The 144,179-nt window shown below is 37.2% G+C and overlaps 7 protein-coding genes across 12 annotated transcripts; 5 read left to right on the top strand and 2 right to left on the bottom strand.

Annotated features, from left to right (window-relative positions):
• The first annotated feature begins 6,494 nt into the window (after positions 1–6,494).
• On the top strand, positions 6,495–11,479 carry pnp4a (purine nucleoside phosphorylase 4a). Its single transcript, XM_041978457.1, has 7 exons — positions 6,495–6,635; positions 7,725–7,888; positions 8,642–8,745; positions 9,815–9,990; positions 10,087–10,277; positions 10,746–10,825; positions 11,008–11,479. The coding sequence occupies exons 1-7, from the start codon at positions 6,613–6,615 to the stop codon at positions 11,158–11,160; spliced, it is 891 nt and encodes a 296-aa protein (XP_041834391.1). The 5' UTR covers positions 6,495–6,612; the 3' UTR covers positions 11,161–11,479.
• A 1,674-nt stretch (positions 11,480–13,153) lies between these two features.
• Positions 13,154–14,836, top strand: LOC121635319. 2 transcript variants are annotated; one of them, XM_041978464.1, is made up of 4 exons: positions 13,154–13,610; positions 14,104–14,353; positions 14,464–14,556; positions 14,654–14,836. In XM_041978464.1, exons 1-4 carry the CDS (start codon positions 13,362–13,364, stop codon positions 14,764–14,766), a joined length of 705 nt encoding a protein of 234 aa, XP_041834398.1. In that variant the 5' UTR covers positions 13,154–13,361; the 3' UTR covers positions 14,767–14,836. The 2 variants fall into 2 exon arrangements, with proteins under 2 accessions (XP_041834398.1, XP_041834400.1); XM_041978466.1 differs by having other exon boundaries at positions 13,156–13,981.
• A 5,696-nt stretch (positions 14,837–20,532) lies between these two features.
• Positions 20,533–32,493, top strand: rem1 (RAS (RAD and GEM)-like GTP-binding 1). Of its 3 annotated transcripts, none has more exons than XM_041980654.1 (6): positions 20,533–20,617; positions 23,795–23,910; positions 25,664–26,058; positions 30,054–30,136; positions 31,442–31,649; positions 31,779–32,493. In XM_041980654.1, the coding sequence occupies exons 3-6, from the start codon at positions 25,698–25,700 to the stop codon at positions 32,054–32,056; spliced, it is 930 nt and encodes a 309-aa protein (XP_041836588.1). In that variant the 5' UTR covers positions 20,533–20,617; positions 23,795–23,910; positions 25,664–25,697; the 3' UTR covers positions 32,057–32,493. The 3 variants fall into 3 exon arrangements, with proteins under 3 accessions (XP_041836588.1, XP_041836587.1, XP_041836586.1); XM_041980653.1 differs by having other exon boundaries at positions 20,594–20,627; XM_041980652.1 differs by lacking the exon at positions 20,533–20,617 and having other exon boundaries at positions 23,722–23,910.
• Positions 32,494–41,269: 8,776 nt separating this feature from the next.
• Positions 41,270–54,120, top strand: LOC121637288 (protein SSUH2 homolog). Of its 2 annotated transcripts, none has more exons than XM_041981340.1 (12): positions 41,270–41,358; positions 44,578–44,655; positions 44,734–44,803; positions 44,892–45,021; positions 46,060–46,120; positions 46,295–46,416; positions 47,187–47,249; positions 47,407–47,486; positions 48,434–48,526; positions 49,242–49,341; positions 49,531–49,638; positions 51,802–54,120. In XM_041981340.1, the coding sequence occupies exons 1-12, from the start codon at positions 41,346–41,348 to the stop codon at positions 51,940–51,942; spliced, it is 1,059 nt and encodes a 352-aa protein (XP_041837274.1). In that variant the 5' UTR covers positions 41,270–41,345; the 3' UTR covers positions 51,943–54,120. The 2 variants fall into 2 exon arrangements, with proteins under 2 accessions (XP_041837274.1, XP_041837273.1); XM_041981339.1 differs by having other exon boundaries at positions 49,242–49,347.
• A 4,481-nt stretch (positions 54,121–58,601) lies between these two features.
• On the top strand, positions 58,602–75,720 carry st3gal8 (ST3 beta-galactoside alpha-2,3-sialyltransferase 8). Its single transcript, XM_041979683.1, has 10 exons — positions 58,602–58,701; positions 69,025–69,358; positions 70,124–70,259; positions 70,344–70,479; positions 71,374–71,567; positions 71,656–71,835; positions 72,388–72,433; positions 72,598–72,717; positions 74,529–74,766; positions 74,868–75,720. The coding sequence occupies exons 2-9, from the start codon at positions 69,211–69,213 to the stop codon at positions 74,694–74,696; spliced, it is 1,128 nt and encodes a 375-aa protein (XP_041835617.1). The 5' UTR covers positions 58,602–58,701; positions 69,025–69,210; the 3' UTR covers positions 74,697–74,766; positions 74,868–75,720.
• A 164-nt stretch (positions 75,721–75,884) lies between these two features.
• unm_sa1614 (un-named sa1614) lies at positions 75,885–102,468 on the bottom strand. 2 transcript variants are annotated; one of them, XM_041979681.1, is made up of 28 exons: positions 101,676–102,468; positions 97,159–97,231; positions 96,929–97,074; positions 95,138–95,212; positions 94,945–94,994; positions 94,614–94,743; positions 94,359–94,444; positions 94,196–94,271; positions 93,762–93,842; positions 93,562–93,659; positions 91,721–91,790; positions 89,731–89,818; positions 89,427–89,475; positions 88,568–88,740; positions 88,167–88,300; positions 87,519–87,625; positions 87,242–87,428; positions 86,517–86,602; positions 86,321–86,436; positions 85,427–85,494; positions 85,082–85,189; positions 83,560–83,836; positions 82,961–83,128; positions 82,820–82,883; positions 82,161–82,204; positions 80,647–80,801; positions 80,193–80,318; positions 75,885–79,902 (listed from the first exon to the last, which is right to left on the bottom strand). In XM_041979681.1, exons 1-28 carry the CDS (start codon positions 101,799–101,801, stop codon positions 79,828–79,830), a joined length of 3,036 nt encoding a protein of 1,011 aa, XP_041835615.1. In that variant the 5' UTR covers positions 101,802–102,468; the 3' UTR covers positions 75,885–79,827. The 2 variants fall into 2 exon arrangements, with proteins under 2 accessions (XP_041835615.1, XP_041835616.1); XM_041979682.1 differs by having other exon boundaries at positions 87,519–87,610.
• A 2,539-nt stretch (positions 102,469–105,007) lies between these two features.
• Positions 105,008–138,706, bottom strand: fer1l4 (fer-1 like family member 4). Its single transcript, XM_041978446.1, has 49 exons — positions 138,616–138,706; positions 137,597–137,652; positions 134,004–134,092; positions 133,446–133,545; positions 133,264–133,358; positions 132,575–132,619; positions 131,861–132,022; positions 131,690–131,750; positions 131,246–131,377; positions 131,016–131,078; positions 130,825–130,909; positions 130,569–130,737; positions 129,965–130,142; positions 129,438–129,624; positions 128,902–128,981; positions 128,581–128,706; positions 128,338–128,407; positions 128,013–128,116; positions 126,907–127,015; positions 126,337–126,562; positions 125,298–125,430; positions 125,113–125,213; positions 124,905–124,992; positions 124,702–124,818; positions 124,456–124,608; positions 122,026–122,233; positions 121,813–121,937; positions 121,486–121,620; positions 120,026–120,199; positions 119,109–119,219; positions 116,828–116,989; positions 116,525–116,690; positions 113,710–113,822; positions 113,493–113,609; positions 113,252–113,285; positions 112,415–112,518; positions 111,471–111,605; positions 111,273–111,392; positions 110,455–110,582; positions 110,211–110,381; positions 109,616–109,770; positions 109,186–109,367; positions 109,016–109,101; positions 108,819–108,917; positions 108,519–108,636; positions 107,772–107,895; positions 107,149–107,453; positions 106,764–106,864; positions 105,008–105,938 (listed from the first exon to the last, which is right to left on the bottom strand). Exons 1-49 carry the CDS (start codon positions 138,692–138,694, stop codon positions 105,758–105,760), a joined length of 6,162 nt encoding a protein of 2,053 aa, XP_041834380.1. The 5' UTR covers positions 138,695–138,706; the 3' UTR covers positions 105,008–105,757.
• Between the last annotated feature and the right edge of the window lie 5,473 nt (positions 138,707–144,179).

Here is a 144,179-nt window from a genome sequence, read left to right as displayed (position 1 = left end):
GTCACCTGCCTGCGCACAGTGCCTGTGTGTCTGAATTGCCACAGAGCAGGCATCCCCAACTTGGGACCTCTTGAGCCAGTGTCCTGCAGGTTTTCAGTATGTCCATACTGCAGCACACCTGACTCAAATAATGGGTCGTTAAGAGGCTGGTGCAGACCTGGTTTATTCTTGCACACAAGACCGTTATAAGCAACACGGTGCGGCACCTGCCTGCAACCAATGAGACGGTGCGTGCATGTGTCTGAGTGGCAATAGAGTGTGCGCGCTGCTTTCAGTTAATAATATGTTGTCTCCTGACAATAAAAATGAAAATTATAAAGGCTATATGCACCTCTGGGACTGGGAGAAATAAGTTGCCGACATAAAGACGTGGTCCTGTCTACTTAAAGGGTGCAACGTCAACAAGTGTCCTCCAAGCTTCATCAAATCTCTCCAATGAAGTAAAACTTAATCCCATGTAGTAAATTAGGAATTTCTCTGGAAATAATAAACCACACTGAAAACCTGCAGGACACTGGTTCAAGAGGTCCCAAGTTGGGGATGCCTGCTCTGTGACAATTCAGACACACAGGCACGCACCGTCTCACTGTGTGCAGGCAGGTGACCTACGTGTTTCTCATAACTGTCCCACATTTCTGTACAACAATAAACCAGAGTAGAACAATTAATCATTGTCAAAAAGAACTGAAAAGTTTCTGCTTGATGAGTATATTTTCCATAAAATGTATTTTGCGTTATAACGTGATACGTTTCACGTTATTACAATAAACTTATCACGTTATAACGTCATACGTTTCACGTTATTACAATAAAGTATCACGTTATAACGTGATACGTTTTACGTTTTTACAATAAAGAATCACGTTATAACGTGATACGTTTTACGTTTTTACAATAAACATATCACGTTATAACGTGATAAGGTCCGATTTTTTTTTTATTTGGGTGACAGCTCCACGCTTCCGTAGTCTATCAAGCTACCTCATTAAAAAAAAAAAAAAAGAAACATAAACATAGAGAGGACCAATATTTGACTCCATCTACCACTGTAATGTTACTTTGAGTTGCCACAACAACATGAACATGAGTTTGTATATTATGTACATACAAGTTTAGATGTAGCAGAATTAATCATCTTTTTGTTGTTTGTTTTGTCACCTGGATTTAACTAAGCAAATAGATACAAGCCTTCTGTTGGATAATCACTGCACGGGTGATTATCATTCAGCTGGTAACAATTTATTTAATCCTAACTGATACAATAAGTAGCTTTTCATTTCTTAAAAAGTATGTGTAAAGACACATCCCATGGTGACGGAAAAGATCTTAATCTGTTTAAGAAGGGTCGGATTATTAGCATGCATCAAGCAATGAAAACAGGAGATTGCAGAAATTAAGAATGGTCCAACGCATTATTAGAAACTGGAAGAATAGTGGGGAACCATTATTTTGTAGTGTAGTGTGAAAATCCTGAATTTTGATGATTGGTAATCACTTAAAATTTTGGGAAGTTCGGGAAAAACAACAGTAGAACTTGGGTCAATGTTTAAAGTAAAAGTAAAAGCATTTCCACATGACCAATGTGAAGGGAACTCAAGCAATTGGGACTGCTGTGTAGTCAAAAGAAAACCACTATTCACTGAGACTAAAAAAAGACAAAAAGGGCCAAATTTGCTAGGGAGTAGATTTGTTACAGATTGATGGGAACATCAGAGTAAAAAGAACTGCAAATGAAGTGATGCAGCCATCATACCTAATGCCTACTGTATGAGCTTGTGGGGGCAGTGCTGTTATCTGGGGTTGCTGTAGTTGCTCAGGTCTAGGTTCAGCAACATTATGTGTCCAAAGAATGAAGCCAGCAGACACACCCTTAATATACTGAATGACCAGGTTATTCAATCAATGGATGTTTTTTCTTCCATGATGGTACAGAGATATTCCACTATGACAATGCCAGGATTCATCAGGCTCAAAAAGCAGATTTGGTTCTGGGAGCATGGGCATCATTTTCACACATCGATTAGCCACCAAGTCCAGAGTCCAGAGCTAAAGCAGTGTCTATAAGCAAATGGATGAAGATCGATTCAGTTGAACAGGGTTGAACTGATTAAAACATTTACCTCAACTTTTGCACCCAGACGTGCCCATGAACCAGGTCCCATCTATGAAAATTTAAATACATCATCACTCCAATATTAGGCTAAATGGTTAGATATTCTGAGCTAATGCTAAATTACATAAGTAAGCTACATTATTCTTAGATTGACATATCTATTGCTGATCTATTGCTCTTGCAGAGGAGTCTTTAATCTTTTAAACTGTTTAGATTTCAAACAACATGTCACACAGCCTCACAACAGAGGACACACCCTGGACCTGGTCATAACCTATGGTCTATCCACTGGTGTGCCCTCTGTTGTTGACCTGGCTGTGTCAGATCACTACTGTGTGTTTTTTAACATCACCACTTTTAGCCAACAGGAGGCCTCAGTGAGAACTGTGAGGAAACGATATATTACTTCTGAAGTGGTTGCAAATTTTATTGAGATTTTTAACCAAAATCCTGCTTAAATTTTACCTGCATCATGTGATTTTATTGTGGATCATTTTAACAGCAAGCTTGAGTCAGCTATCGATGCTGTAGCTCCTCTCAAAACTAAAATAATGAAATCCAAACCCACACCACTGTGGAGAAATGAGCAAATGAAAGAACTCAAAAGACATTGCAGGAGAGCAGAGAAGAAATGGAGGAAAACAAAATTATTCATTTATTTAGAAATTTTTAAGGAACAACTTAAAACCTACAATAAAACAGTTAAACAAGCTAGAACACTTCATTTTCCCAATCTTATTACAGAAAACAAAAATAACCCCAAATTTCTTTTTAAAACAATAGATCTTTTAATAAACATATTTTTTAATAAGTCTTTCATGCCTGCATCAAATGCTGCATGTGAGGACTTTGCATGCCGCTTCAGAAGTAAAATCAATGCTATTAGAACCAGTCTTTCATCTCAACGACATTTTGATTTAAACAGAACTGAAGCTTTGCTTTTACCTGAGGAAACACTGGAGAGTTCACACAACAACTTGCCTTTTAGACATAATTCCCACATTACTTTAAAACATATTTTTTGCTTTCTTTGGGTGTGAACTTTTAGATGTGGTAAATTATTCTCTTCAGACGGGTGTCTTCCCTGCTGCCTTTAAAACGGCAATGGTGAGGCCCCTTCTGAAGGGTAATTTAGATCTAGACATTCTTGATAACTACCGACCTGTATCCAACTTACCGTTTTTGCAATTACATGAGTTTTTGCATAAACATAATATTTAAAAAAAATATCAGTCTGGTTTTAGGACAAACCACAGTACCAAGACAGCCCTTTTAAAAATTGTTAATGACCTTAGATTTAACTTAGACGCACAGAAACTTTCTGTCCTGGTTCAACTGGATCTTAGTGCTGCCTTTGATACAGTTGATCACCAGATTTTACTAGACAGACTCAAAAGTCTGGTGGGCCTCTCACGTACTGTTCTAAAATGGTTTTACTCCTATCTCACAGATTGAAAATTCTTTGTAAGTATGGATGCATGCTCCTCAAGAATCCATGAAGTCAAGTGTGGCATTCCCCAGGTATCAATTTTAGGCCCAATACTTTTTAATTTGTACATGTTACCTTTTGGGGCATGGAATTTCACAGCTATGCTGATGACTTGCAGCTTTACATTGCTGTGTCTCCTGATGACCTGGAGCCAGTCAATGTCCTTTTAAACTGTCTTTTAGATACAGTCATAGACAGCAGATAACTTCTTACAGCTCAATCAGGACTAAACTGACGTTTAATTATTAGTCCTGAAGACAAGAGAGAGATCATTTTACCAAGACTACATAATTTCAATCCCTCTAAGTGTGTGAAAAACCTAGGTGTTCTTTTCGACTCTGAGGTTGATTTTATTCCACACATCAGAAATGTCATAAAGACAGGATTTTATCATCTTAAAAACATCAGCAGAGTCCGCCCATTTCTCTCCCTTGCCAGCACGGAGGTGCTGATGCATGCTTTTTATTTTTAGAGGATTAGATTACTGTAATGATCTCCTCTGTGGTCTTCCCAAAAAGTCCATTTCAAACCTACAGCTACTTCAGAACTCAGTGGCACAAGTTCTGACGAGGACCAGAGGGCAGGAACACATTACGCCAGTCTTAAAATCATTGCATTGGCTCCCCGTGCATTTTAGGATTGATTTTAAGGTTCTTTTAGTAGTTTATAAATGTCTTAATGGTCTTGGGCCCTCCTGTTTATCCGACTTGCTTGTAAATTGTGAACCCTCACAGACCCTGAGGTCCTCATGTACTAGTCTCTTAGTTGTTCCAAGGGTGAGGACTAAAACATATGGCGAGGCCTCTTTCAATTGTTATGGCCCTCATCTGTTGAATAGCCTGCCAGAGAACCTCGGGGCTTCAGAGACTGTTGATGTTTTTTAAAAGAGACTTAAGACCTTTTTAGCTTAGCTTTTAACTCAATTTTATTTGATCGTAAGCTAATTTTAATTTTATATCTTATTTTATTTTCATTTCATTTTAATCAACTGTATTTATTTTTTTATTTGTTTACTTACTTACTTACTTACTCTTAGCTAATTGTTTCTTAAGGTTATTTAATCTTTGTTTCAACTCAAGTGTTTTACTCATGGGGATCCTGCATGTCTGGAACTCCGCCTGCTCAGTCTGGGGTTTATTACTGTGGTGATGCCCTTGTCTGGGTGGCTAGGGCCCTACACTGCAGCCTTATGGCTGTGGTGTGGGCCCCAGTCTACCCTGATCGGGGTGGTTGCCATGATGGCAGCCACTGTAGGACATGGGTGGACTGGCTCCTGGTGTGGAAGGTTCCCCATGATATTGTTTCCTCACAGTAGCATCAAGCCAGATGTTTATCACTTTTAGTGTTTTAGTGCCCGAGTTTTTAGCCAGAGCTAATTCTCAACTCTTGTCCCTGGTTTGGCCTTTCCTGGATGGCTTATCAGTGATAAGCATGAAACATTCTAAGTCGATCCATCTACAGAGCTAGTTCAGCACCCTTCAGTTGGCTCTAATGCACCTCAAAGCTTGTTGCTCAACACCAAGACAGTCAAAGAGAGAGAAAACAAAACAAAACAAAGACCAGTATGCTGACTGAGAAAAGAAACTAAGAAGAAAATTATGTGGAGAATGGGTGTAGCCAAAGGGAGTCACAAAAGAAAGAGTAAGACTGAAAATGAACTCACATTATCTTCCCAAGCTTATTATAAAAGATGCTTTGTTTTTTTGTTTGTTTTTGTATTGTATACCTAATCTGCTCCGACACTGAACAGATGTTGAATTATTAAACTAGAATTTATCCTTTTGTAAAGTCAAAATTCATTCGATAAATGGGAACGGTGCACAGCGATCAGTTGCCTGCCCTGGTAGTCTGTCCTAGCGGCAGGACTGGTTGGACTAGTTAACCTTGTGATTTAGAGTCATCCTTGTTTTAGTAAATTATATTTTGTTCAGACATATGATAGTGTGGTATTTCTTAAACTGTCTGGCTACAATTCTTAATGAACAGGCAGTTGAGGAGTATCAAACTACATGTACTAAACCCTGGTTTACTTCCAGTAAGGAACATACACTGTTTGCAGGGAATTTATAATGAGAGTGGAACTCAAAATAAAGAAGCAAAATTGAAATCCATTTGAATGGAAGTAAAGCATGACAGCTTCTTCAAAGATGTGTAGGAGCATCTCCAGCAGAAGAAACAGTGTAGAGGTATTAACAGTGGACAGCCCATAAGCTGGACAGTTTTTTTTTTTTTTTTTTGTTTTTATTTTTTTAATTAAGAGGCAACAGTTTATACCTTGCATCCATTTCTCCTTGATTAATCTGTTATTTGAACCCTAAAAGAATCAAGCAAGAACGAACTGTGTTATCATTTTCATGACTATACTTAAAATATTATTAATTACAAATATAGGTCAGGACTTTACAAAAAACTTTTTAAATACATCTGAATTTAATGTCAGAGAGCGCGTGATTAATCTGAGGAGCTTGGAGAATGCTTGGAGCTGAGACATCCCCATATTTTCTTTCTTTTTTTCAGTTCAGCTTGTTTTTGCTTTCATGAAGCTGCAGTCTTTATTACATCTGAAGTATAAATATGGTGGAACAAGAAGGAAGAAAATAGAAACAAGGCTTTGTGTTTCTTTATTTTGATAATGATACTGTACTTACAGGTCAAATCTAAGAGTGATCCCCAGGCTTATAGAAATTAACTCAAAAAATATCAAGTCTGCTAAAAAACCAGACAGTGGTTACATAACCAAATTAGAAAAAGACACACACACACGTTTACAACACTGCAATGCCATTGGCTGCAGCTGATGAATGGATGAGTTGTTAACCAATCAGGAGCATGTGACTGGTGAATATGTACGCTGATCAGCATCAGTTGGCTTCACTCGCACACTCTTCTCATTTCACACTCATGCACACATACACAGATACACACATACACACACACTTCTGGTAACACAGGTTGCTTGCTACAAGTCATCTTACATTCATTTGGCATTTGTCATCCTCACCCGTTCATCATGCACAGCAAAGAGCATATTAGGTAAGAGGATTTTGTCATTACACGATGCCTTATCCTAACAAATTTACTTTCTTGTTGTTTTTGTGTTATAAGAAAAATTAGAATATTTTTCTTAATATAATCTATTAAAATCAGCTAAAGCTTGGGGGTTTTTTTGGTCTTGTCACTCCATATTCTTCCTGTGTGGATACTTCTGGTTTCAGATACATGTAAATCTATTTAATAAATTAAGGAATGTATTAATGCTTTCTGGCATCCTTCTTGTGTTAATAAGCCTGTAGGCATTTGTTGTTCGGGTCTTGAGCCTGAACCATAACTGAATAATAGGCTAAAGTTCACACTGCATTAAAATAAAAACACGCCATGAAATACTATCCAGTTCCCACAGCTGCTTAGATGTAGGAACATGAGACAAAACAAGTCTGTAGTAAGAGGATAAACAGATTAAAAATTTTGAGCATATCATACTGTACCTAAGGAATGCATTGAAAGAAAATGGTTATTAACAGCATAATTAAATGATTATTTAAACCAAATATGTCAAAATATGCCAAATATAAATTTGGCCCTGCTGGTATTTGTCATAACAACTTACATAAACTGCTTTGTATTTTGTTTTTTCTCGGCATTTAGAAGTTCAATGATTGTGGGCATTATTTATTAGTTAGAAACTCCAATGGCAAAATTATCCCTATAGTATGGAATCCTTTTAAAAATTTCCTGGATTTAAGCGGTGATCCGAATCTCCCCCAATACCTAATAACATCTTCTTTGTTCAATTTCTGAGATTTCTTCATCAAAATATGTCCATAACTTGTTGAGTTATGTTGCTAACAGAAAGACAGACAAACCAATGCCATTGAAAACATAACCTCCACCTTGGCAGAGGTAATTGTGATCTTTTTAGTTAATGAAGTTGGTTGGACAACAGTTGCTCATTATCATTTATTTTAGGTTTAGGTTTCTGTCCAGCCGTGGATTATTAGTGGGTGTGGTTTAGTCCAGATTTAGTTTTGCTTGCCAACAGCCACTGATGTAAAATTTTATGCATTAATATATATAGTCATTTTAAACAGATAATTTTTTGTCATCCCTTCTTCATGTTGACAGTCACGATGAATACCAGAAAACAGCTGATTGGTTGATGTCTCAGACAAAGCACCGCCCACAGGTGGCAATCATCTGTGGGTCTGGACTGGGCATGCTCGCTGACACCCTCAAATGTCAAGATTCGTTTGCTTACTCTGACATACCAGGCTTCCCTCAGAGTACAGGTACTCTAAATATATTCTGTTATTTTCACCAGTAACAAATTATTACAGACTGATTACTGTATTTTAAACATGCAAAGCAGGCCTATTTATTATGTTACACTTGGATTATATGCTAGATGAAATAGTAAAAACAGATTTCATGTAAGAGTATTAGGAAAAAAAGGCACATGTGAAAAAGGTCTGAAGAAAAAGGATATTTTCTCTTTAGCTTTTTTTCATAACTATATTATTCTAACATTGTAGAAAAGCTTGAATTCATGTGTGGAAAACCTTTAATGGATTATTTCACATTGCAGGCTGCAAATACTGACAGCCTACAATGTATTTACTGTCTAATCTAATAGCTCATTGCAACTGTGGTCAATTCATTGCCTTTTCATATTTAGCCTTTTGATATTGCTTTTTAGATTATTGAGTATGATACTCATTTGTTAAATGTGCCCCTCCAAATTTCTTTCAGAACATTATGTAAAACCACTGATTCCTTCACTGTCCCCTTTTTCATATTAAAAGGTGACATCTTCCTAACTGTTTTTATATTTAGGCCTGCTTGCAGCATCTTAGTTTATACCTACTGTTATATGACGAACAGAGAAGAAGAGCACAGGATTTAATATGCAGCTCACTTCATTACAGTATCAAAACAATGTTATATGCAGCATCAAAAGATAAATCTGAATATGAACTAGCACAAATAAAGAAGAAAATACAAAGTTCTTTGCTTACAAGATCATGTTTATTTGTGTGTTGCAGTGCAGGGTCATGCAGGCCGATTGGTTTTTGGGGAGCTGAAGGGGAAGACGTGTGTTTGCATGCAGGGTCGCTTCCACATGTATGAAGGACACTCTCTCCTCCAGGTACTCAGTTTTTTTTTTTATTTACTTCTAAGGATCGTAAAAAATGCGATACATTCGCTGACACCTGGACGGAGCTTTAACTTTAGACCCAAAGAAAGACTGGATCCTCTGGATAACAGATCTGTGACAAAGTGCAGAACAGACTAAATGTAATCACTTTCAAGCAGGAGTGTTTTCAGATGCTTATTGTGAATTGTGGCTCTAAGTGACAAAATTCTAACATAGCAGATGTAATTTGTTTTTCCAGACTTAGCATGAAATTACCTTTTTTTTTTTTTGAGAAACATGAATAAAAAACAAATACAAAATGCAAACACCAACCTCAGCTGTGTAAAGAAATACTTGGAAAAAATAAGAGAGAAGTGACAACATGGAAAATAGAAGAGTCAGAAACACTGGCCCCTGAGCAGGCAGAGTTTAACAGCCAATCCTACTCAGCTGTGCTCAGAAGAAACACTGCAACAGAAATAACAGCAAACAGAGCACAACAATTACACAAATAAATTCCACTTATACACACACACACACACACACACACACACACACACACAGTGAGCTGACTAAAAAGCTTAGTCACATAACCTTGATACAACACACATTTGACTGTAATCAGCAGCATGAGACTGAACCTGTAATGTGTGTGTGCTTGTGTGTGTCATGCATGGGTCCAGTCACATGCAGCCTTTAGCAGACTGTTCAATGCTGCCATTGTTTCCTACTATGTAAGACACATTCACAGCTACACACAACTCTCTCTTCTGTGTCACACAGAGACTCTGACTGCCCTGCAGGTGGCGCTCCATTAAAGCTTCTTTTTTCCTTCTTAAAATCTCGGATTACAAAACATTTTTCTTGAGGTGGAAATGCCTCTTTTATATTGACCTTCATGCACTAAATCAAATTGAGTGGTGGATTATGTAACTGTCAGCAGACACTGCCTGAGAGTTGTGTATTCATTTGTATGACCCCACAAAACTCTGTGTGCACATTAGGATGTTTGTTTTGTTTTGTTTTGGGTTTTTGAATTCCACATGAGCAAGGCTACCTGACTTCTCTGTTTGCCCTTCAGACAACATTCCCAGTTCGAGTCTTCAAACTGATGGGGGTGGAGACTCTGATTGTGACAAATGCTGCTGGTTCATTGGCTGACAGCCTTCAACCTGGTGACATCATGATCATTAAAGATCACATCAACTTCCCTGGACTAGTCGGCCTGAATCCGCTATGTGGACCCAACGATGACAAGTAATGTGTTGTCATGGTGACAAATTACTGTTACTATTGTTCCTGATGCTGTTGATCATGTTGGTTATTGTTGTTAAATATTTGGGGGTTTTTTAGGTTTGGGCCTCGCTTCCCAGCCATGTCAGGGTGCTATGACAAAGGGCTGCGACACCTAGCAATGGAGATTTCCAAACAGCTAGGTATTGCTGGCCTTGTGCAAGATGGGGTGTATGCCATGGTGGGCGGTCCTACTTTTGAAACCATCGCTGAGGCCAGACTGTTGCATCGACTTGGAGTGGATGCAGTTGGTATGACACAGATAAATAACACATACTAAATTTACTCTCTTCCTTATCTTTAAGACTGCATAATTAATCATAACCTACGTTATGCTTGAGTCTTGTAAAGCTAAAAAAATGTATTTCCTCTCTGAGAATGTGGCTGCAAGAAATATCCAATAGAATTCAAATCTCTGAAGAGCAGTAGTGAGATCAGTGTTGATAAAGAGCAAGTGTTGGTCAGACCCCACAGCCAGTTATTTCTCCAAAATGAATGTTTATGCGATAATGAATATCTATCACACATAAACCTAGTAATTAGACTGTTATCCCAGCAAGAATATTATTGGACATTTCGAGTCAGCTGGTGGTCACTAATCCATGAGTTGTCTACTGACCATCACCTGCTGATCAGCTGACTAGATTAATACCTCAAACAACTCTATTATTATTGTTGCTGTTCTGCCCTGTGTCAGTCACTTGTTGCTCTGTTTTCAGGTATGAGTACAGCTCCTGAGGTCGTTGTGGCAACTCACTGTGGCCTGAGAGTCTTTGGCCTGTCCCTGATCACTAATAAGGTAACATCCAAATGGCACACTTACAGCACAGTATGATGTTCAGTTGCCGACCTGATCAACTTTTATTTGGCTTTGTGATTATTTAACTGTTTATAATTTGGCAGACTTGTCTGATTTCTTGAATGATGGCTTATTTATTGGTTTATGTAAAAAGAGTGACTAATTGTTTTAATTTACCTCAGGTTGTGAAGAGTTACGAAGACCCTGAAAGGGTCAACCATGAGGGTGTCCTCGAGGTCGGGCGATTGCGTTCTCAAACTGTGCAGCAGCTGGTGACTGAACTGATCAGCAGGATGGAGATCAATAATAATGACAACACCAATAATGCTGTCTGAACACACACACATACACTGTACATATCTTATTAATGTATTTAGAGAGTTTTTACAGCTTTCCATTTGCATATTTTGTAAATTTTTTAAATCTTTGTTGTAATGAAAACTTTATTTATATCTCTATGGTGCCTAATTATTGTCCATCAGGGTAAATAGGAATGTAAGTATTCATTTTGGATATTTTACATTAAATCTAAGTGTTTATATAACAGTAAAAGCTGTGTTTCATGGTGCTTTATTATGAAAAAAACATACGAGCGTTGTACATTGTTCCTGTTGAAGTATTGTATTTTGTTAAGGATTTCTCTGATTTCCTGATTAAAACATGCTGTCACACCTACTGCTTATTTGATTTGCTGTTGTTGATATCTGTCATTGTTTTACTTAAAGCTGCCCCTTTCTTCCAATTTGTGCATCCTCAATTCCTCCTCTGGATTACTCTCCTCACATCTGAAACCCTTCCACACTTCTGATGTGAGCAGAGGTGGAGAGTGAGAAACAAGAAGATGCAACAACCACTTAACAAAAGAGAGATTTTTGCTTTCAGTGTGTCACTTTACAGTTTTAAACTTGATTGGAGGAAGTTGAGAACAGATGGCACCAGACTTCCCCTCAGCTATTTGTATTAAAACCCTTGCATTACAAGTCCTTGAGAGAACATGATCCTCAAAGTGCTGCCTGACTGAAGAACATAGGTTTAGTTATGTTCACCCAAAACAAAAATAAAAATGATCCTACAATAGTAATCATCAGCAATGTTTTATCATCAGAAAGAGAAACAGCAGTGATTGAAAAAATATTAAAAGAAATAAAGAAATTAGTTACTGAAGAAAATAACACCATTACATATAAAATAGACCAAAAACAAAAGTAATGCAACAAAAGTAACAACGTTGTAATTATAAAAAATTTAAAAAAAAACTGGAGCAGCAAAATATTTAACATTTCCCCATGAAATATTAGGTACCATCAGCTAACTGTAGCTTTCAAAACATTTATAGATTGTGTAGATTTTGTTTTTCCAAGGTGCTACTAAATTTCATATTTCTAGATTTTTAGATACACAAACACTTTTAGGAAAGATAAACACATTAAAGGTTAAAGGTCATAACAAAAGCAAAGGACCACAGCACTGGTGGATGTACCAGATAAATGTGATGATTTTCTGTTACCACACGAGGGCAGCAGTAGTCAGTTCATCTGATGCACTCAGTACATTCAGAGATTGTTTACAGAGCTGCTAAATAAGCTATGTTTACATTTCTAAGTGAAGATTTGTGGAGTTGTATTTAACTTCTAGTTAATATTAGCAGCTTTACCAAAATTTTTTGGGGAGATAAGATTTTATTTGTTTTTTTCCCAGCAGCTGAAACATGCCATTAGAAAATCCAAAAGGTATGTGAGATCATTAAGAAGCTGAAAATAGTTATCTTGCAAGTATTTCCCGTAGTATAACTCTAAAAGTATTCAAATAAACCTTTGGTTATATAAATATACTAATTTCATTATGGGTATGCTCAAGAAATGAGCCAAAAAAATGTAAGCAATGAGCTAAAAGGGTTAAATAAATCCACATTGTGACACAACCATATTGTATTATTTTGAATAAATAAGCATTAAAAATGTTTGTCCTTTGTCTGCAACCTAGGAGACAAGAAGGCAAGTGTTAGAGAAATGGGACAAGTCTGTGGAGCATGTTTACTTGAAGTTAGAGGCTCCTGTGGCAAACATCTGTTATAAACTCAACCGGAACCACTTAAACTCTGAATTGAAAGGACGAGCAGCCTTAATGTCAAATTCTCAAATGGTCCATTTTTTTAAAAAAGGATCTTTGTGTTTGGCATATAAAGATGTCAAGAGCAAGTGATGATGTCATTTGCTGGTTTTCTTTAGATCAAATCTGATGTCTGAACAATAAAACTTTGTGATCAACATAATCTTTTATAGAAGGAACCAGGCTGAGTAAAGCAAACAGCAAACAGCTTTCTACGTGTTTGATATTACTCAGGTGTAGTTTTTATTCTATTAAATGTTTAAACTGTATATAAAGTAGATAAAAACTATTAATAATAAAATCTTACTGTGTGAAAATCATTGCCTTCTGCAGCACTGACAACACATATCAGTAATTATAAGTAAATAAATGAACTGTTGTACGACGTGATTTCACCAGTAAATTGTGTCGTTAATGCTTCTCTAAGATGTTTATTGATGAGAAAATCTCAGTAAACATCACAGTATTTAAATATTCCAGAGCAGCAAATTCATATTTATTTTTCTCATGCACACATTGTTTTGTAAGAATATCTAATACTGAAAAAATGATCATTTTGATTGTTTTAGAAAGTCAGCAGAATGTTTTCTTTCAAAGTTCTGAGAAACAAAGCTCTGTGTTTATGTTGGTATTTGAACAAACTCTAAGATACATAAACTCTCAACAACAGGATCAGGTATGTTAAATCAACTCATGCTTGAAAACTGAATGTTTAATACAATTGTTTGTAATTTATCACGTGAACTTTGTTTAGCCAGATTACAGGTGGAATGTTTTGCTAACATGTTCATTTACAGCGGTGTGGACGAACTACGAGCAGCTAAACTGAGGTAAAACTGTTTCATCCTCCTGAAGTAATCAGGACATTTTGATGCCTTATTCTGAGCTAAAGCGTAGGACTGATGGACTAATAATGCTTTGAATATTTAATCAAAACTGGCTTCTGTTTTAAATGAGAAAGAATTTTACTCATGCACTTTACATAACTTTAAGAGAATTGAGTATTTATTATGAGATTTCTCTCTGCTGCTGCTGTGTCTCTTTCAGGTAGATTTGTTTTATATATATAATGTTAATTAAAGCTCCAGATTGACCAATTTTGTTGTCACCACTTTGATCTCCACATTGATAAGTCTTCAAACCTTGTTGTGCGTCTTCTATCTTTACAGTTGTGTTTTGGAGAAGAAAAATCCCGCCCTTTCAGTGTGACCATGGACAATTTGCCCTTTAGCTTCTTTCTTGTATCACTTCTGGTTCTGCTGGTGAATCTGATAGTTCTGCTGTTTCTCTGCTGGACTGTTAAAAACACCAGAAACATGTTTGCCCAACGAAAGCCTCGATCAAAAGCCAGACCAGTGCCTGTAGGAGGAGGCGCTGAACAGCTAACACCAGATCTTATACAGGAAGATGGAACACAAGGTATATTTTTGGGAGACACTCTTTTCCTTAGAATTAGGTGTTATCACATTTTTAGAATGATTCCACTGGGCATTTTAAGACAAGAAAGGATAAGTCTCTTCTCTTGGCAGAGAGAGCATTTTTAAGGCTGCCATGGTGGAAAGAAAAAACCTTTTGCAGCAAGAAGAAGCATCTGACTGAAGGCACTCTGCAAGAGCTGAGCTGTGAGTGTAGTGTTATTATGTTTGATTCATTTTTATCATTCAAACTTGATTTTAAGATGATACATATATTTTTTTATGTACTTTTTTCCATCTGCAGCCCCTCACACTGCCTCCATCGATCAGGACCAAACTGAGAACCTCCCTCCTCAGGAATCAGATGCATCAGAGCAAGCCTCAACCTCCTGTCAGGATGCACTCAACAGGGTGTGAGGAGAACAAGTAACAGGATGAAAAACATCAATAATCAGCAAATAAATAAACATCTCTATTTACTATGACAAAGAAACAAACTTTTCTTTATATGTAGGCTATAATGCCTCCAAACTAGATACTGACTGACCTCTGAAAGATGAGTCATCAAACTAAACTGCTGAAGTTAGGAACAAAATATTAGAGGATTTTTTTTCTGTTTAATATTTTTCATTGATTATGTAATCACATCATTTATCATCAGTCAAGTTGGTGATTTTATTGAAGGTTTTTTTTCCACATATAATCTACATGTAGCACCATGGAAATCATAAACACCGTAAGATGAGTAAAAGAAGTCCCACCACACCTCAAATCTACTGGGTTAAATTCAGTGAAGGTGAAGGTTAAATTCAGAAGTGGACTGAGTGAATTATGCACCAATCAGAAATAATATTGTAAGGAATGCAAACATTTTTCGTCATGACCACAATAGTCCAGAGCTCCAGGTAGGCTAGTACCTTTAAAATATATGTTTTGACCAGTTAACAGTCCAAGTCTTGCAGGTGTTTTAAACATATAAAATAGACCAAAACAAAAGTAACAATGTTGTGAAAAATAAAATAAGCAGGAGCAGAAAAATATTTAACATTCATTTATTATCTGTACCGCTTAGTCCACTACGGTTCGCAAGTAAGCTGGAGCCCATTAATTAATCTTTTAATAGGTGAGAAGCAGGCCACCTGGACAGGTCACCAGTGCATCGCAGGGCCAACAAAGAGAGACAATCATCCACTTAACCACACACACACACTCACTCCTAAGGAGAATTTAGAGTGACCAATTAACCTAACGTGCATGTTTTTGGACGGTGGGAGGAAGCCAGAGAGCCCACGCATACACGGGAAGAACATGCAAACTCCACACAGAAACCACCAGCCGAGGCTCAAACCAGCAAACTTTTTGTTGTGAGGCTGCAGTGCTAACCACCACACCACCATGTAGGAAATATAAGGTACCATCAGCTAACTGTAGCATTCAAAAGATTTATAGATTGTACAGATTTTCTTTTTCCAAGATGCTACTTAATTTTATATTTCTAGATTTTTAGATACAAACAATTTTAGGAAAGATAAATACATAAAAGGTTAAAGGTCATAAGAAAAACCAAAGGACCACAGCACTGGTGGATGTACCAGATAAATGTGATGTTTTTCTGTTACCACATGAGGGCAGCAGTAGTCAGTTCATCTGATGCACTCAGTAAATTCAGAGATTGTTTACAGAGCTGTTAAATCAGCTATGTTTACATTTCTAAGTGAAGAGTTGTATTTAACTTCTAGTTAAGAATTAGCAGCTTTAGTGATTTTTTTAGGAGACAAGATTTAATTTTGTTTTTTTCCAGCAGCTGAAACATGCCATTAGAAAATCCAACAGGTATGTGAGAACATTAAGAACATTAAGAAGCTGAAAATAGTTCATGTTTCCATTTTTATTATCTTGTGCAAATACTATATTTCTGAATGTCCACATAGCTCAACAGACAAAGTCTTGATTTCTAAATTCTTTAACCTTAAAAGTCACAACCTAGCCTGCACTTCTAAATAGGTATCGCTTGCCTCTAATGAACTTCTCTTGCGCATATGAAAATTTACTGGGAAACAGTAAATATTAAGTGTGAACACTTTCACCAAAGATACAAATGTTGTGTATAGAAGAAAAGAAAAACACAAAGATGTGATGATATCAGGCATCAGTTTTATCATTTACAGCCACGATTATGTATTAAAGCCATGAGTTTTGTCAACTTGTTTCCTGAGATTGAGCCATGTTGATGGCTGCCATGTTAAAGTAAACTTTGTGTCATTTCCTCTGCAGCTACCTTTGGTTGTAAATACAAGCAGTGCAAAGACTGCAGCTCATCAAGGGGGTGAGAAAATGAGTCGAAGTTTTTGCTTTTTTTATTTTCATTTTAGTTAGAATATACTTTAAACTGATGGACCTAAAGGGGAAATAATTTACTGACAATAAATCAAACCACAAACTTAACAGACTTTAATCACACTCATTGATTATTGTTTTTACAGTACCTTAATGCAGAGTTAATCCAACACAACAACTGCGTCAATTTATGTTTCTACTGATCAGTGAAAATATTTTACTTATTAACTATTGACGTGGGTCATACATTAACTTCCTGCCATTTAGAGGTAAACTCAACCATGCCTTGAAAGAATTTACGAAAAATTACAAGACAAAAAAAAGGAAAAGTTTACTTTCTTACATGTTTAAATATAAGCTTTTTCCATTACTCAGCAACTGCACTGTGACATTACAACTAGTGACTCCTTAACAGGAACTAAAAAGTAAGATGTTTGTCATAATAACCTGATCTTGGTAGAAATTTGGCCTTATTTTTTTTTTACCAAGTCATCCTCAAACAGTAATTAGAGATGACCTCATGGATTAAACTTGCCACAAACACATGTTTTACTGTGCAATGACACATGAAACTGCTCCAGTATTTTCCTGAATAGTTCTACCTAGCAATCAGTACCAGGGACTGGACCTTGTCCACCTCATTTTAATGCAACAATAAGATGCTTTCACCATATAGCTATAGATGATATATGTATATGTATTATTCAAGTGTTTAGTGTCATGTGGTTCTGTTACAATACATATTCTTGCCACCAGGCGATGCTCTTAATGCACATGTCAGCCACAGCTGAATGGCCACAGGTGGAGGTTTAGCTCTGTTAGATTGTTGACAGATTTAAGTTAATTTTTTCTTTCCTTAATATTAACAGTTAATATAATATATATAGTAAAAGAGCAATTTATGTTCTGTGTTTTAAAAAAATATTTTCCATCACCTGTTTGTTCTAAACTCTTTTTGGAAATGTATAATATTAAAAGAAAAATAAGATTGAATATTACATAAATCACAGCTCAGTGCTTATCGCTGAAGGGTTACTTGCTGATATTTTTGCCAGATGGACAGAATATTAAGCAAAAAAATGGTGGTTATTTCACTATTATTAAAGACATGTCTGAAAAATCATACCTGATAACAGAAACCTTCAAAGATCCTCAGTGAATTTTTTCTATTGTTTTTCCTTTTCTGTTATCATGTGAAATTTAGCTGACATAAAGCTAAAAGGGAAAATAAAGGAAGGAAAAATATGATTGAGGTGGGAATGCTTATAGAAAATTTAAATATATTCAGATTGATTTTTGTGTGGTCAACAATTGTTTGCAGGTTATGCCTGGTTAAAATGAATTGTTAAAGCAGTAAAAGTCACTTTATAACTTAAATCTTTTAGGAAAGAATGCAATACATTTACAAAAAAAAAATCATTCACTATTTGGCCCTTTAAATTTAAAAAGCAGGACTTATATGTTGAAACAAATGTAACCTGTACTGTACATGTATACTGTTAACTGCCATCTTTTGCTCTAGTTGTTTTGCTATGTTGCTTCTCATCAGCCACAGATTCTCACACACACAAACACACATGCACTCTCACCTACTCACCAGCTCACTAACTCATTCATAACCCGAGCTATGCTACAGGGCTATCTTGGCTGGAGGATGGAGAGGTAGATCAACACCTGGGTATCAAGTTACTGCATTGCTACTGTCAGGTTACTGCATTGCTACAGTAGTGCCAGAAACACACGCCCCTGCCTAACCAGGTATGTTCTGTGCATGTGCATGTGCATGTGCATGTGCAATGGTTCTCAAACTGGGGGTCTGGAACCCCATGAAGACAATTTCATGGGGTCTCCAGATAATTATAAAAAAAATATATAGCCTGCATTTATCAAATAAATTTAGGTTTTTTAACAGGGCAGTCAAAATTAAACCATTAATGAAGAGATAAATCTTTGAAATTGACACATTAACGCAATATTTTAACACATTAACACATAAACAACAAAGCTAATTTTGGACATGTCGGTGCCTTGTCACAGCAGTCGACCACCAAAAAAAAGTTTAAAAGTCAGCTGTGGCGATAAACCCCTTTAACAGTTGTAGCTGACAAAATTACAATAACAAAATGTGGGCTGTGTTTAGACGTCCAACAAGGGCCAGATTGACACCAAGTTAACTTGAGCTAGGCACAGTTAATGACTTTTAGACAAAATCTTTTCAATGTGCCTAGAATATTGGCAGCTGCAGGTACCACACCAATTCCTTATTATGACCACATACAACCCCACTTAAAATGGCAATAAGTGGAAATTCATCATTTCTAGATTGAAGGAATAAAAAAGATGGCTATGTGAAGAACTAGAGGTATAATCGCGAATATAGCATGACGCCACGTACTGTCTCTCTGTGTTGATCCCCAGCTTTTTGTTTACCAGCTGGTCCGGCTTTGTGTTCATGTGCATTCATATACTTTCAAGTGATTCGCCACCTCCTTCCACCTCTCAGAGCCCTTGGCCCACTCTCCCTATAAATAGCTATAGCCAGCAAGCAAAGCAGCGCATATTTTTGAAGTGAAATGGTGGAAAGAAACGTTCACTTAAAGACAACCAAGATCTGACATTACCTCAAAAAACAACAAATGTCACTGGTGAAGAAGTTGCCAGATAAAGAAAGGGACATAACAAAAAGCTGGTTAAACTTTGGCCTTGTATTCCTAAAGAAGCTAAAGGGGCTACAGTTTGACTTGGAGCTAGCTCTTTGTCTACTGGACAGGTAACAACTCAAGTGTTGGACGTTACTGCGACATGTTTCTTAAAATGGTTATATTGTTTTGCTCAGTGTTGTGTGTGTTGGCAGAGGTGAGGATCCAAATGCAAGCAGAAGTGGCAGGAGGCAGCTCGGTGCAGGTAAAAGGGTTTATTGGAAATAAACTCAGGAGCAGGGAAACACACAATACAGGGAATGAACCACAAGGATCTGACAAAAGCAAAGTTAAAACCATGGGGTATATATGCACAGAGAGGGAGTAACAAGGAACAGGTGAAGTAAATGAGTAATTACACCAGGTGAACTAATGAGCCAGAAACAGAAACCACAGGAACACAAGAGGGAAAACAAGAAAATTGAACTAAATGTGACAAAACCCAGAACTATGAACCAAAACTCAAGACACAAATCTTGCAGGAATGGCAAAAAAAATGGGATGAAGACAGGACAGATGGACACTTACATTCGATCCAGGGGAAGGTGGGCAAAATGAGACCAGCAGGGGGCAGCACGAGGAAAGAACAGGTCATCACTAGACTCAGAATTGGACACACTGGCTTAAATAAAACATTAAACTTAATAGGCAAACACCCGTCAGGTTTGTGTGAAAATTGTGGTGAAGAAGAGACAGTTCAACATGTGTTTTGTCAGTGTCCAAAATATTCAGCAAAAAGAATAAATCCCATACAGGTTTAAAGAAAGCTGGCGTCACTGATCTCCAGCTATCATCTATATTAAGGGGTGAGCCATGGAAGTACTTGTTATGTTTCCTAAAGGAGACTGGATTAATTACTAGACTCTAGTTTTTTTTTTTTTTTTTTTTTTGGTTTTTTTCGGTCTTATCCGCTCAAACCCACACTCCAGCATAGTAGGTGGCAGTAATGCACCTGATTGGAAGGTGCCACCTGCCAAAAATCAAAAGGTAGAAGAAGAAGAAAACTCAAGACAAAAACTAAAACATGACACAAACAATAATCCAAACAGAAAACTAGACACAAAAACCAGAACTAGAAACCAAGATCAAAACAGAACATGACAAACAAAAACCGTGATTAAAATCTAACACAAACCAAAGAACACACCAAAACCCAGGAACCATGACATTCAGTGTGTTTCCACTTTGCACATTTGTTCGCAGACGAGTTGAGTTGAGGCTGAGGGGAAGAGGTAAGGCAAGGTAAGTCTATTTGTATAGCACATTTCATGTATGAGACAATTTAACGTGCTAAAAGCATTACATGCAGGATGCAGGAAACAATAACAAGTGCATTACAAGCAAACTTTAAAAGAAATTAACTAAAAACAGATATATAAAGGCTTAAATAAAATAGATAAAATGCAAGAAATAAAGTTCCAGTGTGAGGAATTAACAGTTGTTTTGATAAAAGGCAGCAAAAAGAAAAGTTTTTAACCCTCACCTAAAACTGCTGAGAGTTTCAGCAGACCTGCAGTTTTCTGGGAGTTTGTTCCACATGTGAGGAGCAACACATAAAAGCTGAAAGCTGCCTCTCCACGTTTAGTTCTGACTGAGAACAAAAAGTAGACCTGACCCTGATGACCTGAAGGATCTGATTGGTTCATAACAAACCAGAAGATCTTGAATGTATTTTGGTTCTAAACCATTCAGTGCTTTGTAAACTAACAGCAGGATTTTGAAGTTAATTCTTTGACAGACAGGAAGTCAGTGTAAAGATCTGAGGACTGGAGTTATATGATCTAAGTGAGGACTCGAGCAGCAGCATTCTGGACTAACTGAAGCTGTCTGACGGACTTTTTAGGGAGACCTGTAGAGACAGCATTACAGTAGTCCAGTCTAATAAAGATTAATGCATGGACACGTTTTTCTAAATCCAGAGTCATCAGTCGTTTTATCCTCAATATGTTCTTTAAGTGATACTAGGCTGACTTCACAACCGTCTTAAAATAACTGCTAAAATTCAGGTCCGAGTCCCTGACAAGTCCCAGATTTCTGGCTTGGATGTTAAATTTTAACTTAGCTGTTTGAAGCTGAGTGCTGAATTTTAATCTTTCTTCACTGGCTCAAAAAACTACTATTTGAGTTTTGTCTTCAAATAACTGGAGGAAGTTCTGGCACATCCAATCTTTAATTTGATCAATGCAGTTGATCAGAGTTTGGATCAGACTTTAGTCTCCTGGTGAGGTGGTTATGTAGATTTGTGTGTCATCAGCATAATTGTGGTAACATGTTTAGTTGTTCTTCATAATTTGAGCGAGTGGCAGCATGTAGATGTTGGACAGCAGTGGGCCCAAGATGGAGCATTGAGGAACTCCACAGATTATTTTGGCTGGCTCAGATTTATAGTTACCTATAGACACAAAGTAGTCCCTGTCTTTTAAATAGGACTCAAACTAATTAATGGCAGTGCCAGAAAGTCCTACCCAGTTTTTCAGCTGGTCTAGTAAGACCATGTCAAATGTAGCCCTGAGATCTGGTGGTACAAGAACTGAAATGTTTCCGCTATCTGTGCTCAGGCAGATGTCATTAAATACCTTACCTAGAACAGTTTCAGTACCGTGGTGGTGTGGCCGAAAAGCCATCTGGTAGACATCAAAACAGTTATTTAGTTTCAGGAAGTTGTGTTGCAGTTTTACAACTGAAAACAAGTTCTCAGGAAAGTTTACAAGATTAAGCTCTATAAGAGGGAGGTACAAACGTTGTGGTGAAACCATTCTGCCTTCACTGAAATGTTTTCATTTTAAGTTGTAGACTAAATCTCTATGTTGAGCTTTATGTTATAGCCCCCTATAGGACATTTTTGTAACTGCAGTTGTAAAGTAACTGGGAAATTTACGTAATTTCTTTAGTGAATCACAGCAATGGCAGCTGAGCATGTGGTGTCTAAAACTGGTTCTTGCAACGCTTGTGTCTTTGACATTATTTATCTGCAAGTACATGTTTTGTCATAAATGACAAATTTTCTCTTTTTTAAGTACTTTTAAGTTTTGTAATCACTTTGTGTGTAGATTTTATTTTACTTTAATTCAATAAAGTTCACAAGAAAGACTAAGCTCTGTTGATTCTTTGAGATACAAATTGTTAGCTAGCTGTCTAGCTCTGCTCAGCAATGCACTGCGAGGACAGCAAAGAAACAATTTCACTGTTTCCCCCTTTAAATAAATTGAATTATCTTTTTAAACAGAGAATGGAAAAGTTAATTAACATTTTCTAAAAGTAAATGGATGTCAAATGATGTCACGGAGAAAATAATATGAAATAAAGAATTAAGTGTGTTTTGGCTAAATCACATTAAAAATCTATTTTAGTTTATTTATTTAGTTCAAAATGGATTTTTAGTTTTTCCTCTATAAAGTAAACTCAATTTCAGCCTCAGATCACGTGCCCACAGCAATTTCATAGAGTAATATGAAAGGAGAACATACTTATGATACCATTTCTAGACTATTCAGAAAAAAAAAACATATTTCTCTGTCTATCTGTCTATTAATCGATAAACTTTCTTCATCCAACTACTCTTATACTAGCATCATTCAAATAAATGATCAGTTAGTAAACTGCTGATATAGAAACTGCTCTTTCAGCTGCCAAACTGCCAGTTAGCCTAGTTAGCTTCTTATTGATTCTCTCTGATAACTTCATCACCTGACTTGTTAATTAACAGATGGTATATTGTTTTTTAGCTAGTGTTTTTGTTACCTTTATTAGCTAGTTGGTTGTTACATTAGCTAGCTTTATCTATAATTATTTAATAGATAGGTTTCTTCTGATTAATTAGTCAGGTAATGATAATTTAGTTGGTATCAGTTAGGTCATTCTGCTGTTTTCCATGACTAAAGTGGTATTTTTTCAGTTAGCTAGTTAATATGTTGTCTTTATCTGCCTATTACAAAACAATTCTTCACCACCTAGTTCTAATCATACTTCATTAATTCATTCTTTGTTAAAAATAAAAGAAAAACTTGTTTTTTCCTTTAGCACTCAAGTCAATTACCATTTTTATTTAATTTTAATAAGAATCAGATGTTTGTGTTGGTCATTGTAGAGCTCACTCTCAGGCTCACTTTAAATCCACAAAGCCAGTGGAAAAGGCATCTTTCACGCTCATATTTAAACCAGGCTGTCCGGACTCAGCTGCTTCATTAAGTTAAACTGTGTCTCTTTGGTCAGACAGGAAGTGACCAAAATGTTTCCAAAACCAGCTCGCCCTCCACACTGATAAAACTCACACACATACACACTCCCTCCTCAGATATCTGTTTCTCCTCTGCTGTCGCTCTGACACACACACACACGCTACAGGGAGGTAGATAACTGTGATTCCACTGCTGAATTTTTAACGCTGTTGTGGAACTTTTTTTTTCCAGGTGCGTTACTGTGGCACCAGGGTACTGTTACACAGACAGACACAGGGAGACAGAGTTCAATTCATTTCTGTTCTTTGATGAGGCTGGACAGAAGCAGACTTTGCATGGCTTGTATGGTAAGTCTGTTTATTTATCTACAGTATATTGTCTACATAGAAAATGCATTAAACATTTGTTTTAATTTTCTTTAAAGTACAATGATGCATCACTTGAAAATACATTAAACTTTATGCAAAAATGGCAGCCGTTAGATTACTTTTAAAAGTCATACTTTAGCATATTAGCTTTTATATCTGACTGTGTCAGTAAATGTGATTTTAAAATATTTTAATGAGGAGTTTTATATAAAGTTTTTTTAGAGATGTCACACGATGTGAGCAGATGTGTACATTGTGGTACAATACACAATAACATGTCTCATCCTTTATTCTAAGCTTTTTCCTGATTTACTTTAACTAAAGCTACATTGGTCATTACTTTGTGGAAGCTGGCTGACATTTACTTGATCTATATTGCATCAGAGAGACGTGTCTGCTGACCCCTTAAACTGGAGCTTGTTATGTTTTCCATGAATTAGCTAAAACTTCTAATAAAATTATGTATTTTTTAAATAATTCTAAAATAGTTTTTACTTTTTGTTTTTAACTTTGAGCTCTTGGGTAGTCTATTGTTCCTCACCATCACTCCCAGTCATTCTTGGTGGCTTTCATAACTTGAATTATTTATTATGGAAGGTTTGTTTGTGTGTAGTTGCTCACAGATAGTAAATGCATTGTCAAGTACCTGAATTTAAGGATTTTGCTTGTTGTTTTTTATGCTATTGTTGTTGTTTTGCCAAATAAATCAACTTACATGAGGATAAGATTTAATTTACACACTAAACAGGCAGTCTACTGATCCCCCTAAACTGTAGTTAAAGTTTTAATAATGGGTACAATTCCGCTATGTTCCCATAATCAGTGGTATAGCATCTTTAGCTACAGAATAAAATTTACTGTCATGTTTCTAAGCAAAGTGATTGTTTATGAAAACAGATTATTAAGTAAAAGTATCAGCCCTCACTTGTCATGTCAATTTAGATGTCTTCACCTTAAAAGTAACTTGTATTTATTCAAAAGTAGATCCATAATTTTAAAGTATTATCAGTTACTTGTCTCAAACTGATCATAAGGTGATTGTTTCTATGTATTTGCATGTTTTTAAATAAGCTTTAAAGCAGGAAGGAGTCTGGAGTTCCACATCAAAATTTCCTATGATTTAGTTAATTCAATAGCTATTGCTCATTCTGAAGATTTTGTTTTAAATAAAGTCCTTTTAGAAAACGAACAGTCTTTATATAATGATTTCAATTCCTGTGGGATAAGTAGAAAGAGTTTTAGAACAAAATAATAAACTTTTTTCCATGGTAGAATTACTGGTCACAAAACCTCAGCTGTTGATCCTTTTGCACTCTCATGGTGGAGGTTAGTGTAACCAAGCAGGAAGCTGAAGGAACACAGCCACTTGCTTTACTGGAAATTTTCTTCAACCTTTATCATACAAGAAAATCTCTGGAGCTTTATGATAGCTTTTACAACTGAGGATTCCTTCTAATTATAGTCATATGAAAATAATTGCATTCACATGTAACCTAACAATGGCCTCTGCAATTTCATAGTTGCATTTGTGGTTTCACACATTTTTTTGGTCAACCATCTGTAACCAAACCCAGCACTGAGGTCGGAGTGTATTGACACACCCTGGACTACATCACTGCAGCAAGAGTCAATTAAATGTTTGCAATTTCAATCATATACTCTCTGAAAACTGTTGAACTTGTTATTTTGGACCAGACTTTATTCTGTAAACCAAATTATTTTGTCCCCCTAGGCTTTTCCTGTCCTGATGCCGTTACCATAGCAATATGACCCTCAACACCCAGAGAGAGAAGGAGCCTTTGCAACGGCGAAGCAGCACGCCGATTCCTCCCCTTTACCAGCACCCATCCTGGACTCGGGACCCTCAGCTTTCTGGCAACACTCAGTCGGACCTGGAGCATTCTCGTCCACTTCGCGGCCACCTTCCTCTGGGGCAGTCAGCATCCTACAACCCAGGAGACAAGTCCCACCACTACCGCGCTCACTGGAGTTCAGACTCTGATGATGATTCACAGAGTGATTCGGACTGTGTTTACAGAGTGGTGTTGCTTGGCGACCATGGTGTCGGAAAGACCAGCCTTGCAGGAATTTTTGCAGGAGTCACAGAGAAAGATGAACAACCTGGGGGTGAGAATTTATGTCTATGTTTCATGTGCTAGTTGTCAGTGCTTTTATGTTCTCACCAACTTGTTTATCAATTGTTTTTTTAAATTATAGCCTCTGATCCAATTTATTGCTCTTTGTAAATGTTCCTCTCAACCCTGGTTTTCATCACTCATGACAGGGTCCAAGTTTCCCATCATTATTCAGATTTAAAGCATGGGCAGGAAATGAAGCACTATGGAAACAATGAATGTTTAACTTGCTCAAGAGCATTCACGAAAAAAGAAATACTCTGAAACCAAAGTGAGAATATTTCTAGAAGATAGTGAGAGAATTGTGAGAAAATTGTAGCACCACTTCCTCTCTGCCCAGCACCACACTAAGTATGCACTTAGATATGTTTAAAATAGACTCAGCACTTTAGAAGTGCACAGTATCTTTGACTTTGTTGTGACATTGCCACCCTGACTGGCTCAGCATCATTGATCAGCTCTTGTGTCACATGATGATTGGCCTTTGGCCATGATTGGCAACTTTTATTGATCCTCTGAAAGTCTGACATGGTGTGAGGGCTTGATCTGTCTGCTGTTAGTTTTTCAGGTTAAATGAACTCTGTGTCTGATTCTGCGTGTTTATATTCTTGTTTGAACTCTGAGTTAGTTTGTGCTGTTATTGTTTGTTATTGGTCTGTTTTTGACCTCAGTCATAATAAACATCATTATTTGTTGTTCTCCATGTTGTTTATTTTTCTGGCCAAGCCTTGGAGAAAATTACTTTAGTAGAAAGTGCTGGCCACTCAGTTAAACCCTTACTTTAGTCTAAATTGAAATATCCCAACAATTATTAGATTTATTAATTAGATCTACTTGTTATCTAGTAACCTTAAATAGTTCGGAAGACATTTATTACCAAACTTATTGAGTTATTGGAGATATACCCTGATTGATTCTGTTGTGCTTGTTTAATGTCAACAAAGTTACTGCCTGTGCAGTTTTGTTTTATTTTATTTATTTGCTAAGGTAATAGCAATATTTTTATTTTATACTCCATTTGAAACATTTGAATTTCACAAAGAATTAAGTATTTGTTTTCTTTGAAGAAGGTTCCCATCATCATGAAACACATGAGAGATAAAGAGGCTTGAAATTAAGGAAAAAAACAGAAAAGTCATTGAATGCTGTTTGTTGTCAAGGAACACTGATTAGGCCCAAAGTTTTCAATCTATGTGTGGGAATTCTGGTGCTGGGCTGTGGGAGATTTAATTTTATTTTAGATTATGTCTCTTAAAAAAATCCTATAACAATATATTGTAGCTGCATAAGCTGCCACAAAACTGAATTAAAAAAAGTTTTATAACATACAATGTCATTTTTGTCAGCTGTCAGCAAACTAAACTATACTTTAGTTCATCCTGTTATAATACTTTATTTTTAATATAGCCCTTTCCAACAAACCGTATCTAAAGGGCTTTTAAAAAAACAGAACATCACCAAAACATACCAAAGCAGTTATAAATACAAAAATATAAAGGAGTAGTAGGAATATTACACTAAAGATTATAAAACATAAGAGTAAAAAGTAAGAGTAGAAAACCAAAATAATAAAACAGAGTAAAATTGAACTTTCACCACATTACTATTAAAAGCCATTCTAAATAAATAGGTTTAAAGTTAGGACTTAAAAACCACTAAGTACAAGATCAGAACCACTAGATAACATATAGATCAGAGGACAGCTAATTTCAGTGTCTGGGAGGAACTACTGAAAAAGGTCGGTCACCCCAATGTTTGCATCTAGATCTGGGTTCGTTGAGTAAAAGCTGGTTGGGGTTACATTAAAGCCTTACCATGCTCACTACTAGTTAAAAGCTCAGATAAATAAAATGGTGCAAGGCTGTTGAGAGCTTAAAAAAAAAAAAAAAAAAAAAAGTTTCAAATTAATCCCAAATTTGAATTAAAGTCAATGAAGAAAGAAAAGGATATGTTGCTCTTGTATGGCTGTACTTTAAAAAAGTACAGCCATACACAGACACATATTGTGTGTAAGTTGAATTTGGCCGACACAGGATGTAAGGACAATGGCATACATTGTGTTAGAGTTATTCAGTGTGGAACTGATAAATGCATAAATGGCTATCTCAAGTTCATGAAAAGGTTTAGCTTTGGCAAGTAAACACAAATGATAAAAACTTGTCTTAACCACATTATAATTTGTATATTGAATTTCAAGTAACTATCAAAGATCAGTGCCAGAAATCTGACATTGGAACTGTTTGGGATAGGGAGCCAAAACCAGTCATCATAGAATCATCAGACATGATACTGTTTGTCTGCATTCAAATGTCAAGTTTTTAACAAAAATTTAATGTCAGTGATGCAATTTGATAAAAGACCTAGTGAATATTTATGATCTGGGTTCAGTATATATAACTGCACATTGTCAGCATAGTAATGAAAAGATAAATTATACTTGGCTATAAAAGATCCAAGTAGTAGAATTGACAATGAAAATAGAACAGGGCCCAGAATACACCCCTGTGGGACACCACAAGAGAGAGAGGCGCAACGTATGAAGAGAGGTCACCAGTCATTACAGAAAAGCTTCTGTTTGTCAAATATGATTAAAACCACTTTACTGCAGTGCCTCAGATGCCAATGTAATGCTCAAGACGTGACAAGGAGGTCAGTGTGGTAGACCTTGTCAAAGGCTGCTGTTAGGCATAACTAAAATAACAAGGCACTTGGCATCAACAAAGTAACGTCATTATGAACCTTTAGTAATGCAGACTCATTGCTGTGCTGTGACCTGACACCGGATTGGAATTTCTCTAAAATAGGACTGTTTTCCAGAAAGGACTGTAACTGAATACAAACATCTTTTTCTAATACCTTAGTTAAAAAGGGTAAATAAGAAACAGGTTTGAAATAAGATTAAACCAGAGGGTTTAAGAACCCTTTGGTTAAGTTTTTTTTTCTTCTTTTTTTAAGAAAGAGCCCTACCATTTAATGTTTAAAGCAGCTGGGACAAATCTTGAACTAAGACAAGCATTAATAAAAGACAGAAGACAAGGCCCAGCAGCATTAAAAACATTCTTTCGGGGTTCTGGCAGGAACAACATCCAGAGGACAATTAGTAGGTTTCAAGGATTTCACAATAAGAGAAAATGAGGACACTGAAGCTAACTCCAAAGTGTTCCAACACAGCAGAGGCAACAGGGAAGGCCATATTAAGATCTCCATTTACAGCCTGCCTGACAGCAGCCATAGCAGTAGGGGTTAAGAAGAGTCCATAGCACTAAATGAGACTCTAGGACGATGCTTGCTGCTAGAAATAATATCAGACAGATATTTAGACTTTGCCTCCCTTACAGCCCTCTGATAGTCAGCAAGAGTATCCTTCAACATTTCCAGAGACACCTGTAGTTTGTCATTTTTCCAATTCCAGTCTGCCTGCCTGCAGCAGTACCTGATTGCATGTGTGGTGTCAGTTAACCAGGGATCCATCCTTGGTTTGACAGATTATAAACTGCTAGTGGTCATGAAACTCATATTACAAGACATTTAAAAGTCAGAAAATTTATAACATTTCCTTTGTGAAAATGTTTTGGACCTTGATGATGTTATATGATCATCACTATGGTCCAAACTGACACTTATATTGTTTTTTTGTGCATAAATCATCCAAACAATAGTAATAAAATAAATTGAGTAGTAACTTGATTTATTCCAATAGCATTTAGCCAAAAACTGAATTCCCCGTGTTATTTGGCTCTGAACAACATTTAAGGAAAACGAACACCTAACACCAAAGATTTAAAGTGGAAAATGTTGAAACACAAGATGTAAGACAGGACAAGGGACATAAAGAATATCCTCCTAAGTAAAACAGAAAAAAAAACACAAAAACAGCCAATCCAAAAATGAAAACTGCGACCCAACATGATGATGTTGCTTGGTTTGAGCACAGACTTAACAAAGTTTTATTTTCTCCTAAATGTTTTCATTGATTACTTGTTACAGAAGACACATACGAGCGGACGCTGACAGTTGATGGAGAGGAAACCACACTGATCGTCATGGATACATGGGAGAATGACAAACTGGTACTTTTTGTTCTTTTGTATGTTGACATAGATGTAGATAGAGAGCATGAGCTGTAAAGAATTAAGAAGATTTCATATCTGGTGGTAGTTGTGGGTATCATATTCAGGTCCAAACTGCTCTGGGATGGCAACCCCTTTTTCAGCGAGCATTTGAAGAAGTGTGGTAATGTGGTTGTGTTGGTCACTCTGGCATGGACATTACACCCTAGCTAATCCCACAAAAGTTCACTGGGGTTGAGGTCAGGACTGCAAGCAGGTCATCTTATCCTCTCCACTCCCAAATTCTGGAAGTAGTCTCTCGTAAACTCTGCTCTGAGGAGGCAATCTTAGTCATCTTGGAGCATAGAGCTTGTTCCCAGACTGTGGAGCTATGGGATAATCACTGACTGCAAAATTTTGTCTTGTTATCTCTCTGCATTGAGATTGTCCACAGTGATGTCAAGCCTTGTTTTTCCAGTGAGGGAGATGCTGCCCTACACCTATCGTACTGCCTCCACCACAAGCTGTTTCTTTTTCGGAGCAGTGGCGTTACATCTACCAACTACTGAAGGCAGAATCTAAACCCACCATTGAACATAACATTCCTCCACATGTGCAGGTTTCAATGCACATGTTGTCAACACCAGTGTTAATGAACCCGTCGATGAGGAGCAGTCATGGCAGTTAATAGCAGAATAGGCCATTTGGAATTTACAGAGAAGATTTGGCATCCACAACCCACATACTCATTTTTGCTGCTCATCCCACAAATGTAATTTTCATTACAAATGTGGTACCATTTAAAAGGGAAATAAACATAAGGGCAGCAGTGGCAGTAGTGGTTTAGGTGGAGAGTGTGTCGTCCACCATGGAAGGTTGGTGGTTTGATTACCACTCCCTCAGTCAGTTTGGGCAAGACACTTCACTCTCTTTGCCTCCAGTGTCGGCATCGCTGGTGTATGAATGTGGATGAATGTTAGGTGATGGTCAGAGAGGCCGTTGGCACAGATTGGCCATTTAAGTCAGATTGCCCAAGTGCAACTTACCATCACCAAGTATGAATGAGGAGTGAATGAATAATAGATACAATGTAGGAGGTCAAACCATAAGGTTAAATATTGTTCGTTGCACATATTTACCTCTTCCTTTAAATAATTTGCACATCATTTCTGCGAGTTGTCCATAATATATCAAAGGTTTTGTCAATTCTGGCAGAGCAATATAAAGAATATAAATATGGTGTATTATATGTCAATGTAAGCTATAAACTCCATCCTAGCTGTTATTTCATGAAGTTGGATTTACTTTCTATCTATGTAATTACAGGATGATGAGGATCCCTCCTTCCATGATGACTGTCTCAAAGTGGGGAGTGCTTATGTTATTGTCTATTCTGTCACTGACCGCTCAAGTTTTGATTCTGCCGCTGAGCTCCGCATCACATTAAGGAGGACTCGCCAGGCCGAAAACCTTCCCATCATTCTTGTAGGGAACAAAAGTGATTTGGTTCGAGCCAGAGAAGTAGCTGTGGAAGGTGGGGTCAATGATCATAGTGGGAAAAATGCATACTAGTGTTCAATAAAATGTGATTAAATGTGATTTAATCAGTGAGATGCAGCTATAACATTCCAGTAATGTTCCATCTGTGTCGTTTATCCTTTAGAGGGCCGTGCATGCGCTGTGGTGTTTGACTGCAAGTTCATTGAAACATCAGCTTCTCTGCAGCACAACGTGGCCGAGCTCTTTGAGGGTGTGGTACGACAGATCCGCCTCCGTCGTGATGGAAATGAGGTTACCAAGCACAGACGCTCCATCTACAAGCGCAAAGAGAGTCTTACTAAGAAGGCTCGGCGTTTCCTGGACAAATTGGTGGCACGCAACAACCAGCGCATGGCAGTCAAAGTGCGCTCCAAGAGCTGTCATGACCTCGCTGTTCTTTGAAGGCACATCTCCATCAGAAGTTTTTTTTAATAATATTTTTATTATCTATTTTTGGCTTTATTTTTTTCAATGGCTGTGATATTATGGACAAAAGTGTTTGTTTTGTCTCTCACAATCAGCGAGAGGGCAAAGCAATCAGCAGCAAACCAAATAAAAAGACACTTACGTATTTACATTCATTAGTGTGACCCGCTCAGTCAAGTGTTTTACTTTCATGTCAGAAGTTTTGTATAATTTCCTCCAGATGTCCTAAATATGAATATTCCAGAATAATGTAAAGTATCATAACTGTCGGACCTATAAGATGTATGAGTGTCTAAATTTCAGTATTTGTAGGTTTGTGTGGACATGCAGGCATATTTGCCATCATTGCGGGAGTGTGATTTTCTTTTAGGTCTGTTGTGTTGTCCTGAGGTTTCTACTGTTTACAGTTTTCTGTGTAAATAAAGTTTTAAAGAACCACTTATCTCTAAATCATCAGTCACTACTGACAACCATTACATAGATAAATATAGATTCCATTTCAACTATGCTTTCATTAGTAAGTAATTCATTGTCATTATTTAAAACTAGCCATTCACTCAACTCCTGCTTCGATCAGTTTAAAAGTTTAACAAACATAAGTGGGCACATTCGTCTGGTAGTCTGGTGTTTCTCCACGTGCTGTACACAAAGTCATAAAGCAGATTAATAAGAAAACGCAAAATCTAAGTTAAATAAACATATTTCTAAGTGCCAAAAAGCCACTAATGTAACACTAACTAGCATGTTGTTTACAGTAACCTCAATAACCTAGCATGTGGCTAGTAATAGCATATATATATATATATGTGTATATATATATATACTTTTTTTTAAGATGAAGCAGTTCTAGGTCTGGCTCTGCGGTGCTGCTTTGTTCCAGTTTTAGGAATGGGGTTTCTACCAGAGAAACAATTTTATACTCTGCTGATTTGGAACAGATGCTGGGGAGATTATCAAGACTAACTAAGTTTTGTTACTTTGCTGATGAAGCTCAAAAAATAAATAAAAACAGAAACTTGAGTGCTGAAGCTCAGTAAAAACAAATGGGAAGTTGATGTCTTAAATTGGTTGGTTGTGATTTTGCATTCTTGTTTGCCCTCATCATGTTTCATGGCACAATTCAGTTACTCCTAGTAAGGCCCATCTTCTCTTCTTTTTATTTCTCCATCTCGTCCCTTCTGCACCAAATATGTTCATTTTTAGTCAAGCAAAAATGACCAGAGAACAAGCAGCATATAAGGGAAAATCTATCCTTAAAGAAGCACTGCAGAACTTTAGCATATTTCTCATTGAGGCCCCTCTTAATGACGGCTAATTCGGCATCCATTTTGCATCCTACCTGGACTGTGAGCTCTCCCCAGACAGTACAAGTCAGTCCTATGTTGACTCTTGTCTTATTTCTTGCTCTGTCATTTTCTCTCTTTCTTTTCATCTCTTCCTCCAATAATTTCCTCTTGCATTTCTTTGCTGAATCAACTAGGTGTGCATTCAAAACATCTGCTGTGTTGGTATCTGCTTGCAGCTGGGAGCGATGGCCCCAAAAATGTACTACATAATAAATGTCATTGTGTCATCACACAGATCAGAAACGCAGAGTTTTAAAGTTGGAAAGTTACATTGTGCAACTTTAAAAGATAGCTCTTCCATCCCAGCAGTCCGTTGAAGCAGCATGCCACAGCCGTCCATTGTCTTAAAATAGTCAGTGGCTAACAGTGGCGTTTTGTTAACTTGTTGCAATCAATGGTCAAATGCTCTGTGTGACATAATTATAAACTGATGTTTTTAAAGAAAAGACTTTTTTAAACACTTAAGTAGCCTTCTACTTTAATTTTACATAAACAACATATCACTTAACCTTCGGGTGTCACTCATGAGTCACTGAAGACAGAAATATCCATTTCCAAAAACAGCTGTAAATATTTAACGTTCTTTTTTTATTATTATTATTTCTGCATAAATCTCCCTGAATTTCTTAAAATTACCATACATTAAAGGATTGTTTATTGATTAGGCATTTAAAGATTTTGAAGATTTTAACCCTTTAAATGCCAGCTTGATGATTTGATGTCACTTGTGGATTTGTTTATATATATATATACAAAAAAAATTTAAATTTTCATTCAACAGATTTTGAGTGGCTGGGGGAGTGATTTTAAATATGTTGTGGACATGTTCATTACACAAAATACTAGGAAAAATATCATCTCCTGACCATTCCACTCTCACATGATTAAAATCTAATCTTATGCCATTCTTTACTTGTTGTATTCAGTTTCTTTTAGCAGATCAAACATCTGTAATCCACTTCATGTAAACACACTGTAAGGACTCATTGATGTTTATTGTTGCCATGGTGACTGACAGTCAGGAAGAAGCCGAGCAGTCATCATGACAACACAGCGCCATGCTGACTTTTCTGTGGTTGACAGAAAACAGGAAAGATTTTCAAGACTTTGAATTGGTGTCTTTGAATGGGGCTTACCTGCTGCAAGTTCACACCCTGAGTCTGCAAACAGACCATCATCATATCTGTGATAACTTGAACAGTTAGTGTTAGCGATTACTTTTAGAAATACTAAACAGCCACAATATTGGCGTTAAAAAGGTACTTTCAGCTAAGTGCTAACACTCGTAGGTTATGTCAGCATGTGTATAAATTCAGTATTAACATGTACATTTTTAACCTTAATGATCACTGTTATTTAGTGTGATTGCACGCTGATATCTACTGCTGAAGACTAAACACACATGACATTCAAAACATGATGAATGCACTATAACGGCAAAGCTTCACAAAAGTTTTATTTCTTCTGTGGACGGCATAAACATTAAATGTTGTAGCTTAGTTGTTGACATTTCTCTTAAAGCTGCAGCTGTCAGCCGGCTGGTGACACTCGAGGAAAAGTCAAGAGGAAGAACCAGCTGCTGGCTCTTCAAGCTCTGTAAAAGGCATTACTTCTGTGAAATAACGTCATACTGATTGAAATCAGCAGCAGTTTATCATGAGCCCACACCAGACAGCCTGGTTGTCCCACTTTTTAACTGATCAAATATCCTATCTGTTTATTGATTAGGCATTTTGGTGACACACATGTTCAGACGCATGGACACACATAGGAACACACTGTGGTTTTCCAGGGACAGTAGATGGAGGAGGAGTGTTCAGCATTGATTTGATGAGTGTAATGGAAAGAATGCCTGACTCTGCTTAACCCGAACGACACACACACACACAGACACACATTTGGTGATGTGTAAACATCCTCTTAGTGGAGGAGGACCAGAGACTCAGCTGTGAGTTCAGTTCCCTCCTGAGTCTGGTAGGAATAGCAACGTTAGAAAAATCCCTCTGTGTTTCTTCTTTAAGTTTGAAGTGTAATAGCTGATCATACAGAATTTTACAGCACTGTTTTAACTGTGTCAAAATGGCTCTAAAACAGACTAACAATTAGAATAACATATATTAAGCTATTATGCTTTCATAAGAAAAAAGTCATATGCTGGTTTTCACTTGAAGGACTTCCGCTTGTCCCTGCATTTGACTGGCAAGCTTTTCAGGGTGTACCCTGCCTCTCACCTACTGGGATGGGTTTTGTTTATCTGTGGCAACAAAGCCAGCAGTGGAGTAACCATCTCTGCACCTAAATTAATTCTGTCTCAGACTTGATCAGTGAGGCTCACATCAAAGTGTTTTTTGCTGCTTTTGGTATAAATACAAAACTCAAAAATCACATAAGCATAAAGAAATAAGACCCTTTAGATTTAGAAAAAACCTGCCAAGCAAGGAGCTCAAACTCAACAGTTTGTGATGAATATTCCACATATGTTTAAAACAGATTTGGTTTTTAAAAAATTGGGTCATAACAACAGATTTATCATATTTTGTTCTCAAATATAGTCAGCTCATACAGTTTCTGTGAAAGCAAAGAAAAACCAACCATAAGGTTTTATGATGTGAACTTTTACAGAACAAATCACGCCTTTATTCATGTGGTGAATGACAGAGGGTAATCCCCTGGGCTATTGAAGCTATCAGTAGATCATTCATTAACATATGGTATGCCTGCCACTACATGAGTGCAGGGATTTTCTTTGACCAATCAGAGAATCTCATGTGTGAACAAATCAGCTGTGGACCAAACTGTAACATGCCTGTTCATCACTGTTTGCTGCAGTCAGCAGTTTCTTTGTAAATATTCAATTAGAAGGAAGATTCAGTATTTACAGCTATTTGACTGTATGTTTATTCTTCTTATTTGTTTGTTTGTTTTTTTTTTGTTTGTTTTTTGGGGGGTTTTTTTTGTATATTTTTAATTAATTTATTTATTGTTACATGCAGAGTGAACGTATCATTGCAAACCTAACAACCAGTATGTATTCATTTTCATAATTTGTTCATGTAAAATCCACTTGCTGGTGCATTTATACATATTCAGTACGTCCACAATGTCATTATGTAAGTTTTAAGCAACATAAAGCAGCAGAAACTCTTGTCAGCATTATAATTATACATTATCATTATGTGAATATTCCTAAATATTATGTTTTGTGTTGCACTTTTTCAGCATTATCACTACTACCTGGATCATTTTAGCATGAAATCCAGAAGTAATGTTTATTTATGTATATTTAAGAATGCTTTTTGTGTCATCACAAGTTGCCCTTTGGGAAACGTTTAGAAAAAAATGGTAGCATATGGTTTTCAATCCTGGAGCTCCTGAGTAAAATTTAAATTTATTTCACTGCTGCCCCTCCAGCTTAATAATGTGGATTTTTTATTTATTTATTTGTACAGGTTCATAATGCAGGTACTCAAATGCCAAATACTGCTGTGCCTGATACGTCAAAGCACTAACAACAAATGACATTATATACATCTCTGCACTACTGCCGGCTTTGAAAAATAAGTTAGGGTAGCCCTTTAGTTATGGAACATTTTATTATTTTGTTTTATTTTATACTTTGTTTGAAGACTTATATTTTTTAATTGGGAAATTATTGTTCCTGTTGCCAAGTTAGGATTTATTTCAAATAAAGGCTAAACGTAAGTCATCTCTGGGTCCAGTCTGTTAAAAAAAGGGCTATCTGCACAATATTGGTTTTATATTGGCTGGTTTCTTTTGGTTTGGAATTTTCCCCTATTCAGGTGCACCTTTGTGGTATCCACCTCTATTCTTAACGAACCCAAACACCCCCCATTCTCATCCTACAGAGTGGCTGTACGGGTGCTACATTAGTATTTAACTTCTTATCAGTTTCAGCTAAGGGTTAACAGCAGTTGCAGCTCTTACTTAAGAAAGACTGAAAAGTATTTTAACAACATAAAATAATTGCATTGACTGTTTAAGAAACAGCACTAAAACACACACACACACACAAACACTGTATAAGGATAATTGCTAAACTGTAAACAAACCCGAAAGCCTAAGGCTGGGAGAAATCCTCTATAAGTCTTTCTGTGCCCCAACACAGCGTCACTGACCTGAACATTATTCTTTCTAGCATTTCAAACATTTCAGCCCCTTTGAGGTGCGTTTGATTTACAGACACAGAGCAGATACGCAGAAAATCAAACATGCTCCTGTGTTTATTGAAACTGTGCAGTCCTCTCTTTGTCCGTCTCTGTCTCTGGTTCATTGTTCAGAGATCAGTAACTGTCTCTTTCTTCACAGCTGGACACCACCAAGACGTGCAGGAATGTAAACTAAGTGCAGTTTAACTGTGTGACACTCTGGCTCCCTCTGATGGACGGATGCTGTCAGCTGACCTTTTTATTATTTGCTTTCTTTATTAAAAAAGAAAGAAACATTGAAAGCCTAACTCTTTATTTAGCACTGAATATTTCATTTGGAAACCTTTACAACATAGCACTTCCTGTAATTCTTCAACCTCACTTTCTCCACTTCCTTTTCTCATTTACTACTCATTTCTTTTCCATTTGTACGCCACTGTATCTCTATCCCCCTTTTTTCATATCCTTTTCTTTTCACTCCTTTAAACAAAACTGCAAAAACAAAAAGAACAAAATCCTCCAAGTTAAGAACTGCAGCAGGGTCAACACAATGGCCCAAATGGCAGTTTGTTCCACTTGTTTGCAGCATAACATAAATGCTGCTTCTCCATTGTCAGTATAGATTCTGGTCTGGACTAACTAACCTGAGTCATTGGAAGAGTCCTCCTTGGTTTATATTCTCTAAAAATATCCCAGATACTCTGAGCTAAATTATTATTTGATTTGTTGTATATATATATATGACAAATTTGTAAATCCTGAACAATCAGCATTGTTCCCAGTAGTCCACGCTGTACCATCACTTTCCACCTGTTTGTATTTAGCCTGTGGGTACTGGCAGGTCTGTGTATTTACCAGACAACATATAATAGCGTACAGTTAGTAAAAAATATACAATGTTCTTTTATTTCCTTATTATTACTGATGTTATTATTACCCTTATTACCATTACTGTTGTTACTGTTATAAATGATAATATGTAATTCAATGTTATCATTATTATTATTATTATTATTACTATTATTATTATTATTATTATTATTATTATTATTATTATAATAATTATTCATATTGTTGTTGTGATACAAAATAAGGAGAAAGTGCAGATTGCTGTTACTACTGTTTTCTTGATTGCTGCTCTATGATGAAGCTGATTCTATTCATTGTTTATATTTGAATGAAGTTATTGGGCTTGGCTGAGTCCAATAAACTGTAGAAGTCAGAGTTAAATCCTCTAAAACAGTGTTTCTCAGTTCTGGTCCTCAGGCCTCACTGCCCTGCACGGTTCAGAGGTAACCCTACTTTAACACATAAAAGGTTTTTTCTTGGGAAATCGCTGTTTTTCTACAAAACACCACAAACGCATTCGATAAATCTTTATTAATTTCCTCAACATCTTAGTCTTTGTTATATCAAACCCATTTTCTTTTCTTTGCAAAATGCAAACAACACTTCATGAATGAGACACAACTTGCAGTTATTTAAGTTATTACTTCCTTATTTAGGAAACTTCATCTCACAATTACAAGGTCCATGTCAGACCACTTCTCCATGTCACTTTCATTGTTTCCATTATTGGTTTTTCATCATGTCTGTTCTATCCCTAATTCCTCTATGGTTTCTCATACTCTACCACTTTCTTTTTTTCCTTAATTTCTTTTGTTTTCATTTTCTTGAACAACTGACTCCTCCCCATTCCTGCTCTACCCTCTACATTCTTTGGGACTAAAGGGATTTTTGTATCATGTAGGACAAGGGTGAAGTGGTATGATTTGACATCACCTGTGAAAACAGCTTCTTCTAGCTGACCTGAAAAACATTCACTTTGAGGCGGGAAAGCAGTTCTGGACTTGTTAGAGCACCATGAGAGTCTTACTTCAATGGTGTTGCAAAGCTACTACTAAAACAACACAACATTCAACCCTTTGTGTTCCTGCCTCTGAAGCTATTCAATTTAAAGGTTATTCAGTAGGAGTTCAATTTACTGGTGCTCTTGTTTTTTTTTTTGTTTGTTTGTTTTGTTTTTTTGTTTTGTGTGTGTGTGTGTGTGTTTCTGTTACAGTGGGTTATCGGCCAATCTCCCTAATCCATTCCAGATGAGGAGTGGTCGGCATTCCTGCAGGGCAAAATGATCAAATTACTAGAGTAAAACTCGCAACAACACTCAGTGAGCCTGGTTTTTGTTTTTTCAAAATAAAAACCAGTGTTACTATCAGATTCATTAACCATTAAATATTGAAATGTTTAGAAAAAATAGAAAAAGTATGTTATCTGTACTTCCACATCATTTAATTTAGCATGTGGCAAGTGTGATACAGTATAATCCCAAATGTTTAAAACACAGCTCTCATGGACTAATGTTTTATTCATCACAGAACATAGAAAATATATCAGATGTTGAAAGACAAACATCTTACTATTTCATGAAAATATTAGCTCACCAGTAATTTGATGGCAGCCGCACATCTTAAAAGAGTAGGAAGAACGGAGGCAACGAAAGCTTAAAACATTAGTGGTACAAATAGCTTGAAGAGCACAGGTTGATATATAAAGAGCACCTTAAAGAGGCAGAGTCTCCCAGAAGTGAAGATGGCCCAAGCTTCATCTGGAAAAAAATGAAAAAAAAATAGCGCTGTATCATTACACTTCTATAAATCGTTGCTTGTGAAAACGGTCCCATCGATGGCATCCACAAAAGCAGGTTAAGGTTCCATTATGCAAAGAAGAAGCCATAAGCTGTGCATGATATCTTCTCTGAACCAAAGATTATTTAAAATATACTGGGGCAAAGTAGAAAGCTTTTAAGTGGTGTGACAAATCAAAATTTAGATTTCTATTTAAGGAAATCATAAACGCTGCATACTCAGACTAAAGAACATAGCAACCGTCTGGCTTGATATGAACACTCAGGTCAAACATCTGCATCGCTGATGGAATGGAGGTGCATTAGCTTCTATGGAACTCACTACTTGCACTTCTAGAAAGGCATCATCAGTGTTGAAATGCATATTCAATTTTTAGAGCTACATGTGCTTCCATCCAGATGACATATTTGTTTCAGGGGAGGCCTTGCATACTTCAGCAACACAATGCTAAGCCACATACTGCTTCTGTTACAACAGCATTGATCATAGTAGAAAAGCTCAGATGAAGTCCAGATTTTTCACCAACTGAAAAGTTGTAGGACATCATGAAATGCAAAATACTGCAAAGAACCATCTAAACATCCACAATCCTATATCAGATAAAAAATGGAACAGCATTTTATTTTATGGGGGTTTTTTTGTTTGTTTATTTTGTTTTGTTTTTTGTTTTGTTTTGTTTTTTTGTTTGTTTGTTTCTTTTTTTGTTTTTGTTTTTTTGTTTGTTTTTTGTCTTCTTTGCTTTGGATTTTACTGTTGGTATTTTTTTTGTCATTGTTGATTATTGTCAATGAAAAAAAGAGAATATCAAACTGTATTATAAGATTTGTTGTTGTTGTTATAACTGTTAACAGTCATAATTAATTTATAGATTACACACTATTTATTTTAGATTATTAAATTAAAAAAACCAAACCAGGTGATTAGATTTTTACTGATACCTGTGGAGACTTGTACACACGAACTGTTTTTATTATTTTGAAGGCTTCTTTCCGGAAGTCGTCTCGTCATTGATGATGAATGGACAGGCGTATAGTGGCGTATAACGGGACGTGCGTGTGGCTTGAGCCCTGATGAAACAGTATTTTCTCTGTGATTGGTGTGTAGCAGGATGAGCAACGCAGGTAACACATGACACACGAAGGGACACAACTTTACACTGGTTAACAAACAATAATGAACCGAGTCGAGAGACGCATGACTGCAGCAACAGATAGCTCATCTCCGAGACGTTTAACAATTGAAGCCGTTTTAACTATTTCTAATCCAAATTCATTTGAGGTAGATGCAGGGTTTAGATTTGGTCAAAAGATAAAGGTGATGGAAAAACTGGATGCACATGTGATTAGGTTGTGTTAAAAACAGTTTAAACAGACTTAACTACAGATTATACCATCAAATGTAGGAGGTGATGCCAGGCTTGAATGAGTTTTTAGTTGTTGTTGTTTTTTTCTTTCTTTCTTTCTTTCTTTCTGTTTTACGTCTTGGACATTTTCCATTTCAAAGTGAAAGTAAAAGTATCTCTGTTAGTCTCCCTTGGGAGAAATTTGTCTGACAGGATTGTGTGGGCCGGAGTCATGGAGATTCTTGGTAAAGCTGAACATGCTTGATTTTGTTTGGAATTGTAGCTGCAAACAGTAGGTAAATTAAAGCTGCAGACAATCCTCTCTAAACCAGGGTTCATGAACAGTATTACAACAATTACTCACAATAAGAGTATAAAATATTCAGCCAAAATGATAAAATCAAGTAGTACAGTGTGGAAAAAAACAGAAGCAAAACAGCAAAGAATTTAAACTTTTGTCTCTTGTACACTAAAATCAATATTGTGTCAATAATATATAAAAAAATATCAAATGCTGAAAATTTCATTTTAATATTCAAGTAAAAGATTAACTCATTTTGATTTTGATGGTAGAAATAGCCTAGGTCAACATCTGGGAACTGAAGAGACTGTTGCAAGACTTTTAGGAGAGATGTTTTTCCTATTGTTTTAGTAAAACTTTTTAAGGAAGCTAAAGATTGTTGGTTTCCCAGATTTACTATCAAGAAGGGATTTGGTATTGGGAACAAAACACATTTAATGTTTGTTTGTTTGTGTTTTTGTTTGTTTTCAAATAAGAAAAACAGAATTGAATTGATTGAATTGAGCTTATTGTTATTTTTTTTATGTATAATGGTTTTCAGATATAGGCCAAGATGCTGTACCTTTCTCTCATCACTCGGTAAACCAACCACTTTTTGAGTGGTCTTCCAGTAATGAACATTTTTCAGCCTATGCTGAGATGTTCTGAAATTCAGTCTTGGCAAAATGACAGAAAACACAAGTAATTCTGGACTGCATGTTCTTACATTTCCTATTGTGCAACCGCCTTTATGCTTTTCAGTAGAATCTGTGAAATGGTTGTGTTCTGCAGGTTGTAACTTGTCACAAGCTTCTTTAGAAGTCAAACTGGGTAACAAGCCAAGTGCAACAAACCATAAGCAGGAAGGTGGGTTTAGAAATTAATCACACTCACAAAAACTTGGCAGATTCCCATTTGATGAGATTTACATTCAAACTGTAACACGAGGGCCTTTATTATGTAAAACAACACAAATATTTGTCTTTTCAACTACATGAACAGACCAGTGAAAACTGATCTGATATTAACTAAAACATCAGATCAATTTTAACTGATATGATCAGCCACACAATCAGACCAGTAAACACTGATATGAACATAATGAGATCTGTCACCTCACCGTTAAGCCTTAAATTACAAAGCAACAGTTTTTATGCCATTGTATTTGTTTCTACAAGATACCTTGCCAGAATTAGTTTTAACTTTGATTTTATAGTTGGTCACTGTGAAAATGACAGTGTGTCATCCCACATACCATGTAGTCTACATCTTTGAATCTTATTTGGTTAGCAATTCAAGTGCTTGCTAGTGATTCTATGCATCTTTATGCAACAGAGGTGAAGCATCTGACTCCACTGTGGACTTTATTGCACTTTATTAAGGAAGGACATATTAATATGTTAATGGAGATTAAACACAAGGAAGAGTTTCTCTTTGTTTATAATAGAAAAAGGGAATTTAAACAACCAAAGTAATGGCACAAATGAAAGTGTATGTTTATAGTAGAAAGGTGAAATTACTTCTTACTGTGAAAGCAGAACTGAGCTGAAGTTTATAGCTCACTGGTCACCGTGTCAAGGCTGGAAACCTTTTTTTAGCTGTGAAGTTAAGTAGGTGAACTTGAAGGTTGCTGCAGATCCACTTTTGGATCCAGCCTCAAGTAGGCATTCTAGGTAATTCAGTTTTTGTCTCTTTTGCATTGACTTTATGCTGTCTGAGGTTCAGACAGCCCAAGAAACTCACAGAACTAGAAGCTTTTTGCAGGGAGGACAATAGGAACCCTCCTCCTCAATAAAGACGTGAAACTCAAAGCTGACTAAAAGGAACATTTACAAGAGGAGATTATTTCTAAAGGTTTTGCTGCTTACCTATAATGACCACGCAGGGTCTCTTATCATTGGCTGTGGAATTTTGCAATCAGGAATCAGGAATTTTGCAAATATCCACAGTAACAAACAGTTTGTCCTTCTGGTAATGTCTGTAGTGACATATTCAAGAAATAATCAGATTGATCAATAATAATAATTATTATTATTATTATTTTTCTATCCTTTTACTCAATAAACCTAGCTGCACATCAGAATAGACTATATTTAGATTTTTGAGTATTTGTCACTTACTACAATAGTTCTGTGTAATTTACAGAAAAAACTGATTCCAAAAGAGATTTCAGTAGTAAAAGTCAGCGCGTGAACCCTGAAATCACTGTAACAGAAAAACAGAGAGTTCGCTGGGAGTGCCCTGCCCCTTTCTCAGTAATTTCTGGTGTCATGTTAAACCATCACCATTTTAGATTTGACTTACTGGAACAGCTGCAGGGTAGGTCGGAGGGGCGTCATGCACGAGCAGTCAAATTCACTTCAAACTCATGAGCTGAGCTCATCAGAGCAGATTATTGTGGAACAACATGATGTAACTTCCTCATCAGAGTTCTCTCATCTCACAATAATCATGCTAAATGCAAATTTATTAAGGAAGTTACTTGCAATACCTAATTTAATACAGCATATTATTTTCAGTGTTACCATCTGAATATTTATTAAACAGACAAGACTGGAAACTTTTTGGCAAAATACAGAAAGTCACTAAATGCATTTTTAAATGCCCATGACATCATGTGTATTAGCTTAGATTAAACCCAGTTTAAGAGAAATACAGTAAGAGTTGATCAGTTATTTTGTTTACTCTGCAATAACTATGAGTTGCGTCTGATTGCAGGTGTGTACCCCCCTCCCACTGCTCCCCCAGCCAATATGTTCGGCAACGTGCCTGGATATGAGGACATTGCAAACGGAGGTAAGAAAAGTCCAACTCCCTCAACTTTTCACAGTGCAACAGCTAAATATGCTGCTAACTTTGTCAACATCATTGCAGGTTTCATTCCCCCCACACCTATGAAGCATGGACCCCTACCCCAACCGGGTCCTGCCCCCACTGAGTGGAGGTGACATCACCCGCATTCACTAGATACTCAAGATTGCTTTAAAAGGAATGTTCTGGTTTAACACAGGATGTGTTTCTCTGTTTTCTAGCATCCCCTCACTGTCAGAGGAAGTGGCTCGTGAGGCGTTCAAGAGCTTTGCATCATCTAATTGCTGCTATAGCTCAGCACCAGCAAACGATGGTGTCATCACAAACATGGAGGTGTACAACACATACAGGGTGAATTGATATTTGTAGTCTTCATGAAGCTCGAATGCCTTATCCCTCTAGCAGTCATCTTTGAACTTTACAAAGAATGCTTCCGTTGACAGGCACATATCCTTTTCAGCCATGTGTCCTGTGAGAATCACATGCACTTTGTCACTTCACATTATATTCTCCCCAGCATGAAAGTGAAAATTACTCTGGGGAGGAAAAGAGGCTAAAATCTCCACTAGACTGCCTTTCACTTACATTCTAAAATGTACAATTCAGAGCAACGCAGATGTTTTTTTTAAAGGAATTGAAAACTGCAGGGGAAAGTTGTGACTTTAAGGTCATTTCACATTTCCTCAAATGAATTTGCTCTGTTAACTTTTTTTTTTTTTTTCAAGATTCCTTCCAGAGTATGTTAGGTTTCATGATAAGACATCAACACATGTTAAAACATGCCTGTTAGGCAATCAGCTCTCTAAGAAAGAAAATGAAAGAGATCAGAGTGTGGACAGTGAGCATGAATGGCTTATTGTAAAGTTCACATCAGTGCAGAAAAAAATGAGAAAGCAGTGATGAGTGAAACTGTGCAAAACTGCTGCTGTCAGCTTGAGGTAAATAATGTCATCTGAGGATGTGGGTGCGAGGACACCTGGATTAACACCAGCATCACTCGATCCAGGTATAGATTGAATGTTAATACTAGAATCAGTGAGGTATGTTTGTTACTACAAAATGCCCCTTATTGACTCTTCGGTCTCCTTTTCTCAGTGCTTAAAAGACCTGTCCACACAGAAGACTGTTTTACATCTTTTTATGTACACTTAAATCGTGTGAGTGGTGACCTCAGACACGCTCTGGTTACATTAATTGTAGTGGTATAAACATCTGAGCTTACAAAGCATCTTCACGTCTGAAACAACAAACCAGTTTTAATATTATGATAGAAATGTTAAATATGTTTGTTTTTTTTTCCGTCCACAGACATCTTCATCAGCTAAATTGCCATTAGCACAATATTATAATCAGCAAATGTGTGATTAAAGTGTGATTTGTGTTCTGTAGTATCGTCTGGAAACGTTCACTGAGTCCAGGTCAACTGAGTGGGCTCACAAACCCTATGAAGGTGAGCACACAGTTGCAGTTTGTTCAGGCCAGCCTTTATGGTGAACCCCTGAAAATGATTTTGAGTGATTGACTTTTATTCACACTCAGAAACATTGAATGCAGCTTTACATTAAAGCTGATGACATTACTATGGCAGCGGTTTTGTTAATCAGATCATTTCTGTGTCTCACAGGGGAGCAAGCTGACTTTTACACCCAGACCGCCCCCAGACCCTGGGAGATCAACGCCGCACCCTCTAAACACTTCACCAATCAAACGGAGGAGATTCGTGTGCCCTACACCTCTTCCATCAAGGTCATTATTTTTTAGAAGGAGCTGTCTTTCAAAGTCCACCGTCTTCTGTTGTTGCTTCTTGGTTTCTTTACATTGAACTCACCACAGGTATTTGGTGAGTTTAACGGGATCTGCTCGGAGTAGACTTGATGTTGTTGCAGTCATGATTGTAACTGCTGCTGCAAAAAGCCGCAGGACATGTGGTTTTAGATGAAATCTTAAACATGTGGTGTATTTCTTTTCACAGTGCCTTTCATGTGGTACCAGTCATTATTTTCTAGATGTCCCAGTGGCCAGAAAAGCCACTAAAAAGCTACTTAAGCTCTTTTTAAACCAGATTTAACAAATGATTGTATAGCTCTACATGTGGCTGATCACTGAAATTGTAGTTTTTTTGATTGGGACCTGATCCTATTAACCCAAAATAACAAGAGAGTTTCCAGAGATTTTTTTTAAGGTTTGATAAGTTCTTAACGTGGCTCCCGGTGTGCCTTAATATTGCCTCAAGTCCTTTCCAGAAACTTTTGAGATGTTTCAGAGATCCTTGAAGAAGTGACTGGGGTCTGTTGAAATCTGTTTTCCTAAAGTTTTTTATAGACTTCAAATCCTCTGAGTCAAATGACTTCTAGCATATTGTACAGCATCGGTAGTTTACTGTGGTTTTTTTGCTGTGAGAATAAATTCTGATCTAAAGTTGAACATGAACATCAGGCTGAGCTTATGTGCTTCTATAAGACAGTAAGGTTATTTTTAACTTTTTTGTGCATGTGTGTTTGTGTGTGCGTATGTAGGTATGCGACAAGTGCAATGGCCAAGGGACATTGCCCTGCACTGAGTGCAACGGAGATGGAAATGTAAGAAAACTGTCATTTAACCAATAAACCAGTTATAGTAAACCACATAATGAATGATGACATAGAAAATAAGAAGATGTAGTAGAATAATAAACAGATCAAGTCAGTCAGGAGTAGCACATTCACACTGAAGAATATGTTTGTATTGTGTCTGTAGAAACCGTGCTGGGTGTGCAATGGCTCTGGAACGAGGAGCAATGAAAACTGCACTCGCTGTAACGCTTCGGGAAAAGAGAGGTAATCCAGAGCGCTCAGAGAGTTCTGGCACCAGAGAGAACAAAGGTTAAGGGTTGGATTTAATAAACAGGAGTGTGATCACAAATTATGTAGAAGGGGGTCTCCAGTTCTGTGGGTGAAGCTCCAAAATGAGACGAGTTGCTGCTAATTAGAAACTAATAAATTCACCAGGGACGTAGTTACAGCTTTGTCTTTTGACCACATATGCCATACAAACAGGAACCTGATTATCTGCTCATTTAAAATATTTTGGATTTGCTTCGTGGCTCAAATAAAAACAAAGATTTTATTGTGTCAGCTTTGATAAACAATCTCTTACTTTCACAAAAGTGTAATTTGACTTCAGTACATTTAAATTTGTTAGTTTGCTGCATGATTAGGTTTCTGACTGCATATAAAAACTGACAAAACGATTTTAATACCAAAACAAGATTGGTTAAAGGTGCAAAACAATCCTAAATCAAACTTTAAAGATGAAATCCAGGTCTACTCAAATCCTCTGGATTTAACTTAGTCAAAAGAAATCGAAAGTGAAGTTGATATTTCCTGATGTTGTTACAGAAGTTAGAAAACACACCAAATTCTACCAACTATGTTCACTTTGTTGGAGTTCTCTACTCTTTTGATAAATTTAATCCTGATTTTAATTAGTTTTAAAGATGTGAAGTCAAGTGAAATAGTATTGGTGAATTTGGCACTTTTTATCAGTTTAGTCTAATACATAAATGTCGGATTGTCTCTGAATGCACCATAAGTGTGAGTAAAATCATGATAATAAAATCAGTTTCAACATCATTTTTAAACTTAAGAGAAAAACAGCTAATGTGACCTAAAAAACACAGTGAATGTGTCCTTTAAATGACCCTTTTCTGATATAATCAGACTACTTAACAATTCGAGACATGGCTTACAATTGTGTGACTGTGTGTGTGTATACGTCTTTCTAGGTGTACAGTGTGTGCTGCTCGTGGAACGAAGGAGTGTGATACCTGTAAAGGAAAACGACAACTGCTGAGTTACATCAAACTGAAAGTGAAGTGGTAAGTAATGATACAACACTGGAACTGTGTCATATTCCCAGGAAAGGATTTAAGTGACTCTTTACAGATTCTTTAAAACATTATATTGGTCCCTCAAGTGTTTCCAGGAGTCTGTAGGAAGGTTCAAAGGATAATTTAGAACATCAAAGCTTTTGGAGAGTCTGGGTTTTCTTACGAGGTAACAGAGTTTACTTGAGTCTTAAGAAGTCTAGCTCCAATGCATGGGATTCAAATTAAATGAAAATGGATGTCCTCAACAGCTTTTTCCACAAGCTTATACCCTATTAATGGCCCATCAAGTTGTGCCAGGTGAGTTAGAGCATGTATAATAACAATAAACCTTGATTCTGATCTACGCATCCATTCATTGTCTATTCTTGCTTATTCCAATTAACCTTAAAAGCTTATTAACATCCTGGACATGTCATCTGTCCATTGTAGGGGTGGGAAACCTAAAAGACCATCTAAATCTGTAATATACTAGTTTTCATTATTGATCTATCGACTCCTCATGAGCGCCTTGTGAAGTCAGAGTCATAATTCAATTGTGTTGATAAATGTACAGACTGTTGGATATAAACACAGTGTATGTATAACAGAATTAAATGCTTACTGTACTGGGCTTGTATTTGCAAAACTTGTGCAGATCATAGGGTGTGCAGTGTTGAAGAGTCAGCTCTGTGTAATGTTTATGTGTGTGTGTCTAAATGTTAAGGACAAACGAGGTGGATGACCATGTGGTGGAGCAGAACTCTGGTCTGAAAGTTGATGATCTGCGCTTAGTGAGCGGCAAGGAGCTGTTTAAGAGCAGCCAGGGCCCGGTACACACACACACACACACACACCCACACACACACATATACACGTGCATGCACACACCCCCATGCACATGGACAGATGTCATTTATAAGTGATGACTAATTAAATATGGTATCATAAATGAAACACATCATTTATCTTTGAAAAAGCTTTTACTGAAAAATTTTCTCCCTGTCTCCTCTCAGATCTACCCGCTGCTAGGGTTCCCAAACCCATCCATCTCTGAGGCTTCTGAGCGTCTTATCAGAGAGCATCAATCCAAATATGCTCAAACTTCCAGGATCCTGCAGCAGGTAGGAAAAAAAACTGAAAAGTCATCCTGAAATAGTCAGTTTGGACTCAGTGATTTGGACCAAAATTCATATCTTGGTATTTTTAGACTGAAGTACATAGATGTGGCATTGTGATGATTATTAATAATTATAAAGTTCATGTCATTTCTATGTTTATCTGTTTCTGTTGTCAGACAAGATAATAAATCTGGAATAATGGTCATTGTTAACCAGTACTTTCTAGTTCTACGACAGCCAGGTCTTTAGACAAGACCATCAATGGCAAAGACTTTGATGTGGGCTGCATTTACAAGTGAATATGATTACTTGGAGAGGAAATTAGTTTACAGATCACTGCAGTGCAATCAGGCTAATGTGCTGCTGCCACTGACTGAGCAGAGCAGGCAGAAAGAAGTGTTGGAGGAAAAGCAGGTCCAGCCCAACATTGAATTATATGAATAATACAGTTTATATTGATTCTCTGTTCCATTGGATGAACCAATATTGTCTCCATTTCTGTCTCATCTGGAAAAACTAGTTATATAAGTAAAAAGTCTGGTAGGTCATGCAGTTCTCTTGTGAATTTTTTTCTTACTATTGTAGTTGTGTCCTGAAGAATTTCAGTTACAACACTAGCTTTGCTTGACAGATTAGAAAATAGATCATAAATCTGATAAACTGGTTATAATTACATTTTTAGTACTAGACTGTTTTTCCCTGCTATCAGTTGAAGGATTTCTAACATAACAAAAATACAAAAAAAAAATTCACACAGTTATTTGTTACCAAACAACTGAGAACTGAGATGTAGGAGATAGATAGATAGATAGATAGATAGATAGATAGATAGATAGATAGATAGATAGATAGATAGATAGATAGATAGATAGATAGATAGATAGATAGATAGATAGATGGAGGACGAATGGACGGATGAATGGACAAGCAGCCAATAAGATCTTTTTACAAAAGGCTGACCCTGCATTGTATGGCTTTAATCATGGCTGCACAAACGCTTTTCACTTTGAGAAGCACCGATCCGCTTTTTGGGCGTTCCGAAATTTGAATATCGGCTGATACCAATATTTTCCGATAACAAATCATTTTACATGAACATTATTGTGATTATATTCATTATTGTTGTTGTTATTATTATTGTGTAGGCTTTCATTAGCACAGGGGTCTGCAACCTTTACAATCCAAAGAGCCATTTTTCCCTCAGCCCAGCTAAATAAAACATGTTTAGAGTCGCAAATGTTACGAGACACTTTGAAAAATGAAAACTTGTAATTAATTATCAATATCTTTAAAATAAAGAAAAACTTGCTATGAGCCAAAGCACAACACATATTATCAGTGTTTTTTCAGCAGTGTTTACCTTTGCACAGTTGTCACATCTGGTGGTTATATAACTTTTCCCACCTTTTCATAAAATGTAGATAGCTTGGACAGACAAATATTGCACTTATAAAGGCAGTTTGCAAGATGATGCTGTATGGATACTACATTATGATGAAGAACAAAGTAGTATTGATGTAGAAAATAATAAAGAAATACATTACATGCTGCATTCACTTACACTTGGAAATTGCATAGCTTTGTGTGAAACAGTTCACGTTTAAGCTAAAGAATAAGAAATGAAAGCTAAAGCACAAAATACCTTAAATATAAGGTTCAAACGTTAAATAAATTGTAGTTTGAAAGAAGTCCCAAAAGCTCAAATAAGAGTTTAAAAAAAGTAAAATTTATACAAGATACTAGAAAAAAGTGTTCTTTGAAAATAAAATTTAAAATGTAATTTATTAATGAAGAGCAACTGTTATGCTAGTTCATGTGCAAGATTGAAACAATGAGGTGAAGATTAAATGAAAGTTTCCATTTCACTTGAAGCAAAGAGGAGGGTTTAAATACTTGCACAGATAAACAGAGCTAATGGAAAAGTCAGAGAAGTAAAACAGTTTAAATGAGTATCAGTTTGTGTATAAACACTGATAGTACTCGCAGTGCAAGACGAGTGCAACTGACATGCTAATTGCAGAGGCTGACAGCTGTATTCATGAACAGCCCATTTGCTAACAGTCGCTGTGCTAAGCTAACATGTCCTGTAAGCTCTTGCTTTGTATAAAACCAACAGACTAATGTTTTTCATTTTTTAATTAAAATAACCGTATCTGTCTCTTTTAGAGGCAGACGGTGGAATTAATCCCCATCACCAAGGTAAACTACAAGTGGAAAGGTGACATCCATTTCTACTACGTTTACGGAAATGAGAACAAAGTCATCGCCAACGACTATCCAGCCACCTGTTGCTGCGTCATCCTGTAAACACACGATCACATAGCTAAAACCAGACTGTTGTTCTTTTTTCTCTTTGTGGCTCTAATATTACTTTTTCTGCATCAAATCATCAAGTTAGAGGAATATTGCTTTTTCTTCCTATTCCAGTCAACACTTTAGAGCCGCTGTCCATTGCTCAGGTCAGACATGTATAGTCACGTCCACTGACACTTTTTTTTTCTTCTCAGATTTTCACCAAGTTACAGTTACGTAATGAATAAGGGCATTTATTGGGTCAGATTGCAAAAATACTTAAAACAGTACATCAATTAACTGTGCACAGAATAAATCCTAATACTTTTCTTGTAACCTCTGTTAGCATGATGAATTTAGCTTATTCTCTAAGAGTTTTGTTTTTTAGCTCTGGCTCTCAGACTCGTCCTCCAGTTAGAATGATGCAATGCTTTACAAGGCAGACAGTTTTACTACATACAATAGCTCCTCATCATGTATATCTGCCATATCAATCTTTATTAACCCCAAAGAAGCTTCTTCTTTTTTTTTATTTTTTAGCTAAATTGTTTACATTATACACTCTATAAAGATTCTGTGTACTTTTGGACACTTTTTTATGTTGTGTTTATGTGTTGTTGTTTCTTTTGTTTTTCTTTTTTTTTTTTTATAAAAGTTTACTAAAAGTGTGCTATTGTTTGCCATCTTGATGTTTTTACAACATCTAAAGTATTGCTGTGATTCCACCACTTCTTTTACAGTGGTGGTGCTGCTTTCCATTGTGCCTTCAGCTGCTAACTGTAAACCAGGTCAATACTGAGGTTTGGTTCAATAGCAAAAGTTACGGCATTGTCATGCTTCATATCAATGTTTTTGTTTTTTCGAAAAAATGCAAAACTCAAATATTGCTAAGCTTTATTTGTTTTGCCTTCCCTGCCACATACAATACACAATTGTATCACCGAACAATGTACATTAGACCTTGTCAGCTTCATCTTTCTTCATGTAAAAACAATCAACTGGCAGTCTGCCCGACAGTGAAGGGTATTCTGGGAAGGTGGAATTAGAAATCAACGAGTACTGTTTGTTGCCTGAAAGTTGTGACAGAAAAAGATTGTAAATAAAGACACAGCTGAGGTTTATTTAGTGAAAAATCCTGTAAACCACAAACTGAAAAGACTATCTCCGATCCTGGTGTTGTTCTTGGCTTAAATGAAAACATTTCTTTCTCGAGCCGTTTTTAAAACCTTAAAACCTTTTTGATGTTTAGATGGTTATTGTTGTATGTTCATTACATTACTAATGTAAAAATAGATTGCAGCTTCACGTATGTGGTTAACTGCTAAAACGTGGATGGAGGGAATCCATGTTTTCTGTGTACACATGTTTAAGTCAAGAGTTTGTTATGATCATTACAAGTTACTTTACTCAGTCCAACCTGTGTATCTGTGATGTGGAGGATAAAGCCACTTCAGTTTTTTTTACATTTTTTTTCTTTGTTTAACCAGTCATGCACATGTTTTATTTTCACTTGTTTGATTCTTTGTTTTCTGACCGTTTATGCATTTAAAAGAATGGAGTATTTGCTTTGGAGCAGTTACCTTTTCAATAGAACAAAAATTAACTTTAACATTCTTATTTTCATAATGTCCACATTGCAAAGTGTGGTTTTTGCATTAAATTGTTAGTGTAATGCTTAACACTCACATGTTGAGAGTGTCCTTGAACAAAGCTTAGTGTTATATCTCACAGTAAAGTTATGGTGGAATATGATAAGTCTTTATTATGTTGAGTGTTTCTTTGTCTGCAATGTCCATGGGGGGCTTCAAAATGTGAGGCAGGCCTTCCCAGAGAGGCTCAGTGGTTGGATAGGAGCATATATTACCTCAGTTATCAAAAGAATTTGTAATGTGGTTGTAAAGATTAAATACAATAGTTGTAAAGGAATTTGACTTTTTTTCTTACAGTAACAGACTAATAAATACCATATGATAAAACATTTAGGTATTTAAGGCAGACTTGCACCGAGTACGTATTAGATTAGAAATACTCACGATTCTATAGATATCTAGGAATTTAGCAAACTAAGCAAAAAAGTAGGTTGAGTCAGGTCTTTTTTGCCACTTTATCAAAGCTGCTACTAACAAACATTTCTGCTACTAACCTCTAGAATAGTCTGCTGTTGTCATAAATGATTAAAAAGTAAAGTCTGAACCTTTCTTGCTCTGTTTGGTCTTTTTATAGACACACAGGTGAAACAGCCTCTGCTCATTCTGGAAAGAAAAAAATGGTGATCATTTATGTCAACATGTGAAATTTTCCTATAACTATCAGGAAACATCTTATAGTAAGTCCCTGGAATATGATGCGTAATGGTGAGGAGAAAAATGAAAGATGAATGGGATACATACACATTTTTTACACAGCAACTTAATGTTAATCTTTGCAGTATAAAATGTGTTGAGGCCATTTTCACATTGACATGTCATTCACGCTTTTCTTTGTTTTATACTTTTTGTATATTTATATATCTCTGAGAGTTTTAGCTGCACATGGTGCTTGAAACGTCTGTCATTATTATTCTAAATTGACAACTGAATTTCATTATACTTATTTTTTTTATGATTTAATCATTTTACTATTAATTCTAATAAAACATTTCAGGCAAACTAAACTTGCCCCTCTAATCTAAAGGAGGAAAACCATCAAAGAAAAAAAAACCTTCATGGAATAACCTGCTCATTCAGTACATGCAGGTATCAGCTGACCTCATTCTTTGGACCTATAATGTTGCTGAACCTAGACCTGACCAACTGCAGCAACCCCAGATCATAGACTGCCCCCACAGACTTGTACAGTAGGCACTAGGCATGATGGCTGCATCACTTATTCTGCATCTCATCTTACCCTTATGCACCCATCACAACAGGGTAAATCTGGACTCATCAGACCACATGACCTTTTTCCATTGCTCCCTTGCCAATTGAAGCCTTTTCTTTTCTAACTAACCTCAGTGATGTGTTTTTCTTTGGGCTACACAGTTACAGTATTTAGTCCCAATCCCTTGAGCCCCCTTCATATTTTGCATGTGAAAATGATCTTACTTTCACTATTAAACATGGTTCTACTGTTGCTTTTTTATTATTTGATTTCACCAAATGTTCAAGTGATTGTCGATAGCAATCCTTCGAGACATTTTTTCTGACCACATTTCTTCCTGAAAGATGATGGCTCCTCAATATACTTCCAGTTTTTAATAACGCCTTGGGCAGTTCTTTACCCAGTTTTAGTAGTTTCAGTAATCTCCTTAGATGTTTTCTTTGCTTGATGCCAATAATTTGACCCTTCTGAAACAGATAACATCTTTTCCACAACCACAGTATCTCTCTTCTGACATGGCTGTTTAAGAAATGAGCAGCTACTCATTACATCAGTTAGGGCTGAATAACTAGCACCTAGTATCACAAATTAACCAACTGCTGAGAGATGGAACCCATGAATGGCTGACCAAGGGCCAAATAGTCCTGATCCAAAAAGATCCACAAAAGTGAAAGTCCCATTCACAACATGGAAGCCCCTGTCGGGCATCATTGCAGCTAAGATATGTGGGCGCATGCATCAATACATAACAGAGACATAGAAAGGCAATGGAAAATTACCAGAGGAGCCAAACATCAGCTGCTGGTTGATAGAACTGTTGCCCCTTGTGCAGTTCTGGACTGATTAAAGGAAAGCCTATGATTCAATGCCACATACAGGGATCCTGAAAAGCCTGAAATTGAATAAGGCTGATGACCATATGACTATCAGGAAAATGTTTGGACATGGCCTCCAGTGCTCCGATGACCACTGGTACTACTGTTGCCTTCACCTTCCAGGTTTTCTCCAGCTCTTCCTTGAGTCCTTTGGCATTTCTCCAGTTTCTCGTGATCCTTCTTCCTGACATTTTCATTGTTCGTGATGGGTATTTTTCTATCATAAAATAAGACACAAAGAACTCAGAGTGAAGTCAGCTTCATCATGATGGGGAGAGACGGTGGTTCAGCACTCAGAGAGTGTCTGGTGTCAACTCCGAAGTCTCAACCCCAGCGCAGCCTCTTTATTGAGCAGATATTGCACTTCAGTAGAGCAAGCAAAGTTCAAACAGGGAAACACATCAGCATACATCACTTCATGACATTTATCGCACAGCGCAGTGACCGCCACATCCTGTCAACTGCAGGGCGGGTGAGACCACAAATCATTACCCAACCTTAAGGGAGAAACTTTAAACTGTCAACTTTAAACTGTCAACTTCTGCTTACTCTAACAGTTCGGGATGGCTACATCGATCACTACAGCTTTCCTTTGCTGCTTATCCATGATCACAATGTCTAGTTGATTGGCCACCACCATTTAGTCGGTTTGTATCTGGAAGTCCCACAGGATCTTGGCTCTCATTCTCCATCACCTTGGGAGTTGTTGCCCATTGTGATCGGGGTGTCTAGTCCATATTCTGCACAGATGTTTCTGTACACTATGCCAGCCACTTGGTTATGGTGTTCAGTGTATTCTTTTCCTGCCAGTATCTTGTATCCTGCAGATATGTGCTGGATTGTTTCTGGAGCCTCTTTGTACTGCCTGCACCTGGGGTCCTGCCTGGTGGGGTTGATCTGGGCCTTGATTGTCCTGGTACTCAAGGCTTGCTCCTGTGCTGCCATGATTAGCACCTCTGTGCTGTCTTTCAGTCCAGCCCTCTCTAGCTATTGGAAGGACTTGTTCTTGTGTTTCTTCATCTACCTGTCAGTGATACATCTCATTTAGGGGTTTTTCCTCACACAATGGTCCCTCCAACGCATTCTCCTCCAGTGACCACTACCTGAGACATTCACTAAGTGCCTCATCCCTTGGGGCCATCTTCCTGATGTATTCATGGAGCTTGGATATTTCATGCTGGATGGTGGCCCTGATGCTCACTAGTTCTCTCCCTCCATTTTTGCACTTAGCGTAGAGTCTCTGGACACTGGATTTGCAGTGGAACTCTCTATGCATGGTGAATAGCTTCCACAACTCACAACTTGGATCACCTGTTTTTATTCCTTAACAATCTCTATGAAAGCTTTGTGCCAGTTCTCTAGGACAATGAGGTTTTTCACTGTCTGCTTTCAGTCACAGAGCAGTCTACAGCTCATCCCAGGATGGTATCATTTTTCTTTTCACCTAACTTCCCATCCTTCAACACCATTGTGGAATTATTCCTCTCATGCAGCAACATGACTGGACAAAGTGTTGGACCAGACAGGCAGAAAAGTTCTTTCCCAGCAGTGAAGGAGGTGTGTAAATATGAATGCTCTGAATAACACCTTATTTAAAAAATAATATGCTTGAAGCATTCCATTTATGTCTCTGTTTTAAAATGTTCTGTTTTCTTAAAGTGTTCTACTGGGTCATTTTGCAGTATTAATGATTGATTAATTAATCTAAAAGGAAGCGCAGTCCAGAAAAGGTTCTAATTTAACTAAATAAGATCATATCACATTTTTCTAAACAAACAAGTACTGGCCAAAATTTACAGTCGTATAGAACAATCATTCTGTTAAAGAAAATGTAAAAAAAAAAAAGAAAAAAAAAAGTAATTCCCAGACATGGTGTTTTTGATAATTTGGTGGTATATGATTGCCCTTAGTGGGAAATGCAATGAGCAAGTACTTATGATAATACGCTTTAACTTTTAGATTTTCTTTTTTGTTTGAGTAAATTGCATTTTGCTGCAGGTTCTGGTCTTAAAATATATGCACTTTCTCTCAGTTCTGAGTGTAAATGAAAGCTCATACAGTGACACATGCTGTGATAATACTAGTTGCTTTTTTCAGTTTGCTGTGTAAGAATTTGGATAAATGTCTAATTATTATGTCAAAGTGATTTATAAAAATGTGGGGGGAAAATGCACCAGTGCAGTTCATGTTATCAAATATTTTTCATACAAACAGTGAACAAAATTAAGATTTAAACCTGAGTTAAGTCTCTTTTTTCTGTAAATGTCATTTACAAAAATGAGACAAAAACTACACAAAGAGCATCTCTCTGCACTGCCTGAGGTTACACGGCTGCAACTACCGGTTTATTTGAATATGAACTTTTAGATCAAGTGCAGAAACCACAAACATGTGGTTTTACCGATCTAACATTTCTGATTTATGTTGGCATCAGAAACAGAAAACTTACAGTGTAAATCCCATCTGAAAGTGTGATGAAATAATTTCCATCCATCACAGACCAGTCTTCTTGAATTTAAGTATGTAATTTGTGAATTAAAGTAATCTTTGTTCTGTAATTTAACTGCTAAAAGTAAGAAACAAATATTGTGTACAGCAGCTCTACATTACTGTTTGGGATGTTTACACCCCAGTCAATGTGACCCAAAACAAAGTGAGAGCTACATGTACCATATATAGGAAGTTTATTCTTCTAGTTGCAATGACATTTAAAAGCAGACTTCTTGATTTGTTATTTTAATAAATTTCAATTTTCATATTTTATTTTATTTTTTTAATTTAATTTAATTTAACTTAATTTAAATGCAAAATAAATAAATAAAACCAAAGAACAAATTTTGCACTTATAATAAAATACAATAAATTTTACATAAATAAAAAAATAAATAAACACTGATAAAATAAAATAAAATAAAACACCCCACCCCCACCCTGCGGTGGGCGGGGCTTATCGCTGCATCATAACGTCAACAGCACAGCAGCTTCACAAAGGAACGAAGAAGTCCCACTCTTTACACCCGCTGCTGCTGCCCTATGTAAGGTACTCATCCTTTTTGTTCTTAACGGAATTTGGTACCATTTTACTGGCAGATTACCGGATCGGGGTCCGCCTGGACCCGGGTACTTGTCTCTGTGTGAATGCGCGTGTTTGCTGTGTGTGGATGGCGCAGTGTACGGTCAAGACTCGCACGAGCAACTTCTCAAAGTTTCGCAAACTTTTTTTTGATCTTTATTGCGTCTTGTTCTCGCCCACGTCCTCTCACTGACTGTATTTATTAGCATTCTGAGTATCTGTACGACCAAAGAATGAAAAAGAGAGCGATGAAAAATGAGAAGACTGGAAAAGAGTCTGTGAGAGGAAAAAAATACCCCTAGACTGTGTTTCTCATAAGTTTCTTTCATACCCGTTAGCTGGTGGGAACTTTGTGTTTTAACGTTAGAGCTTGGTGAACAGTTAGAAAAAACCCGTTACCGTTTTTGCTCAGCTTCATGTCTTATATATTATGGTATATTTAATACATTTAATCATGATTTTAGAAATGTATGATGCTGATACAGCCTTATAAACACAATGACAGTATTCCAGGTCTTATTTAGTAACGCATTTAAACATTCACTATGTGGTAAATGTCGGTCGTTTTCATGTTTCACCCAGTGTATGTGTGTATTTTCACTAAAAGGGGAAACTTTATTTTTTTTGCAGTTAGACGGAGAAAAATGTGCGTCAGTGTCTGAAAAAGATAAGTTGGAAAATATGAGCCGATGTCCTGTTTGTGTAATTGGTTGACAGAGTTCATTAATTCGAGCTGAGTTGCAGTGCTATACAGCAACCACACACAATAAATAACATTCGAGGTAATAAAGTATATATTCGAGAAATATTGGACGATTGTCATTTTGTCATTAGACATCATCAGGGTCATGGACTAGACTTTTTCTGAGTGCTGCAACTGTTTTACTTGTATTGCTGTTCCCTTGGGAGGAAGTTCACATTGTAATCTGTGAGGAAACTGAGCAAGGCCTTACAGTATTCATGCAACTGCTTTGCAATCTTTTGCTGACTTGCAATCAGTTTGGACGTATTTGCACTGCACTATAATATTTTCTCCAATGCAAGTCTTGTAATATCCATCTCCGGGTATTTTGTAGTAATTTTATTGAGTCTGTATAACTTTCAATGTGTTGTACTTAGTCACTTTGTGATTTCAGATATACCTAGTTTGTATGTACATACGTTACTGAGTCATTATATCTTATTCTGCAATATTACATGTTGTTGAAGTTCTTCTGATGTTCCTATAATATCAAACTCTTCCTTTGAGTTTGTGAACTTGAGTTTATGACCTTTGGTTTGCAAAGGTGATCAAGACTTTTTTGCTTCACTTTGAAGGCGCTGCCATGTTGCCTAGCTTTACAAACAGTGACATACAGAAGTTTAGGCATCCCAGGTCAAAAATTCTATTACTGTGTTAAAGGCCTCTTAAAGATAACCAAAGCTGAAAGATTGGCCACTCTGCTCTGTCAGCACTTAATAACACCCCATTTGGCAACTTTCACAGCTTGTTATGTGTTTTGTGGCCAGCTGAGAGCCTTACAGCTCTTGTTTAGGGGATTTTCTGCCATTCTTCTTTTCAAAAAGCCCCTATTTCTGTGAGATTCTTAGGTCGTCTAAGGTTGGAGACTGTGAAAGTCATTGTAAAACCTTTAGCTTACCCTTCTTGATGTAGTACGTTGTGGATTTTGAGGTGTGTTTTTCCTTTGTAGTCTTTTTATCCTGTAGCTTTCAAATGGGGATTTTGTTTAGCCTCTTCAGTAATCCATTTAGCTGTTTTCTACAGTTTTTTTTTTTAATCATTTGTCTTTTATTCTTTGTTTTATCTGTTTTCACAAATGCAGTGGCTTTCTGTTATTTCTAAGACATATTCTGAGGGGATGTTGTAGGCCATGTTCGATTTGAACTTAGAAAAAAATCTCTGTGCATGCTGAGTAAGCTGCTGCCCACATGTCACTCGCCACTTGCACAATTATATGTTATGTATACAAAGCACTGACTTTTGCAAAGTGTTTGTTTCATTTTTTCATTATGCAGAGAGAAAATGGAGAAAATGTGAAATCTAATTTTTCACACAATTTTGAGCGTTGACATGTGAAAGTCTTTTGTCTCCCAGACTTTATCTAAAGTTTTGCTATTCCTGTTAACTTTTGTTTCTAGAGCTTTATTTATGCTCATGCAGCTTCTGCGTGAGGTTGGTTAAGCCAGTGGTTCCCAACCTGGGGTCCAGGACCCCCAAGGGGGTCCTCCATAGAGCTCAGGGGGTCCCTGAGGCTTTGAACATTCAGAGCCATTGTGATTAATGTCCACACATTGTCCCTATTTTACAAAAAATAAGTAAGGTTATATGTTAATTTAATCAACTTTGGCTTTATGGAAGGACAGGACTCAGCCAGAATACAATATTTATGGTGAAAATCTCACTTTTGAAAGCATAAAACCAAGCATGGTTTCAGGACGGGGTGGGGCAGGGGGTCCTTGGCTTTTTAGTATTGCATAAAGGGGGTCCCCAAGGAAAAAGGTTGGGAGCCACTGGGTTAAGGTATCGCCATCATAGGCTCCACATAGTACCCCGGAGGCTTGATGCACACCATTCCTAGACCTGAAGTGCAACCCTGCTACGCAGCACGGTTCAGCAGAAGATCCCTCCTTGTGATTGATCAATTTGTGATTATCTGTTTCTGGATTTCTGAAACTATATATATATATATATATATATATAAGGTCTTGCATTTGATGTGTGTGTCTGAAAGCAGACTCTAAAACACTAAACATAATTATATATAGAGAAGCAGGTTGTGTGGTCTGAGTCAGATGTAATTATAGAGCCAGTACTCTAAATCTGAACTACAGAAATGAGTTGTTACAGACTCGCTGTCTGTTTCTTGCCCATGTCCTAGCCTATGTCCTAGAATCACTGATTACCCTCAGAGGTCAGTTGTATCCTTGACTAAAAAACACAAAGAAATCTGAAAGTACAAGAATTAGGTAATGTTTTTTACAGAGTATACAGCCAAACCGTGAGGGCCGTGATAAGATTAAGTAAAAATATACCAGTGTTTACTGGAAGATCAATACAGGATTCCAGGGTTTCAAAGTGAATGTTGTCACTTGTGAGTCCTTAACATAACAGGAAGTGCATCTACAATTTTTTTTCCTGTCCAGACCATTAAAACCCTTTTGGATGGTTAAGATTTTATATTCAAATTTTCAAAAAAGGCTGTAAAGTGCAGGAAAAATATATTTCTCTGGTTTAAAACAAGTGTTGCTAAAGCATTTCAGCTTTATGAGGACCTCAGAGCTGCTCTACATTTGCAAAACTGTTTGAGGGTTTGAGTTAGAGCTGAACAATATATTGAAAATTGACCATCATCACAATAATAATATCACAAATATTTCTTGGACTGCTATAAACCATAGGCTTCATGTTTTTTTGTTTTTCTTCACAGAAATAGAGGTCTACATTTCACTAAGAGGAAGCTTATTTGCTGTTCAGGTTCCGGTGCAGTATTCATCAATATCTGTTTTTTTGGGGGTTTTTTTCGCCTACATGCAGCCTTAGTTAATGTGGGTTCTCTTTCTTTATTTATCCTATTATGCCTTTACGGATTCATTATTTTTTGTGGCACTTTTATTATTCCAACGGTGAACAAGCGTGGTGTGATGTACATTTCATCATTTGCACCCGTCTGCTCGGGTCCACAGTGCTCTTTTGTGACAAAGCCCCCAGAAACTGTCTTTAGCAAGTGCATCAACTTCTCACAATCTACAATCCAAAAAGTTGTTTTAAAACAAAGATAACAAGCAGAAGAATTTTGACAATATGGATGAGGATTTTGAGGATATTCTCCACCTCGGACAAACTTTTTCATTAATTTAATGTGCATGCTTCAAATACTTGGCACAGCTGGCCTCAATTCTGAATGGAAACCATGATCCTGGCTTTACTGTTAAGGGCCCGGTCAACAGATTATGTTGGTATGTGTCCCCTCAAAGATAGTGAGGCATAATTGTGTTGTTTCCTTTGGCGTGCTTTGACTTCTCTTAGCTGAACACATTTAACAACCAGTCCAGAATCAGTGATGTGGAACAAAACCCACAAAGTTCTGCTTCTGTTTTTCTCATAAAAACTTCCTCATATGGTCTTGGTGTAATTTTTTTATCAGATTTTACTTTGTGGTTTCGTGTATCTCTGAGGAATTACTGTGTCAGAATGACTCAGACATTTCATTATTGCCCATACATGTTTTTCAATGCTATCATACTAAAAACATGCAGGGTGTAAAATGTATTTTCAACACAGAGCATGCTTTTTTGTGGAGTACCGGATGGTGCTACACGGTCACTGAACTAATACATTTGTGCATTTTTGGACTCTGTCTTCCATCAAAGGTCAGTGCTATCAGCTAACTTTGCTAATGGCAGCAGCACCGTGAGAATCAAATTTCAACTTGATGCAAAATGTTGGATGGAGTAACTTACCACTGCTTTAATGGTTTTTTGCAGAGACGGCCAAGCCAACACAAATATACTGATTCAGATGCAGTACTGAAACAGATATTTTCAAAGCTTAATCTCCAAATTTTTATTTATTTATTTTTTTCCTTCTTCAAATGAGTTGAATAATAGAAATAAAATGTCAAACTAACAAAAGATTTTTGTGTTTTGTCACAAATCACCTTCCACTTCTGTTGCATCTGTTACTTACCATGCTCTCTAAAAAGCAGATATATAGTATTACATAATTTATATTAAATACAATTAAGAATCATTTCTATAACAAACCTGTTAGTTATTTTCTATCAGTTGCAGTGTAATTTATAAATAGAAAATCAGAAAATGGTAGAAATAAACTAAAAAAAAAATCTTTCCAGAGGCCAAAGTCTAAAAATATCTAAATGAAATCTTTCCTGTATCTTATCCTTTATGCAGCGCGCCTCGCTTGTTGCACACACTGGGCAGCTTCTTGTGAAAACCATGTTAGGTCTGAACTTGTGGTGAATGAGCAGAATGATGGGGAATGATATCTGCTTTCCGTCCAGGTCAGTTGATGAACTGGTGTTTCATCTTCCCTCTGCTTCTTCTCCTTCTTGGTCAATGGTTGTTTTGAGCAATATTGTCTCAAACAAGCAGTTGACGTGACTGTGTGACGTTGTCCAGGCAGTATGATCCATCTGAGTAAAGTGCAGTGTGTAAGCGGACCAGACCAAATGAGTGTGACTATCCTGGTGAGAATGCAGCTTGAATTGTTTGGAAAAATAAATTGCTTGGTTCAAGTAAGTCTTATTAAGAAATGGCCTTTATGGAGCTCAATGGAAGTGACAACATCAGCTCTGTTATATTTATTTCTTCTTATTATTTTCACTTGGATTGGTTTTCCATTTGGTTTAACTAAGCCTTTTATAATTTGTTATTAAAATATAAAGTTGTAGAAATTGTAGAAGGTGGAAATTGTCCTATTTTTTTCTCTTCTGTTTTAGTTAGATGATAGATTTCTCAATATTCCTGTCAAGTTCTCCTATAAAAAGAATCCATAAAAAATTTTCAGGTCCTTCCAATTTTATGTCTATTTTCAAATACAGAAAGCCCAAATATACTAGGAAAAAATAGACAACAGATAATACTCAGTTTTGTCTCTGTGTCACCATGATCCAACAGATCCACGTTCTTTATTAGCAGAGCAGCTGCTTATCATATTTTATCAAAACCATGAGCAAAGTCCATGGAGAAAGACAGAGAGAAAGAGGAAGAAGTGCTGTCACAAAGTTTTTCCAGCAGAGGAAATCATGTGACCCCTCACCCTGTTGCCCCAACCCCTCCCAGCAACCCCTAAAATAACATACAGACTGTGACTCAGCTGATAATCGTTAAGCTTCCATTGTCCTTTTAACTCCATCTATTTGCAGGTCGTGTTTACAGGCTTTGAAGTACAGATTTCTCTGCCTTAATAGGCCCAATAGGGTTTCAAATAAGCTGTAGCACATGTGCATAAAAAAGACTGCAAGCAGAGGATGTAATAGCAGATGTGATGGATTAGAAAAGATTGTTTCATGACATTTCATCATGTTTTAATAAGTCCAAACTAAAACTGGACCAAACCTTTGATGTCTGGTCCAGTTATTCAGCCGTAAAATGGACCAAAACCCCAAACGTCTGCATTGTTAGGCAGCATAGTGGTACACAGTGTGCCGTACCAGTCAAACGTTTGGTCACAGCTACCCATTCAGTATTAATACAAGTGTCCATATTTAACTGTTGTTCTCTCAGGCAAAGCTGCTTTCTCTTCTCTTTTGTATGAACCAAGTAGAATCTATTAGAATCTGTTTCCTCTCGTTTTCAGTCTGTAATCAAGTTTAAGCTTTTAAATGGTTGTTTTGTGAATGGCGAGGCACATCATGGAAAAAAAAAACAATCTATGATTTCCAGCAGGTTATTTTACAATGAGGAGTTACTACAATGAAAGTAAATACCTGCCAGTCCTTTTTCTATTCATCCTGACTGCTTTAGATTAAATCTGTCTTGACTAAACTCACTAGGGAACACTTTGAACTGTTGCTATGGTTTCTGAATTGATCCAATCTAAACAAGTGACCTGATTAAAACTGCTGAATTTAGCAGAAACCTTGATGATCTGTTGATTAAACTCATTGTAAGTGATGCACACAGCAGAATTTTAACATCTGTGATTGGCTGCATTGACTGTCCAGGGTTGCAAGATTATTGGCTTCAAATGTTATGCCACCAAAAATCATTACCATGTTTACCTTAGTATTGATTAAATAAAATGTTTTACATCTAAATTCAGAATACAATTTATTTTTAAAGTGTACGCTCTGTTTAATCAATTGTAATTTATTATTGACTTTTTATAGACAAAAAAAAACTTGTCCTGATCGTTCAAACAGCAGTTTTATATCAATACCATATTAAATAACTCTTATTTACCCTTTAAAAAGACCTGTTGTTACTTTATTATGAAATTGTACTTTACAAAAATCTAATTAATTAATGTTGATTATTACATAATTGTCCTCAGGGACTCAGTTTTTTTAACTGATATCCATCAGTGTGTCCACTTCTTTCTGTGTGTACTTAGACATTCAGGACCAGGCCAAATATCCTGCCGATCAGTTCGCTCTGAGCTGCTTTTGTGTTAAAGACCTTTGTACCAGGCAGGTTTGCACAGTGAACATGACGCACAGTAAAGCTCTGTGTTAACATGGTATCACAGATGTTAATATGGAGTGTGATCTAAGTGATTAGCACTATTTCTTATATGATATAGTGAAACACTGTCATAGAGAGGAAATTATTATTTCATCCTTAGTTAACAAATAAACAGAACTTTAAGAGCATTATTGCTTTTTTACCGTCCATCCACAAAAATTACAGATTTTGATCAACTGAGAATTATCAGAATTTCTTTCTTGTAAACTAGTTTCTGTATAAAAAGCTGTTAAAAAACCAACCTCAAAATATCCACTTTCACTTTCTCAAATACAGATTCTTTAACTAAGAAATAAATGTTTGGATATGTTATCTATAATTAAATCCAGGAAGACAATACCTTAAGTCTTCATGCTTATTAGCAATCAGCTTTATCAGTTTTAAAATATTTATTTTCTTTAATATTGTTATACTTTCATTCAGTCATGAACTTATCAATGGATAGGTTACAGAAATGTAACGAGTCCCAACTCTGTGGCGAAGCTGCCATCACAATTATTTTGTGGTGGAAATCAGGTCCCTTTATACTTAAAGAAGCGCTACTGAACTTTGGCAGATTTTCTCAATGAGCTACCCCCCTAACGACGGCTAATTCGGCATCCATCTCACATCCTACCTGCACTCTAAGCTTTCTCGTCAGTAAAAGTCAGTCTGTGATAACTCATGTCTTATTTCTTGCTCTGTTTCTTTCTCACTTTTGAATCAGCCACAGTTCATGGTGTAAAACGGAGAGTGTGTTGAAATCCAGTTGCTGTCATGTGACTTAGTACCATCAAGTGCGATGCTGCAGTAAAGTGATGCGCCTGGATGGGGTTAAAAAGTTGTGAAGTGTGATTTCTCAGCCTCGGGACACTGCTGGGCAACAGCAGCACCAGGAATGTACATAATGAATGTCACTGTGCCATTAAAACGAGTCAGAAACCCAGAGTTTTAAGGACATAATACATAGTGCTACTTTAAAGCACCAACATAACCAAATTTATCATACACGTAAAAGTTCTTCATTGAGTTTCCTCTGCAGATAAATTTGAAGTACTTTGTCTTTAGAAAAAAAAACCACTATCTTTGATGTATTATGATGCAAGACATGGTTGGATGGCTCATACTGCTGGTTGTATGCACATGAAGCATTTGCACTGCTGCAGGCTGATCTTATTTTGCTTTCAGTTTCCCGTAAGGATGAAAAAAACCCATTAATGTCAAGGCTTGCCTGGCAACTTGCAACTAACACTGATGTTGTGTGGGAGCTATAGTGGTGATAAATGAAGTTATTATTAGAACTGTCTTTGTAGGCTTGTAATACTCATGTTGTTGGATCATAGAGCTGTTTATGTAGTCACACAGTGAGAAATTTCCTCTCACTTTTAGCAAGAAAAAGTTCTGAAAGTGTTAATGATTGTTTTAGGTTAAGACTGTTAAGACTTGGATAAGGGTTAGACAAGTAGTGGTTATGTTTATGTTCAGAACAAGCTTTTGGGAAATTGATGTAAGCCAGTAAATTCCTATGAAGTGATGGAAATATGGCTGGCTGGCTTTGTGTGCATGTATTATATTATACATGACTATATTCTGGACTAACTTCTACCTAGTCACAATATTGACAAGAAGAAACACACAAACATGATAGTTGAAATGTCAAGCTACACACACACACACACACAGACAGACAGACAGAGTGAGACAGAAACAGTGAAGCAGACAGGAGGAGAGGGAGATCTGAAACTGGAGAAGCTGAACCAAATCCAGATCTGATTGGTATTCAGAGACTGAGTTTGTCTGCAGGGAGACATTCCTGCAGGAGCAGAGGGGAGGTGATGTGAAGTAAGAGGAAGAGGAGGAAAAGGACGAGTGACTTTATTCTTCATTAAAAATCAAGAGCTGGGGCTCTGATTTTCTTCTGGTGTTTTACAAGGTAGAGGGCAGTGTGTTTGTTGATTGCAGCTTGTGATGACATCACTTCTGTCATCATCATCATCATCACCAACAACAGTCAGGTTGAAGCACAGCTTTCCTGTTTCTGGTTCGGACGAGGTTTTATAAAAATGTAAAGAAGCTGTGTTGTTGCTGTGTACATGCCGTTTTTTTTAATTAGAAAAATGTTTATGGATAACAGCTCTTATAACCCAAAGAGTTTTTTACTCTTATGTAGTTACAGATTATTGTCAATACATTTACTTTGACTTTGTTATAAAACAAAAGTGGTCACTTATTTGTAGGTGTAATTCATTAGCAGCAAAAGGGATTCCTTTACGTACACAGATTATTACTTTTTTCATTTATATTTTATGCATGGATTGTATTTAGTTCATTTCTAAATTCATCGTAGATTTGTCAGCTATTTACTTTTTTTGTGAATCATCAGCTACTCTTCATTGAGGTCATATTGCCAGAGGTCATGTATTCAGCTGCATTAGATGGTCTATCTGCCTGTTAGCAACATAATTTAAAAGGTTATGAAGGTCTGTGCTCTCTGAGTGCTTCTAGTTCTTATTGTGTTAGAAAGAACTGAGTCAAATAGCTTTGAATAATGTGTTTGCTGTCCATGGTTAAATGATAATCTGTGTTGTATAATTTTGTCAAATAATTATGTTTTTTCATGTAATTGTCTAGTTTTTTGCAGCTACTCTGATCCAGTCTCCATAGTTGGATTAGCAAAAAGCATTTATTTGGAAAATACAGCTTTAATAAACAGTTATTAATTATTTGTTATAGATATTTGAAATAGTAATAGAACGTGCATTTGTCAGAAATTAGAAACATGTTATGGATAATGGACCTGACTTAATGGCAGCTAATAGGAATAATACTAATGAGAGGCTTAAAAGGAAAAATAAATGTATACATTGGTATATACCTATACATAAAACGTCTGTCCAGCTAAATTAGCTTCATAGATGTCTATAATGATTAACCTATGAATCTATCTGTCCAACAGTAGACTAAGGGTCACAAGCCTGGAGGTATTTTACCAGTTTTTACACAACAGTGGCTCTTCAAAGTTTTGTTTTCCAAATTAATGACATAAAGTTCATTTGTTTATTATTACCTGTCTTTGTTTTTTCCCCTGTCTGTCTATGACTACAGATCTTGTCCTTATAAACCAGACAGCATCACTGGGTTTGAACTTTATGGAAATGAAACTAAACAAAGAGCGGACAGAACAGAGGAAAATGTCCAGATGACAACAACTATGCTGGCATAGCTAGTCGACTGACAGCTCAACCATACATCCTTCCTCCAGTCGTCGCCAACCCATTTTTCCATCTGGCCATGTTGCTAAGGAAGAAGCTGTGTGCTGTTGCAGTGTTCGCTGCCGTCCTCCTCATGCTTGCAAGCCACAGCATTCAAAGAAGGCATTTCCAGCCACTGTCCTTAGCCCTGCTCAACAGCCAGGCCACACCTACCAGCAAGGAGACAGGTAAGATGGTGGTGAAACACATCAAAGGAATGCTTTAACAGCCTAGTAGCTATTAACCATGTAAAAGTTATTTAAAAAGTAGTGGTATTGATAAATAACTGACTGACTGATAAATGGTGGTTAAATGTAACAGGAGTAATGATTATACTGAGATGATAGTATAATAATATTGGTTGTAAGATTATTAGCAGCTTTAATTTTTGTAATTGTAGTAGTTAAAGCATTAAAGTACCTATAGCAGCATTGTCAGAGGCAGAGTTTTAATGCTGAACACTAGTAAGATAAACAGCAATATTAGAATTAGTAATGTGGCCAATCAGTGATCAGCCTGATAATGTGTAGGTCTTTAAAACAGTTCTGACCAGTGAGGGCTTGGACACGGTACATCTGGCAGTGTTCTCAGGAGTCTGGCCCTGGGGTATTGGCAGCAGATTTGTTGGTTAGGCTTGTTCTGATTCATCAGGCACACAGTCACATTTTGGTCTGGCAAGTTTGGAGGCTAGGTCAGTTCCTTTGCTGTGTTCCCCAACATGTTCCTGTACACTTTATTTGTTGGAGTGGTAGGGTTTGTGATTACCACAGAAGAGTGAGCTTGCTTACAGTTTAGATGAGTGATACCACGTCAGTTTAGCCGCATGTGAATGCCTGACACACAAGATTTCTCAACAGGATGTTGCATCATAACCAGTGTTATTTTAGGGCACCTATTGGTGTTCAGGAGAGCCTCTGTGATTCACTGTTCTCCTAACATGTTTTTCTTTGTAGTGGTCAAACCTACAGTGCCTCCTGCTGTCTTGGCCCCTCCCAGTACCCCCCTGTTTGAAACCGAAGAAGAGGAAGAGGAGGAGGAGTCAGAAGAGAAAGGAGAGCAGACTGTAAAGCACATGAAGTCCAACCAGAGGTGATGCGCTGGAAGTCATTGACTCACTCTCCCATAATTCTATATTCAGCCAGTGTCTGACTCTTCTATGTTGTCCTCTTTCAGGCTGTGTGGTTGCTCAAAGTCCTGTATTTCAGACATGAATGGGTGGGACTGGTTCAGCCAACGCTACGACCCTGATCAAGAGCCCATACTGCGAGACACCAACAACTTTGACCCCGATGCACTCGCCTGGTGGCTGGTGAGGACAAACAGTGGCATATTTTCTATAAATGCTGTGGTTGAATTTTCAGATTGAAGTTTGATGTCCAAATTAGAAAGTAAAAGTAAAACTGAAAATAGTTCCACAGCCTGCTAGCAGCTCATGCAATCTGATTATCTCCATGAATCAAATACCAGAGTCAGAGATTTTTATCACAAGTGGCAGTTTTTCTGCAGGGATCCAAAAGTAGCAAAAATCACTATGGAATTAAATCTCTACTCACTTAAAATAATCACAGTCCACAGTTACTGAGTTTTGACAGTGTAGCAGTTTAGCAAACCACTCAAGAAGTTGTCCTTTTTTGTTAATTTCTTCTTTGGCTGAATTCGAATTGGGTGCAATCACAGAGTCCTGACTCAGCTTACAGAAAATCGTTGCAGTCCATTAACAGGAAGTGAGCCCCCACCCCACCCCCACACACTCATTTGCCAACAAAAACCAGCTGAATCACAAGTTGGAGATTTGTTTTTCTGTGAAGACCATTGATAATTTAAATTAATATACTGCATGGTCTTTAAGCCAATAGGATGGACCGGTCATGAGAAAGACCTGAGATTTGTCCTTTATATAAACTGTCAGCAGTCTGCATGAGGAGACAAATGTCCACATCTCTTTCCTGCATTTATAGATTAAGTCCTGCTGCAGAAACCATTAGTAGATTAAAAAGAGGAGGGTTAGTAATGCTCCAAACATTATGGTTTTAGTTTACAGTATGCAGTATACACCCTGCAGTTTTCTGTGTAGAGCTGTTCTGTATTCATTCAGAAAAACCTTTCTTGGATTTTGTTATGTTTCTGGAAAGGATCATGTGTACTTAGTTTGTTTCTTTCTCTAACATCAACACTAGATGCCACTAAATACCCTACTTTACAGGGTCTTCAGCGGTCTGGTAATGGCCAGACGTTAGAGGAAGTGGTAACACAGATGTTCAAGGTCATTCCCCGTCCCACAGAGGACACCAGTCCCCTCCCCTCCCGTTGTCGTAGATGTGCAGTCGTCGGTAACTCTGGTAACCTGCGTCAGTCGGGCCACGGCAAACTAATTGACTCTCACAACTCTGTGATTCGGTATGTATGTCCAAAAATGTCCACTCAGATGCAGATGTGGGCACATGCACACACTTCTCACCCTCTTCCTCATCTTCCTCCCTGTTAGAATGAATAAGGCAGTGACTCGAGGTTTTGAAAAAGATGTTGGTAATCGAACTACGCATCATTTCTTGTACCCGGAGAGTGCAGTGGACATGAGTTCCGGTGTCAGTCTCGTCCTACTGCCGTTCAAGCTGAGAGACCTGGAATGGCTCACCAGTGCTCTGTCAACTGGCCGGATCAAAATGTACGATTCATGAATATAAATATACTCAATTTGTACACATAGTTAAGATTAATTAGATTTCTAACATACATAATCAGAAATCTGAATGTCTCACACTTCCAACTTTATATCAGGCAAGGCTTATTCGTACTTAATGAATGAAATAAACAAACAAAAAAAAGTTGATTAAATTTTATCTACATTTTACATATGTATGAAAATATTTACACCTTTATCTTAGCTTTACAGTTTTGTCTATTTTCAAGTAGATATGGTCAAATTAACATATTTAGAATGTGTATGTAAGAAATAACAATGAAGTGTGAATACAAAATTAATATATAGAGTATGCCATAAAAGAGCTAATGTTTTATGGTCACTGAAAACATCCATATGTGTGGCCACTATATTGTCAACTTGCACAAACTGTGACTCTTTAGCTGAATTAAGATATGAGCATACTCTTTAGGTTACACATGTACTGACACATGCGGATGAATGCATATGGACATAGGTGGATTTAGTACACTGTATATTTTTTATAACCAGTAATTGAGTGTTTTATGTTTTTAGGACCTACATGAGAGTTAAGGAGAGAGTGATGGCAGATAAAGATAAGGTAAATAAAAACTGTTTTTACGCTGTTATGGGCTGGCTGTTAATTCACATATGTGTATTGCTATCTGATTGTTCCAAGTCTTCTAAGTTATTATCTCTTTTTATGATTAACTGTTATAACTGAAACCATGGTTACCCTCTGTGTGTGTGCGTGTATGTGTTAAGGTTCTGGTGGTGAATCCAGTTTTTTTTAAGTATGTCCATGATCGTTGGACTGAGCATCATGGTCGCTATCCGTCCACTGGCATGCTGGCCATTATCTTTGCTCTGCACACCTGTGATCAGGTAGGAGGAATTTCTTATCTTCATCCACTCTGAACTTCAACTCTGTAGATGAACATTGTCCTTCTGCTATGCTCTTACGCTCCTAACTGAATTTAGTTTGTTTTTCTGTTGTTTTTGGTGCATGCTAACGCTAGCTACCACTGTCTTGCACAGCTTTTTGTGGTTTTTCTTGAGCTTTGCAAATATTTCTACAAACTCTCTGTGTTTAAGGTTTCACAAACACACATTTATGGAAATGAATGGGACAGTCTGAGGTGTGGGCTGCTTTTGTTGTTGCTCCTTTAGCAGGAGTCAGTGCACAAAGATCTGCTTCATGATGCAGTGAAGTGTGAAAATCATGGGATTGTCCAATCCAGCTGTTGTCTCACCTGGACTTAGTTGCTTTTAAATTTTACTTTAACCTCTTAAGCCCGACGGACCCACCGGTGGGTCCGTCGGGCGTGTGTGTAAAAAAGTTACTTTAGTGATGTAAGGATATTTTATTTATAATGTGTCTTAAAGAAGAATACCTAATGCCACTAAATCAAGTCTCCAAGTGCATTTAGTCAACAAAGAATTTGTTTAATAACAACTTTAAAACTAGTAACACCCAAAACAAAATGCAACACAACGCGTGATCCGTTCACTTCACCCCAACATGTTGGGTATCAGATGAAACTAGAAAAGCTGCACTTTCATATGAGACCAAGCATAAAAAGATATTCGCCAAGCACCTCATTTCAGTCTCAAAACAAACACAAAGCTAACCTTCGCATATCACAGCTAGCCTTATCAGATAGCATGTTTATCACCAAATACAGCACCAAATCCCAAAGCCATTCTCACAAACAGCGATATTTTTTATTTCCTTACCCTTTGTGGTCATTTTCAGTCTATCCACACTGTTCTTCGACCAAAACTCACAGCGTAGTAATCCATAATGGTGAAACTGTGTCATGCGCTAACATGTCATATGCTCCCATTCACAGCCATTTTGTTGTCTTGTTGTGGGTCTTGGCAGTGTAAATAAAGTTTGGTCGAATTCTACATCTTACAAGCTTACCAATGATATCTTACACTTGAACGACACTTTATCTGTCAGGTATAAATGCTTGTGCATAAACAAAGGAGCATCATTGCCATTTTCCTGAAGTTACGCACGTGGGCGCACCGGAAAGAGCGAATGTCGAACAGCATTCATGTTTTTGCTTCATTATAACTTTTTATCCATTTATAACGAAGGATAAAAGCCATAAACATGTCCAAGAAATTACAAAAAACCAAATACACTGTGTTAGGAGCTCTGGAGGAAATACAGACACAGCACAATTTGGCAAAGTTTGGGTATCCGAGTGGCCAAATGTAGAGTCCGCCTGGTTCTGTCCACACTAAAACCTGCATAAAAGTTATGAGCTTTGTTCTGTTCTCATGAAACTTTGTACAGTTGTAGTCAAGAAGTAGCTGAATGCATGCAGTGGTGTCTTTATGCACAGAATGATTTTTATCATGATGTTTTCATCTGTGTAAAAAAAAAAAAACAATTAGGCAGGGATATTTTTTTTATTTTTACCTATGGTTTATCACAATTTGCACAGGAATATGAACATTCACAATGTTTCTGATACTGGATTTATATTCCATAGGGTCTTACCTATCCATTGAGACCAAGGCTATGTAAATTGACCTGAAAATTTCAGAGTTATGGTTGATTTAATTTGGGTAGGTCTGTTCAGGCGAACCACACTCCAAAAACCCTAGGGTTCAAGAGGTTAATTGCTTTTTGTGATAAGATGCAGTCCTCTTATGCTTATTTGCTTTTTGTCTGGGTGCAGGTGTCTGTGTTTGGTTATGGTGCTGACCAGCAGGGGAACTGGCATCACTATTGGGAAGAGAACCGCTATGCTGGAGCCTTCAGGAAGACTGGAGTTCATAGTGCCGACTTTGAGACACAAGTCATCAGCCAACTTGCCAAAGAAGGCAAAATAAGTCTACACGTGTGACACGACCACTCACCTGATGACTGAAGGATCTATCATTTGAACCACTGGCAGACTTTTAGACCTGCTGTCTGATGCATAACTTCAGATTTACTGACTGACTTGTTATTAAACCAGCAAATAGTCAAAGAGACCAGCTAATAGACCGGCACATATGACTCAGCTGACCGCCAGCTGGGCTGATTGTCTGCACATTTGTCTGTCCTCTGGCACCAAACAACCAAATTTTGGGGTGGAGAGTTGGACAGGAATCATTCCTCAAGATTCTGTCTTTTATCCAATACCACATTTGCCTTGAGTCAAGAATCCAGAAATGCTCGACTGAGGATGCGTCTTTGGACATTTTTAGATGCCTGTGGACAAAAGTCTGAAGGTTAAGTAGCTAAACACACCACCCCTCTATTAGGCAGCAAACGGTTAAATTCCCTGTGCTAGTTTAAATAAGATTCAGCTCAATTAAAAGAATCAGTCTGTTTTTGGGACCCTCCACTGACCGTCCGGCCGTCTGCAACTGAAGGGATTGACCACAATAAGATTTGCTCTGAGCAAGAAATAACCACAGACTTTTTTGTATCCTTTTTTTTATTAAAGTTTATAGACATTATATAAGGAAAACCTCCTCATTTTTTTTATAAAAGCACTTTGTCTTGAGGAGAAAATGGTGGGATGTGGTAATACTGTCAATTTAGCTTTCCAATCATGAGACTTCTTGTATTTTCTTGTATCCTGTAATTGAATGTTGACACAAGCCGTCCTGAGCTAGAGGTGATGACAGGAGCTGGGATCAGGATGAAAGTTTGCTGATCTTAAATGAATGTTAATCTCTGACTCAACCATATATGGATAAGGAGACAGAGAGTGGGAGGAGCATGTGTTTTGTCATACAACCATCTGCAGCAATTCACCTCACTTTACCTAAAACAGAAACAAATTACTTGTTTTGAGAGAATAATCATTTAATGTTTTCCTATCAAACATCATGGTAAACTACACCACCACCTGCAGCCATTGCAAGAGGTTTGCTGCATCTTGCTGCAAAAGCATTTACAGTTTTTTTGGAATCAGATTATTAGAAATTGGTTTCAGGTAAAAGCCTGAAACTGAAGACTGTTAAACAACATATTCAAGCATCATTTAATCCCCTGAATTACATCTAAGCTCGTGGAAGTGAAAATATGAAGGAGACAAATACAACTTGGGACATTTTATTAAAACTTTACATGGACAAGTCAAACAATCCATAAACATGACCAGTGTGTGCACCACACACATCAGTGGGAGATGTAGCATGGTGGTTAAGTTCAACCAAAAATAACCACTGACAATAGAATGACTATTTCAGCAGGTGGCCAAGGAAGCTGTCTGCACTGTGAATGTACAAAGAAAAAAAACTGTTGCTGATTGTCAATTACATGGATCTGAATGTTTGTGCTGCGGTTTACATTAATAGCAGCTTCAGGACATTTTCACACACAAAATCATTCATTGCTTTTATACTTGCTTTTAAAGACGCACTACAGAACTTTTGCAATTTTCTGAGTGACGAGCCCCCTATCGAAGGCTAATTCAGCATCTATCCTGTATCCTAACTGTACTGGGAGCTCTCTCCAGCCAGTAAAAGACAGTCTGATCTTGGCTCTTGTCTTATCTTATGTTGTGTCTCTTTCTCTCCTTCTTTTTCCCTCTTCCTTCAATAAAGTCTTCTTGTGTCTTCTTGGGTATTTAAAACGACCAGTGTGTTCTCGCATCATCCCAGATGAAACAGTTGCATAGTGCTGTCTCAGCCTCGGGACGCTGCTGGGCAGCTCCAGCTCCAGAAATGCACATATTAGATGTCATGGTGCCATCGAATGAGTCTGGAACGCGGAGTTTTAGGGTCAAAAAGTTCCGTAATGTGTCTTTAACTTTTTATTGTGCCTTTTATAAACGCTGCATGTGAGCAAAATACAAAGAACGGCGTAAGAGCATAACGTCAGTGTATTTAAAGCTGAGTGATCAAATCTGTGATGCACATGAGGGCCACATGGCTAGGAAATAATGCAATTATTTTTTGTGTGAAACTGTCCTGAGACTGACACTCAGTGAGAGGCCCGTCTGCTTCAAACAACCTTTTTTTTAATTATTATTTAAACATCTCTGTGATCAACACCACGACTGATGGAGATTCAGTCGCTCACTTGTTCTTATAAAGAAACAGGTTGTTTTTCTTTGAGAGAGGCTCCACACATCCGGCTGATTACTGTGTTAAGACGATGTGATTACCACATCAGAACTTTAAAAAAGTTTCAAACATGGAAAAAGTGTGAGAAGAACATTTCATTGAACACTTTGTTTGAAGCAGATTAAGATCTCATAGGAATGATCATAGGTGCTGGATAAGGCTGTTGCTCTGTCATTAGTTGGCTAAATGTGGAACAAGTCACATGGTTTCTTAAATTGTGTCGGTGTGTTGCCAGAGGCCTAAGTTTAATAAGAAACATCTGCTGGTTTTTTCTTTTTCTTTTTAAGTTTTCATCCCCTTTAACACTTTATTTTATCCTGGAAAACTTCTAAGCTCCTGCCAGTAAAACTGGAAATGAGCCAGTCTACTATTTGTGTGTATCTGCATTAACCAGGTTTAGCCACTTAATGAAAGTGCAGCAGCCCTGCTGAGTCCTGAGCTGGATTTAACATCTGCATGCAAGCTTTTACACTTGACAGTCTTAGCTGTTTGTAAACGGTTTTGACTTTTTCACACTTAAAAAAAATTATTTGTTGTGACTTTAAATCCAAAGTTGTGCTCATCAAATTCCCTGCGGTCTGGGATTGTAAAGTTTATGTACATCAGGGATGCAAGAAAGTGCAGATTAATATGAACCAATCAACTGCTTCTAATTCCAGCATAGTTTTTTTAATGCCATCTGTATGTGGTCTATACATTCAGAGAAACGATGTATGTATAAATTATGTTCAGCTTTAATGCAGCTCATCGTGTTCAGACTCTGATGAAACGGTCACAGTTTCAGTCTAACTCGCTCATCAGTTTGTGTGTAGATGCCAAACAGACAGGAGCACTTTGATATTTTAACAAAAACCACAGAAAATGACATAAACCCACCACTTTGAATAAAATAAAGAATTTTAGACATAAATCATGACTTGTGTTTTCATTTTTGTAAAGCTGAAGATACTCAGGAGGTAAATATTGAAACAGCCAAAGAAAGCTGGTAAAAATTCTGATGGGATTGGTTAAACATACAGCAGTACATTTTCTGCTACCATAACCAAAAATATTTAAATTTTTCTGTTTCTTATCACATTAAACTAAATTTTAGGTTCTAACAAAAGTCTATTTCTGCTGCATTATGGATAAAACTCATACTGTAAGACTAATAAAAAACTTTTTTAACTTATCTTGCTTTTAATCATTTTAATGTAATTTATTATTTTATTGTGATTATGTGTTGATGCCTTTTACTATTTCTAAATATCTGTAATGCCTTTGTTTTATGTAAAGCACTTTGAATTGTCCTGTACATGAAATATGCTATACAAATAAACTGCCTTGCCTAATAATCACGAGAAACTTTTAACTGAGATATAAATATACCATAAATGTGTTTGTTGTAGTTAAAACGTAATAAAACGCATCTTCTGAGGGCTTACTACATCAACTTAGAAACTTAAACCTGCTTTCTGTCAGGCAAGTTTTAATTTTTGATGATTCACAACATACACAACTTCAAATTAGTTGTGCATGCAGGTCACAGAAATAGTAAGAAATGTTGAACATAATGAAATCACTCATGCTGCACAAAACTCCAATCAACATCTTTTAAAAATATATTGCTACCTTTTTACTCGGAGTACTTTTTATGGGACTTTCTTTTAAGGGGGTAAACCTTCTTCAGAGTAAGTTTACCTGAAAATTATTTACCATCCTCTTTCCATCTGTGTTTAGCTTATGTTATGTATATTTTTGCTGAATTACATTAAATTTGGTGGTAAAACTAAAAATTTGTGTTTGCATTTCTGTGTTGTAACAATTGTTCTTGGCAATAAAACTTGGAAAATCTGTTTATTCTCTTTTTTAAAATCACGCCACAACCCACAAATGCATTTTTCTGTGAAATGTGGCACAAATAAAAAAAGAAATAAACAGGCTTTCCAGCGGTTTAAGATTTATTGCCAAAAATATTAAGAAAAAAAAATGACCAAACACAAATGTTCATACTTTTTGTGCTAAGTTTGTGTTTATGAGAGAAAAGTGTTAATATGAAGGAATATTTTGATATATCAACACGATACGGGGTAAATGAACTTTTGTGACAGTGGCTGCTGTGTTCAGTCACTGAGGTGTTGTGATATTGTCGGACACAAAGGCAGCTAGAAGCAGCAGATGTGACTCATCTCAGGTTTCACCTCTTCTGTAGTCCAGTCTATGTCCGTTTTTTGTGTCCATCCTTTTTCCAAAAAAAAAAAAAAAGGATGTTTACCTGAATTTAGAGCTTTGGTCTTTAGTATCCCAGAATCCTTTGAAAGACAAGCTTGAAATGCATTGGTATCTCCTGGTAATGTTTTCCATTGAATAAGTTACAATAAATAAATAAAAATAAATATAATGAAAAAAGTATTTAATCCTCCAAAAGCCTACTGTATGCCTGTAATTTGAGCTGACTTTCTGTCATCTGTGTGCTTATTTAAGTATTTCTTATTATTTTATTTGAAATATATAAATAAATAAAGGCAATGGAAATATAAGCCTCCAGTCTTAGCTGATCTGTTTGTGTAAGACTATCTCATTGACAACATTACTTGACCCAAACCACAAAAAAATAATATACGGCCTTGAGTCTTCATTCAAAGGTCAGTCATAATGTTTCCATGGTAACGGAGGGCCTGAGGAACACCAGTTGCTATGACAACGTTGGCTGGACCATGCTCACGTGAACCTGTAGAACGCCAGAGGTGCACCGACTGATCCTGGGAGCTGGAGTCAGACCAGATCAGACCAGAAAGTCTGAAACCTGCACTGAGATCAGGTCTGTCATTTTAATCTGGTTCTCCTGATGTCCAGGTTCTGACTTCACAGACTCGGATGCGATGTGGATTTGTGCTGACCTGAAGTCATGTGGTTCCTGGTCTGGTCCAGGCATCAGTCAGACAGTAACTGGACAAAGGAGGACGGAAACAAGCCTCTCTGGTCCGGTTCATCCTCTATGTAACCATGCTACACACAGAGAGAATTAACACATGTTTACATTCATATTTTTACAGCGAAAATTTTTAAGTTATTATAATGTAATTTACAGTTCTGCTATATAATGTGTGCAGACTGCTACTCTTATTCCTTGATGAAATACCCAGTTTACACATTTAGAAATTCCGTCATTAATGATAATCAAAATACTGCAGAATAGATTAATGGTTGTGATTAAGTCAGTGGCTTAATCATTCTTCAAATATTTTTGCATCCCATCAGTTGGAGCACCAATCAGAGTTCAGGGTGGTGATACATACCCACCAATCACTGTCCTCCTGTCCCAGGACCACTAACACTTGGCCTTCATAGAAGCTCAGCTCATCATGGTGGTCGGCCTGGCAGTCATACAGGGCCTGAGCCCTCCGACTGGCAGCCCCCCGAGGCTGATGGACACAATAATTACATTAAACATTAGGGCTATTATTATTATTATTATTGTTGTTGTTGTTGTTGTTGTTGTTGGACAAGTAATTAAACAAGGAAATACAGAATATTATTTAACTTTTAGTTTTCTTCTGCTTTTCACAGATATCATACGTGTTACTTTGGGTACTACAGGGTACATTTCACTACTTTCAATTTACTATTTTTCACTTACTCTTTTCTTGGATATGTATCATAACTGCATATTATCTCTACATTTGAATTATGTCTTTGACTTTTTGTCCATTTGCTAAAGTTTAACGGTTGTTTCGGTGTTGAAAATCTCACCAGTGATCTGCGAGGAAGTGGCTGAGGGGCAGGACCTCTGCTGTCACTTTCAAAGCTTTGAGAGCGGTGATTGGTGGGAGATCCATTGGGCTGAGCTTTACTGGCAGGATTGAGTAAATAGGAGGAGCTACTGTCACTTTCAGCCCGTCGAAAACCTCCAAGACAAATCAATATATTAAAAAAAAATGTAAGTTATTACATGGGAAGTGGGACTCATACATTTTTCAAATAAAAGGTAGCTGAACTTTTTGAGTAATTTTCAACCATTTAACTGGGATGCAGAAGTACATCAAGCATACTCAACAGTGTTCATGTCAAGTATGAAGCTATATATAAAAAAAAATGATCTGGCTAAAGCCAGTGCAATTTTTTGCAATGTAAAAAAACATCTTACAAAATATTAGGAAGAGAGTAAAAAAAACTAAAAGAATTTTTAAAATTGAGTAGACTGAAATGATTCCTGAAATTGTTTAAATATAAGTAGGGGGTTATAAAGATTAACATATAATAGATTCCATTTAATTATAAAAAAAAACTGAACTGATCATGAAATGAAAAAATATATCCAATTATATAACAAGTTTTGGGGTTGTTCTTCAGATATAAGTAATCTCCAAAGAGTTAATACTTTATGTAAAGTATTTGTAAAACATAAATAAAACAGAATGCAATGATTTAAAAAAAAAAACTCATGAACCCAAATTTCATTCCTAATAGAACATAAACAACATGTCAAATGTTTAAACAGAAGCATTTCACCAATTCATTGAAAATATTAGCTCACTTTGAATTTGATGGCAACGACACATCATAAAAAAGTTGGAACTGGGTGAAGTGTAGAAATCTTTTAACAGCAGTCTGGGAAGCGAACCTCTGCCCAGCTTACATCTGAGAGTTTTTCCATGAAACGGTAAAATGTCTCAGTTTCATCATCTGATATGTTGTTTATGCTCTATTGGAAACAAAATATAGTTTTGAGATTTGCAAATAATTTCATTTTGTTTATCCACATTTCACACAGCTTCTAACATTTTTTTAAATTGGGTTTGTACAACCTCATAATCTTAGTCTAAAACCAACAGAATCCAAAAAGATAGTGAAACATAAGTGTGAGCCTAGAAAACGCCTTGGCTTGTCCAACTGTGTATGTGATGAAAAGAAAGAAAGGACTTTATACAGAATGTTGTAAAAATGCAAAAATGATTTAGTATAAAAAAATAGAAATAAAATAACATTTTCCTGTTAGTTAAACCCAAAAACTAACCCATTCAGAGATTCTAAACACCAAAAAAAAAAAAAAACAGGATATCCCACATCAAAGAGGCCTGAAGTATCAGAACTTTTGAATATTACCATATATGATCAAAACTACTATTATTGATTATTTATGCTCCTTTCTTATATTTTCCGCTGCTCATAGTTTAAAGAGTGTGGACTCTCCCTGATAGATAACATTTATCATATGTTGAGCAGATGTCTACAGATGTGAGAGGATGTTTCTGGAGAAAAAGTACCTCTGTCTGGTCGTTCACTCAATGAGCTGAGAGGAGAAGCTGGACTGGAAAAGCACACAGACACAAACACAGAAAGAGGGAAAAAGTCAGTTTTACTAGCTGAACTCTTTAACATGTAATTTAGCTTCTCACCAGTAGAGGTCAGTATAGTTTCAGGTCAGCTCCATGCTGTATGTAAAAAAAAAAAAAAAAACTACACACCCCATCTTCTACAACTCCTGTGTATAATTGTTTACACCAAACACTCGTCAATGCATTTACACCACATAAAAATATTCATTTTTTGTATCAAATCTGTCTTAATATGTTAAGGAAGAACCCAACGTTTCGCAAAAAAAAAAAAAAAAAAAAAGAATGAACTCCGTTTAAATTCTGCTCTCACAGAACATAAAACCTCCATTATGTGACGTTGCAGTGCTCTCTTCTGTTTATTTGACCTTTTGCATGTTATGTCTGAATGAAGATTGTGCTATATTTGTGGCAAAAAATATTTTTCAGGCTTCTAACAGAAAAGAAACCCCAATCTGAAGTAGAGAAAAGGCCTGTGAGCAGAATTGACGAGATCACTGCAGCACCAACCCAACTCGACGTTACGTGTTAAGCTTTACATAGAATGTGTTTCTGTTAAAATGCTGTGTGATTATGCCAGAGATACTCACACACACTTGTTAAAGGAGGAGTCTGGACCGCTGTAGATCCTGGGACTGGTTGGCAACCCAAAATCTACACACACACACACACACAGAGTTAATAACAGTGTATTTTGACAGATTAATTGCAGTGTGTCTCTCAGATGTTACCATGCTTATTAGACTCGGAGCAGGTCCTCTTGTGTCTGATGGAAACTGGAGGGGGAGGGGTTGTTTTTCTGTTTCCTGTTATGGGAAAAAAAACCTCACCCTCTTCCTCCTCTTCTTCCTTTACTCCATCTCCTCCAGGAGGAGGAGGAGGAGGAGGAACACTGGGAACTAGGAGGTGGGAGAGAGCGTTGAAAAAATTTCCTTATTATCAGACTGAAAACATGAGGTTTTTACTTGGTTTCTCTTTTCTTGTTTTATTCTAATTTAAGGTAATACTAACTAAAAACATTAACTTCCTTCTAAAAATAGTGATAACTCTTAATAACACCCGGGCATCAGTAGTTAGAAAAAATAGAAATTTTCTGTTAAGATTAGCTGCAACATGATGCTGTCTGATAACCATGAGAGGGAAAAAAATAGTTTCTGTGAATAATAATTAGTTACTATAAGAAAATTACATCTCTCATGCAGAACAAAAAGTTATTCTGTGGAAACCTTTTATTTTCTCTCCTTTTAACGACTGGCAAGATGGAACATGAACAGGAAAGCCTAATACTAAAAGCTAATAATATTGTCTCAGAATCAGGCTATGAGCTCACCTTTGACTCGTGGCGGCAGCGGTGGAGCTGGGGAGGACGGGGGAGGAGGAGGAGGGCTGGGGGCAGAGCCAGACGGACGGCTGTGAAGCTCCATGGCCATGGCCAGCCTCCTCCCCACACTGAGAAGACCTCCACCCGGTGCTCCAGAGGAGGGTGGGGTAGATGAGGATGAGGAGGTGGACTGATTGATGTTGAAAGGACGGGATGAGAAGGAGAAGGATGGGGTGAATGCGGAAGATGATGAGGATGTGGAGCGCTCCTTCTTCATTGGACCGTTCTGGAACAGGCGATGGTTGTTCACAAGTTAGTCACACCATTAAACAGTTGCAATAAATTGTCTAAAGTCCCTGTGAAAAAGCCTGGATAGTGTTATTTACCTCAGTTTATAATAAAGATTTGCTTGCAAAAGTAACAAACATTTATATTTATACACCAATTTGCTCCAACTATACCTTTATTTCAGCAATACTGGCCATTACTTTACATGGAGAAGATTATGTGTTACAAGTTAGAGAAACATTCTTTGTCAGATTTTAGCCTGTCACAATAATTAAATCAGAGGCTAGGAGGAGTTTTGAAGATGGACATTGTTTACATGAAGATCAGCGAAGCCGTAATCAAACCATAACCATCTGACTGGCTGATGACCGCACTACTTACTGAACCACACAACATTCATTTTGGGTTGTTCGCTATTTTTTGATAAATGTAAATCCAATGAAATGCATGTTTTGCTACTGACCATTAATGTTTTTTGTTGTTAGGTAAGAAAGAAAGCATTTTGTTTGAAATCCATTTATTTATTTTTATGCTCTAAGACATCTTGAACTCTCCTTTTAAACATCCAAGCTGCATTGATAATTATGGGGTCAGCAAAGACATTTATAAGGGTAATTGTGCATCTAAGTGATATATGTTTTTAGGTGGGTCAAGGACAAATTGTATTTCCTGCAAGTTGGGATTTAGGGGTGGAAAATTAACTTATAAAAAGACAGATGCCTGCAAACTCGTAAACAGATAAATACTTAAACATTAAATTTGACTTCATGGGGTTTAAAAATCTTCAAGAGCCTACTAACTAAAATGCTTTTGGTGCTGAATGTAGACATTCAGAGACAAAAAGGAAACGTATGAATGAAAAGAAGTAAGTGAAGGCCAGTCCATATCACTTAAAAAGTCATCGTCTTGATAGAAATCAAGGTTATATGGTTAATTAATAATCTAAAACTTGAACGTTAGAATAATTAGCTCAATTCATTCAGCCAGTAACGACAATTCTTCAGAAGCAAAATGTGAATAGAAATAAAGATAAATTGATTGCAGTGACAATGCAGGACACATTTTAGCAGCAGGCAATTATTGCCACGATTAACACAATTTCTACATAATTTGCTCCCTTCACATGAATCGAGAAATTTAAAGTCAGAAATCAGACAAAAGGTGCCATGACAAAATATATATATATATAAATAAATAAATAAAAACAGCTGCTTTTAAGCAGGCACTAATTTGTCAAAGTTACCTTGTCATCAAAGTCATCATCACTGTCATACAGATCATCATGACGGAGCCTCCACTCATACTCCACATGGACGTGATGGTCAAACTGGTTGGACTGAGCCTGCTGCAGCTACACGCCAAAAAAATAAATAATAAATAAATAAAAATTAGGTTTTATTAGTTTAGTTTATTGTTATTGCAACTTTCTTTTATTATCACATTACTAATTTTCAACTGTTCTTGTTTCTCATATGCCTTTGTTTCAAATGACTTTAGTTTTTAGGGCTGAAAAGCCTTGTATCTGTCACTCAGCTGTAAACTAGTCTGAATTTCTGTCTGAAATTGATTATAAGAGTGATGATCTCACCAGCGCCTCACAGTAGCTGTGCTTCAACCGGCGACTTACATCAAGTGCGGTTTCGCCTAACTCGTTCTCTGCAGCACAGAAACAGTTTTGATAATAAACATCAAAAGACATCATTATGAGAGGCAAAATGAAGTATCTGATGTGTTTTAGGATTTCCAAATGTCTCAATCCTATTGACCCCTTTGAATTAATGGTAAATGCTATTAGACTTTTTTTTCTCTTTAATATACTGTATTTTGCAACCCGATTCATATAAGGTCTTATTTTAGTAATATTTAGGTCCTTATTAATAAAAAAAAAAAAAACAGTGAAAACAGAGTCGAGTCATTAATATCATTATATTAAATGATAAAGCAGTGTGACTGTGAAAATTATCTGACAGAACGCTCTTTTAAATCCCATTTCAACCCGTAAGACAACCTTTGAGACGAGACTTGTGTAAGCTCGGCAGTTAGCCTGGTCCGAGCAGACTTGTTCACTAGCACTAGTTACCATGGTAACTCAGATGGGACTTATTTAAGCCACACTGATGGAACCAAACTCCCACTTTGATGAGCAATAAATGTTAAATGTTGTTAAATGTTATAAATGTTATGTTGATGTCAATCAAGTAATCTGAATCTGAAAACAATAGAAAAATAAAAACAAATCCAAAAAAGATCATCTATAGAAAAACAATAAACGTAAAAAAAATGCTTCCAAAAATGTCCAGACAATCGGGCATGATGTCCTTAACAAAAAACAACAACAAAAGAACTGTTCGAGCAGAGGACATTTTTATCTTATTTTAGTTTTTAAGGTGAAAAAAGGAGGCAGGGTTTACAGTACAGTGTGTGTGTGTGTGTGTGTGTGTGTGTGTGTGTGTGTGTGTGTGTGCGTGTGTGTGTGTATTACTGATGTGCATGTTGGCTCGGGCTCTTAGCAGCAGTTTCACACAGTCACTCTTGTTGTGCAGGCAGCTGTAGTGCAGCGCTGTGTTTCCTGCCGTCGTTTGTATGTCCACATTGGAGCTGAAAAACAAACGTGCAGGTAAACACGCAGGTGTGAACATGAACACACACTGAACTGTAAAAACTCACAGTAAACTGACCAGTTCTGGGCCAGGAAGTCCAAGATGTGCAACGACGTCCTGTCAGCCAATAGGACGGCCAAATGGAGCGCCGTCTCTCCTTTCTCCTGTTGGTACAGAGAGAAAAAACACTGCTCATTGCATTTTGCTGTGTTAAAGATGTTTACTATTGTATGAACGTGTGTTTCTGTATCGCTAACTGCATTTATTAATGTATTTGTACCTATGTGTGAGTATACCTGTTTGAAACCATATATACCCCATTTTTTCTTTTTATCTCAATATATCAGCTTTTTTCTGTGTGAATGTTTATACTTGTATGTGTGTGTATACCTACAGTATGTGTCAACCTTTATGCGTCTAACTCTGTACACCTGGTATATCCCTTATGTCTGTATCTATGTACTGTATGGCCATTCTTTCTGAGTGCAGGTACATACAAGCACATTGTTTATATATGCATGTGAGTGCAGGTGTGTGTAACTTTGCATAACTGTGCACATACTTGTATGCTGGTGTATCAGTAATATACAGTACTTCTACATGAGTGTGGATCTGAGTATTAATCTGTATTAGCAACATCTAGACTTGTTTATTCTTCTGTGTGTGTGTATGTTCCTGTTATATACAACTATGTGTGTAAACATCTCTGTAAATGTGGATAGTCTTGTATGTGCGATATATTACTATTCAAAAGTTTGGACACCTACTAAGTGAAAAAAATAGGTATGGGTATTGTTGTATACCTGTATGTGTGTGTGTAGTGGCTGGCTAAGCTCCGCCTTCTGAGCGTACAGCTGAATCAGAGTGTATATGTCGCAGCTCTTGGTCGCCTCCTGCAGGCCGAGTCGCAGCGCTGCAGCAGAGCTGTGGCTCCGCCTCACAAAATGAACGTCCTGGTACTTTGATAGGATGAAGTCTTTACGCTCCCCCCTGCATGTCATACATGTACAAATATTGCATTTGTTAAAAAAGATCAAAAACACTAACTGGGAGAAACAAGCTGTTAAGTGTGTGTCTCACATGTGGCTGTGCTGTGAGGGCTTGAAAGATGGACTCAGCAGGTTCGCCTCCAGAATTTCATTAAAGCCAGAGTTGCCAACATTTCTGGCCAACTGAAAGACAGAGAACTACAGCTTATCACTACATTATTTATTATTAACCCGACAGGAAAATTTAGAAGAAATACTTCTTCAGCTTATAAAAGAAATATCAGAAGAAATCAATTAAGATTGAAATTATCAATAGAAAACTGATCATCTAACTTCATGATAAGAGAAATTCCAAGACTCTCTGTGTTACATGATGTAAGCATAATCAATTACCAGTCTAAGTTCAGTTTAGTGGAGTCAGGCCTTGAAAGAAGGCTGAGCTACAGTAGAATCTGCATCCCAGTTAAGAAGCAGAAGGATTTATTAGACCTGCCCTGGTTTCTAAATTGAAACTTGCTCTCCTTTTTATTAATCTGTTAATAACCACATGTATGAATGAGCAACTTGGCGCTGTTCGGTAACAATGTATGATTTAAATCTTCATATTGTTGGACATGGTAACATTTCTATCAATTTCAATGCAGCAGGAGTGAACAGCACCTCAGAAAAGAATTCAGCTCATAGTTCTATCCAGCTGAACACAGAATGATTTAGCTTACAAGATAAAATATCTTCTTACCAGCAGATCTGAGGTCCCCAGACTGTCCAAGCTCAAAGACTGAATCCTGGAGACGTGGACCCCCATCTCCCTGTGGATCCCTGAACACTCAATGCACGTCAGGATCCCTAAGTTTGTGGACAGCCATCCAGGGTCTCCAGACAGAGAGAATTTACACATTAAAGGCTTACAGTGAAGAAAGGTATTGCCTCTGATCTTGTGGATGTATGCAAAAATACATAATAAAAAGTCCCAATTTACTCATGTTTGCTACAAATTTTTGCTTGTGTTGCTTTCTGTCAGATGACCAGTGAATAAATCCAGCACTCATTTCAAAACCACATCTTTTGGGGCTGTGAAATTGATCAAATGGATGTTGACATGAATAGGAATGAAAAATAAAGTCAGTTAATGGAGATTACCTGGAGCTCCACAGTCACAGCAGTTATTGTTTCCTGGCATCCGGCGGATGTCTTCAGTGATGGCTCGGGTCAGATCTTCCACACTGCTTTCACCACCTCCATCCCCTTTCCCCACCCCATCTAGGGCCATGCTTAGAGCCTCCTGCTTACTGTTGCTGAGCACTGAGATCCATCTGAACATAACATTAAATTTAGAATTACACCACTTTTTTTTTTTTAAGCGCTCCATGGAAAATTGATCCTCATTAAGGAACAGCTTAATAAAAGATATCTTCCTTTATCTTTCCTATGAGTTACTTTCTTCATAAAAAGCCCATACCAACATTACCCATAAAGTCATGTAAGCCATACCCCTTTTAACTCAAATATGTAGTGTTTTTATTTTATTTTATTTTATTTTATTTTATTTATTTATTTTTGTTTGTTTTTTGGAAGAAGAATTGTTTGGCTCATTCTGAACTTTCTGACTAAATATAAAGCAGTTTCACTGCAGAAATAAAAATCCAGTAGATTTTCAAGTAAGAAGTATGTAAGAAGGCTGGCTGGCATGATAGCCTCACATTTCCAAGAACTCTGGGCAGATCCTGATCCAGAACATATTTAATGGGAAAGACGAAAGTCAGGAGCTATTGTCGGCTAAGATGTCCAGCTTTAAGTGGAGATAAGGAGCATTTAGCAGCTGGAAAGTTTGGCAATAAAACAAACCAAGACAGTCTAAGTGACGTCTTGAGCCAGTCTGTTTTTTAATGTGTTTCATTAGCTTTTCTTTTTTATATGTATATGTAATTAGTACTCCTTATGACATGCAGAAAAGTTGTTCTGTAAAAAATGAGTCCCAAAGAGGAAATTTCTGACTCACGCCACACACTCCGATTCATCCTCAGCAAGGAAATGGTAGGTCCGATTATCTGGAGGACACAGTGAGTTTTATGTAACCCAAGTATGAATACATAAGAATAATGATGTTTTGTTTCTACTTTAGTTTAACATGTAAATATCAAAGTTCATATTCTGTGAATATATTTATGATAAACAACCATAACTTGCAACTTAATCAGAAAGTCAACTATTTTTTTATTGATTTTGCACAAATATTTTTTTATGCAGACTACTCTGGAGTTACACAACATTAGTTTCATAATTAAGCGTTTAATTCTGCTTACGAGAGATGAGGTCAAAGCATTTCTTGTCTTCCACGCTGGGTTTAACCTGACAGGTGAGCAAGTTGAGTCTGGTTGGAGGTTTGTTAGGCTGAAAGAGAGGGAAAGAGGGGGGTTGGTAAAGTCAGTTAAAGCGTTTATGCAGATCAGAGTCATACTGAAAAACTGGAGAGGAAAAGCTGATGGGAGTAATTATAACCAGTAAAAGAATGATAAAAAGGCCCAATATAAATAAAAAGGACAAAATGTATTCCTCTAAAACAACATGTGACCATAACAGGTTTCCTGATTGATTGAGGAAGATCTGTGTTATTGGTATAATTGTATGTGAACACGTGTTTTAATGCAAACAAATAACTGCAAAGCAGCTATTAGCCAGAAGTTAAGAGAATGAATAAAATCAAATAAATACAGAAGAAACCAAATGGACAAGTTGTTGAAGCATTTTGTTATCATGGTAAACACTAACATGTTTCATTTATTGTCTTATTTCACTGTTTAACAATACAATATAGGAATGGCCAACATTTTTTATCTTAAATGAACACAAGTGTTTAAACCTATCTGTGATGATTTCAGGTTACTTGGAAAAAAAAGAGTAAGGCATGAATTCCATTTTTCTCAAGTTTTAAATGACAGATATGAAATACAATTTCCAAATCAAAGGTGTTTTATGGGTTCTTAACCTAATATTTATATTAATAGGAACAATATTTCCAAATACAATGTTTATGTGATTTATTGCATGTCCCACTCTGCCTTCTGTTTCTATTCAGATTAATATGACATTTGATTTGATTTCTTAAAAACACATTACATAACTCGTAGACCTTAAAACGCCACGTTTTGGACTAGTTTGATGGCACAGTGACATCTGTTGTGCAAATGCATTTCTGGAGCCGTCACTGCCAGCCCGAGGCTGAGAAACTGCACTATACAACTTTTCATCCAGGACGCTGCGTGACGTTACAGCCGAGTTTCACTTTACTCAAAGTTGCATGCTAGCAAATGGATATAAACACACCGGCCATACAGTGGCTGATTCATCAAAGAAATATAAGAAGACATTATCGGAAGAGGATAGGAAAAGAAAGTCAAACAGGGACAGAGCAAAAGATGTGACAAGAGTCAAGATAATTTTACTGGCTGTAGAGTCCTCACAGTACAGGTAGGATGCAAGATGGATGCTGAATATAGTCACCTTTTCAGTGACCCAAATATGGAGTTAGCTATTAAACATTGTACAAAATATAACATTTTTCAGGAAGGATAACATCTCCTTTTATCTCTATGCAGATGACATCCAAATTTATTTTCCTTTAAAATCTGATGTATCTGTCTCTTTGCAGCCTTTGTTTGACTGCCTAAATGAAGTTAAAGACTAGCTAACACAGAGTTTTTTTTTTTAGCCTAAATACAAAAATCAGAATGAAGTAACTGCATTTGGAAAATGCAAAAATTGGAAAAAAAAATTGCATTTGGAAAAAAAGTTAACTTGGCCCTCTTGCATCTCACTGCTCTTTAAATGCAAGAAATCTTGGAGTGGTTTTAGACAGTTCTTCTAAAATAGAGAAGCAAGTGGATTTAGTTGCCAAGTCAAGTTTTGGTGTGTGCTACTGGCATTTTCAGCAACCTGCCACTCAAGATTCACACCACAGGGTCCATGGAGTCCTTCAAATCCTGAAAACTCACTTTTTTACTTTGGCTTTTAAATCAAATTTAGTTTGAATGTCATCAAGTTTTTAGATTTTATGTTTTTATTGCTGTGTCTCTTTGTTTTTACTTTTCTTTTCATTTTATTGTTTTTTGGTTTTATGCCTCATTGTGTTGTGCTTTATCTTGTTACATCTACTTTTAAAGCACTTTGGTCAACCTGTTGTTTTAAATGTGCAATATAAATGAATTTGACGTGGACATATGATGTAAAATCTTCCTTTTGTCTCACTTTGATTGTCAGAACAGCCAGCCCAGTGTTATCCCTTTAAAAACTCACAGTAGCATGTGCAATGGTCAGGTAACAGTTCTGAACTGAACATTTCCTCTTCTGCCACATTTTCCTCAACCTGGAACACAAACAGATACAGCTTGTTTACAGTAATGACTGTTGTTATGAAAGATTAAAGTGTGTGTATGTGTGTGTATACATTTATGAGGATCAATCGGCGTGAACCCTTTTTTTTAAAGTAAATAACATTTTTTGACCAGACTTAACATTTTACTCGTCTGTGAGGGGTCATTTTTAGAACTAACTTCCTGTCACAGAACTTCAAATTTACACAAGACAAGAGATGCAGGGAGCAGGCTGGTAGAGAAACAGAATTAACCTAGTAAGTCATTAGAACAGAGGCTGCTTTGGTGAAAGTTATGACAAAAAGGAGCAAAGGATCGGACAAAAGAAAAATCTATAAAATAGTAAAGGCAAAGCAACTTTATGCAGCTCAATGTGCCTTACAGCAAACACAAATATAAACAACATTTAACAGTAAAAGATTAAAAACAACAACAAAAAAAATATTTAAAGCTACAAATCAAATTTTAAATAAAAATAAATAAAATAAATTCAGCTGCCATAAGCACAGCCAAATAAAATCATTTTCAGCCTAATCTTAAACATTGCCACATTAGTCACTTATCTCACATCTTCAGACAGACTGTTCCAGACTTTAACTGGATAGACCTGAAATACAGCCTCACCATGTGTAGTCCTGACTCTGGGAACCACCAGGAAACCACTCCCCGAGGTTCTCAGAGCATGAGATGATTCATAATGTTCTAGCATGTCAGGGACGTATCTTGGCGGTGCCAGAACATGAAAGGACTTGTACACAAGAAGAGCTGTTTTAAGTCTATTCTCTGAGTGACAGGAAGCCAGTGCAGAGCACTGCACTAAGGTGGTGGTATGTCCTGGCTCTAATCAGGACTCAAACAGCAGTATTTTGAATGTACAGCAGTTGTCTTTAAGTTTGTTTAGAGAAGCCAGTGAGCAAGCCGTTAATAACAATAATCTAATCTGCTAGAGACAAACGTGTGACTTAGTCTCTCTAAGTCAAATTTGGAAAATATTCCTTTGATTTTCAATATCTTTTTAGGTAGTACAATGCTGCTGATGTTAGTGATTTAATTTGGTTGATAAAATTAAAGTCTAAGTTTATTATTACCCACAAATTTCTAACCTGATTTTTTAGGTTTTAAAGAGAGAGTGTTGTGGCGACTTATAATACTTTTTCTTTGTTTCTGTGGGCCAAGACAATGATTGTCTGATTGTCTGAAGACATACACCTCACCTATAAGTAAAAGGACTGCTATGAGCTAGAGATGTTTCTCCACAAGATGATAAATATTATTTAAGATAACACCATTAAACATGCAGATGTTGGGGTTTGTTTAGTTGTAGTTGTTGTAAAGATGCATTAAGAATCAGAGTAGCGAAACTACTCTGATTCTTAAATTTAAGTTAATTCTTAATCTCAAGTTTTCTGGAGTAGTGAAACTCCAGAAAACTCCATTATGAGTACAGGCTGTAATAAAAACACCTCCTTAATAATTCAACACCACCTGTAAGTGCTGTACTTTATCAGTGAACGCTTGGTTCTGATAAGCAAACATGGAGACAGTATTTTAATGCTAAAGTTGGTGTAATTAAGTTCTTTTGTTTAACTATGTACTTTTTCATCTGCTCATCTTTTATCATTTTTACAAGCTTATAAATAAATTTAGGAATAAAAATTCCAGTATTATTCTGAGCATAAAACAGCTACTTTAGTTGTTTAAATTAATTATCTTTTGCATTAAATTACAAACATCATAAGTTAGATTGTAAATATGTGTGTTTACCCATCGCTCTTTTTGTAGAGGAATCCTGTTCTTTCAGTTCCATACTGTTTGTCTCCCAGCAGCTGATACATGTTGTACACCTGTTTAGGTAAAGAGTCCTACACACACAGACACACACATACACACACACGCAAAAACATATGAATCACCTGTCAAACAGTCATGTGATGTCAGTCAGTGTTAGTGTTTGTGTTTCTGACCTGCTCTGTGTGAACGACTGGCCTCAGATGATCTCTGAGAGCACACAGTTGTCTCTTCTCCTCTTCCTGACGCTGCTTCACCTGCACAAATACAAACTAAGATGCTCAAAAATACCAAATACTTTCATTACAGCCATTGCTCGGCCTGAGGAGTACATCTTAAATTCTTAATCTTTTCCTACTTTAAGGGCCTGTTTCCAATCATTTTAACATAAATGTGTGTGCTTAAATTGTGTTTTATGGGCTATTTCACATAAATAATGACCCCATAAAAGTAATTAAATAAATCCTTCTGAGTACTATGTTTGCATTGTCCTTCAATGTGTCAAAATCATCAATAGTGTAAGCTTAGATTGTCATCAAAATACTTTGACTGCAAGACAAATCTACACAACAGGATGCCAGAAGTCTGCTGAAAGTCACTGTAAATGTACCGTGCTCAGCACTCCGTTCAGCTCCTCCATGTACTGCTTCAACCTCTGAGTGGTGGAGACACATTCCTGCAGGAAACTACACACACAGATACAGTAAATGTAGCTATGTCAGTGAATTGTATGGATCATTGCCATGTGTATGTTTTTTTGAGAGGGCTCCTACTTGTTGAGACTGTGGTAGTGTTTGATGAGGTTCTGCAGCAGGTCGACTCCTCTCTTTGTCTTTATCTCGTTTACCTTGATGAGATACTGATTCAGAGAGAAAGACAAAGGAGTTGATATAGTGGACAGAGACGGCTGCACATTGTGCAAGGGAAAGTTGCTGAGTAGCAGCAGGGTAGACGGTGAAGATGTGAAGGAAAAGAACAGATAAAATACGAGGAAGGACAAAAAGCAGGAAGAGACTGGAGTCACTAACCTCGCACATGCTCAGCTGGAAGGAGCGCCTCTCTTTTTCAAGTTCCTCTGCGATTTCTCCTCCACTGACTTCGCTCCTCACCATCCCATACTGTCTCGCCAACTCCCTCTTTTCCTTCTCTACCTGCTTGCTGAACACACACAGTTTAAATTATTAATAATGACTTCTGGTAGTTTTATCACCTCTCTGCTGCTGACAGGACTTTATCCAGGTTTCTGAATTATGCAGGACATGATTTTTACATTTTAAAACATGGAACAAGGACAGCCTGGAAACCTAATGCTTGTGCACATCTGAACTTCCTCAGAAGATTGATTTGCTCATCACTCACAATCTGCTCTCATAGTCCCTCCATGCTCTGTCAAAAGGCTTCTTCAGATCCTACAGAGAGACAAAGGACAAACCAGACATCTTTAATTCTGATCATCTCTTTCTGCTCTTTATTCTAAGTGACTAAAAGTGAACACTCATATTTCAAACAATAAATATGGTCCAGGCAATATAAGAGCAGGAAAAGTCCTCACCCCTTTCACCTCTCTCAGGTCTCCTTTAACCAGAGAGTCCAGGAAGAAGTTGATGTTGTGGAGCATGCTTTTTAACTACACACACAAACCCACAGAAACACAGGTTATTTATTGTGAAATAATTTAGCAGCTGAATGGTATGAGTAACATAATGAAAAAAGTATAGATAGATAGATAGATAGATAGATAGATAGATAGATAGATAGATAGACAGACAGACAGACAGACAGACAGACAGACAGACAGACAGACAGACAGTATAAAAAGATTTTTTGGCTCATGCCACTTTAAGACCTCCAAGTGGCCTCATTTTTCTGACTAAAAAGCTGATTTGTTAAAAATTATGTAATAAGCTGTTTATTCTTTGTTTGTTTGAGCTGTTTCCAAACTTGCTACGCGTAAAAATGTCTGTTCTGCCAGCCAGGCATTGAATGAGGTTAAAGAGCAGGGGAATTTTTTGGGATTCATTTTCTTTGGTGTGTGCAAACAGAGATTTTCCAAATTTAAGTTCTGAAGCCTTTTTTCAATCTTTACAAATTCAGATTCAGAATTCTACTAAGTCTGAGTTTGTTTGTAGTGGAGTAGTTTTTTCCGTTAAGCCCAGAATAATTTAATCTACTGAAATCACTTGTTTGACAATGGTTTTTAGTAGATCCATGAGACTGCAGCCAACCTTCCTGGACGTGGCCGCAGGAGGAAAACTGATGACAAATCAAAGAGACAGATAATACGAACGGTAACAAAAGAGCCCAGAAAAACTTCTAAAGAGATTACGGGTGAACTTCAAGCTCAAGGAAAATCAGTGTCAGATCGCACCATCCGTCATTGTTTGAACCAAAGTGGACTTAATGGGAGACGATCAAGGAGGACACCATTGTTGAAAACAAATCATAAAAAAGCCAGAGTGGAATTTGCCAAACTACATGTTGACAAGCCACAAAGCTTCTGGGAGAATGTCCTATGGACAGATGAGACAAAAATGGAACTTTTTGCCAAGGCACATCAGCTCTATGTTTACAAATGGAAAAATGAAGCATATGAAGAAAAGAACACCGTCCCTACTGTGAAACATGGAGGAGACTCTGTTATGTTCTGGAGCTGCTTTGCTGCATCTGGCACAGGGTGTCTTGAATCTGTGCAGGTACAATAAAATCTCAAGACTATCAAGAGATTCTAGAGAGAAATGTGCTGGCCAGTGTCAGAAAGTTTAGTTTCAGTCGCAGGTTCTGGGTTCTGCAACAGGACAATGACCCAAAACACACAGATAAAAACACCCAAGAATGGCTAAGAGGAAAACACTGGACTATTCTAAAGTGGCCTTCTATGAGCCCTGACCTAAATCCTATTGAAAATCTTTGGAAGGAGACGAAACATGCCGACTGGAAAAGACACCCTTCAAACCTGAGACAAGTGGAGCAGTTTGCTTATGAGGAGTGGACCAAAATACCTGCTGAGAGGTGCAGAAGTCTCATTGACAGTTACAGGAATCGTTGGATTGCAGTGATTGCCTCAAAAGGTTGTGTAACAAATTATTAAGTTAAGGGTACCATAATTTTTCTCCAGGCCTGTTTCATGAGTTTATTTTTTTAAATAATTCTGTTGAAGCCTGGCTGAAAAGCAATGTCTGACTTTCACTGTTTAAATTTCATAGAATTTTTATTTATTATTACTTTTGTCAGATTCAAGTTATGTGACCATTGTGAGTTTTTCTTTCATTAACCGAAGGGTACCAACAATTTTGTCTACATCTGTTACACTGGACCTCTGTGATGTTGTGCTGCTGTCACTCACCAGGTTTTTCATTGGAGAGACAAGTTCTTTAGAAAAGTCCGCCAAGCGGCAGAAGGCAGAACCAACCTCCGTCTCTCCATTTGAGTGACAGTTGACTGCGAGCTTCTCCATGGAGTTGATGTACTGCTCCAGGTGAGACACGTGGTCTGACAAAGAAACAGTGATAGTTAAGGGATGACTCTACATCTGTGTGTGTCTGTGCATTTCTGTGTGCATGTATTTATCTGTACCTTGTCCTGATGTGTACTTGGCTTTTGCAGCTTTCTTCATTTTCTGTAACACCAACCGGTCACTGTCCAGAGCCTGAAAAACACACACATTAACGATAAGTGAGGTAATCAACTGTGTGCATGAGTGTATCTGTGCATAAAGAGACACCTGCTGACTCAACACACACACAGAGGACAAGCTTTGTTTTCTGACAAAAGACTGCTACATTCCTTTCTGTGTGAACCATCATTTCATCAGTCAAAATCTCCACATGAGGCAGCTCGGTGTAGATACTGCTGTTTGAACTACAGCTTCAGAAAAATGTGTTACTTTAAGTAGTTCATACTAAAATGTAATGGAGACCTGAGTCTTATGTCAAACATAAAGCAATTAGGGGAAAGATTACTGCAGACGCAACTTATGAACTTTAATATCATCAGACAAGAGAGAATGTCAGATGACCCTGTTCTTGTGCTCCTGCTTCTCACAAATACCAAATAGATGCAATGCACGACAAACATTACCAAACAAAGTAGAATCATACAAAAAACTGCTTGTCTTTAAAAGTGCATCAATGTACTGTAAATTTCCAGGTATTGCTGAAAACAATGATATTTGATATTGTGGTCACTATAATTTAAATGCAATAGCATGAGTGTCTCGAGTTAGAAATATTGTTCAAAGCACGATCTGTTTGGGAAAGCTATGATAATGCTTTGCTTTCTACGACATGAAAGTTTTCTTGATCATTACATACACTAATAAATGATTGCACCAGAGATGGTTTGTCATATTAGGAAAAGCAACTGTAAATATATGTATAAAATAGATGTATACCCCCCATTTGTTGCAAAAAGAAATGATAGCTCTCATAAAACATTTAATGGGAATAACATTTCAGCAGACATGATTTCATGTAACAAAAACAAGGTTTAATTAAAAAAAAATGTTCTCATAAAAGCTGTCATTTACAAATTTACAGTTTTACTTAAATGTAGCACCAGCTTGTCCGATGTAGATTAACTTGCATCCTTATTAATAATAACCCCTCCAACTTTGCTTCACTACTACTAAATAACAATAGCAAAGAAAAATAATGGTGCATAATCTGCTGCCAGGGTAACATATGCCGAATCTGTGGGGGGTACATAGTGAGGGCCGGGGGCAGTTTGAGTCTGTTTTTCAGGCTATTCTTCGGGTCAATAACTCCACTGCGGTTTTAGGGAGGGGGGATCCTGCTGTCTGCTGATTTAAAGAGTATCCCCATCCAAATACACAGACCTCCCACAGCAGTAGAGCTGCTGCTCAAATTGTTTACAACTTATTGGAAACTAACAGATAATAAACCACAGGAAATTAAGGAAATTTGTTCTACCAGACAAAAAAATTCTCACATCCAAGTAAACTGTTTTAACAACTTTCTTCACATATTACATTTCAGATAGCCCCAATGCATAAAGAGGTGCTGGAGAGACTTTAGCAAAGTGTGCAAAGTATAATTAAACCTCCCTTCACATAAATCAGTTCTCTGAATTTTAAATGCCAAAGAATATTTTAATTTAGTACCTTGTCAATAATAAAACAAAACAAAGCAAAACAAGCTGGACTCAAGCAAAGTAACAGTTATGTCTCAGTTCCTTAATCCATTTGTATAGAATCACAGATGATAGAGGATCTGTTTGAGATGTATGGCCATATATGATTCAACCAGCAGTTTAATATCCCAGAGGAAGAAATTTCCTGGACATTCCTAGTTGCTCAGAAGAGCTCATACATCTTCATTTTGCTCCATCAAATCAGATTTTTCTCCAGTGATATTTTTTGGGGGAAGTTTCTGTTTCAAGCTTGGATCTTTCCTGAGCTGTTTTATTATTAGATCATTTTCACTAGCCCATTTGAGGCTTAACTAGGTTTTCTTTATAATGATGTTTAACACTGACCCATCTGCAATGTGTTGATGGTTCCTGACTACACCAGCTCTCCCAGATGTTTTTCTAAATAAACAAACATTCAATATTTAAATCATTTCAATGAAGGTAAGCAAATTTCTTAAAATTTGCTTTTATCTTTTGCCACATTTGCACAAAATCTTTTTTTTTATTATTATTATTATTAAAATTTCACTGCTACAGTAATAATTCAGTAACTTCTCTGGCAAGATCGGTTAATTGCACAAGTTTACCTACAAGCTAACCAGGAATCTACTACTCTGGTCCTTGAGCGCCAAGGTCCTGCAGGTTTTAGATGTTTTCCCAAGTGTTGTGCAGAATTTGACAGCAAGTTTTTGGATCCATTTATTTTGAATAAGATGTTCTGGAGCAGCAAAGCATCTAAAACCTGTAGAACAATGGCCCCAGAGGACAAGAGAAGCTAAAGTATTGCTGCATACATTTGCTTCTGAAGTTGAAAATGTTGTTCCATTTTGGAGGACCGCCTTCCAAGAAACAAGTTAAATACTATGAAAGATTTTCTCACTGACCTTATTAGAGATACAGATTACCAAGATGTTGTGTTGTCTTTAATACAAATATTAAAGCTGTTATATTTTGTCAATATCATCTATTTTTGAGCTTGTGACCACATGTTTGACAATGAATTTTACTGTAAAAATGAAAACTTACAGCAAATGTATGGAACAAACATAGCATCAATGACATTAAAATGTACCATTGTTAGCTAGCTAGCATTCATTGAGGGAAGTGGATGTTAGCTTTATTATATGTTCTGTTTGATAGTCACTTTCATTCACTAACTAGCCAGAATAGATATAGGTGAGGGTGAAAAATATTTAGTGTTGCAAACTGAATTGTAAGTTAACTCAGCACTTTCACATGCTTGTGATTTTTATAGATGTGATTACCTCATGTGGAGGGCATCCACATAAACTCAAGTTGTGAACATGATGAACACATCCCATGTGAAGGCACCATGAGTGCAGCATCTTGTTACACATTTAGCACTACATGTAACCATGGTTGTCAGTAGTCTTCCATTCAAACTACCATGCAATATAATGAACTAACATGAATTAATATACTAATATACAACAGAGACATGAAACAGCCTCAGTATAACAACATGACGATACTTCGTGATAAGTATGATTAACTATCTTAAACACTTTTTAAAGAATATTTGTTGAAAATCTGTAGCTTTGGTGCTATAGGCCTGCATCACAGTTTACTGTAATTGGGATCAGAATCCCATTCCAAAGTAATTATAGTTATGGATTTCTCCATCCAACTTTTCTTAGCCTCATCACTTATATTTCTAAGGTTAAGAAAGGAGCTTAAGAAAAGACAGCAGGAGGTCGTCTTTCTAATGGTTTGATCATATCAATCAACTCACACTGGATATTCTTACATCCCGGTTCCCAAAAGAAACCCCATCTTATCTGACTGCCATCTTTGCTGGCCTGAGTAGGCACCTCCCCACATTACACATCTGTCTGGCGTAAATTCAAGAAGGCTTTCCATTGGCTAAAAGAATTGACCTCCTGGTGGGCAGGATGAGTCATTGATGTTTGTTTTCTGGTAAATGGAAAATTCTAAAATGCCACACTTGTCAAAAACAATGGATTTGGACGTATGTATCATAAAACAATGGTCCAGATATTAGTATATGGAGACATTAAATGGATGACGTATTATATTAAACAAACAAATGAATAAATAAAAATTTTCTCAGTTCACAGTACACATAAAACCTAAAACAAGGACTTGAGATTCCTATACTTAAATTCAAACCACCGCCTTAAACGTCAGTTGTAACAAAACAAATTTTTTATTTCCTGATGGTTTTGTTTTTGTTGTTGTTTTGTTTTTGATTGTTTTTTGTTTGTTTGTTTGTTTGATTGATTGTTTTTTTGTTTTTATTTTGTGTAAAATAAGTACACTTTGTCCTTTTATATAATTATAACTAATATATAGGAAAGACATTTAATAAATCAGGAAATTAAGAATAAATTCAGTCTGAAAAGGGATGCCGAGATGCTTGTACACAACTGTCAGCCTGGACTTGGAATCAAATCTAAAAATGTGTACACTTCAGGCAGAGAGTATTTTGTAGATATGCAGATGTTCATCAATGGCCATGCGCATGCTGGCAAATGCTGACACTGATAACTGATTAAATCTCAGCACATGTTCACAGTGGGCAGAGCTCTGATAAGCTGTTGCATGATGTCACCATACTTCATGCACCAAGAAAAATGATACAACTGCAGTTTTTCCCACTCTGACAGGTGCAACAGTACTGAAGAGAAATGGAATTGTATATTTCCTGCTTCTTGTATAGATGTGTAGCCCTTGGAGTTGCATACCTACATGACATTAATGTACCTTGTAGGAGAAAGGGTGAAACATGCTGATAACAGCACTAAATTTAACATAGCATAGCTAACTGCACACAAAGAAACTAGGAGGACAGGTACAAAATGAGGACTGGATGAGGAAGGGGCATAGACCACAATGACTGCTGAATACATCCTCATTTCTGACTGCCCCCCACCCTCTCACCTCCCTCTGTAATGACTGACCTCCTCCAGCAGGTAGACGGTGTTCCTACAGCTGGTCATCTTGGAGGTAAAGGAGGAGGTGGTGGGGGAGCTCCAGTCCTCCTGAACCTCCTGCACGAATTCCGAAACCGAAACGCACTCCGGCATAGTGCTCCTCTCAACCCCCGTACACAGTGGACAGGACCGGGACAATCAAATGTAGTCTGGGACAAACAGTTCAGCTCCACACAAAAGACTAAAAACACCAGCTGAGTCACCGGTTTGTATTATAAACAAAAGAATATTAATAATTTTAAATATACCCCGTTAAAAAGGTTAAATAGTCCATTCGGCATTGTGTCCATTCCTCCAAATCAACATAGCCGAAAGAAAAATGAGTGAGAAAACAGATGTAGGCTACTATAATTAAAGAGCTGCTCAGTAAATCTTCCGTCAGTGTGACTGAACTGCAGCATCTAAACGCCTCTTTTCTCTGAACAAAAGGTGATTTAATCCAGCAGGAAATTAAAACCCAGCAGCAAAAACTTTACAAAAATCATCTAACTGGAAAAAAAACTGTGGTTTACTGATGAATAAAAGCTAACGAGACTCAGTCGGGGAGCGTCTTCATTCAGAAAAAAGATTTAAAAAAAAATCCACTAACGCACCCGGGTCCACCGGCTGACAAAGAGCGGAGGTGCTGCTCGGAGAACCAAAGCCAACGGGACACCGGGAACGGGTTCAGGTAAAAGGATATTAACGGTCTCTGCTTTCTCGTGAAGCCACAGCGTCATGTCTTTTCACCACCGCCTCATTTTCTTTATGCTCCTTTTGATTCTTTATTAAACCGCATGGAGAGGCGCGTTCACGATGAGCAGCGGTGGAGCCCTCTGCTGCGGTGACGCGCACTGCTGACCGAGCCCAGCGGTAGACTGAAACACGCACCATCACACCAGCTTTAATTTTAGCTTTAACATTGACAAAGCTTCTTATTCTGAGTTTAAACAGATTTGAAACATAAAGTCAAGATAGTTATTATTCAACAACTTCAAGTTTCTTCACAGCTCTGAATTTGGACTTTAGTCACAATGCTTTATCTTCCATCTTTTTTTAATAATTTTAAAAAATTATATTTAAAAATGAAACTCTCCCACTACCCACCCTCCATCTCCCCTGGGTGGGATGGATAACTGACCAGAAGTTCAGGTGTCTATTGGAGCCACTTCTTTAGTGTGGGGGACACGCCCCTAAGTGCTCTGATGACCATGGGCACTACTCCTACCATCACCTTCTAGGCTTTCTCCAGCTCGTCCATGGTATTTCTCAAGTTTCTCGTGTTCCTTTTTCCTGATATTTTCATCATTCAGGATGGCTACATCGATCACTATGGCTTTCCTTTGCTACCCATGATCACAATGTCCAATTAGTTGGCCATTACCATTTTGTCAGTGTCTATTTGGAGGGCTCACAGGATCTTAGCCCTCTCATTCTCCATCACCTTAGTAGGTGTTTCCCATTGACATCCCTAGGGTCACACCTAGGTGTACACTTTGCTAGCTATTGGTTATGGCTTTCCATATATTGTTTTCCAACCAGTATCTTACACCCTGCTGTCATGTGCTGGATTGTTTCAGGGCCCTCTTTGCACAGCCTGCACTTGGTTGTGTTGTGTTATGTTGTGGTAGATCTGGACCTCTATTGTGCTTGTGCTCAAGGGTTGCTCCTGTGCTGCCATGATTCAATGTATTCTCACCAGAAAAAGCTGTTGAAATTATCTTTTAAACCTTTTGCATAGATTCTTTTTTATTTTCTTAGCATCAGTCAGGATGTGGAGACAACACAGTGCAGAAACAACACAAGGACATGTTTGTGAGATATTTCACTTCAAACAATAAATGTGAACCTTTCAGCAGTGATAGGGGTAAAAAAAAAAAAAACTGAGGTTCACATACGTAAGTAGATTTTATCTTCTGAGGAACATATGAAAAAAATGTCTTGGTAATCACTAAAAAATTTTAAATATCTCATTATGGACCTCAGTACTCAGTCTCATACTCATCCTCTGACATAATTTTCCTTCTTGTATCGGAGACATAGAGCCCAAATTTGCCTCTTAATAACCCAACATTACCAGTCTCAGAGGAAGCAGAGAAAATGTCTAAAACAGTAAACAAACCATTTGTAACTTCCTGGTGCAAAGACAGAAGTTTGGGATAAAGTCTGACTGCAGAGTCTTTCTTTTAATTGAACTCTTCTGATAGTTTTATGTCAAACACATTATTCTCTCCACAAGGTCATAAAAAGCTCCCCACTGGTATAAACATACCAAGTCACTAATGTCAGCATTACTGATTGAACTGAGTGCCTTATGGAACACAATTGTGTGGTAGCTTCTTTAAAAATAGAAGATAATGTCATAGTTAATGATGAAGATACAATACCATGAGATATTGGTTGTCATTCTAATAGAGTAAACTGAGTAAAAAAAATACTGCTAATTTCATCCATGTTGCCCCAAAGTTTACATATTCAAAAGCAGAATGTGATGTCCTTTTAGTGATGCAAAGAATACAATTAGAGGCTTCTATGGTGCCCAAAGTGCCGTCTTAGTGAAGTGAATGTAATGACTTATAACACACACTTATCATGGTCATTGTGGTAGACATGAATTTATTGTAAATATTGGCTGATTGTAATAGTCTGGGTTTTGTGGTGTTCCTGTTTTTGTATTTTAGTTTATATATACAGTTTATATAGATTTACACACTCCTATATATACAAAGATATATAGGAGTGTGTAAATTATCTAATGACTGTAAAATCATCTAAAATTTATCTAAAGTTATTAATGCAGTTAATAATCACAAGTATTTAATGACAGTGGGTTTAGTGAATGGTTTTCATTTGTGGTGACTGATGACTGTAAAAGAGGATTGGATTACATAAACCTAGCCTGGTCTGGATCAACTTAGCTCCACAGAATACATCTCCATGGCAACCTATGTCTTTACATGTCACACTTTCTGTTATCCCGCTTTTGTGCAGCTGGATCACGGATGAGTTGAGTCAGGATGGCCAACATATTCCGGCTTAATCTCTTAATCTCTTTTGTGCAATAGTCCCCAGTTTGGAGAGAAAATTGATATTTCTTGATAACTTTTGTTTTCTTTAGATTTTAAATGACCTTTTTTTTCCGCCTCAAGTCAGGTTTTCTCATAACTCCTACTTATGTTGAAACAAAGTATTGAAAATTAGTGTGTGTTTCCTTTTAAAATATTTATTCATTAGGAGAAAACAGAGATTACATCTCATAAACAGTATCAAAGCATGTGAAATTAAATTATGTATTTTATGGCACAAATCATCCTTGAAATTCCTCCAACTGTGAGGGTGGTTTTGGATTTTTGACAGGAAAAAAAAAACACTCATGCATGGTGCATAATTTTTTTTTTCTAACTTTGTCCATTTTTAAAAGCTTTATATCTGGTTTGAAATGCAATTAAATATTGAATAGAAAAAATAATGATCTGTTTTATAAGCAAGTTTTCTAAGTTTGATGAGGTGAGTTACCAAGCAACCGATGAGTTGTTGTTTTACCCCCTGCAGTTGACTAAATTATTGCATGTTATATTTATCAATAATTGTTTCTTAGCTCAAAAGAAGCAGATTCAGATGGGTTGTTTAAAAACTTGTACAGATAATAAAAACTTGTTCTGGGCCAATGTTTGAATTAAATTCTGAATGTACATTTTAATTAATTTAAAGAAAAAAAAATCACAAGTATAATTAATTAACAATAGACCTATTAATAGATATATTTCAATAGAAAAAGAGTTAAGATTTGTCTAACTTGCATAGTGCTGAAGGCATTACAGTCAACAGTGTAACAAATATATGATAAAGATATGACTTAAATCTGAGGTAAATAGAAAAGTACTTCATTGTTTACCCCCTGCTGTGTTGATAATGATGGGGATGCTGGGGAATGTGGTCCAGTCAGGCTGAGTACATTACAAGGTTTGCAGGTTTAGTTCCATATAAATCTGGCTGAATAGTGACAATAGTTTAAGTGCCAGACAACTGAGGAAATGGGTAACATTCAGAAAGCTTCCCAGCTGGTTTCTTCATCCGTTGACAATCAGGGAGCTGATCTGTCCCGGCAATGTGTAAATGATGAGGACAAGGAAGAGCGTGAGGATGGCGAGGATGACCAAAGCTATGATGTACTTCTTGTAGTTCTTCCAAATGAGGAAAATAAAGGTCTTTAATGGATTGACAAACCAGTTGAAGCTGGTGGTGGGACGACTGGAAAGACAAAAAGACACAGTTTGCATGTGTTTGCACCTCTATGAGCTCAATTACTCAACACTTCAGTTCATTCACACAAAATCAGTTCATTTAAGACAGAAAAAATGTTATTTGTGTTTGTTGTATGTTTGCAGGGACAAACAATCTGTTTTAGGCTGAGTTCAACTTTTGTCACTTGAAACTAAAATCTATTCTAAAAACAGTTATTAATAGAAATATAATAAAATATAAAATATAATAAAAATAATTAAACCTGTTATGACTAATTATCCACATACAGTCTACCTCATAACAGAGAAGGTTTAGAGCCGCTATGAGTCAAGAGACCAACATACAAATATGTAAATATAATGTACCACTAGCTACTGACTAAAATGATTTACTAAAGATTGACACAAGCGCTTCGGGTATGTCACCAGGAATGGGATGTTTCATCATCTTTTCTCTTTCTGCTGTGACCAGGACTTGTGCTGCATTCAATGCCAACTGTGATCTTGCAGCTTCTGATCCCAGACTAGGACATTTTATAGAAAAATAGCTACACAGAAACTTTCTCAACCTTGATTTATGCCATTTATGTCATTACCTAAAAAGGCTGCTAACACATTTATCCACTAAGCTGATAGCAGCCTGGAGGAAGACGTGTCATGTTGGCACTTTGTGTATCAACGCACACAAATGTCCAAAATATCATGAATTTTCCCCAATTTTACGCTACATATAAGAAAGCTTTAATAGAAAGAGTATTTGTTTGTATGTGTGTGTGTGTGTGTGTGTGTGTGTGTGTGTGTGTGTGTGTGTGTGTGTGTGTGTGTGTGTTACTTTGGCTTGTCCAGAGGCTCAGGCTCTTTGCGTCCCCTCCCCACAGGAACGGCCTCTGCCTGCTCCAGAGCCACCAGCTGAAGCTCCGCCTCCACTTTTCCCTTCATATAGAGTTTCAGAGTCACAACTTTTCACATGTAGGCATCCATGTTTGTGTTTGCTTTTGAGGTGTGTGTTCACAAATATTTTTCTTTAAATTCAGTTACAAATAACAAATGAAGGAAATAATAATGAGATGTATAAGTACTTTTTCTGTATGTCACTAATATCAATATGTGCCATATAATTAGTAGAAAAACATGAATTTATTATTGATTAGTTCTAGTTAGAATAGTTTATTAAACTCGTAGCCAAATATTTAGTTCCTGAATTTTTGCTTATTTACCATTAACAGAAAGGTGTTGCCTGAGCTGTCGGTGTACTGGATGTCCTCCTGCCTCAGTTTGCTCCTCTTGTCTTTGCTCTTCTTTTTGTTCTTGCCTCCCTTCTTCTTGGCTTCTTCCTTCTCCTTTTCCTCCCTCTCAAAGTCCTCTGCCGTCTTCATGCGTGTCAGTGGCCACCAGCCCTTCATCTTCTTGGCACGAAAGATGGAGACCCGAGGGCTGGCCCGGTCCTTCGCCATCTCAACCGTACATTTACTGGATGACTTTGCCGGACGCACCATGTTGCTGAGATATAGCTCTATGGAGCCTGAAAGAGGAGGGGAAAAAACAGAACAATCGTGATTTTAGCACAAATGTTAGCTTTGGTGAGAGACAGTTTTAACTCACAAAATGCTGGATGTTGTATGAAGTAACTCATAAAGTGTAAACTTAAACTGATGGTAATGTTTTGCATTATCTAAATTCTAAATGTTTTTTTAAGGTATAACATGTTTTTATCACATCAACAACAACATATTTAACTCTTTCAGCAGCTTTCAAATTTAAAAAAATGGCCACATATTCAAACCTTTTAGTGAATTTACAGCATATGTAGTTTAGTCGGTTCTGGCTGTGTGTGTCTCACCCAAAAAGTCGTTGGCTGCGATGCGGTCGTAGTCCCAGACCTGCAGCACCAGAACAGCCGGCTGACGAAACTCAGACTCCTCCAGAGAGAAGATGGACTCCTTCTTTTTATACACTACTTCTTTCTACATAAAAGGGACAAATTTATTATTTAAACCTGTTCACAGTCAATACTGTCTGATATTTGCAAACTCGTTTCCAGCCACTCAGGTTTGAATTGGTTGTTATTCTACCACGAGATCGGTCTAATGCCTCATTTCCACATACAGTACATGTGTGTTTGGACCATAATTCTGTATGATATAAGCACCCTGTTCAATGTAAGGAATGTAAGGAAATGAGTTCATTTTCAGATGGATGGAAACGCTCCTGCAACAGTGGGAGATTTTAGCAGCTTTTTTGCATCCAGGTTTATGAAATATGCACATTAAATTATTGCAGCTGACGAAATAACTGAAACAAGACACAAAGAAGGTTAGGAAGTGGTTCTATCTGGTGTGCTGTAAGTGTTGTGAAGGACGTGTGAACCACTTTCAAGCACTGTATGTACTGCAAAAGCCAAATCTTACTCTACTATACATTGCTTTAGATTCTGAGATAGGGCAATGGTCATATATTTATTTATTTATTTTACATAAAAAACAACTTTAATCCTTTTAATAAGAACAATAGAAAAATGAAATAATGCAGGAAATGAAAGTGGCACGGGGGGCCTCATCAAATCCAGCCACCTACACAATATGTGTACCTCAGTAGGAAGGTAGTCGAAGCGGAAAACAAATCTCCAGTTGAAGTTTCCCTCTCCTGTTAGAGAGTTAAAGTGGACGTCAGTCTCCTGCTTGTCTCCATCCAATCCTTTAATCCAGCTGCACAGAAAGTACCACACATCACTGAGCCTTCACAGCTGAGAGAGGACTCAGGTAATGACCACTGAACTTGATCACAGTTATGATTTAGATTAAGTCCAGACAGTGATTGACTGGACCAAGCTGGACTGAGTCTTTTTAAGACTTATAGACATGTGAAGACTACTTTCAATAAATCTAACCCTTTAACATAGATGTCAGAGGAAGGAACGCCTGTGAACGGGTTGACGTCGTCCAGAAATACATCATCAGTATTCCAGATGATAACACGCAGCTCGTACCTGTAAGAATGAAAACAACAACAGAAATGACTACATTTTTAAACAAAATAACTTCTTTTATCTTCTGTTATTCTACATTTAACTGTGTGTTGACGTACTGCTCTGGTAGGCGGGGCTTTATGTCAACAAGGGGCGGGGCTGGGACATCAGTGGGAAACATGTCAACCCACATATGAAGATGACCCTGCAATATGCACAAACACACCCTGTTGATGTCCGTCAGCAGTTTCCCAACAGCAGCTGTGCTCAATGCTTGTACTGTGGTTACCTGTGGAAGTCCAGGATTGTCCGGGTTCAGCAGAGACCGCATCTCCACGTGTTCTGGCACCAGAGGAACAACTCCTGGGAGGAACTCACTCATGTCACCCCATCGATGCAGCACATTCAGAGCTGCATGTTCCTCCATCTCTGCCTCCTCCTCTGGAGAACGCTGGTTCTTCTTCAACAGACCTGAAAACAACATTTCTATTGGAGCTGCAGCTGCCTTTAGCCTAAGAGGTTGCTACAGTATGAGGGGAGTATTCCACCCAGCACTAGTTGTAGTACATGGTATTGCTTTTAGAAATCCCAAAGTGGGAATTAAAGACTGTTTACTTCTACTTTGTTCATTATGAATATCAGGATGCTCACATTTTAACGGCATCTGGTTACTTCTACCTGCCTCTACCTTCATTTAAATTTTTTTTTGTCTGTCCTACCTTCAGGTACTGCATCTGGTGGTATTTTGAAGATCTTGTTGAGTACTTTAACTTCTGACGTTCTGTACTCTGGAGAAGGGATGCCATTCTTCCTGCAGAGCTCAGCTAAAATTGTTGATGGCTTCTTTGCATCGCGCCACTTATTGTAGCCATCACTGCAAAGACAGACAGTCAGGTACACTTTTAAAGGTCCACAGAGAGATAAACATACATACTGGTACATACATCTAGAATCATTGCTGTGTTGCCTGCCACAAAATTATTAATCACATAAATAATTAATCAAAAAAACATGTGGTAGTGCTACATCATTGCACTAGCGCAAATAATTTCCAGTGATTCAGTGGGGGTTCTAAAGTGTTAAAGATTTTGTATTAGAGTATTATGCAGCATTGGTACTAAAAGCACTGGCACTATTATGTTATCACTCTAATGTGTCACAGTTGTTTTGGTTCTAATAAGTAGTTTTGACATTAACGTGGTCTAGTACTAGTTTTGGATCTGGTATTTACTTTTTTTATTTTTTTTTTTTACCAAGATAATATTGATTTTATAAGTTCATAGTGCTGATACTAGCATAAGTAGTTGTACTAACGTGTCGTAGTAAAGAGACAAGCTGCAGGAGGCCCGGTGGCGGCTGTAGAAACGGTTCTCCAAGTCAATTCGAGTCTCGCCGATAACATCATCAGATCCCACAAGATCGTGGTCCAGGACCATGATGGCCAACTCTGTCTCCAGTGGGAAAGACACCGTGAGTTCAAACACCCTGAAAGACAGAGTCAGTCAGACAGACAGAGGGAGACAGAGGCAGCTGGACTGACTTGTGGACAGATACTCACTCTCCAAATGTTGGGTTAAGTTGTTTGGGGATGTAGCGATCTTTGGTGTCCAGACTTTGGTCTCCCACCTTGACCACAAGGTATGGGTCGGCCTTACCATTCGGGTCCGCAGGAGCCAAGTTAATGGCCTGCAGGACACATACGGACAAAACTTAATTTATATTCAAAACCTAAATGCTAACAGAGACATTAAAATTAGCTCCAGAGACCATGGTGCAGCAAGGACCCGGCGTACACAGACCCGGTGGAAAACAATCAGTTAAAACAATATTGTTTTAAATTTCTTGATTAGCTAGAATGACTTCTGGAAAAAAATAATCAAAATTTAAAGAAAAATATGGTAATTCAACAAAAAACATCAAATACAAACAAAGCAGATATTTAACAATAAGTAAACAAGAAAATATTAAATGTGTAATAAAATGCAGCTAAATAAAACTATTACAAGATTCAGATGCTCTCAAATCAAACAAAGTTTTCTAATTTTAAATAAAATTTGTCAAACATCAACTGTATGCTGGTGAGTGGAGCAAAATAACTGAAAGGTGACATTAAATTACCAATAATGGTTTTAAGATCACCCATGACCTTGCATTTGAATAAGCAGGTACAAATAATGCATGGATGGGTAAATGGCTCTACAGGTACAGAGGTGCCAGTAACAAACATCAGGACACTAATTGCAGAATACAAGCACTTTACCAGGTAAACAAAACATTATCTGAAATAATGCAGCTGACGTCAATAACATGAATGTTTGTTTCAAGTGCCAATTTTTTTCAGTCTACATGTGAAGGAAATCAGAAACAGACAAGTACCTTGATGATGTAGACTCGGATTAAGACTTTGATTGGTGAGTTCTTAGGGATTCCATTGGTGATCTGACACTGGATATCGTCTTGGTCTTCTGGATTGATTGGATAAACCAGGAAGGAGCCCTGAGAATGGAGAGTAGGAAACAATGAACACAGAATCCTAGACAAACAAAGCAACACACAGAGCTCTATCAGCATTACCTTGTATTTTCCCATCAGCCTCTCTTCATCATTCTCCTCATCTTCCTCAGTGCTCGCTCTGCCTTTATACAGAGGAAAGATCTGCAGCCAGTCCTGAAACTGACTGAACTCTGATTCCAAATCACCATTATATATCTAAACAAAAACACAGGGATATAATATGACTTTGCTCTTTAAAACCAACAGTTGCTGCTCAGTTTTAATCACCAGCAGCATCATGATTGACTCCAAAAATAGTGAACTGTTATGTATTATTAAGTCTAAGATTTCTTTAGGTTATGTTTTTCTTCAGAGTCTAAATAATTAACAATATATACATGTCAGCCTTCTAAACTATCTCCAATAAAATTAGTTAAACATAGTTAAGTCTGAGATAAACCTCAAGACTTTCTAAAATCACACATGATGCAGTTCAGTGCAATCTTGGTTTTTTATTATTAATCTACCCACTAAGACAAAGTAATCTGAATAAATGTAAAATAGCTTTTTACATGCACACATTACAAATTGCACAAACATTAATATGACAAAATAATTCATTATCCCTTGATTATAACACTTAGATCTACATTTAATTTTCTAGATTGTAAAAATGTTGTATTTGTGACAATATGCATTTGAGAGCCATACAATTAAAATAGAGGCTTTAGGTAATCAGCTGCAAGGTGGTGGTCAAAACTGAAAGTGGCAGCATCACCATTTAGCAGACACAACGACAAGACATGTTATCGTTATGGTCAAAATTTTACTTTGCAATGTTGGCAAGTGTAACATTATTTTACATATCTTCAGATTACTTGACATCTGTGTGGATTCAAACACATATTTACCAGTACACTAAGTTACTCACAGATATTTATTACATATTTGTAAATCATGTGATACACATTTGTAACCATGGAAGTCCTCTTCAAGTCAGGGGTTAAGGGGTTATGACTTCATACCTTCAGTGTAGCGATCTTCTTGCGTTTTGGAGGCTCAGCCTCAATCACCACAACTTCCTCCTCCTCCTCCTCCTCAATGTTTGCCATGGTCAGATTAGCTCCATCTGTAGTAGAAAACTCAATTAATACTGACAATCACAACTCAGATGAGATTTTTATATATTTTTTTTCTCTGTTGTACATCCTGATATTATTGTTCACACAAGTTTTTCTTTTAAGATGCTGACTTCACTGATATGACCGCCATTATCTGAGAGCCAAACCCTATCTAGCGCCACAGAAATTCCATTTTGCCTCTTTACTAAAAAGGACTATTAGTCCTTTGAAACGCCGTGTTTACACTGGAAAACTATCAGCAACATGATAAAAAATGCTAAAATATACACATGATTTAATTTTTCATTCTAGTTCCTCCCATCACTTTATGGCGATGTGGCCACATTCAAAGTTTGGATGAGTTTTTTTCAGATCTGAGTCACATAACGCAGAATCATTTTTAAAATATTCCATTTCTAGCTGAGTGTAATCACCTGCCTTGCCTTTTTTGCATAAACAAAAGCATATAGAAATGTGATCTTTCACTCTGGAGTCAAAGAACATTATTTTCACTCCATCCAAAACCATATACTTTGGCAAATGGTGCATGTCTTTATGAAACATTACATGTCCTCCCTCAGGTGTATCTGCATGGACACAGATCTGAACCATGAATTCAGATGGAAAATTGTTAGTTCATCCATATTTTCAGTGATTGCTGTTGAAACAGCTCTATCACATTTCACACAAAGAAATATAGATAATCATAGCTGAAATCACACAGCAGGAGCTAAACTCTACCTGTCTCTGCATGCTCTTCCATCTCCTCCTCCTCCTGCACACAGAAACACATCATTCAATAAAGAAAATCATTAAAGTTGTTTTTTCATTTTGGATAAAAACAGAAGAACCTGAGTGACATTTTTTACCTTGGATTTTACAGATCATATATTATATTTTCTCATTGCATAATAGTGTGAAATGTTACATTCATTTTTGACTGGTACTGTAACCAAAAGTCACAGTTAAGTCTACATCTCACCTGCTTCTCCAGCTCCTCCAGTGAGGCATAGTACTTAGACCACCAGTCCAACTCCTCCTTCTCAGGGGCTTCTTCCTCTAGCTCCTCCCCTTTCTTTGTCAGCTTTGTCAAGGGCACCTAAATGCATTTAATTGTATCAGTTAGAAAGTTTAGGTTTTAGTTGCATGCTGTTGAAACCAATTTATTGTGTTTCTAACAGAGAACTTAAGACGCTCACATTAACCATCCTCATGGGGTTGATGGGAATCTTGGACTGTGCGACTGAAAGGCCACTGAGTCCCATGTTCTTCACTGACATCAGAGGGTTAACGTTCATTGACTTCTTCCTCGCTGAAGAGACATAAAAACTGTGTCCATAAAAAGTTTTAGAAGTTGACTTCGACTACATAGTCTTCCAGAGAAGGGTCATTTGATGTTACTGTGTCTCATCAGCTGTTTAACAAGCTGTTTTATCAGGGTTTGCCAGACAACAGGGGACGCCCATGCTCGCTGTGAGGGATTGTACACCTTATCCAGGATAAAACAGCTGTCTTATCTTTCTTACAAAAAAGAAAATGAGAGACTTGTCTAACTTAAACCATTCCAAATGTATTGTTTCTTTTTATACATCTGGTATTTTTGTCACAAATGAAACAGCTAAGATGTTTAAAAATAACAGTGAAACTTCTGTGCTCTCCGTCCTCTGAGCAGAATAGAAGGTGGCTCTGATGCTACAATAAACATCAAACGTTTCTTAAATAGGAAAATAATCATTATAACAAAACTGAAAAGCAACTTTGACTCTATCCCAAACAACTTAGGCAAGTTTATTTGTATAGCACATTTAATATACAAGACAATTCATCATACTTCAAACTTAGCCATAATAACCAGGTGCATTAGGTGGGTAAAACCTTGATTTCTCGAAAAGTCATCATTAAATGCCATACTTATATGTACTATAATAAGCTAAATAACATAAATTAAAATAATCATAATCATAATTATATTGAAATAGTATAATTACTTATTAAATGTCAACAAACTACTAGCATGCTACTCTTCATAACAAATGTTACCTAAAACCTTAGTTCTGTATTTCTGTATTAAACCAAACTATTGGAGATAAGTGAGGTCATGTACGCAGCCAACAGGGAATCATTACTTTAATCTGTATCATGTGTCATTACTTCAGCAGCACCCCACACAGAAAAAAGTCGGACGGGGACCCTGCCATTTCTAAACTCTACTCTGGAAGTCAGGTGACCTCAACAGCCATAGTTTTATTGAAGGTAAACATTGTAAATGATCACAGATAAAAGGCAAAGTTGGACCAAACATGAAGTGGCAGAACGGTATGACAGAGTATTTAAATGATCCTTTATTTAACAAGTGGCTCTGTGCTAGGAGTGACAAGAGTTGCACTGTTTTTCCGCTCAGCTTGTCTCTACTCAATTCAATGGTCCAGGCTACCGTTAGCTCAGCTAAAGAAAATGCGCTTTTAATTAGACATTTGGCAAAAACATTGTGCAATATAATCTGCTCTTTTGGTGGGTCAAACAACTTTGTACAAACTTACTTCTACTAGCTAAAATTAATCAGGTCAGATAAATAACACTGTATCTCTGTAGTTCTAGGTGATGGCACTTAAATAAACACATGCATGCAGAGGAGAGCTGCAGTTCCCCCCTCCTACATTTGCTCTTTACATCAGAAAAATCAAATCATTACATTAATTTAATAGTTAGTCTTGAAAATGAACACTTGTCCAGACCCAGGAACTGTGACAACAAAAATTTACATATGTGTGCAAAACCAGGGTTTCATTCAGATATCTTGACTTTATTTCACAAACTGAGACAACTCTATCATATTGTACATTGTTTTAGCACAACATGTCTCCTTGTACTTTAACTATAAAATCTACATTCTGTACAATTTCTTTCTAGACCAAGTTTAACTGTATAATGTAAATATGTTATTGGTGTAACACTCCAATTTGTACATTGAAGATCATTAAAGATGTACATTTGTTTATTATTATTTGTAAATGTCTGTTTTGGGGTATTTTACTTGTATAAAAGTAATGACAGTCGACTACAATAGTTTCACTGTTTGACTCATATTTTCTAATGCTACTAAAATTTTATTTTTCTTACAAATAATGAAATGAAAAAGACCGGCTAACATATAATAAATTAGGCTTTACTACTTTATATAGTTAGGTCTTTTAAATCAGAAAAATGTAATAATAATCATTTTTATTATTAAACAAAGAAAATCCACTACATCTACTCTAAAGTAAAACCTGGTTTTCATTTTCCTTTGACAATATTTTTCCCAGCTTTTATTTTATACAGTTTCAAACTTTTTTTTTTTTACCATAAATTCAAATATTAAAAATGATTAATGCTTAATATTTAATCCCATTTAAATGAAACAACCTTTGTCTTTGTCTAATGAGGTTGCTTGCCATGACCAATATGGCGGAAGAGTTGGAGCATCTCAGAAACAGGCTGAGGCGGTCGATGTCTTTGCCGAAGAAGACCAACTTCTACTTTTGAGGCCACCAGAACTGAGTTGAGATATGGTGTCCAGTATCTACCCGGCAGTCAGGTACTTTTGCATTACTTTAAACCAGTGGGTCCCCCAAGTAGTACAGGGGGTCCCAGATGCTTTGAACATTCATAGCCATTGTGATTAAAGTCCATACATTTTCCATATTTTCAGAAAAAAGTAAATCATATGTTGTTAATTTAACTTTGGCTTTATGAAAGGACAAAAGTCAGCCAGAATATGTTATTTATGGTGAGAATCTCACTTTTGAAAGCATAAAACTAAGCATGGTTTCAGCACGGGGTGGGGCAGGGGGTCTATAGCTTTTTAGTATTTGCATGAAGGGGGTACCCAAGGAAAATAGGTTGGGGACCACTGCTTTAAACTGTCATGCAAACAGTAACCAAGTTTAAACTTTAAAGTTTAAACATTTCTGATAAAACTTACTGAAGACATACAGAATTTACAGTACCTGTTATAACTTTTAAAGCTGTTACCTTTGAGTTTTGGCTCATCCTCTTCCTCCTCTGCTTCCCTTTCAAGATAATAGTCCATAAGGTTCTGGACCACATGGGTCCCAACCAAAGCAAGATGTCCGAATGCCCGGTGCTCCACCACAAACACTGTCAAAGGAGGATGGAGGTAGGACTGCTCTGGCAGCTCCTGATTAAACCAAATATAGAAAAAATAAAAACATTTTATGGGATGTTAGTTTTGTCCCTGTTCTGTATGTAAATCATACAGGTTTGTATTCTAAATGCATTTGAGCCACATTCCAGTAACTAATGACAGAAACTGACCACATCAATGTAGCGGACAACCTCTTTGAAATTTGGGTTGGTTTTGTAGCTCTGGATCTCCTCAGACTCCAGCTGTCGTCCTGCACACTCCACCCTCACCATGGGGCGCTCCACCTCAAACAGGTGTACCCTCTTCAGCTCCCGCAGACCCCAGAACAGCACCTGAAAACAAGAGCATTAGAGAATGGGCCCCAACATCATCAAAGGACAGAATTCTGTGAGTAATTCAAACCTTTTGGGTGTACCCACAGTCTGTTTACATCGGTTCAGCAGTGCCTCTCATCTGTTTTTCAGCTTGTCATTTTTCCCCAAATTGTACACTCTGCTGCAGCAGCAGCTTCATGATCAGCGCACAAAAAAGAAATTAATCAGCAGATTTTCATCCTCTGTTTCCATCTTGGTGCACTGCAGCGAATATTTTGGATTAACACATCGCAGAGAACAGTGGACTTCTGAAGAAACTTTTCCAGGTGATGTGGTTTTGGCTGACCATAATTTGGATATGAAGGACAATTTGTGCTTTATGTTTGCAGAAGTAAAGTCGGCTGCAAGTACAACGTGTCAGCTTGATGAACTGGATGATGAGAAAACAGGTGAGGTGGTGCACCTGGGATTTCATGTAGAAAGGGTTACTGGCTACAGATGCAATAAGTATGTGATTTTAATGCAACAGAACCAATCTGGATGACACGTCCATGTGCAGATGAGAACATCACTTTCCACCACCAGATAGTGATGTTTCTTGTTTTGTGATTATGAGTCCCAATGTTGTTTTTGACATTAAATCACAACATTCAGGATTGTTCACTCTTTTCAGTCATTTCAGAGTAAATCTTCTTCCGGCCCTCGACGAAGGCAGACGCTTTTGCTTCTCTCTCCTTCCTCCCCACTCTGCCCTGCTACTTGTCCTGTCATCTCTGAGACTCTCTATGCATTTCTGTTCTGAATCTAGAATCTAGAAAAATTCGGACACTGTCGGCAGCCACTGGCAAGCTGCCGGATTTCTGTGCCGGTGTGTGTCGAGCTATGAACAATCAGACTTTGGAGTTGCAGGAGCTTAATCATAAACTGGATGCTATTCTAGCTCAGAATGGCAAGCTGGTTGCAATTCTGGAGCTCGTACGCGGGGTGGACACCAACTTGGAGAAGTCGTCGGCTCGGCTGGATGGAAATTGACCCACAAATTCGGATGATTTAGAGTCGCCAGTGGGACCACTGAGAAACTCAAGGCAGACAAAACAGCTCTGGCCTGAAACTAAAACAAATGCTGTTATCTGATTCGGCTCCCTGTACTGGTCTTGGATGGCTGGTTATAAAGTTCTCCTGGAAGGTTATGTGTATGGATGCTCAGAGCCTTCAGTCGCTCTGCTCCCCAGCTCTGGAACTCACTTCCATCCGAGATTAGGAACATCAACTCCCTTCCATCATTCACATCTGCACTCAAAACCCACCTGTTTAAACTGGCATACTCCCTATAACCCATGTACAGTATACTGACTGTTTTGTGTAATTTTTATATCAATGTCCGTTATCTCTTTTAACTCTTATGTAATTTATATTTTTATTGTCTTTTTATTTATTTTTCTTTTTGTGTACGGTGACCTTGGGTGTTTGAAAGGCCCCAAGAAATAAAATGCATTATAATTATTATTATTTTATGTACTGAGGTGTGTTTTTTTTTGTATCTCAACACTGGGCCCTTAGGCCCAGCGTGGAGATGCCTTTTTTTCCTCTATCCTCATGTTATTCCCCTCATGTTATGTTTTCCATCTATATCTAATACTAATATAGGTGCGCCGCGCTGTGGCTGCTGCCTCAGTCTGCCTGATCCTGTTTGTGCTTACATGTTGTTGCTGTCTAGTCTTGGACGGGTTGTACTGGAATACATTTCGTTGTACTTGTGTCCTGCACTTGTATAATGACAAATGAAGAATCTTGAATCTTGAATCTTGAACTTGAATTTTGAATTTTGAATCTTGAATCTTGATCTGCCATCAGATTCAGCAAAGCTCTTTGTATATTTTATTGTTCTTCTAATAAATAAATAAATTTGATTGTATTTTTGATTGCTTACACATTTCTGCTACTCCTTTTGTTTAAACATAATGTATTAAATTAATTAATCCTGTATATTTTTTATATATTTATTTATATGTCCCATTTACATGCAGGATATATTAATTTATCAGAAATTAATCCACACAGATGAACTGTCCTCTGAGCCAGGAATCCCCCAAAACACACCTGCAACATACCAACAACGTGTCTGTCAGAGTGTTACCTCAATCCTGAAGGTTTTCAGAACAGGTCGAACTCCCTCTGGGATGATGTAACAGCTCTGCTCATCTAAATAGGTCAATTCCTGAGGGTCCACACTGATGGGGAGACATGGCTGCAAAGAGAATGTATATATATATATATATATATATATATATATAGTTATTTAAATGTATGTTAGATTAATTCATGCATGCTGTCTTTTAGTATTTCGGTTAAAGCATTTTTCACATTTAATACAGCTTTAATCTGATTTTGCTCGTTAGTTCCATTGCTTTTACTTTTCTTTATAATTCATAAACCAAGAATTTATCTAAATTATTCATAGCATTTTAAGTGGAGGTTAAACTATAAATGATTTCACCTGAGATGCCAATAATGGCCAACAAAAATGGTGTTTACACAACAACGGTAACTGCATATCATGAAAACCTATAGGAGGAAGTGAAATAATGATTTTCTTTCTGTTGTTGTTCCTTTCTACATTTATTTTAATCTGAACAGCTTATTTTCCTTGTAGATATTTGTTTTCCGTTGGCAGAGACTACTGTGCATAATAACTTACAGTAAGTTTATTCAATTGCTAAACAACTGATGAACTCCAAACAAGCAGCTACTGGCTTCCAAAATGGCACTGTTTTGCAGCTGAACTCATTTAAGCTCAATCACTGTGCAAAAATACATCAATCCAAACATTTTTCTGTTTGTGCTACATTTCACCATCTGATTGTATTTAACTTCCAGTCAGACCAGAAACAGTGCAGCAATGATACAGGATAATAGACTGTCAACATTTAATGGTCTCTCAAACCCTATTTATGCTTCAATTATGACCTCAACTTATTTACCATGGACTAATTTAAAAGTACAAACTCTGCTATAAGGACATCATCTTATCAGAGACTGATTGACAGATGTTACCTCTCCAAATCCAGAGTAGTCAAGCTCGATGAGCTCAAAGGCAGCCAGCAGCTCCCCAGCAGGAACCCTTCCTCTGCTGATGTCATAGAAACGCAGACGGGGCTTTTCGTAGAACTGCTCCACTGTTTTAAACTCGGGTTCGGCAAAAGCTCGACCCAGAGGTTCCGGACTGCCCTGGACATACACACAAACACATACACATGGTGGACTGTGTCACGACGTTCATAAATTTTTTTCCTCTTCCTTCTTCCATTTCTTTGAATTTTTTGAGTCAGGGTTTAAAAGAGAACTAAGTAAACCTGCAGATTATATTTTCAGGTTTCACTTATTTGACTGTTGTGCGTGCCTACGCACTGAACAGCACTTCAGAGTAACCACCCTTTTTGGAGTCCTTGGACGGAGTTGGAAAGCACTCCTTCCAGGGACTCCCTCATTCTGCTGAGGGACTTCAATGCTCATGTGGGCAATGACAGTGAGACCTGAAGGGGCATGACTGAGAGGAATGGCTCCCCTGATCTGAGTCAGAGTGCTGTTTCATTATTGGACTTCTGTGCTCATCATGGATTGTCCATAACAAAAACCATGTTCAAACATAAGAGTGTTCAAATGTGCACTTGGCATCAGGACACTAGGCTACAGTTCACCACCGATGACCTGGTGGTGAGTTTGCTCAGATGGCAGGGGACAATGCCAGTCAGAAATCCCTAAACTAGTTGGTGGACACTAGTAGTGAAGGATGCCATCAAGCTGAAGAAAAAGTTCTATTGGGCCTTTTTGGCCTGTGGGACCACAATGGTGAAAAGACCTGCAATGAGTTTGCCTAATTCTTCACAGACAAAATCCAGAATATCAGACAAGCAGTTGGTTCATCAACAGCAGGTTCAAGACTGCTGAACTAAGTCGAATTTGTTTCCAGTGAGGGTTGGCGTCCGCCAAGTCTGCCCTTTGTCACCAATTCTGTTTCAATTCTTTTTTCAGATGATGTGGTTCTTTTGGATTCATTGGACCATGACCTCCAGCCGATTCACAGCCGTGTGAAGGGGTTGGGATGAGAATGAGCACCTCCAAATCCAAGACCATGGTCCTCAGATGGAATAGGGTGGAGTGTTGTCTCCAGGTCGGATATCAGCTCAAGTATCTCTGGGTCTTGTTCACGAATAAGGGATGGTTGAGGCGCGAGATTGACAGGCAGATCGGTGTGACAGACAGTGATGCAGACTCTGCATTGGTCTGTCATGGTGAAAAAGGAGCTGAGATAAAAGGCAAATTTCTCGACATACCGGTCGATCTACATTCCTACCTTCACCTATGATGTGGGTAATGGCTAAAATGAGTTTCCTCCGCATGGTGGCTGGACTCTTTCTTAAAGATTGACTGAGAAGCTCGGTCACCCGGGAAGGGCTCAGAGTAGAGTCACTAGACAGATAAAGAACTGAAGAATAACAGTGTCACAGGGTTACCATGGCGTCATGATCATAGATGTTGATAATGATGAGCGGTGGGTCTCGTTGGAGCTGCTCTTTGGTTCCTTCCAGTAGAACTCTGTCAAACAACAAACACTCACACCAGCAGGGGGAGAGGGTGTCTGGCAACACCTAAACAAAAAAAATACAGGTCAGTTTATAATTATAGATATGAGTAAATAGGTTTTATTTTGTCTTCTCTGGGTTACGAAACAGGGAATACAGTGTTTCAGGCAGTGGACAAGTGATAGATTATAATGTAAATCTACTGTAAAGTGAAGTTGTTTAAGTGAATAATTAAACCAGTGGAATGGTTGTACGTACCCGGGTAACCTGACACTGTGTAGAAAAGACCACCCTTGCAAAAGGATCTGATAGGCCATCATCATCCGCAGCCATCAGGCCACGCCCCTGGTACAGGTGACATCGAAGCTGGAAGTACCTGCTGTCTGCAGAGAGATACAGAAAGGTCTACCAGACCAGACTCCTAAAGATCCACGATGAATTGCCCCCACTCGGATAGGCCAGTTGACTCACCCTGACAGGAAAGACTAACAGGAATCTTCATCCTCTCATCCACAGAGACCAGCCTCCTCTGCACTTCCTCCCCCTCCTCCTCATCCTCATATTTGGGCATAAACTCCTCTGGCAGGCTGTTAATGGCTTCCTTACTGTATTTGACAGGACCAAGCCACAGGTAGACCTCCAATTTTGCAAAGACCTCATTGGCTGAACATCCTGGTGACTAGAAAGACAGATAGGCACATGACTTTGATTCCAGAAAGGCAAACAGAATGAACAGAAAGAAACAAGCTTATAAGATGATTCAGGTCAGATTGTAAGAGCTGCTAAGGATGTTAGAGAACAGAAATTATCAATAACTTAAAAAATTCAGCATCAATAAGGATTTTGGATAGAAAATTTCTTGGATAGAAAAATGGAAAATCTTCTTTGGGAAGTTACGCTCTCTGGCCAAAAAGGTGAAAAGTCACCATCTGGATTTACTAAGCAAATATTTAGGACCCTCCTATTGGATAATTACTGCATGAGCAATTATCTTTTACCTGACAACAAGTTATTTAATCCCAACTGATACGATGAGTAGCTTCTCATTTCTTAAACAACCTTGTGGAAAGACACATCCCGTGGTGGCGGAAAAGATGTTAGTCAAATCAAAGGAGGGTCAAATCGCTGGCATGTATCAAGCAGAGAAAACATCTAAGGAGATTGCAGAAACTACTAAAACTGGGTTAAGAAATTATCAATGCATTATTAAAAACTGGAAGGATAATGAGGAACCATCATCTTTGTGGAAGAAATTTGGTTAGAAAAAAATTCCTGAATGATCATGATCGGCAATCATTTAGATGCTTGATGAAATCAAATCGAAGGAAACAACTGTAGAACTCAGGGCTATGTCCAATAGTGAATGTAAGAGCATTTCCACATGCACAGTGTGAAGGGAACTCAAGGGATTGGGACCTAACAACTGTGTAGCTATAAGAAAACCTCTAATCAGTGAGGCTAAACAGAGGAAAAAGGCTTCAATTTGCTAGGGAGCATAAAGACTGGACTCTGGAGCAATGGAAGAAGGTCATGTGGTCTGATGAGTCCAGATTTACCCTGTTCCAGATTGTTGGGTTCATCAAAGTAGTAAAAGAGGCCGATGAAGTGATGCAGCCATCATGCCTAGTGCCTACTGTACTAGCCTGTGGGTTCTATGATCTGGGGTTGCTGCAGTTGGTCAGGTCTAGGTTCAGTAACATTATGGGCCTAAAGAATGAGGACAATGACTTCCTGAATATGCTGAATGAGCAGGTTTTTCCATCAATGTATTTTGTCTTGCCTTGATGGAACGGCCATATTCCAAGAGGACAATGCTAGGGTTCATTGGGCTCAAATTGTGAAAGATTCATTCAGTGAACATGATATAATTTTTTACACATGGATTGGCCACCACAGAATCTAGACATTAACCGAATTGAGAATCTTTGGGATGTGCTGGAGAAGGCTTTGTGCAGTGGTCGGACTCTCCCATCATCAATACAAGATCTTGATGAAATATTAATGCAACACCAGATGGAAATAAATCCTGTGATGCATGAAGCTTATCAAAACTATGCCACGGCCAGTGCATGCTGTAATCAAAGCTAAAGGCAGTCCAACGAATATGGAAGTGTATTAGGGCCACTGAAGAAAAAAAAAAAAAAAATAGAATTCTGAGAAAAAAGTCAGAATTCTGACTTTTTTCTCAGAATTCTATTTTTTATTTATTCGGTGGCCCTAATACTCTTCCGTAAACAAAATATTAGAGTGTCAGACCTTTTTCTTGTCTGCAACTTATTTTTTGGCCAGGCAGTGTATTTTAATTGGGTCTTTCATGATCATTTTCTTATGCTACTGATAATGTCTGAATCTTTTACATTAAAGAAAAAATAGCTATTTTTCTTGTGAGCAGACATGTAAGTAAAATAAATATCCTCTACATTACCTAAATAACTTGTTTTAAGCTGCACCGGTGGCACAAAGTCTATACCACTGTGTAGATTTAGTGAGTAAAATTTAACTTTTGTTAACACTGTTTAAATGAGTGACAGTAAATGCGGATATATGATGTTGGCTGTATGATTTTGTTAGATAAGGTAAGTGGGTTAATGAAAATTCATGTATCAAGGTTAAATTTACATTGTGTATTCAAATTATTGAATAAACTATTCATCTGATTCCAGATCTTGCAAGAAGGTGCCTATAATACAGAGACAAGCATAAAATGAATCATTTTCCCTGATTATAGCAGTTTAGTGAGAAAACATTTAGAAGATGCGAGTCAAATATGAGTCGAAGTAATCACTCCTGCCAATTATCCCATTAAAATGAACAGATTCAGGAACAGCCAATTAAACTTTAAGCATTTTCCATGATAATATACAGAAGAGCTGGTGATTCATTTAGATATTAAAAGGTAACCTTCATGTAGAGGGTTGTGATCCGGCCACAATCCTGCCCCTTCTGCTCCTCCACCAGTGAGTACAGGATGGTGTGGGCGGGAATCCTCACATATGCCAGTCGCTTGCTTCCGCTTAGCAACCAGAGGAAAACATCTGGAATGGTACTCTGGGGCTGGATGGAAGTGGATGTGAGAGAAACTCAGTCAAACTACATGCAGCTTCTTGCTGTGGCCTACACTGATGTGCCGTCTCTATGACATCTGACCTCTGCAGCCAGTAGGCGGAGCTTCTTTAGCAGTTTCCTGGTTTCAATCAACCGCTGTTTGGCTGTCTTTCTGGTGATCCTCCGCCTGGCCCTGACTGCCTGTCTGGCAAGCAGGACCTGGAGACGGTCAGGCATTCAGTCAGACAGAGAAGGAGAATAAACAGATAACATTAAAAAAGGAACAAAGCTGAAAACAGACTCACCAAATTCTTCTTGATAAACTCCTTTCTGCATTTGTCCAGATTGTTGGGGCGAAATTGAGATCTCCTCTCTGAGAAAGCACTGAACTGTCTGTGGAAAAAGAGGACAATGGACAGAAGAAGCACGGTCAGTCAGAATGCCAGACAATAATAAGAATAAATCAAACCAAACAGAATCTTTTTAGATTTCATTTTTTAGAAGTATACAGACTTGCAAGAGGCCACCAGCTCCAGCAGCACTTCAACCAAACGCTCCTTCACTTTGCTCTTTGGCCTCCTCATCAGAATTTCTACCTCATTAAGACCAATCTCCTAAAAGGCAAGAGGCGAGTGATGTTGGGAATGTTGTAGGCATTGCTCAATAGACATGGCAAAGAGAAATGTCTTGACTCTCACCAGCCTGTCAGCCATCTTGCTTAGCCAATTAGCCCGATAAAGACGAAAGCTGTGATCTTCAAACTGACTCCAGAGAAACAGACAAGGTTTCAGTTTCGCTGAGGGAGGCTGGAGTTGAAGACACTGATATGACCTGAGAACAGATAAAAAAACAGAGAAAAACAATTTAAGACATGGACAGATTAAATTAAATAATGGAGGGACTCGTGCTACTTCTACAAGAATCACTTCATGGAATATATATCAGACTGCAAAGATAAATCCTTTGCACATGGAAAACTTCAAATAAGGAGTAGGAGGAATATTTTTTCTGAAAATGTCTTTGATGCACAACCCTTGGCCAAATGTTTGCACATTTGCACTGACATATATTTACATATTATTTTTAAAAGTAATTTGATCATAATCAATTTTTACAACAGCCTTATAATAACAGATAAAGTTTACAGCTTTGGAAAATACAAAGAAAAAAAAACATATGATACTTTCTAAGTTAAAAAATCAGATTTGCTTTACAGGAAGCTTTGCTAGATGAGTTTGGGAAGACCTGATGCATGTGTTTTTTTGTTTGTTTTACTGGGATTTTTCTAAATCATACCACCTAATTATCAGACAATTTTAGAAACATATTTTTTCTTTTACTGTGACATGTTCGCACTGTATCATTTCAAGCTTCTTGTCATTTAAAAAGATCTTTTTTGCTGCCATACATACATACATGCATACATACCTAGCATTGGCCAAATTATCAGAGGGAATTGGGGCTTGAATTTCATTCAAGTAAACATCAACAAGTTATTAGCATTCCGAGCCATGATTAAGGGTTTTTCACTGTCACTGTGAAAACTATTAATAATACCTCCTAGTCAGGCCTCCTGACTGTAATATTGAGCATCCACATACAGAGATTTTTATTTTTATTTTTTTTTGTTTTCATGCAAAATAAGAGTAATTCAGAAACTTTTTTATACTATAAAGATGTCCTCTTAAAGGGAAAGAGCATCAAATTGTTTGGATGGATTGATGATTGGTTATTTACCTTATATACTCGGTGGGCTGAGGTCTCATCGGAGCAGACAGAGATCTGTTCTCAGCTTCAGGATTCTGCATCTCTTCTCTGTCCAACTCATCCTCTGACTCCAGCAGACGGTGTGTGTCAGTCAGATCCTCCCTGCTCCTCCTCAACTCCTCTCTGCTTCTTCTTAGCTCCTCTCTGCTCTGGCTTTTCTTGGATTTCTCAATTCCAACTGCCTTCCCATTATTCCCTACCAAGTATAAAAAAGGGTTTCTGAGGTTTGATGCTGGTAATAAAATGTGACTCCTGAATCCCAGGGAGCCAAAATACTCAAGCTCAGGAGTGGCCTATATGCCCATCAGTGCTGCTGTTTGTGACTGATTTATTGAAACAAATAGTTTGAAACCTGAATGGTCAGAAACTTATGATTTATTTCTGAAAACTGCAGTTGGTTTGTCCTACTGGCAAACCTATTTAGACAAACTCATTTTGTAACATAAACAGTTAAAAGAAAAACATAATTGTAATAAGCTTAGCTAAGTCTATCAGTCTCAGAGTGGTTCTAATATCAGTCACAAATTATTTGATCTTTACCTATTGAAAGTTCAAAGGTTAGTGGTTTTGTTCCTACAGATGGATCAATCATAGTGACTTCAAACAGAGATGCAAACAGCAGAAACTCCTCCTTCTGTCCCAAAAAACCCTAAGGACAAAAACACAAGAAAATAGATGAGAACTTGTCAGTCTGTTTTCTACCCAAAATCTTAAAACTGACTCTTGCGGAAATGTAGTTCTTTAATTTTGTTTGTTTGTTTGTTTGTTGGTTGGTTGGTTTGTTTGTTTGTTTGTTTTTAAATACTTAATACATCTACATGTGGAAACAGAACCAAACTTGTCAGCTTCCAGGTTGGGGTCAACTTTTTAGGTTTGGTGATCAAGATCTAGGTTTATCTATTATAACTTTAACCCTCTAAACACCAAAGTTGCAAAATTGGGACAAGCAGGCCATATCTCCAGAAAAAGAGCTCAAACCTGTTACCACTTTCTACCATGGCTGACCTTTGAATCGGTCATAAGTCATAGTTGTAGTTATAGTTATAGTTATAGTTATAGTTATGCCACAATATGAAATTAGATGAGTAATTTTTCTGCCATCATAAACTCTGGTTCGTAATAATTTTTTTTTCTCATTTACAGTATGTCTTGAAAACTCTGCTGCTAAAAGGGTTAACACTGTACGACAGATTATAAGCAGTACCGTTTTTATATTTCATCTCAGAATGAGAGTCTCTACTGTTGTTTTGCTGCCCACTTTTTCTTCACTCTTTAACATGTGCATTTAAATGTCAGGCATCATTCTGTTGTATAACTTCACTTCTGCATGTTGGAAATCAAAAATTATAACAAGCATTTAAAAAAAAAGTTAACATTTCTCTTATTAAACACTTTTTTCATTCAAATTCAACATTTTTTTTTAGAAAATTCTATAGAAACACAACAAAGGAAGGATGATATGTGAGACACAGGAAGGGGAAAAATACATGAATAAAAAAAGATAAAAGGCCAAAGAAAATCATAAATATTCAATGAAAACAGAAATGAAAAAATAAAATGAGTTACTCTGAAATATCACAGGGTCACCTGTCATGCAGTTTGTTTAACATGACTCATAATGATGTTGAAGTGGTGATTGCACTGACCTCAGGGAGGGGATGGATCTCTTCAATTTCCACAGTGACAGACTCTGGTACCTCAACTCCTGCTTCCCCGGATTCATCAGCCAATCCACTCACAGCTGCAGACTCTACAACATCAACAAGTTTAAAAAATGTAGTTCCTTTATCTTATTTTTATTTGGCTTTTAGAACATGTAAATCAATGAGTTTCTCAGTTATTAAGTTGTGTTTGTTAACCATTGAATAAAATTTGCTTCCAGAAATGCCTGTAATAAAACATTAAAATTGTATTAAGATTATCACATGAAAAAAATACACATTCTCATTACCTCATCCTTAGCAAACTAACCTTCCTTCATCTCCTTCTTGCTGCTTTTTTTCTTCTTCTTTCGTCCTAACTTCCCCAGTGCTCCTTTCACCTTCAGGGATAAACAAGAATTAGATTCACGTAATATTAAAGGTCGTTAAAGATTGAGGAGGTGGCAACACAGTAACTGAAATAAACATTGAAAAAATTAAATAATTTCCTGACTTGTGATATACTGTCACTGCAAAGTTTTGAATGTTCCCACAGCCTGAATCTGAGAGGTACCTTTGCCCCTGCACCAGATCCTGTTTCCACGGCGATGGCAGAGGGGGAAGAGTAGACCTCCATGCAGAGAGCAAGGAGGATTCGCCCTCTATAGAAGATCCCTTCACCTAGGCCCTCATTCAGTGCCTGAAAAAAATGAATGAATAAATAAATAAATAAGAGAGATGTTACTTTTTCATATTTTAATCAAAACAGCTAGCCTGACTGGCCATAGTATCACTACTTAATTTCAATCGTCACCAAGAAAGCAAACAAATGCATTTCCGTCACACATTAAAATCAATCTTTGACTGTTTTTTGTTTTTTGTTTTTTTTTTTAACCTGGTGGACATCTCCGAGGGTGGAGTTCTGCGGTGAGCCATAAAGATTAACCCAACTTGGACCGAAGGTGGGGTTGAACCCTGCAGACAAGAGACAAACAAAATATTTCATTTAAACAATAACAGCCTGGAAAAAACATGTGATTTGTATTAATAGGTATTCAGTGATAGCAGCTGTTTGTGTAAAACAACATGAGGTACTTATAAAAAAGATGTTTTGACATCAATCACTCCACAATAAATTTATGTAAGTACAGCTAAAATAATTATTGAATAATCAATTAGTCTTTTGATAGAAAAATAGAGCTTTAAAGATAACATTTCTGATCATATTCAGTTGGTGTTTAAGTTATCCTTTGGTAAGTGGAAAGAACAGGAAGCAGGTATGGTTGAATTTATTAATGGACACAGTAAACATCAGCTCTGTTTTTCTTAAAACGATTAAATAGTTCAGCCCATAGGGCATCATAGCAACTAAAAGCCTTTCATAACCATTAAAATGTAAGTAAAATATTGTGTCTTCTATCAGGGTCATACCATTCCTGGTGGGGTCAGATATCTGCTGCAGGTCCAAGAAGTGTGTTGCCAGGGCAATGTCTCCCATCTTGGCATCATCAAGAACCTGGATTTTGATTCTCTGAGCCAGAGGAGGAAACTGCTCAATGAAGGAGATCTCCTCATTCCAAACTGGACAATTGGTTGCATTGGCGACTGAAGTTTCTCCCTAAAAACACCCAAACAGCATGATCTGAACATTTTCAATAATAATGGAAAAGAGAAATCTTTTCCAGGCATCCTTTTAGGAAAAACAAAATAAAATACAAACTAAAATATTAAAACAGAAAGTGATGAGGAAGTTTTACCTGCTCTAAAACACAATTATAGGGGTTAATTAAATTGATCAACATTACAGTGATCCAGCTCATATTTCTAATTAATTCTAAATTCTTCCACTGCTGTAAGATAAACTGGTGAATTCATAAAATATATGTCAGAATCAATTATCAATGTTCTTGGACAGTCAGACCACTAAACATTGATATTTACTGCATGTGTCTGAATACCTGTTGTCCAGCAAAGGTAACATGTACATATGGGTCAATAAATACTGCCCGGTCTGTGACGGACATCTTTGCCATTAGCCCCGCCTCCATGGTGGGCAAACCCTCAGCTCTGTAGATTCGAATACGGAACCGAGCCCACGGACGTTCAGAAGGCATGCCACGAGGAAGCAGCAGGTTCCTGCAAAAAAAGTCCAACATAAGAACCAGAGTCCGTCGCACCAGCTTTTCATGAATCCAAACCTATCTATACTGAGATGCTTTTTACTTTGAGTTTCTTAAAGGGGCCATATTATGCTCTGGAAGTTTCAGAGAATAGAAAATAATATTCTCAAAAGTCACATTAAATGAAGTTAAAAGTCCAAAATGTAACCCCATCATTTTCTGTTTCCCTATGAATCCAGGCAGAGCAGTTTATTTCTGGCATCCTTCAAGGCTCAGTCCTTTTATTTAACTTAAACATGCCTTCATTTGACAAATTATGTGGGACAAAACAAAATCTTTCTGAGTTATTTTGGGCCCACATCTTACATTTTGGGCAACCTGAGTTAATCTGGTTTTGTTACTGAATGACAGTTGGGGTCACATCTGTTTTGTGCAATATTACTTTTCTATGTCCTCGCTGGCTCCAGAAGAGGAGGCAGGTGGCAGATTGGGCATACGCAGAGTGTCTCCCTTCATCAGCACACTGAGGCTGGCCTTGACATATCCTTTCACCCCTGATCTGGTATCTGCCGGGTCGGTGAGAGGAGCCCACTTCTGGTAGAAGTTGTGGTCTGGAGTAGCAAAGAGGTCAGAGGTGAGTAGGTATTACAGTAGTTAATACCAGTTTTGGAGTATTGCAGTTTTAGCCGTACGGGTACCTGGCTGGCTGTATACAGTGGAGATGTCAATTTTAAAGGTTCCAATGTGGGTCATCAGGAAGGCCAGAGTCCGCCTGTGGAAAACCTGAGAGGAAGTAATATTACAGGTGATCATGATGGCCAAGACTCCCAGGTCTCTCACCATGGTAACAGTAATACAAACAGAGGAGAAAATATAAAGTAGAATTGACCTTTATTTCTATGACTTTATCAAAGAAGATTTGCTGAGCGTCCTGAAACTCAAACTGGAAAGTCTGAAAGAACAGAAAAAAAGAGAAACCACTCTTCTATATCCTGCTGTCGTCGACTGAACATGGTATAGCAGTTTATTCTACTCTGCATTGAGGATTTCAGCGCTTGGCTCTATTCTAATTGTGATTCTGTTCTCTAACATTCCTCCGGACTCTCCACTCTGCTGTACCTCATTGAAGAACGGACAGTTGGTGGATTTCTGCGTCACTGTGTTTTTTTTCTGGCCTCCAACTCTGATGAAAACTGCCGGGTTTATGTTTACACCAACAAGCTTCTGAGCTTCCAGGATGTTCACATTCACCTGTATCCACACACAGTCACACACATACACTTCATATTACTGGTAAACATGAGCTTAAACCAGTTATTAGAGCTAAAAATTTGAGAGGAGCCACAGATTTATCTACCCATTAAATATATGATCATCACGAGTGACACCTCTCACAATGCAGACTGTAACTGAGATTTTTAAGGACATCTGAATGGGAGGGAACCCCACATCACAAAAGAAGGATTACTTACAGCACTCACAGCTGGATCCTTGAGAAATGGCTTTAGAAATGCTTATAAAATTTTCTCATTTGTTGAATAATCCAAACTGGAATAAACTCACCTGGAAACTCTGGACTCTTGGCATTGCTGCAACTGCACTTCTGGATAGTGGCCGGCATCGACTACACACACACACACACACACACACACACACACACACACAGATGAGCGAGCAGATACGTTTTACTGCATCCAGATGGGTTAGATGCATTTGACAGATAGTCTCACTGACCTCAGAAGAGGTGTGAAGATAACATCTGATGTCTCCAAATCCACTACATCGTCATCATAATCATCATCTTCGTCATCATCTTCACCCCCTGCCCTAACCAGACTCTTACCCAAGCGACGGGCTTCTCTCTCCAACTGATCTGGGCAAGCAACCATAAGCCCTCTGATGGAGAAAAATGAGAAATATTCAGTGCTCGATTGACTGATCCGTCAGAGGTAGCGGGGTCTACACATGTTACAGGGAAATTTATTCCAGAATGCAGCTAAACACACATCTGCTACTGTGTGGAGTAAAGTAGAAAATAATGAGTGACATCTAAATTTTTCTCATGCAAGAAAACAGCCGAGTTTCTATACAGCATTATAAAGTAGGTATTGGGGAGAACAAATCCTAACAGTGTTATTAATGATGCACATCTAATTAAATTAGACAACCAGTCTGGATTTCAAGGGCACATAGCTGTAATAAAATATTCTGAATTTTTCTGGATGTTTCAACTACATTCAGTTGCTGTTATTCAGCAGACAGAACTCATGCCTGAAGGACGTATCTTGGTCAGATGACAAGAAAATCTCAGTTGGCTGACTGATTCCAGGGTGAGCTTTATTGACTTCAGGTTATTCAACTGATGTAGATGTTTCAATGTCAGTATCTTACAACAATGTCTACTAGTTTTGCAAAAAGAACAAATGTGTGAGTTTGGTCAAGTCTCACCTTTCAGGGTCATCAAATCCCACATTCCTGATCACCAGGCCTGATCTAAAAATTTACACAAAAGAGACAAAACGACATGAGAGAAACAAATAACCTGGACTGGAAGTATGCACTAATTCTGTTCAAAACTCTCTTTCATAAAGAGCTGGGCTTACAGTTTTCCCCTGCTTCAAGTGCTAAATCATACCAAACACATCCTACAGAGTCTTATGTTGGTTGAAAATCTACCTGACATCACTTCTTTAGATAATCCAAAAAGTACAAAAAGTTGCAAGTACCTTACCTTACATCAAACATATAAATTTCATCAATATTTTGCTCTAATTTGAGAGACGAAGCTTAAATACAGGATCCTGTACAGACTGCTTCTTTTATACATAAACTATTTCCACTCATTGTGGTTTGTTTCTAGGTTTGTGGATGCCTAAACCCTTTTTTTTTTTTATTATTACAGCTTTTTTAGCTCATTTACTCAGACTGACTAAACCACAAAAAACACTGGATGGCACATAAGAAAGTCCATGTGCTTCAAAATTCTTGGCACTATACGGCTGCAGTTTGTCCAAAAATAAACTCCCCTCAAAGTCGTACATCAGTGTTTTATAAAACTCATAATAGATTAATGTGATGGCTTTATAATCAAAAGAGTATATGTGTATAACTTCTTTCTGGTGTAAAGGTGCTCTTACTCATCACTGTCTTCAACCGGCAGAAATTCAAGTTCCTCCCAGTGGCCTGCTGCTCCTTCCAGGGGATGGAAGCGAATGTCCAGCTCTATAATGATCTGCAGGGACAGAGTAATAACCATAGTGGCTGTAGAATAGATGAAGACTTGCTAATCTAAGCATGGTGTGTGTTTGTGTGTCCGTACATCAGTCAGGCTGTAGTTGGCATCAGTGAGTGGTTCCCGTAGCAACAACCTGCCCGAGGTAACAACATGCTGGAGACTGATAACCAGTCGGCCAAGCAGTCTGCACACAGATACACAACACAGATACTTGGTATCATATACAACAACTGTGTGTTTGAGAACAGAAGTGTGTAAGCTTCTACATTGTTGTGGGGATACATCTAAGTTAAGGTTTTCAGTTTCAAGTTCACTTTTATACTGTTGGTATTCCACTGAAAAAATGCATGAAAAATTAAAATGCTACTGTTGTCCAATTAAAATCCAATCAGCAACTCTGCACACATTATGATAAACAGTGAGGGTTCAGGTTTGGGTAGAGAAGGAGGCAAGATGGACTACATCAGGAACGAAGGAAACACAAACAGAATAGATGCACATGTGTGCATGCATGCATGCGTGTGTGTGTGTGTGCGTGTGTGTGTGTGTGTGTGTGTGTGTGTGTGTGTGTGTGTGTGTGTGTGTGTGTGTGTGTGTGTGTGTGTGTGTGTGTGTGTGTGTGTGTGTGTGTGTGTGAATTACCTGTTGGAGAAGAATTTACTGCAGTTGTATACACTAATGGACAAAACTTCATCAGTGATGACTTTACCATAATGTGGCCACCGGAAATTCTGTGCACGCACACACACACACACACACACACACACACACACACACACACACACACATACACACACACATTAAAATGAAATTACAGAAGGAAATTTGGCCACAGACTTTTAAGCTTTTACCAAACAAGGTGTGTGTCAAGATAATGAGCCCAAAGTTCTATTATTGTTAGAGTTTTTATAAACTTTAGCCACTTTTCAATGACACCAAGGTTTTGTAATAATGCAAACTGTTCACTAATCTACCCTCTTCTATTTGTTCTGCTTCCTATCTGAAATGACATACTCAAAATAAATTGAGCATATCTTCACACAAGGGCAGAGTGTATAATATTGGTCTCAAAAGAGAACTGATATGTGAGATTGTTGATTGTATATTGGCATATATTGTTGATTGTGTCACTATAGAAGTGACACAATCAAAATATGTGTTACTGTGTTGTTAAATTCAACTGGAACACAGAAAAAAATATTAAATGTTTTTTTTTTTCGACTAAACGAAAACCAGATTTCTTTCAGTGAAAACCAAAGGATAGCAGCCCAATTCATCTAGGAATTAGTAATTTGGTGTCTGAAGAAACAAAAGACATGATGTATGACAGCATTTTCTTTGTTCTTTATTTATACACATTTCTAAGATTCATTATTTACTGAAAGTTTTGCTCAACCAAACCGCAGAGCAGGCTGTTAAAGGGTTAAAGTCCCATATATTTGCTTGGGGTTTGAATTGTATTTTCTTCAAATTTTTTGGTATGCTGCTTGCTGAAAACAGGATTTTCCAGACTCAACACATATTCCCAATAACCATGTTGTTGAAACAGGAGATGACGATGGAAATCATGGAAATTTTAACCATTATTTTAAATACTTACAATGTATTAAATTAGTTTAATCAGTAACAGTAAGTTAATAACTGATTTTACAATGTAAAAATCTAGTAGTAACAAAGGAAAAAACTCAAAACAAAGTAAGAAGCAAGATGCTGCCTAGTTTTACTTTGGACAAAATATGAGTGGTATACACACACACACACACACACAAAATTAGTTGGTCACACCTGAAAAACAAACACCGACTGACTCAGATGCAGGGAAATATAACCGAGGCACTTAGAAACTCCAGCCCTGTCCACGTCACACACAGGTTATGGTTTTACATTTCTGTTGCTGCCAACCGTGTTTATGTCAACAAAGACTTGGTGATGTAATTAAGCAGGAAGTGGCTTTGGTTCAACAAATATTTTCTCTGATGCTGTAAGTTAATGACGTTTGCTTTTACGGGAACCACACATTCAGTCATGCTCCCCTCTGACCAAAAAGACAAAACGGTTACATCAGTGGACTCCAAAAGTGAAGGAACTCATGAACTTCAGTGGTCATTTCAAGTTGCTTCTCAATATTTATCTGAATGACGCTGACTCGGTTGGTTGAACGTTCTGAAGATATTTGATTATAGAATAAGATTGATTAGATAGTTATGATAGAAGATCTTCATGGTTTTATCAAAACGGACTGAAATTAGCTATGATGCATCACTCTTCATGAGAGACTACAGTGTTCTTTAAATGTTGCTTCTCAGATGATTAAGCAACACAAAACATTTCAATCTTCCTGCAGAAAATAACTCCACGTACCATTACCAAAGTGGTGGATTGGCCACCTTAATGACACTGGGCCTTGCACCCATTGTCATCATCATCCTTTTTCCCCAATTGGTGCCTCAACAAAGTGCATCAGAACAGACGAGAATCCCATCAGTTGTAGGTGTGCATGTGTGTTCAAGGAGCAGTTGTCTGTATTTGTGTTGGTTATGTACTGTAGGAAGGGAGCAGTCTCCTATCAGCTCCATTAAAATAGTTTGACTGTGAAGTAGCCAAACAGTCACAGCTACCTGCTTTAGTACTCACACACACACCACTTCTTTGTAAGGACCCCATTTATATGATATATTTCATCACACCAAACTTTACTATTTGTAACCCTAAATCAAAGTCTGATGACTCAAAGGAAGATTTTCTCACAAAAGCCGCCTTTCTTGGGCCTAAAATTTAAGTAAGTTTACATAAATGTATAAAAAACCCAACCACAAACACGCACACAGAAAACTGTAACATGATCTGAAATCTCAGCAGCTCATTGCCCAAATTTCCAGCTGAAAATATTAGAAACATTTATAGACACAATTTGTTTTTGTTGTTGATGTTGTTGTTGTTGTATTTTTTTGTTTTTACAGCAGCACCTGGTGAATGTCAGATTAACTCCACCTCATCATACACCCATTTTGAGGCTGCTGTTGGCCTCTTTCTACAAAAAAAAATAAAGAAAAAGCAAACTACTAAAAAATCCATGATTCTGTGGTTCATTCTCCACTTTGAGTTCTGTCCAAGCACAATTGGGGCAAATTAACTTTGACACATGCTCTCAATTATTTTGGGTTTTTGTGAACTTGCGTTTTATTGAAGGGAGGTCTTCAGTAAAAGACGTTCACTCGCTGCTGAATGGGGCTGTGAGCTGAGTTGGCTAAAACAAACAGTTTTTGTCTCCCATGGGTTTAGTTTGTTAGTCAATTTATTACCTGTGCTTTACACTACAGGTCTTGACTCTTAACACGGAACCGTTGTGAAGTTTCAACCTGCCAACAAGTTCATTCAAATGGAAATCATCCGCTATCAGTACACTCTTTTTTTCTGAGTAACAGCTTCTGTGTAGATATACTTGAAGATATTTCATTAACTGATCTCAGCAATTGTCAAGTTTGGATGAGATTACGTAGTTTAGAAGACATGACACGGACAGACAACCACCATGGTACTGTGTTCTATGTAAGACAGCTAACTTCAGATGAATTTATATTTAGATGCACGTACAGACAAAGTATCATGAAATAAACACCTTAAATTAGTATTTTTTATTTTCATTTAGTATGAAAGAAATAGGGCAGTGATAGCCTAGTGATTACAGAGATGGGCTTGGGTCTGGAGAACCTGGGATCAAGTCCCTGGGCTGGCAACTAAGGTAAACCACTGTGGGCCCCTGATCAAGGCCCTTAACCCCCCCCCAGGCGCTGGAATCTGGCAGCCTAATGCTCATGGCAATTGGGACGGGTTAAATGCAGAGAAAGAATTTCCCAGCTGGGATTAATAAAATAGAATATAAAATAACAAGAAAAAAAAAAGTCAAAATCTCAAAATTGACCAGGTGATGAAATAATGGATTTTTTTCCTGCCATCTTGCTTTAAAACTATGTTTGACTAGAGACAAAATGGAATCATCAATGCAATAAAAACATTTTAGGAATGTTAAATTGGCTAATAAATTAATGAGAAGATATTTTCTACATATTTTGGAACCAGAAGAGTCGCCTCCTGTTGGCCACTAGTAATAATGCACATTTGAGGGCCTCAATTTTCAGACTTGGAGGCCGCATGAGTTCGTTTACAGCAGGAGTGGGAAACCTTAGATTTTCAGTCTATTATCTACACACTTGCAGCTTGAGTGGGTGACTTACCTCATTGAAAATGGCCAAATTTTCACACTGAAGTATTCTGGTTTTATGGGTAAAATCTGGAGGACAAACAGACAGACTGGTAACCATGGTAACAATGGTATCTCGTGCTAGTTATCTTGCTGGTAAAACCAACTAAACCATTTATTAAACTGGCAAGGCACTGAATTTATAGTGTGAAATAACAGCTCTGACACCTCTGTGTACTGACTTTTTTTTCTCAAATTCCCAAGTCTACCCATCAATCCTAATATCTTTTTTTTTTTTCGTAAGGGGGGTCTATCCAAACTTTTTGAGGAAAACTGAGTTTGAAAACACCCTACTGAGGAGCCGTTAAGGAAGCGCTCATTGTCAGCAATACAGAGCAGATTACAAAGACAGCACACACAAAACACCTGCTGAAGTACTTTCTCAGCTATTTGCCGATTATATGACAGACGTATATCAAATCAAGTCTCTGAGCTTGATTAATTTAGCTGAAAAAACTAAAATCTGCAACCATTGAGTACTAGGTAGATTCTCGTTTCAGATTTTTTCCTTCACTTGTCAAATATCTGAGAACTGGAATTGTTTTATGATGTCTAATAATTGTTCCTCTTGTCAGAAGTGCTCGAGGACAAAACTGCTTGGGGTAAGTTTATTTAAGAATATCATGGGATTTTCTTCTTTCTGTGCAACCTTTTATAAAACCCTAATATCACTCAAAACAACCATCTAAGAGAATGTCCAGCAGTTAGATGTGAACACCAAACAGACCTGCTGGAAGCAGGATCAGTAAAGGTATAATACTCTACATTCACTTTGTTATTAAAAAGAATTTTTTTTTTTTTTTTTATGAAGGAGCCCCATTGGAGTATTTCTATTCCACCCTATCATTGATTCAGTGTAGGTAGTTTTAATTATTATTCTGTGCTGTTGAGATTAAGAGTTCCCTTCACTGTAGCAAAGCTGGAAAACACACCAGGTACACCCACATACTTTTGGAGAGAAAGAATCCACACAGGTGTGTTTGGACACGTTACCTCTGAAGCACAGCTCGACCTTTCTGTCAGATCGTCCCGGCAGGTTGGAGATCCTCTTCAGTTCCACGCTGATGGACATGATGGCGGACACCTGTCAGTTCACCTGTTTGTCAGTCTGTGTCTACATCATGTCTCATGGTTGATGTCTTCTGTCCGCTTTCTTCAGCAGGTGGGACCTGACTGCTAAGGTTGTTCTTTGCGTGTAAGTGAACATGTAGGCTTGTTAAAGTGTGTGTGTCTTAGGGCAGGTCTTTCTAATGTTTGATAAAGTAAATAGAGTTGCACAACTAGTTTCCTCCTTTTGAAAAGACACACATACAAACAGAAAGAGAAAAAAACGGGATCACATAAAGCTTTTTAAATATTATACTAGGTAAAATAATTATTGATGCTGACAGTTATTTATGAAGTGCATGAATTTATTTGTGTTTAATTCATGTTTGTGTGTATTTTCCAGCTTTCTACTGCTGTACAATACTGTCAGTAAACATTAACAGGACCCAGACAAGTAGCTGAAAATTGTTTTTGCTCTCAGGTGTATGATGGCTGCCAGACAGAAAACAATATTAATAAATGTATTGACTAAAAATATTTAAAAGCTTTTATTGTTCATTTGTTTGTCCAATTTAGAATTATCAAAACTCTTTAGTACACACTGTTTTTCTAAAAGAGACATAGTGTAAAAGAAATGAATAAATAAATAAGACTGCACTGTTTTTATTTCTTGGTGTGAATGTTTTTGTGAGAATGGTTTTTCATGGGATAAAGCCATAACAAAGACAAATTTCTGTTTTACTTTAAAACAGACAATAAAGTTATATCTATCTATATAAAAATAGAAATAAAAATAAATAATAAAATTAAAATTTCAAAGAAGAAAAAATACAAAAGGCAAGTTGGAAGTAAAAGTTCTGAACCCAAAGCAGCAGGATCATAAAACTGACTTTCTATCATTTAGTCTGGTGTTGCTTTTCCCAGATGGTCATTTCCTGCTTGGAAAAAGAATCCAAACTAACATTTAGTTATAACAAGGAAACTGTTTAAGTTTGCAGGAGTTTTGTTGCATCTTGAGTGTGTGTTTTTGTGTCTGTGTTTGGTTCTTTTTTTCTTTTCTTTTCTTTTCTTTTCTTTTCTTTTCTTTTCTTTTCTTTTCTTTTTATAGAGGAAAACGTTTATTTTTAAGGAACTTTTGCTACAACATGGATGACAACTTCACCTCAACTGAGTCCAGGGGGGTAAAATGCAGCTGTCCTGCACTAGAACGAGTACTGGAACCAGTAACTCATTTTACTTGGGGTGTTGACCTTGTTTGTCACATTCTGGTCTGAAGATGTATAAGTGCAATGCTTATTCATTTTTTCAGTTGCTTTATTTAAAAAAAAAAAAAATATATATATATATATATATATATATATATATTTCTTTTTTTTTTTTTGACTAATTATTTATCAAATTAATCATTCATTCATTTATTTTCTTTACCGTTTTGACTTTAGAGTGATTATGCTAACATGCATGTGTTTGGACATGGTCATAATAACCCATATGGCCACAGAGGACAACTCTGGAAATAGCCAGCAAAATAATAATAATAATAATAATAATAATAATAATAATAATCCAACTGTAGCAGCTCTACAAACTGGATAACACTTTTTTATGTTGCATTACTGACTTCATAACTAAAGACCTGTGTAGTTCTTAAAGGCATACTCATAAAACAACTGCTGGATGGAGTCAAAACAAGATTTACATAAACACTTTTTCATTATTCTTAAAAATAAAAAAACAAACAACACAATATTTGGGCTTACATTTTAAGATTCCTTTAAGTTAATTTGGAATAAATCAAGCATTTAATTTGGAACAACTTTAATCTTTTTAGCTGGCTTACCATGACACCGATTCAGTGATTAATAGTATTTTTGAGAGAAACTGATAATAATAACTAATAACCTAACTTAGCTAAACTTTATTCGGTCACCTGTTCAACTTTACAGTCCACTACGTTTGTATCTTGGTTTAATTCTGAGGACATCATCAAAGAGATACTACAAAGAAATTATATTTTCTCATCAATCTCCCTCTGGATGACATCTACCACTCCAGAAGCAGAGTTTCTTCTAATGTAAAATACATCTCCCACCCATTTCACAACCCGTTCACTTTGCTACCCAAACGGTAAATGGGGGAAAATCTGGTCTGCTTGCTAGGCTCTCATTTCAGAAACAGCAAGCAGGCTTCAGAGTGCACAAACTACATGTTATCAGATTGCTCTGCTATAAGTTTGCCATCATATTTAGTTTTTATTATTGATAAAATAAATTGGCCATAGTAAACCTTCACATATCTAGCTTTAAAACACACCTGTAGGTTTTTACTGAAATGTTATTTTATTATGGAACATAATGTCACTGGAATTTATTCAGAGAATAAAACATCCCATATAGTCTGTAATAAAGGATGGATCCCTTTGAACTACTTATTATCGCAACCTGTTGCTTCGTTTCCCGTCTCACAGTAAGGATGTAACCTGGTTTAACTGATCGGCCTCCTTGATGTGATATTGATCCCACAGAACTGTCACTGAAGCTTCAGTCCCTAAAATGACTCTCCAAACTTATTTCACATATGAATTCTTCATAAACTGCTCTCTTGTTTAGTTTAAAGGGGTAGTGAACCAAAAAATGTGTTTTTGAGCTGTGAACAACACAGACTTACTTGATGGTGATGAAAACCACATATACTGTTGATAAAATTTGTCATTTTTAAATTTATTTTAAAATCAGGATTTTGTGGGTAAAAATTGGCTCATAACGCCCTCTACAGGGTAAAACCAGGTTGTTGTTTTTTTGTGTGTGTGTGACATAGAGAGGTTATCTATGTCATGAGAAAATCTTAAAGAAAAAATAACCCTCTGTGGCGTAACTGCTTTGTGAATCGCGCTTTGCATTTTGCCAGTGAGCTGAGCTGCTCTCTGTCAATCATTACCGTCTGTGTATCCCGACCCGTCCACTATCCACTCGCGGATCATCCCACACCTCCCACCCGACTGTTGCAGTTTCAGGCATTTTTCAAATTCAGCAGTGGGTGGAGTTACGCAAAAAGTAGGGGTTGTATTTACACTTTAATTAAAACTAGCTAACTATAGAAATTTGTTCCAACAAATCACACAAAAACTACTCACTATCGACACATGATCAATAGACATTATAACTGTGACTGTCATGTTCAGCAGACATTCTGTTCACTTTACATTAATTTTAACTTAAGTGGTAGAACATCACCTGTGAAAACTGACTTCACCTGGTGAATATTGGGAGGCTCAGTTGCTCCACTCAGCTGGATTGCATACTACCATTGTTGGCACGCACAGCGGGGTGTAACTACGTTTTTTGAGGGTCCTAAGATTACATTTATAACTACAATCTTTATGTGAATAAATCTTTGATTTCAGTGCAATGAAAGGCTTTTGGATTTACAATGCGTTTTTACATGTATGATTTAAGGACAAAAGTTGGGGGCCAGTTCTAAAGTAGTACCCCTCCCTTGCCCCCCTGTAGATCTGCCCCTGTGTGACAAGCAGTAAAGGCGAATGAAATACAGCAAATATGAGTGACCTTAGATTGCCGTTTATATACTAGTTCAAATGTTTCTTGGCTACTTTGACGTAAGTGAAAAAATAAATTTCCCTTCACAAAGAACTCAACGAAGGCGGGACAACAAGGTGAGCAGCAGTCTGATGACTCCCCCCACAAAAAAAAAGTTTAGAAATACAAGATAACTAATGGTTCATTAGACAAACTTTCTGCTCAAATATTTGGAGGTTTTTAATTATTTGTGTAGGTAAATGATTGAGTTTCTCTTATTAGTTTAGACAAAACATAGGTCTGTTTTCCAGAAAGATGTTTCATTTCACCAGACATCAAAATAAACCAACAGCGCGCAGCCTGGACTTCGAGGTGCATCAAATCATGAGATGATAAGAATAAACAGACAACAACAGACTTGTTATATTTGCTTTGGCCCTTCAATTCAATGCAAGCCACTGCAGTTTTATTGAATGACGGTTAAAATAGTCAAAGATGTTGATGCAGAGGATATACATGTTGATATGGAAGAAAGTGGTAAACAGAGTAAACATTTTCCCAAAATGCAGACTAAAATGTGAACACTTTAATCAGTTAGGCTGTTGTGTGCCAAGAAAAAAAAAATTGGATAAATCCTACAATTTAAAACTAAAAAAGAATAAAAACAACTCCTTAGTAACATTAAATGTGACAAAAGATTTTTGACAAGCTTGTTTCAGAGCTTTCAGAGCACTATTTCACAGTCCATCAACTATGTATCTTCAGCCAACTGTGAGATCTGAGCTGAGATTTAGTTAAACTTCTCCCAAACAAAGATGGGACTTGGCCAAAACAAATCACAGTCCTCCAAGCAATAGCAAATACAAATATCTTAAGAGAAAAAAAAGGGTGAAAGGATAAAAACTTACTTCAAAAACATTTCGTTTTCAATCTATAGGTTCTTTACCCATTATAAACAAAGTTGGCAATGTAACATGGCTACAAAAAAAATCATTTATGCTTCAGTGAAACTTGTTGTTTGCAAGGTTTTCCTATGAGAAACCACAACATTCAAGTTTAATACAGGACATTTTTTCCAGCCCTATTCTTCAGCTCCTGTTATGTGAAATAAAGGCACAAAGCTAATGTTATTAGTGATTTAAAGTGGTTAGAGTTTAAGTGCTGGCAGCGGCATATTTAAACATTAATAAATGCAGTTTTGTTGCAAATCTGACACAATAAAACTAGAGCTTTTACATAATCACTTTCTCTGACTCTAGGAGCCACATCAATCAGAAGAAAGCTGATGTAGAACAAAAACAGAAACCCGGAGGACTTTCTCAGAATCTCATGTTGCGTTACATGTGGCTCTGGACATGTAACTGTCTTATAATGTCTGAAAACTTTAACTTCCACTAAGTCTTTGTGGCTCAACGTATGAGAAAATCCATTTTTGTTAACAGATGGAGGCTTTTAAACACTGCAGACTGATTAAAGTGGAGTCAAACAGTAAAATCTCTGAATAATCCAAAGCATACTACTGGAAAGTTGTACTGTCCTCAACTCAAATCCAGAGGAAATACAGGCTGAAAAGATCCTGTAGTGGAAACATGTCTTTAATTAGCAATAGTTATTTATAAAGAATGAGCCTTAAATCTCCCTGAAGTTAGATATTAACTTCTAATAACCAACGTGAAGTCAGCTTGTTTGCTTAAATTTTGGACAGCTTGAAAAAGGCACTGCAGTCACATGACGGTCCACAGTGATGTCACTAAGCTGCAGAAGCAGCCATGTTGACTCCCAACAAACATTGATGGCATTGAATAATGCAACATACTCTCAGACATAGTCTTCACTTTAAGGACAGATCAGTGCTCATCCAATTTTGCTTCATGTACTAAATTATTCTTACTTTATTCTTCATTTTTTAACATGTCGAGTACCTTTTAGATCTTGAAGCCCAAATTATACTTACTGAATCTGCTGTATGTGATT

This window comes from Melanotaenia boesemani, chromosome 3 (genome assembly GCF_017639745.1).
Source record: "Melanotaenia boesemani isolate fMelBoe1 chromosome 3, fMelBoe1.pri, whole genome shotgun sequence".
Classification (NCBI taxonomy): Eukaryota; Metazoa; Chordata; class Actinopteri; order Atheriniformes; family Melanotaeniidae; genus Melanotaenia; species Melanotaenia boesemani.
This window is presented reverse-complemented; position numbering and strand designations above follow the sequence as displayed.

Coding starts and splice junctions, on each gene's coding strand:
- pnp4a (XM_041978457.1), top strand. CDS start 6,613: ATGCACAGCAAAGAGCATATTAG. Junction 7,889..8,641: donor AGGCTTCCCTCAGAGTACAG/GTACTCTAAATA, acceptor TGTGTGTTGCAG/TGCAGGGTCATGCAGGCCGA. Junction 10,278..10,745: donor ACTTGGAGTGGATGCAGTTG/GTATGACACAGA, acceptor CTCTGTTTTCAG/GTATGAGTACAGCTCCTGAG.
- LOC121635319 (XM_041978464.1), top strand. CDS start 13,362: ATGTTTATTGATGAGAAAATCTCAGTAAACATCACAGTATTTAAATAT. Junction 13,611..14,103: donor ACTCTCAACAACAGGATCAG/GTATGTTAAATC, acceptor CTATCTTTACAG/TTGTGTTTTGGAGAAGAAAA. Junction 14,354..14,463: donor ACAGGAAGATGGAACACAAG/GTATATTTTTGG, acceptor TTCTCTTGGCAG/AGAGAGCATTTTTAAGGCTG.
- rem1 (XM_041980654.1), top strand. CDS start 25,698: ATGACCCTCAACACCCAGAGAGAGAAGGAGCCTTTGCAACGGCGAAGC. Junction 30,137..31,441: donor CATGGGAGAATGACAAACTG/GTACTTTTTGTT, acceptor ATGTAATTACAG/GATGATGAGGATCCCTCCTT. Junction 31,650..31,778: donor CAGAGAAGTAGCTGTGGAAG/GTGGGGTCAATG, acceptor TTTATCCTTTAG/AGGGCCGTGCATGCGCTGTG.
- LOC121637288 (XM_041981339.1), top strand. Junction 44,804..44,891: donor CCTGCCCCCACTGAGTGGAG/GTGACATCACCC, acceptor TCTGTTTTCTAG/CATCCCCTCACTGTCAGAGG. Junction 46,417..47,186: donor CCTACACCTCTTCCATCAAG/GTCATTATTTTT, acceptor GTGCGTATGTAG/GTATGCGACAAGTGCAATGG.
- st3gal8 (XM_041979683.1), top strand. CDS start 69,211: ATGTTGCTAAGGAAGAAGCTGTGTGCTGTTGCAGTGTTCGCTGCCGTC. Junction 71,568..71,655: donor TCTCACAACTCTGTGATTCG/GTATGTATGTCC, acceptor CCTCCCTGTTAG/AATGAATAAGGCAGTGACTC. Junction 72,718..74,528: donor CTCTGCACACCTGTGATCAG/GTAGGAGGAATT, acceptor GTCTGGGTGCAG/GTGTCTGTGTTTGGTTATGG.
- unm_sa1614 (XM_041979681.1), bottom strand. CDS start 101,801: ATGCCGGAGTGCGTTTCGGTTTCGGAATTCGTGCAGGAGGTTCAGGAG. Junction 93,843..94,195: donor TGAACGGAGTGCTGAGCACG/GTACATTTACAG, acceptor GTATTTGTGCAG/GTGAAGCAGCGTCAGGAAGA. Junction 83,129..83,559: donor GCTGCCGCCACGAGTCAAAG/GTGAGCTCATAG, acceptor CCCACCTCCTAG/TTCCCAGTGTTCCTCCTCCT.
- fer1l4 (XM_041978446.1), bottom strand. CDS start 138,694: ATGTCCATCAGCGTGGAACTGAAGAGGATCTCCAACCTGCCGGGACGA. Junction 111,393..111,470: donor GGCTGATGGGAAAATACAAG/GTAATGCTGATA, acceptor CTCCATTCTCAG/GGCTCCTTCCTGGTTTATCC. Junction 110,382..110,454: donor CTTAACCCAACATTTGGAGA/GTGAGTATCTGT, acceptor TCTGTCTTTCAG/GGTGTTTGAACTCACGGTGT.